Raw genomic sequence first — 136679 nt, forward strand, 5'->3', positions numbered from 1 at the left:
GGGGAGAAACGATTCACTTGTTTTAGGCGTTCAGCAACACTGAACATTATTTGCATAATTTATAGATGAATTTGCTTGCGTAATTGTGATTTTATATTCTCTAGATTAGAATTCATATACTTTGAACTTTGATTTCTCATAATTGATTTAATTACAGTACACTGTAATTTTGAATTAAGTAAAATTTTGTCCAACGCCAAGCCGTTCACTGATCAAAATGATATCTGTCAATCGTGCACTGAGCTTTTATAACGCCTATCAGTTCTGCCTCATTAAAATGCAAATTTTTTCACTATCTGTGATTGCCAGTTTTGCTTCGGTTTTGCCATGGCAGCGTTCATAAGACAACATTTGAAAACAGATGCGTAATGAAAAATTATCTTTTGTAATTTAATTACTGAAATCAACCATTTCAACAAAATAAAATTACGAAAATAACTTTAACAAAACAAATAAAAATGTTTAAAAATATTTTTTTCATTTAAAATTCTAGTATAAAACAAACATTTTTGCTAGTTTTATTAAATGTAAATTTAATTTTTATCTACAAGTTGAAGAAAACGTTAATATCTGTATTTTGAATAGAATAAGCAACAGGGAAAATGTTATTTATAAACAAATTAATTTCATTAATGTGTATGTGTCAAGCAAAGCAATAAAGACAGTGTATTCTGACTTGGATGAGCTGAAGAAAACGCTGTTGACGGGCGTTAAGCGCTCTGCGTGCGTTTTGTAAAACTTTCAATTTAGTCATTAATTTATGGTAAATTGCAATTTCATGCAATTCAGTAAAAAATTTTCATCATTAAATTATAATTACCTGAAATTATTTCATAAATTCTCAAGTCCTATGTGTATGATGTATGAATGAATGTATGCATAAACCTGCATTACTTTAATTTTTACTGTAATAAAAGAACTTTGGTTTTATATATAAACTGTGAAATTTGGAAAAGTGATGACAATTATTAAAAAAATTGCACCTCCAATACAGCATACGGAGTCTGCGCCTTTTATTAAATTTTTATTGAGCCTGTTAATGCGGTTTAAACGGTACAAACAAAATGGCGAGTTTGTTAGAGTATGTTTGCAATAGTTTTGCTTCGCTGGACTTTTTTTTAATTAGCATGCAGTTTTGCTGTATCTGATTTATTCACTTTTATTCACCTAAGAATGCTTTTTGCAGCAAAGCAATTAGATATTGAAAAAAGCAATTTTGATTTACTTTAATTTGATTGTGATTTACTTTCTAAACTGCAATTTTGTTGCATATTTGTGCAGGATGGTTATGTGAATTGTCTGCGTTACGCTGACGAAATAACATCGCGTAGTCTGCCACCGCCAACACTACCTTATGGTATTAATCGAAAAATTAGTCACAATTATTATTATGATCGAGATGCCCGTCGTAGTGTTCAGCCACCTCGTTTGATCGGTGAAGATGTCTTGCAGTTAGCAAGTTCAAAGTAATATGTTATATTTTTATTTATTTATTTATTTAAAATCTGTAGGGATTAAAAAATTTTTTAATTTTTGATTTTTGTTTAGAAAAGACAATAAGAATGTATTCATATCACTGCCGTATCCAGTTCCAGGCGTTGGATATGCGTGGAAAAGAGATGCTTCTGAAGAATTGAAGCAAACTAAATATGATCCATCTTTGAAAGAATTGGAGCGTTTTGATGCGAAATAATATTCTTATTTTTATTCACAGACCCTTTCATTTATTTATCAATAGAATTTGTATTAGAAAAATGCAGAAATAGAATGATAAAAGTGAAATTTCAAAAGTATCATTGAGTTTACTTTTGCCGTGTGTAAAAAATTTTTTCTGAAATAATGTGCAGAATTTTGCCCTTTCATAAATCAAATGATAATATGTGAAAATGAATAAATTTAAGAACGTTATTTTTTATCTGAGTGTTTATTTGTTTGCGAAACCGTTTTTAAAGATTGTCTTTTAAAATTATTCATTTAAAGCATTCACTTGTGAAATGTAAAAGCAAATAAATGTAAATTACTTTTTTACCAATAATTTTCTAATTAATGATAAATGAATTTAAGTTTACATTTGAAGTTCAGCTGTTCATTAATGCATTATTGATTTAAAGTGTTCTGTAATAAATTTAATCAGCTTATGGTTCAAACATGCATTAGCCTTTACCAAATGTTCCTCACATTTATTATTTACAAAATGAAATAAGCAGATGACTCATTTTTTATTGATATCGATCAGTTATCAATAGTTAAAAAATATGATGCAATTGACTAAATAGAAAAGTTGAAGTAAAAACTTAACAGTGAAATAAATATATACATATATATAGTGCACACAAAGCAGCTGAAAGTAACCAATTTCAAAGTTTTGATTATCATGTGTTTTTTATAAAATAATGGCGTGTTTTATCTGAGAAAAAAAAATTTAGACGAGATTTGAATTGTAAAAAGGAAATTTTGCATGTAAAATTTCATTATTAATAATTTTATTATTCATTAATAACAGTGTTACTGTTAAATTATTAAATTTATGAAGTATTTAGTTAAGAAAAAAATGAATGTATCTATATGTTTATTTATTGATGTATTATTAGCAAAAATTATAATATAATGCAATTAATAGTAAAATTATATGCAGATATTTGCTTTAAAAAATGAAATGAGGCAATGATTAACAAAAACTATATTTAATTTGAGTTCACATGCAACGTTTGCAGTTATTTTTTACAACAATGGCATAAGCAGTTTTGAATGATATTTAATAAAATAAGTAGATTTTCAGAATTCAATACGGCAGAAGCAAAGTCGAACAATTGTAATTTCATTACGGATGACAAATAGCCAATGTTATTGTGGCAATTTCCGCACCCAGCTCGTTATTCAAGTGTTAGCATTAAAAACGCTTCAGCGCGGCTTGGATGTTCAAATAAAATAAATTTCCACTGCTGCTAATTACGCAAAACACCACTGCTGAATGTACTACACACTGGCACACAACCAAACTGAATTGCCTGCTGTCCACGTTGCTAACAATGTCGCATTTTACATATTTTTTTTATTAATCGGAATCTGGGCGTTGATGTTCAACTTGATCTTATTGCTAATAATTAAAAAAGTGAATCCTATAAAGCCAAATTTGATGTTCATCTCAGGTAATTGCTTTTCAATTTAATGAACTTCTTAACGTGCTTTATCAATATAGCAATTTCATTCATACTTTCAAAAAATATTTTATCTGATATCAAGAAAATAATTTGGTTATTTTTCATTCGTTTTGGAAAATTCCAAGCTTCACCATATTACCAAAGCTTCAAAAGTTGTTGACTCGTTAATTGTATTAAATTTATGTTTAGCGCTTGCTATTGCAAATATTTTTGGTGGAATGGGTTGTATAGCGGAAAATACACGAAAATTTGTTTATGGTTTTATTCACCAACCTTCGAAATCTACAATTGGCGAATGCTTTTCCAGCTCTCCTCATTTGTGCCTTTACACAATCGCTTATTCAATATTTACATATTTTCAACTTGCAGTTGGTTTGGAACGCTTGTTATCTTTTTATCGCCTTGGATTGCATTATGTGATATTTACGAAAACTCGGGCAAAAATTATCTGCCTAGTCTGCACATTACTGTCATTCATCATTCCAATAATAATATTCATTAATGTTGGGATGAATACTGGAAATATTGTCACAGGTCGCTGCAGGTCTGGTGAAATTATTTCACAACAAACTCTCGACGGAAATGCATACTTCCTGTTCTTTCTCAATGCAATTAGCATTATGATTTTTATCTGCACACTGTCATTTTTCAACAGACAGGTAAGAAAGTCTTCGTTTAGAAATTTCTTCAAAATTTAAATAATTTTGCACATATCACATTTACGTGTCTATTTTTAGAAAAGTTAATTACGAAAGTTTTTCAATTGCATCAGTCATTTCTATGTTCATGACATTTGCATGGCCAGCAAAATTGCACAGCATTGAAAATGTTGCGTTTTTCTTATTTGTCTAGCAAAAATTGGAACCTCCACTTATTGCACATTTGTTTATCACATCTTATATATAAATGTTCTGTAGAAATGCAAATTTGTGCATGGCATAGTGGCTGTTGTAAGCCTGTAAGAAATTCTTTGTCCAAGTCGTTCATAAGTTGTGGAGTTGATGAACAGCTCATGCTGTATGTATTTCACGTGAAATTAGTTCTTTTCTAATGGAAAAGTTTAAACTGATTATAAGCATTTTTAATAATCTTGAACAATTTTACCATGGATTAATATTATATTAACTCGATATTATGAAGCATTCAGAGCATAGCACATCATTGATCCTATAATACTGATGAAGCATCAAATATTAAATTTCAAGTCAGACAGTGCATTTTACTTTTTGTCACTTTTTTTCACATAAATAGTCAATAATGTTTAACTGATTAAAAATAGCTGCATACAGTTTCTTTACAATTTATTATTTTGTAGTAAGAAAAGGAATTTATAAATGAACTAATTAATAATGCATACTGGAAATAACATTTAAAAGAATATTTCATATTTAAAAAATAAGTTGTAAGAAGAAAAGAAATCATGATTAATTAAAAAAGGTTTGATAATTTTTCAATTTTTTACATTTTTAGAAACGAGAAATACGAACTGAAATGCGCATTCTTCAGCTGAAGGCAGAATTTCGGATAGCCAAATGCGTTTTCAGTGCGCTGATGACTACGGCAATTTGTCAATCACTGCCATGGGCAATTATATATATATTTCCAAAAAATCAATATACACTGTTTGCTTTTGATTTTCTTGGAGAGCTTTCATCGCTCAGCTGGCCCATTACAGCTTTAATGCTTATGTTTATGCATCCAGATTTAAGCCATGATGCAATGAAGAAATTCAGATGGAACAGTTGCTGCTCCAAATCAACTTCAACTTCTGTCGTATACATTGGAGAATAATCGTCAATATGAAATATATCACATCATTATAACTTACAAAATGTACGTTGAAAATAATACAAAATGTCATATATTAGTAAATGATTTTACAAGTTCATTCTTTGAATACTTATAAAAGCGCTGCATAGTTTGACAATACAAATGATCATCAGTGAAATTTTTAAATGAGGTTACTTTTAGCTTGTCACTTGTTTTTAATTTAGCTACGCATTTCAATACTATCAGATGTATTAATATGAAAAATAACTTTTCAAACATCTTTTTGTATTTTTGCTTTGTGACATGCTTCTGGAAAATGCTAACATTCATATTGCATATATTTTTGTTGAATTTACATTCCACATGGGCCACCATTAAATTACTTAATTAACTTTTTTCACATTTTAATGTGCATAGTTTTCAATTAATGGCAAAAAGTGCAAACTGAATTTTTTATTTATAATACTGTCAACGATGCTGTTGATGCAGCATGTTGAAAATGAAGAAATCAATATGATGCCATTCGTGTGCTGATTTCGTTGTCACGGACACACGATTGTCATGGAAACAACGGTTGTAGCTATTTGTGCTCTTAGATTTGCTTGAACAATGTCACTTTTTCAAACTAAAGAACTGTGGCAATGCAAATTAAATGATGCTGCTGATTCGAGCTTTTTGTGCCTTTCGGTTGCTAATTTAATAGGGAAATCAGGTTTTTGCTTAAACTTTTTGAATACGCTTAAACATTCAAATAAACTTTTAATTTTAAGATCAAATAATAATTGGCACCAGCAATGGTTTTCTACACATTTATGAACCTTGTACAAAGCAAGAAGAAATTTCCAGCTTAAATCCAGCAGACTCTCACGATGGATTGCTTTTAGTAAAAGAGTTGAAATATCCCATCCTTCAAACTTTATGTGGAAAATTTAAAACGTAGAAGCTTCAGTTTTTCGTTCATAACATCGTACTACTGTATAATGTTTCGTTTAGCAATACTAACAAACTTCAGTTGTGCATATTGCACCAGAAAAGCGTTGCCGTATATTCAATGCAAGGTAATGTTCAATTAAAATGTTTACAATCATTTATTCAATTTAACTTTATTGTAAAATACATTTCAGAAAGATTTAGTAAAACATTCTTACACGGCAAAGATTACCATCTGGAAATCCTGTATGAATATCCCCTTTCACACAATGCATATAATATGATTAGCGGATCTCTCAATGACCATGATGGTATGCACTTGTTGATTATACATCTTATATAGATCCATTTTTTATAATAAATGTTACAGATTCCAACTTCATATGCGTCCAATCACTGGATGGAGTTTTATATATATTCGAGCAAGAAATGAATGCTTTCAGTCATTATCTTCCAGATTTTCTTTTACCAGGACCTCTTTGCTTTTCCAATGAAGTTAATCTGTTTCTAACAGTTTCTTCTACATGGGATGTGCAGACATTCAAGTAATAGTTGATTTGAATTTTCATCTTTTTCATACTAATTTATTGTTTAGATATGAGAAAATATTGTTGAATGCCAACAGATTGTCTACAGCTGAAAACAAAGCTGATGAAAAAAGACAACTGCTAATAGTAATGCATTCATCTTTTTAAAGTATCCTTACATTTATTAATATTCCTCAGCAAATATGAATTGAATTCTTTAATTTGAAAATCAAAAGATTTTTTAGTAATTTAAAATATCAACTGCTTTATAATTTTATGCATAAACTGGTAAAATAAAACCGTATAAAACGTCCAGAAGGATTGTTCAATAAAAATAATCATTTTGTTTCAAAACTATTTACAGTATTTATGAATTTTAGCCTGAATGGCAATACTTATTGGGAGAAAGAGCTGTTGAGGTGGCAGCAGTTGAAGATCCCACAGCTTTGTTTTCTTTTATCATTTTAGGTAATCAATTTGAAGCAAGCGTTTTAAAACTCAAAAGAACAACATTGACATTCCACAGATGAAAGCATATTTGATGCAATTGTGCATTTGCTTTGAATTTTAGGAGAGCAGAATTTGTTTTGTTTTTCCTGCAATGGTGCCCTTGTTACAATGAAAAGACTAGATTATGCTCCTTTGTGCCTACACTTTTATGGATTGAGTAAGCGAATATAAAAAACAAAATTACATTTTCAAATTCCACTCTTGCACACATGAATTCATCACTTGATCAATTAATAAGCATTATATTATACACATGGTACTTTTTAAGCGCAAGATTCAAAAGTCCGTTACATCACTACAACTGATGATGGAACAATGCTATTTTACAATGATACAACGCTAAGATGGGCAGCTAAACTGCCGTTTGTGCCTTTAAACTTAGCACTTGGTAGAATTAGGTAAAATAAGTTCATGCTTCTTTAAATTTAATTCCAGTAATTAATCCTGCTGAAGAATGCTTTGTATAATTCTGGTGCTACTGCAGTTACTTTCTTTCAGAGGCATTGATGGTGTGATTGTGGCCTTAAGTTCAACAGGAAGTATTCATTGCGTATATCTTGGTACTGATCCAATGATTCAACAGATTAGATTGAAATGGCACTCTACAGAAACTTATGAAAAAAGATTAGAAGTTTATAAAGAAATGACTCATAAAATGAAACGGTTAAAAATGAAAGACGGTAAAGTTTGAAGTAAATAAAGAAAATGCATTCTAATATTAAGAATTGCTTATATTTTAGATTTTATAGAATCTAGAATTCAACAAAAAGAACTAAATGTCGATATATTAATCATGAACAAATTTCACAAAGAATATGTAGGGGAATAGCTTGGTTGATACTTATATATATATATATATATATATATATATACATATGATCCAATCTTTAGAAATCTTTGATCCAATTTGGTGCTGAAGAAGAACTTGAACCAGCCTTTCTTATTAAAGTAAGCTTTTGCTAATCAGAATGCTTATTTGTACGTCAACGTGGCAGTTGTTTAACCGAACTGATAATTAATCATTTACCATCAATTTATAAATCTCTAATTGTAAAATGTGTTGTAGTATATTTAAAAGATACTGATTAGAAGCATCATATCATTTTGTATTTTATTAACACAAACATTAGCACTTGATGTATGTATTCTACACCTGATATAGGTGACAACAGATACTGTAAAATCATTGGAAAATCAATACCTATTGTTCAGACCATCAGATGCTGTAAGAATCGTTCCACAATTGGTGCATGTGCCTACTGCTGGTAAGAACAGTAAAAAAAATCGTCAAATTCCCACATTTGTTTGAATTATTTTGCATGCATTATCAAACTATGACGACAGTTGCAATGGAACACATGCAAAAAGCAACTTCAAAAGCTGATTTTACCCTTTTATTTGATTCCAAAGTTTAGAAAAAACACCAAATTACTTTACTTGTACTTTATGATTTAATTGCATGCAACAAATGAAAGTATACTATCATATTTTTAAGAGAAAACGTATGTACAGTATTTTAAAGTTTTCCCAGTGGTTGGTGCAATTCCAGTTGATAGTAGCGTTATCCTGGAAATTTATTACAATGCTGAAAATGGTGAATTCAAGCGATTTATACAACTGTATTATAATTGATTTTGCATGAATAAGGTCAAATCTTTTCAGGAGAACAGAAATTGTGGAAAGAGAATGTTGATCTACCCTTACTGACGTTCTATGATAGATGTTTAACAAAAAAAGTAGCCAGACACAAAGTAACGTTTGAAATAAATAAACCTATAGTACCGTTGGATAAATTATTTCACGGTATGGTAGCTTAACAAACTGAATGTGCATCCATAAACAGAAACTGATAATATACGTTTCAGAATTAACTGGAAGGGGAAATATTGATGAAAATAATAATGCAATTGGTTTAAGGCAAATATATGGACAAGGAACACCGACATTCATATTAGCATCAAAATCATCAAGTAAGCCATTCAGTTATCAGTAAAAGTTTTAAAATGTATAAATGATGTTTATGAGAAAGAAAAAATGAACCTAAAAAACTATTTCAGCAAAATATCGTATTCAAAGTGAATCATTAGAGTCACTTTGGTTTCCAACAAATGAAATCATGAAACGCCTAAGAAAAATATACAGCAGCGATGATTTTGAAATTAAGCTGACAAGCGATATTCCTTTAAAAGAATATTTTTCAATAGTTGAAAACTTTGTACAAGTAAACACAAACTCGAAAAGTTGAATAAAGCTCACTACAATGAATCAATGACATTCATTGCAGCTAACAGAGAAACGTTCTGCCAAACGTACTTTGATTAATAAAAAGGCCGTTCAGGTACGAATAGTTCAACGTCAGTTTTTCATTAAACTAAAAGACATCCATTCCGGATCGTTGGCTGATCTTCATCAGGTGTTGCAGCAAATGAATAAAGAAGTAAGCATTCATCATAAAATTCGTTGAGGCTTCATTTTCTTAATGTTTCAGATAATTCACTTATTAGAAGAACATTCTAAAATTAATGCTTCACTGAAAACTGCTTTAAATGCTCTTCGAGCAGGAAATCACTTGATGTCTACACTTATATGCTACAGTTATAACCTGAAAGGACGAGAAATGGAAAGCGTTGCAAAAGTTTTGGAAATATCTCCGGATGATGCATTTGGAGAGGTAAATATCACCCCCTGAATGCATTTTCAAATAATAACTATTTTAGAATTGGCTACCAAATGTGATTGCAGGGTTGGAATCTCTTCAACAGTCAGCGGATAATCCGAAAAATGTAACACTTTCAGCTTATGAAGAAACTTCAGCTAACGAGTATTCGCTGTTTGAGCAACTATTAACTTCTTTAGTAAAAAAATTACAATCTGGGGAGAAGTTAACTTTGTATGAAGATAGTCCTGCAAATTTGAAACAATCTAATTGACATTATACCAATTTTAGTGATCATTTTTGAGCTCAATAAAAGTTCTCGCAAAGCAAAGTTTTCTTTCACGGCATACAACTGTAACAAGTTTAATTCAAAATATAAAAAGCATTAAAAGCAATTAATTATTCTTCACTTACCTTGACTGTCAGCTTTAGTTTTACAATTGATTAGAATTAAAGCGTCGCTTAAAGCAAAAAGTTGACTGCTTTCATTAAAGATAGTTTTAATTTTCATTTTGATTAACAGTTTAAATTCAATTCTGCTCAGTTCATTATTATTAGTAGAAACAGTAGTAGCCGTAGCAGTAGTAGTAGTAGTAGTAGTAAATTTATAGTTATTGTTATATCATTACTCCAAATGATAGCAATTTTTAATACCTATTTGAGGGATGTAAAATTCCGTAATTGATTAAATGTTAGACGATTTATTGAAGCTGTCCTTTGTCCAATTACTGATTTTTAATCACCATGAAAGCAGCATATTCCATTTCCCTAACGTTAACAAGAAATGCATATATATATATATACGTATAATAATTTAACAGTTTCAAAGGAAAAATTTAGTAAAATTTCAAAATATCAAAATTTTACAATTAGTAGCCATCGGAATATGATCAGGTGTTAGCATTAAAAAAACTGCAATCATCATGCATGCATCGTTTGTATGATAAAGATTTTATAAAACGCATAGTTGGATAATAATTTTAACAATGAACAATCATTGTATTGCTTAAATTTCGCAGTGTCTTGAAGAATGCGAAGATAATGTATAACTGTGATGAACAGAACGGCTTTAAAAACTGGATAGAAAATGGAATAACATGAACAGTAGGAAAGATTAATAGCAACTATAGAAAACGAAATAGGATAAACCCGAAGCAGGTTTCATTCAGTTGATTCAAAAATATATTGATTGCTCTTTGCAATGTAATAATCATCATTTATCATTATCGTAATCACAGATCATTTCTTGATCACTTGTTGAAAAACAACGGCTGCATTGATTGTAAAATGAAAAATAAAAAAGTAAAATAGAAATGAAAACAATTTTTTACAATCAGTGAAGTACAAATCAGCCGAACAGTATACTGCTTGTAGTGAAGAACAAGAAAAAATATTGCAGCTGAAAAAATCTGCCATCAATGGATGTCAAGTGTAAAATTTTCAGATAATAATTAAGAAAGAAAGAAGGAAACAGCTTTTAAAATGGCACATTGCTCGTAATTGATTGTGTGCAAAGTTTAAGATTGACGTAATAAAAGAATAAAATGACTTCATTACTGCACACTGAACAGCAGCAGTTTGAAAAAATGAAAACATAATTAAAATGTGAATTGAAGAATTAACAACTTCCAGAATTTTATAAAGAATACAATTTCATATTGTCAATACATTAGCCTGCCTGAAGCAGCAGTAATGGATATTTCAAATCCACTTGATCTTCAATCATCTATTCCATAACCCTAAAAAAGATCGACTTATCTGTATTAACATATAATAACATATAATGCAAGATGTTATTTAGCATATTGATCCTCGTTATTGTTATTATTATTATTATTATTATTATTAATTTAGACGCAAATAAACCCTTCAAAATATTGCACTAGCATGCAACTATGTAAAGCGCCGGTGAAGTCCGCAACATGAAAAAGTTGACTGTGTAAAACACTGCTTCAACAATACAGTCGACTGTACAGCAGTACAATTTCTATCACAGAACATCGCTTCAGTACAATTACAGACAAGAAGAAGATAAATATAATATAAGATGTAATGAAAGAGACAACTGTCACCATGCACCAAACAGACGTTTAACACTAAGGTTACCCATGAGAAGGATACTGTCAGATCGCTTAGAATTCACAGGATAGTTCAATTTTTCACAGACCATCACAGTAGAAATGACGCTTCTTTTTCCTACGCTCCTTGTAGATGAAAGCCATTTCGATTGAATGTGAAAAAGCTAAGCTGCGGCTTGACATTATCAAATTAAAAGCAAAAAGACAATCTGTTGTCAGCGTAAACTATTTGTTAACCCACCCCTTACTTGTCAGTGTTCGAAATATAGTAGCAGATTAGTACGGTTTGCCGACGTCTTTGGGTCTTTTCAGCTGCACTTTCAATCGCTTCATGCCAATCTGAAATCCGTTCATTGCATGGATTGCCGCTTGAGCGCTAACAGCATTGTCAAAACTGACAAATCCTGAAACAAATAAACAAACAACCAAGCCATGTTTGTTCTTTATTTTTCTCGTTATTCAATTCAAAAAGCCTAAGTGAAATGATTAATTCATTTTTTTTGCAAATTTAACAGTGCCGTCCGTGCGCCGTGCACAAATGCAATAATAATATTGAACATTACGATCAAATATAACAACATATAATACAATTTTTAGCATTCCGTCTCAAAACTGAGTCTTCTATTTATCGCCATGCAGTGCGTGAAACTTCAATTAACATTTATATTGATTCAAAATCAATAACAACGCAATATCGATAATTTTGCATATTATTCCACTTCATTTCTAATCGCTTAGTTTAGTGAAGATATAGAACACAAAAACGGCAATGTTCACTTGATCATTTTCTTTTAAAAACTCTACTCATATATATACATATATATGCAAATTGTACAAGTGACCGTTCTTTGTTTCAACTTCAATAATCAGCAAGTGGAACTTTAAGTTTAATTCAAATAAGCCTTAATGATAATGTAAGCTAACCAAGTTTACCCTATTGAACATTTTAATAAAATGTCAACGGAGTGAAAATAATGTAAAAAAGAAAGGAAAGAGTCCATTTTTGCATGGAATTTCACATTTCTCTATTCCAACAACTTACCAAAGCATTTGCTTTGATTTGTCGCTCGATCGATAAATACTTTTGCTGAGATGACAGGGCCAAAGGGCATAAACATTTGCATCAGTTCAGCATCGCCAAATTCTTGTGGTAAATGGTAGATAAACAAATTGCAGCCATCCGGCCCTAAAATGCAATAACATTTGTGCGATTTAAAATTTGCATACACTGATTGATAAGATAATTTTCAACTAATTGTTAACCAATATTATTATTCACGTTCATGAAACGCCTCATTTGGAAAATTGTGATTATTAATTTTGAAAATTCTTTTATAATTTTAAAATAAAAAAAAACAATAATATTAATTCGCAATTAAGAATTAATAATTAAACAGACTGTACTTAATTCGTATTTAATCACACATTAAATTACAAAATTTACCTTCTTTTTGAGTTTGTTGAAACAAAGTTGCGTGTTGAGCAGCAATTACTTGCTGGAATGCTTGGCCATAAGCAGCTGGGTACGCTGAAAAGAGGAAAATTTGTTTTCAACAAAATGCATACAATTAGCCAATCAATGTCAATCGATAGCGTTAAATGAAAAAAAAAATTTTTTTTTCTTGTCATACTTGCTGCATTTTGATCATAAACAAATTGCGGTGTTCCTGTAGTATATGCTTGCAAAGTAGCAGGAAATGGAGTGTTAGCAGAATTTGGATTTTGAGATAAATTTTCACCATTGGTAGCTAAAAGTGAAAAGTATATTTCAAATATTGACAATAATGGAATTGTTGCAAAGTGTTGTAAAAATTTTACGCGAATATTGAGTGATACCATTCGAATAAACAGCTTCTCCTCCAGGTGTAGCAGCTTGAGTAACCGCCACAGGTAATGCTGTAAACGCCGACGGTGATGGAATATTTCCTGCAATAGCACCATTCAATGACTGAGCTGCTGCAGCTTGAGCGGAAATGGGCACTGAAAAACAAAATATCTTCCAATTCCACTTGTTGACTTGGAGCATAAAATGCGCTATGCGTATGTGTATATAATTTTTTACCCATTTTACCCAGTAATGAAAACTTCGGTGCTGCAAAAATTAGTTTTATAAATTAAAAATACTTTTGCAGCACTCGAAAATTATTAACAATATTACCCGTACCGGCACTTGGCAATATCGGTCCGGCTGCAATGGGCGCAAGTGAAAATGCGGTGCCAGGAGCTACGGCTACCGGTGCTAAATAAGCTGCTGCACCTTGAGCTGCTGCCGTGTTCGCTATCAGTGCAGCTTGTTGATTGATAATCTGGAAAAAAAGAAGAGCATTAATAAATTATTAATTTGTGAAAAACTTTTAGAACAAAACAACAAAGAAAAAGAAGCGATATAGAAAAAAAATATGTACATGACAAATGCAAGCAATTTGATTGCATTGCGGAAATTGAGATAAACAATTACCTGTTGATAAGCGGCATTATAAGCTCCAATTTGATTCAACACAAGTGGATTGATAAAACCCATCTGCGCGGCCATCTGCTGCATTCTGCGTAATTGGCGCTCTTTCTCGGTATCAGCAAATTTAACTACCAAACTTGAAGATGCGCCCTGAAAGATACATTTTTTTTCCTTTAAATAATATAAAAACAGTAACTTTACATTCAAACCAACTCACCGGCATTGTTTGACTACCGTGGAGAGCGGCAATAGCAGCTTGAGCTTCTAGATGACAGCTAAACTTTACAAAGGCACAACCTTAAATTAAAAAAATGTGAGGATAAATAAGTAATTTGAATGAAAAATATTTCACCAGAAGAAAAAAAAATAGTAGTACCTTTGCTGGTTCCATCTGGGCCTCTCAAAACGGTGCATTCTTCAACATGACCATGCGGTTCCATCAAGTGGCGCAAATCGTCTTCCGTTTGCTGCTTGGAAAGCATGCCGACAAAAAGTTTACGATCCTCTGAAAATTACACAGAATAAAAAATCGTATCATTTGCATTTTTTTTTCAAAATAATTACCTCCACGACTTTCACTGTCAGCGGGTTTGACTTGCATAGGACGATTCATCTGAAATGAGCGAACAGTTGAAAATTTGCTGATTGCAGTAGTTGAAATTTCACATGCATAAATTCAATAGAAAAAGCAACAATCATTGCAAACAGTGCAGAAGAAACGTATGGAATAGTTCGCGAAATCAAAAGTAGCACGCAAATTTATTCTGATACGTGAATGTGTGTTTTAATTAAAAAAAATGTTTTTTCTGAAAATCAGAGCTGCAAATCAAACTATAATAAATAATTTAAAAAATTATAAACACAATGGATTGTATAAACAAAGATGGAGAAGAAGATTCTTTTTTTGTTACAATGCCAGCAATTTCGTTGCTCGTTGTTTTGCTAACAAAAAAAAGTAAAATGAAAAATTATTTTTTTTTTGCAATCGGCTGAAACTGTTCAGATTAAAAATCACCATTGGAGATAAAGTTGATTTTATTTTCTGAACGAGTGCAAATGCTTTTTTGGAAGAATGAGCCATAATTTCCAGTAGTTGGTCAGTGAGTGGAATTTAGCAAGTGCAATCTTGGAGGAGTAGGGGATGTTTAATTTTATAGAACCTGACCATTGTCGCTTGTCTGCACAAGCTGCTAGAAAAATTCGATTTTTTTTATTATGGGAAGAACCGAGCTCATGATGATGATGATGATGATGATGATAGAGTATTGATTTTTTCTTCAAAGAACAGCAAGTGAGATGAATAGATATTTGCAATTATATATATATATATATATATATATATAACAAGCAGTAGTAGTAGTAGTAGTAGTAGTAGTAGTAGTAGTAGTAGTAGCAGTGGTAACAGTAATAGCAATAGTAGTAGTAGTAGTAGTAGTGGGATAGCTTTTTTTCTAAAAAAAATGTTAAAAGAACACATTGCCTATTAAAGAATATTATCGTTAAATTGACTATTTTATTCAAGTATTTATCTGTACCTTTGTGTGTATAGTTTTGAATAAAATTAAAAAAAATAAAAAATGAACCTAGAAATCAATAGATAAAAATGGTCAGCTGAAGCTGTTGGATACTTTACAAGGTGAAAATATTGCCAAGTTGTTGGTATGGTGGTAGAAAATAAAAAAAAGTATTGTTACAGCTAAGCCAGCATTGTCGAACGCAGCAGCAATTCTATGGTTAGAAAATTGTTTAAGCGGAAGTCAGTTGGTGAAAAGCAAGATTGATTTCTTTTAGTCTTGACAATTGGTTTTGAATTTGAAGGTCATCAGTTTGCGGGACGTTGAACATGAAGCCCCATGAACCAATGGTGTCCGCGTGAAGCTAGCCAAAATTTGCAAAAGCTCATTTGGACAGAAATAATAGATTGCCGTCTGGGGACAACAGCGACACCAGTGATGCCAGTTGCTTAAAGCCATTACCATCTGCTCACCTCATATGTCCTCGTCGGTCGACGGTTTTGCACAATGAAGCCGCTCAAAAAGCTGAACGGCCCACCACTAAACTACAATAACCAACACGCAAGCAAGACAATAACATCGTCATTGCCGCGTCTGCTCAATCCCTTCTCCTCTCATTGGCAATAACTGCTACTTACTTCATTGTGAAGCAACCGACAAAGCTGATCATTTTCTAATTTTCAATACTCGATTATTCTACTATTTTTTTTAATCATCGATGTCATTAATAAACCTACTTTATTATTATTCTTTTTTATAAATAATTCTTATAATATATTTATTTTTTGTCTTTTTCAATCAATTTATCAAAGCAGTGCAGTTTTAAATTTTACAATCTACAATAAATTTTTCTTTTCATGTTTCAATTACAAGGATGGAAAAAATGTATCATTTAACGATTGATTATTTTCGAAAAAGATGGCATTTTTCTGTACTATTAAAAAAAAGCAAACTTTATAATGAGGATCAATTGAAATGAAATTCTAGAGTAGAAGATGAAAATAGTAGATGATAGAGAACAACAAGAAGTTGGATATTAATTAATGCCAAATCACTTACGCGTTTGTTTCATGCACTCAGTTTGTTTTGATATCGTGAAATTCGCGACATTCAAACAACAAATGACAGTGGAAGAAGATAAATTGGACACACGCTTCTGAATTTGAAGAAAGATTTGAAATAAAGAAAATCAAGATCATCATCTAATTTTAGAAATCCTTTCAAGTTGTTACGTATTTGAAAATTTAATCCATTCACTACGTCCGTGGTAAAGAGGTGTCAACTTATTATTATTATTATTATTAATTTTCTTCTTGCTTGTCATGCTTCTGTGTAATAAAAGTTGAAAAACAATTTTGACTGAACAACAACTGACAAGAAATATATGACATGGATAAGAAATTTTTGGAAAATTGAAAGAAAAAAAATAATAAGTTGAAAAGATGCAAAAGTTGTCAATTTTTAAATTGCAAAATTTAATAAACTATTTTGCTATTATGAATCGTTGGAAAGAAAAAAAAAGTAATTTTACAATGATCCCGATTTTTGTTCTTGTTTGAAAAAAAATTCTCGACAAACAAATGACGTCATCAAGTTGTGTATAAATTGAAATTTGAAATGTTCGTGATAAAAATTTTATAAATTATTTTTTTGTTTAATAAAAAATTAAATTAAGTGGAAAATGGGAAATTACCTTTTGGTGAATGAGGAAAAAGTTCGCTGTTGCATCGAGTAGAAAAGGGAGTACGCGTTGGGAACCAAAATGGCGGGTCGGTTTTTTTCCGCGTTTTGAGAAAGATAAGACGAAGACGAACAAAACCGGTTTGTCGTTGGATAAACGACCGAAAATCGATTGGAGAGTTTACAGAAAATGGAAGAACTGATACAAAGATGAGCAAATGGAGAACGAAAGAGAGCGAAAGAAAGTAAGAAAGAAAGAAAGAGTAGCCAGTTCCTGCGACATGAAATGGCAAGTGGAAGAAGAAAATCGAACCCAGATAAAAAAAAAGATTGCCGTTTCCATTCTACGCTGGTTGAATATGAATAACAAAAAGCAGCACAGATTTTTCAACAACATATAAAACTTCGATTCAATAGAAAAACGTCAAAGTTTCAACTTTTTTTTATCAACAAAAAATAATAAATCAGAATATTATTTTTGTTTGTTGATATTTCTTTCATGTTTGCATTTGTAAAAGTTTTTTGCATATATTCTTTTTTGTCAGTTAACTTTTGCTGATGCTCGGATTATGGTAGATGTTTCGAAAATTGTCGTGAATGTGCGTTTGAAAAAAGGAGAAAAAACTAATAATAATAATAATAATAATAACCAACGTCGATCGATTGTAGAACAAATCAATAATAATCCGCAGAAATGCTTCATCATGCCCTGATGATGATGATGTTTTTATTCAAAAAACAGTTTCCAACTGTCGACTGAATTGTCAATGAAAAGTCGACTGTGGACGGCAACAAACCAACCCAAACAACAAAACAATTAATTTTCACTTACTCCTGGTAGCGTCTTTTGATCATGCAGTACCGCTTGACAGCGTAGGGCGCTTTCGCGATGGCAATAAGTCAAAAATGCACATCCTGAAATAAAAATTATATCAAGTGAATTTTCACTTTTTCATTCTAACCTTTATGCATGCCGGTAAATTTATCTTTCAAAATTGTAAATTCGTATATTTTGCCGAATTGTTCAAATAATGTCCGAAGATCTTTCTCTTCTAAATTTCGTGGTATTTGTCCAACGAATAATTTGATCGCATCCGCATCTTTGATCGGAAAACCGTTACTGTCGACACTGCTTGCGTTGCTCATCAAGCCGGGACTTGTGGTCGATTCGACGCTGCTGAACGAACGACACAAAGGATCCATGGGACTTTGACCAGTCGGCTTTGTATTATCTTGTTGAACCATAATCCGCCGACAGTTCGACGATAAAAACAAGCCCAAAACTGAACAGCTAATGACAACTGATCAGCTCAAGGTTTGTCAACACGCAGCGGTAAAGAGCAACGGCCACTCCCTGCCCAGTGAACAAACAACGTTCAGTGCTTTCCGAGACTCATTAATAATTGTCGTCGTTTTTCTCTCTGCTCTGCGTCGTTTCCATGGTTTTGACCAATAAAAGCATCCCCATCGATTTGGCATCCGATCCAATAGGCGGAGCTTCGACATCAAGCACGCCAAACGGTCGATCGAAGGAACCCCAACAGATGGCCAAGGCATTGGCACTCTCGTATTCGATTTTTCCTCCACACACACACACACACACACACACCACACTACACACTACTCACTTGCTATTCAAGCAATAATAATAATAATCTCGGCCGTCCTTGCTGCATCCATGCGTTGCGTGTCTTGTCAGTTTTCTATTTCAGCGCGGTTTTGAAAATCGATCGACCGCAAGCTTGCTTATTAGTTTATTTATTCGACTGGCGACAATTCTGCCAGACCAGACCAGACAATTCTACTTTTCACTCATTTACTACCACAATCGACCACAATTCTTCTCCAACTTCTACGCAACTTTATGCAAATTATGCAACACTATCTGCATACTTATTTCCACTTGCCATTTTGTAAACAAACAAAACTTGTTGTTCATTTGCAATTTTTTTTCCACATTGAAAAATTACCCTACGTTTATAATTACTAATTCGTTTTAATTTGATTTACTGTTTTTTTTTGTTATTGAAGAAAAATTTCTACAAAACGAATAATGAATTTCATAACAAAAAATAAACAGGAAAAAAATTTCAATTTTAAAACTTTTAAATTATCGTTTGTTATATTTTTGTTCAAATTGATGTTCAGTAAATTATTTTCATCATTATGCATAAATGAATCGAAAATAAATATCAAATTATTAAATTACATTGTCTATTATTATTAAATAATAAAATTAAATACAACTATTATCGGTTTTGTAATATGCACTTGCTTTCTATGGCAAATTGTAAAGTTTGCAGATTAAAGTATATACAATTTGGCGGCAGTCGTTGTGATTGGTCGATTTGAATTTTCGGTAACGCCTATTGTTCTACATTGTTTAGCACTTTTAATTATGCTACAACTTTCTGTCGTGCAGCGTATCACTCTATTTCTATATTAAAAAAATAATAATAAATAAACTGCCGTCACTGACAAATCAGAATTAATTAATAAAAAAATCTGGTCCCACTTGTTTATTTGCTCTGGTTTTATATTTTAATAATCGAAAATTGATAAAATAATCAATTGTGCACCGTTTTTTAATTTATCATTTTATCAGAAAACAAAAATGGATAATTTATAGACATTTCCAACTATGCGATCGAAATTTTAATAACTTTTTTATGGAATAACACCTGCATTACATATTAAAGCCGACAGTATGTTCATGGTTTACAGAATGCATTGTTGATTCATAAAATTTTCTGTTTACGCCAAAGTATTCCATTGCGGACGGTGCAGTTGATGTTTGATTGATCTGTTGTGCTCGTCTCTTGGTTTTTTTAATTATAAATAGTAAGTATCCGCTTAAGCGGAATGAGTATTTTTCAAGAATATGAATCGATTTTATATTATCATCAGTCATAAAGTTTCTCATCCCAGCACTGCCACCATTGCTTGAAAATTGTTCTAATGGAAACAGTGCGCCTGGATTTTATGAGCATTTTATGTTGTTAGCCAAAGGGTTTTTTTCAAATTTCTTTTGTTTCTTTCATTTACAGTTCTAATGGTCAGTTGTGTATATTCATAATTTTTATTGTTCCGTTTTGTGTTAATTCAAATGATTAACATGTTTATTATATTAGAAAGTGATTTTATCAGTTGACAATGGCTTCAGCGGGTGGTGAGAAAGACTTTTACGAAATTTTGGGAGTGGAACGAACGGCGTCCGAATCCGAGATTCGAATGGCCTACCGTAAATTGGCTCTTCGTTACCATCCGGATCGTAATCCAGGCTCGCAAGAGGATGCGGAAAAATTTAAAGAAATTTCCGTAGCCTATGCGGTGCTTTCCGATTCGAACCGTCGCCATCGCTACGATCTCACAGGGCCGGCAGATTCGTTGAAAGAGTTCGAAGTTATTGATCCAAGCGAGTTGGGCTATTTGGGAAGAGCTTTCGGTGCGCTTTTCACGCAGCTCAACATTCCAATTCCGACAACAATTTCGCCCAAGGTTATCAGCATGGCCGAGCAAATCATAAAAAGCAACTTTTCCACCGACATTCCTGTAGAAACTTTAAACTTCGGCTGCGTATCCAATTGTCGCGTTGTTACCCGTGAGGCGAAGTTTTATCGAATCTCGTAAGTGTATACATATATAATTTTGCTCGTTTCTGCAAATTCTATAATGTGTCAATTTCAGCATATCAGAAGAGGATTGCAAGAAGGGTATAATAATTTCGTGCCGATCGACAGACATGAGCAAGTTCAAATTAATCTTGTTCGACAAAGAAGGATGTGTGCGAACAATGTGGGAAAGTCAGAAGCTGAAACGTTACACGTCGGCAGAGGCGTTTTCATTGCCGTTCGATGTGGTGCGAATAACGAATGTGTTCGAATTGAATGTTCTGCGAGAATTCGACAAAGAGGTTCCAATTCAATTTCACCTTCTGGATGGTTTGCAGACAGCCCAGAATATTAAAATACAACCCGGTGAACATCTGATATGTATTTTCGGTGACAACTGGTTCAAAGATACCAACGTCAAGGTGAAACTGTTGACTGCCGAATGCGACACGGTTGCTTTTCAAACTATACGAAAATGTGAGGAAAATTTGAAAAATTACAAAGAAGAGATGAACAATTTTAAAACGGAATTTCTCGACGCTAAGAAACGCTACGAAACGGCAGTGGCGAAGTTGGAAAATTATGGCAAAGAAATCACCGACAATTTGTCTCGTCGAGAAAGCGCTTACGCAGAATTTGTGGACTCTTCTGCTGCAAAATACGTTATGAAAGTGGAAAAAAAGCAAAAAAATTACGGAGGCGGTCATTTGTTTAATAATATTTTCGATGCTATTACTAGTGGTATTCCAAAAAATAGTAAACATTAAAAATTTGATTAAGTAAATTTTCTTTTTGTAAAATATACATTACCAGTGCTGTGTGTTGTTCATTCACAACTTCTGCATTCTTCCGATTGTGATCTCAGATGCGCTGATATATATATATATTTATTTATATTTACTGTAAATGTTTCAATTTCATCCTCCTTTCATAGATAGCAGTGTCAGTGAATGAAAACAAATCATACCATCATCATGATTCATATGGCTTTTTGTTTGTATACTTTATGCGAAGGTGCAATTTTGAAAAAAAAACAGAATTATTGTGAGATGCTTGAATGTTCTTTTCGTTGAAAAATTTCACGTCATAAATTATTCTCACCAAACTATTTTACTGCGACAAGTTGTTAAAAACCAACATCACAAAGCACAAAAGTATTATTTATACCTTCGGGATAAAACTTTCCGTGTATGTAGTAGTTAGTATATAGAACAGTGCAAAAAACTTTTCCCGTAATAAAATGTTGCATGCCGGACTTCCAGATGGTGTCGCAATCGTCCCCAAAAAACCATGGAAATCAACAAATCTTCAGATGTCCAATAAAAATTAAAAACCAAACCAAGCTTTACTTTTGTTTCCCTTTAGCTTTCTTCTTCTCTTCTTTCTTTTTGTGCTTGCTTTGCAAAGTATTGATCAATTTGTACACCACAATGCCTTAAGTAAGTAAATGCTCTGACATAAATACTGGGATCAAACAATGCGTATCTAACGACAAAACAAAAGCTATTTACATTAAAGAAACCGAAACAAATCAATTGCATGCACATTGAACAACACACAGTTACTATAAAAAATCTTCCTAGGAGCTTCAATTCTGTTTAGTTTCTGCATATTAATGCCCTGTTCACATATGAAAATCAAACTTATAAATGTAAGTATAAAAATTCTATTCAAATTCAATAAATATATACCTAGAAGTGCAAAGCAATAACAGCCTCACTGCCAATATCGATAAAAATAACAAGAACATACACTATTTTTAAAGTTTAACAACAAAACAAAATGCAAAATTCAATTCACCTCCGAACTTAATCTGCTGAAATCAATAATCAAAGCCAGCAAGCCTGACCAAAAATGATGACCATGAATTATCAATAACTACATTCTGAAATTTACGAAAAAAAACCACTTACCAACAATAATGAGAACAATTACCGCAGGAATAATAAAAACTGTATTGCTGATTTTGTGAGAATGCGGTGACTGGCTACCATCTAGATCAACCATGATGAACAAACGAAAACTGAATCTAAAAAATGATGTAAATGCAAATTTTCTCACAAACGACTGAAACAGACATGTCCATAATGTATAATGCAATGAATATGCTAGAGTAAAAGAATGAATAGGGAAGATATAATAAACAAATATTCTATAATATCAGATTAAACTTTTCTAAAATATATATATATATTTTACAAAGAAGCAACAAGTTCAGAAAACAACAGCAAACAATGCAGTAAGTCGAAGACTTTTGGAATCAAAGTTGAGAAACATTTCCACTAACGATACGTAAACTTCAATGATCACGAAACTGCTGAGTCACTTACAGTAATAACTGATGATACTTGAACATCTTAATTAATGTTGGTATATGACGTAAATGTTCATTGAGTTGAAATTTAAAAAAGAAATAAAATATCACAAAATAATTATAAATATAATTTATTCTTTTTATTAATCAATGGAAATAAGATTTAAATCAAACTCTACAACAGAGTACAATGATTCGTACTCATCACGCCAATATATAAATTTCTTTCAAATATTCCATTGTCTTTATTTTGGCCGTACAAGCAATTTGTTATTTTATTATTATTCTTTATAATCAGTTCATAACAATGACAAAGGAAATCCAACTATTCACCGTTTGGTGAATACATTATTAATATAGCTGGGTTTATATATATCTACTTTGAGAATTTGATCGAAAGGAACAAACACAACGCAACGCACTAATTAAATTTTCCATACACATAAATTAAATTCAAATAAACAAAACGTATTAACGAGGTAGGCTGCACATTTCACAGTCTGCATTGGGGTGATCGTTTAGATAAGTACAATGACCACATGCCCAAGGTTCGCTTTCTCCCACTGATTCACCTCCATTAGGCACTAGAATGCATTTCAAAATAAATAACACAGCAAAGTAACATTTACGAAATTACTTGCCTATCAAATTTTTAAATTCATTCCATTTGATACTGTTTTCGGCCCACTGTTTTGCTAAATCTGAATCCTGCTTTGCTACAGCATCCAACAGTTCAGCCAAATCATCCTGAAAATATTTAAGCAACGTACCAGTAAAAGAACGGTCTTAAGATAAGATTAGAGAACTGTTCAATTGACGTAAAGTAATTAGGAAAATTTAAGCGATCATTTCCGTACAATAATAAAAGTAAATACAAACATATAAATTCAATTTACCAACTCAAAAGTGACTTCAGTGTTGGTCAACAGATAAACCAAAAAATGAAAATTCGAAATCATTTTCAAAAATTCACTTTCCTCAAATTGTTTGACATATTCACCAACGACGCGAATATTCTTAAATAAAGCTAATATGAATTGTTAATATGTACTGTATGACATTGCATACTTTTCGGCAATTATAACACAACTAACAATTTACGTGCGGTTACCTGAGCACTGCCTATAGATGAACGATTTTCAATTGGAAATGGCTTTTTTTGGCTTGTCAACGTGTACCTCATTTCTTTTGCTAAACCAACTGGAATAGTTACAAACAAATATTCCACCGGCAGAAGACCTGCTGTTTTTCTAATCTTATTATTATATTCATCATGACACTAAAACAATATTGCATATTTGTATATCGACCCACAGAAAATATTGAAATCAAAAATCATATAAGCCAGTCATTACCATATAATAAACATCTGGAACATAATGAGTCGGGGTGGAACGTCTAACACATGCCATATTCGGGGAAGATCGCGACGGAAGAAGGCACTCTGCGGCTACTAAAGCGCTACCTTGATTGGACACCTGATAAGCTGCAAAATCGACCATCTTATTCTCACCTCCTAAATGAGAAGAAATTCAAAACAAGCATTTTCTTATTACACACAAACTGATCAACCTGAGAGAACTAATGTGACGAATTTGGAACCAAATGTACCATCGAGAGAATATTTGCATGCATTTGGATATTTATTCTGGTACTTCGCAGCAATCAAACATTCTGCTGCACTTAACATATATGTATTCTATAAAAAACAAATAAATATGCAAAAAACATTTCTAAATACTATCATCAATCACACGGTGATGCAAAGTCAAAAATAAAAAAAATCAAGCATTTATTACCGCATTTCTAGTGTTTACCAAAAGAGTGGGATCATCTGGATCTCTTAAAAAATCTGTAAAAATCCATCCAATTCGCTTTAGTCCCAAACATTCAGCTAAACTGTCAACAATTTCGTCATGCGGATCTTCCAATATATCAATACCGTCGGTGTATGTTATTTGTGGTGGTTCATAAATAACTGTTACCACAGCTCGAATACCCAATGGCACGTCAGTCATCGGTTCGTAACGACCAAATAAAAATCCCATCCTCTGGCCATGACTTTTGTACCAGTAACTTAAAAAATTGCTCATAATTTCCTTATTTTCAATTTCTACGTTGTCCACATGACGATAACGCTAACATAGAAAAAATTTTTGATATCAAAGCTGCACCTTAGAATATTAAACTACAAAATTTACTTGATGGTTCAATGTAACTGGATTTGGTTGACACTTGGAACAAATTCCCTGTGGCCATGGTAGATGGTTTCTACAATTTGGGATGATTTGGCAGCTCACTTTTTCCAAAGATGGTATAGACGCAGCACTCCGGATACTAAATAAATTTCAAAAACATTTTAAAATAAATAACCAAAGTAAGAATGCACTTATACTCACTTATCATCGAACCCATTTTTTCTTAAATAAGCATGGAAACTTAAATAATTAACTTCCTTTTCTTTTAAAAATTCATCGTCATAAACCTGAATATAAAATTTAAATAATAACTAACATCACAAAAACCAATTATTACATGTATTGGCAAACAGTTACTGCATTTCTTCGAATCACCATGTTTGCACCTGAGAAAAATTAGTATTTCAGAAAAAGAATAGTTTCAAATAAGCCCAATTCACATATTCGACTGATGTTTTCTTTCAATAACACCTGACTGTTTCTCCAAAATCTGATCTACCAAATCTTCTTCAACATCCTTCTTCAATTTCATAGCAGAAAATGGGCGGTCAATATTAATATAGGAAATATTTTCTTGAACTGAAACACTTTTTGGTTGAATATGATTCTCCAAATACAGCATATCTCCATTTCTAAAGCAGTTTAAAAATGAACTAAAACATATAACTAACTAAAACACAGAACTGAATGCCATATTCTTCAATGGTTACATCCGATTCAACCAACACGCGAGACTTAGCTCTATCACGATAAACCTTTACAGGATAATCCTTCAAGTCAATCAAATCACTTATCTATAAAAAAAATCTCTAACAGATACTTTTTGGACAGCGAAATAACAAAATCTTTTTCTTAAGCACTTTTTGCAAAAGAGTTTCAACAGTGTCCGATGGCTTCAATCGTATACGGTGTTGTCCATCACGACTTTGAACACGTATAACCTATATTTTCAGCAACATCAAATACAAGCTGCATCCTAAGACTGACTTACCATTTCTGATACCATTTTTCGTTGCTGCCAAAACAAGCCTATTTACCAATATATCTTAAAATAAAAATTATACTGTGCTCAATGACCAAGTGAATGTTTACAGTAAGAACCAACAAGTATTATTTTGTAATTAAGCAATAAGTAAAGTTCATTATTACATATTTGTCATTTTCGTACGTATTAATATAATTTAAAGGAAAATTTATGAACAATTATTAATGAATATAATTTAAAATTACTAACATGCAGTACGGTAAAAGGGGAATGGTGACGTGGCTGAGTAAAAGTGAGAAAGGGAAAAGAAGGTTTTGGCTGTTGCCTCATATTGATTTGTTGTTGGGCTAATTATTTTTTACAGTAGTACTCATGTAGACATCGAATAAATTCTACGTATTATATTAATGTCGACAGAAAATAAACTGTTCATTTGCGTAACTTGTTATTACACGCTTCCCCAAACATCTACGCTTATCAAACCCAAACAAATTGGAGGAAGAAAATTTACAGTATTCTTTATCCTGATTTTACGTAAACCTTGTTGCTTACAATTTCACTAATGTAACTGTTCAGTTGTAATTGTTGTAAACAACGAAAAGAATATTTTTACCTAAATTCTTGAAAATTTTACATTTACACGGTATAAAATTAATATATTATATTACTTAATTTTTTAAGTTTGAAAAAGTAGTTTTGATTATTGACTAATTAAAGAAATGAAGAGGTATTATTTTTAAGCTTTCAATCCATATATGCATCTCTGTTTATTTTTATGCAAGCAAGAGGAATATTTAAAATTGTTACACTGTTACACGGTGCTATACTTGCTTGTGAACAATATGAACAGATGATTAAATAGTAAAACTTAGAGAGATTATTCAAGCATAAGTTCATTTGCGTAGATAATTATACTTTATTCAAAAGCACAATTCAATCTTTCTGCCAATTATAATTTAATCAACATGCCCATAACTATTAAATTCTATTATGTGTTTGTGCTTGTAAGATACAATATGAGAAACTAGTTCCGTTGAGTAAATAGCAATAATCTGAAATGACGCCATATCTTCACTGCATCTTTTCTTTTCAGCATTCATTGCAGCATGTCAGTTACTGTAAAAATGAAAAATTACAAAAACTGCTGCAAAATTTCAATTAAATGCATACCATTCATAGGCATTTCATCAATTTGTGTTCCGTAATACGATTCGATCTCGAGCAACGTTGGAATATCCTCAGTAGTTGCAAAATTAATTGCGCATCCTTTGCGACCATATCGCCCCGATCGACCAATTCTAAAAATTTACAATTTTCCAATACCAAGTACGATAAGAAAAAAGAAATATTATTAATTATTTAAATGTGCTTACATAAATTTAAAAAATTGATTATTTTTGCAAATTACCTGTGAAGATACGCTTCGCGATTAGTTGGCACATCATAGTTGATTACCAAGGAAACGCCAGGAATATCCAAACCACGTGACCACACGTCAGTACTGATCAACACACGACTGAAGACAATTTCAAAATAATATACACGCACATGTAATAAAGCATATGAAAATCAAAACCATACTAGATTCCATCACGGAATTTACGTACAACCTCATTTCGATCTTTCTGATCCATTTCACCATGAATGGCGCCAACAGTGAAATTACTTTCTTTCATTTTCTCATCCAACCATTCAACCTAAAACAAACAGATATAGCGTATAAGTAAGCATTTTTCGATATTAAAAAAAGAATATTTTCAAAATATTGGGTTTACCTTATGACGTGTGTTGCAGAAAACGACAGCTTGACTGATAGTAATGCTATCGTACAAATCACAAAGTGTTTCAAATTTCCAATCTTCTCTTTCCACGTGAACAAAATACTGTCGAATTCCTTCAAGTGTCAACTCGTCGCTGAAAGCACAATTTATAAAGATGATGATGCCAAAATGATACACTACACACCGTTTCACAAGTATTCGAACTGGCTCTGTCATAAATTTTCCAGTCATCTCCAAGATTTCGTGCGGCAAAGTCGCCGAAATCACCACCACTTGAATTCCTGGTGGCAGAAAACGATAGATGTCATAAATTTGATCTTTAAATCCTAAAATTAAATAAAGCTGTGATTAAAATCAAAAATTAAAAGAAAAAACCAGCTCGTTGCCTTTGGTCAGCATTTCATCAGCTTCGTCCATGACAAACACTTTCAACGAATCTGTACGCAAATTCTGACGAGTAATCATGTCAAACACTCTTCCAGGTGTTCCAACGACCACATGCTGGCCGTAGTCCAACTTTCGGATATCTTCGCCGACATTCGTTCCACCAATGCAAGCGTGTGCTTGAACGTTCATACGGTCTCCAAGAGCAAGAACAACCTAAAAAAAACATCATTCACTTCCAAAAAATGAAATTTATTTTAAAATGAATTTACCTTTTGAATTTGTTGTGCCAATTCACGAGTCGGCGCCAAAACCAAAGCTTGAGTTTCACGAAGTTGCGTATCGATTACTTGAAGAAGACCGATACTGAACGTAGCTGTTTTTCCTGTACCAGACTGTGATCTAATTAATATAATCTTTATCAAAACTCAATCATCTGAATTGGTTATTAATAGCATAAATTGAACAAAATTATTCATGCCATTAATAATACTGATGCTTTATTAATAAAACACGTTAAACATGAAATTCAAAATCAATTAATGAATGTAACGTACTTAAATATAGAAAAACATCGTTTCAAACAAGTTCACTTACTGTGCAATAACATCTCTGCCGCTTACAATGGGGCGAATGGCCCGCTTTTGAATCATCGATGGTTTGTTGAAGCCTAAAACAATTCTCTCGTAACAAATACTACTAAAATTATTCAAAAGTTACAACAACGCTCAAATAACTACAAAAACAAAAACTAAAAAAGAATAAGGCTTCAACCGCTCTGCTATTCTTACGCTGCTAGTAATATTAATGTTATCAAAATACCATTGACTCCAAATCAGTAAAAAATAAACGCAACAAAACTGAAAAATCAAATAATTTATTTAATAAATTATTAGTCTAAATTTAAAAATAAACAATTCTGCGCGTAACCAAGAAGAAGACAAATGTTAAACTAAAAAGTTCAGTTAAATTTTATATTCAAATAAAGCTGTATGTTAACATTTCAGACAGAAACAAAAGTTATAATTAAAAGAAAATTAATTAAAATACGTACCATAGGCATAAATTCCTCGAAGCAGTTCACGTTTCAAATTCATTTCTTCAAACGTTGGTATAACAACAACATTCTCCGATGTTTCAAAATCCACTCTAGACATATCTTCTTCTTCAAAATCATCTTGCAATCTTCGTTTGCGACGAAATTCTTTGGAAGTGCTACAAATGATGATGAAATTTATTAATTTCATAGAAAAAAAAATAAAAACAAACTCTAAACTTACAAAACACGAGCCATTTTTCAATCAACCTTCACGTTGGCACACAACAATGCTTAACTATCTGATTTACAGGCTCATCTACAAAGCATTACTGTAATTAATAGTAACCCAGATTTTTTTGTTTACTAAGATGATTTTTATAAGTCCAGAAATTTTAAAATATGATTCAAAAATTTTTTATTTCATTTCTTTTTATTATAAACTGCTAAAATGCACAATGTCATAGAAATTAATTTCTAATTTTCTAGTTTCCTTGATCAATTTTTTACTCACACTGCTAAATTTATTCAGCTTAATTAACACAAGTTAATAATTTTAAGAAATTATTTATGCACCATATTATTTTATTATGATTCCAATTACTTGCATTGAACAAGTAAAACTAGATTAGACAAAACGCTCGCTGATTGGCCGGAATTGATTGGTCAGATATGAATGCTGACATGTGACTGCTATGCATATTAAGGGACGTTGATCAGCTTTGACAATTTGTTTGATTTATTCATGATTTATGATTCATCAGTTGTAAAAGTTTGTTGCCAAAAAAGTGTTAGTAAATATGACTAAGCATTCAAATTAAGAAACTACATTTGCATTGAAGCAGAACATTTTATCTATCCAAATATTTTCAATTTATTTTATTTATCATTGAAAATGGACGTTTTTTCATACTTTCATTTATATAAATTGAAAATTTATATGCTTATTAAACTTTGTGATAAAAAAAATTAAGAACGCAATTTGTTTAACATGAAAACATAAATAAACAAATTATACTCTTGTCGTAAGTAGGCTTCATAGCACATCCCGTGCTCACCGCATTTCTCATAGTTACAAAAAATCAAACAAATACCCAGTACAATAGGCCGGAAGTTGACAGCTATGCAGCAGTACAAGCACAAAAACAGTATATGTGAACATGTGTAGTATTGCTTGTAATGCGAAATGCCGCACACTTTCAAAGCTTCTCCATAATCTAGCTACATCCTATGAGCCACGTGCAGTGCGCATCCGATATTCCTGTACGGAAACCAAAAAGTTCCCATTCTAGGCTTCTACAGCTTGCAAAAAACAATAAAAGCGATCAACTTAATGGGAATTAACATGAAATAAAATCTAGAAAAGTCAATACAAATCGCTTACTACTGAAATAAAAAAATTTCGGCTGATGGGATAAGTGCAGTTACTAGGCTTTAATCCGTCTATTAATTATGCCGTTGCCGGCGCTGAGTGTTGTGGTTTTTCTCAAAGTCTGCTAACAATCTAACAATGCCAAAATTGCGTGACGCAATACTGATGCAAAATAAAAACTTCGCTTACTTTCATCCCAGATATAAATTTTAGAAATGCTATATTCAAATAAATCCTTTCCTTTGTAATTCAAATTAATCTTTTATGTTTTCTAAATATTTTTAATATCATAATGCAATATTCATATTATAATACAATATGATATTCACAATAAGCTGCATTTGCTATATATATTTTTATTTAACTCGTGGAAATCATTGGAAAGGAAGCATTTATATGCTTCTTAATTGCAGAAAATGAAAATTTGTAAGTTTATTAAAGGTAATTTTTAAAAATTAAAAGCAAAAATTTTAAAACTGCTTAATTTTAGTGAAAATCGGTATTAGTGTTGTAAACATAAATAAAGAAATTGATTATTAACGGTTGGAGGGTGGTGTGGCGTAGTGGTTAATAGCCAGCGAAGCCAACGCCCTCCCCAGCCGTGTTCGATTCCCGGAGACGGTTGAAAAAGCCAAGCGTACATATACACTAAGTACGCTAGCGGTTGAAGTGCCAATATGAGCACACCGCATATACACATGTTCTGTATTCAAAACTATCCCAGGCCATAACTTCCATACATGGCAATCTTACCAAAAGATGCGCCAAGCCAGACAATGCCACCCACTTTCAAAGGGTAGTGAAGTGACTGCGATACATAATCACTGGCGAAATGGAGCATCCGCAGCAATGCGACGGGTAAGAATGAAGTTATGGATAAAGGCCCACTGCTCCATTCAACATTCGAATCAAAAACATAGGAAGATCGGTGCTAATCTGCCTGGCAGGGGAGCACCAATCTTTTCCCACATTAAATGGTTTAAAATGTTTTCAAAGTTGCTTTACAATGTCGAATGATTTTATTTGAAATGCAAATAAATGATATGTTTACATTTCAATATGTTAATATCAACAAATGTTGCTATTTACGTTCAAAGCGGTGCTTTCTTTTTTTTTGAATTAACTTTTAATATCATTAATTTGCTAAAAATTTTAACCTGAAGAAAAAAACATTTGTTAAACTCATGAGCAATAATTTTGAATTAAAGTTATAAGTATTTGATTAAATTAATTGACTAAGTTGAATTTATTGATTTAAATTAATAGTTGTCTGTATTTTTTGAAATGAAGCTTCAACAAACTTGTATGTCAAGCTTGTTCTATTGGTCAGCCGACGCGTCGTAGCATACACAGACAACTGTAGAGATGTAGGGAAACGATCCACGTTGCGTATTCAATCGTTTGTCATTAATTAATTATCAGAAAATCTATTTATAAAAATTTGGCGCTTCACTCGCATGATTTCTGTTGGACATGCATAAATTGGACAAAAACAAAAACTTCCAGCTCATTAATCGTTTTCTGTGAAATGGTGTTTTTTACTCTTTGGAAAGAAGTAACGTTTCAATATAAAAGTCGACTGTTCACATTTCATTCACACAAACAGATATGGTAATTTGGACGATTAGCTAATCAATGAAAAAAAAACATGCAAATGCAAAATATGCAAAATGCCATTTTTGTTCTTCTCATTTCCAACTGAGTGCAAAAAATGCTGACAGTTAACTTGAGCTCTGTTAACGTTGAACAGCGTACGGTAAGTCATTCAAATTTACTGCACAAAAATTAGCATAATAACCAAACAACCAACATTCACACTTTCTGAACATTTGGGAAAGCAGGGGATGATGAGACAAAAAAAAGTAATTCAAAGTCGCATGTCCAATTTCTGGGTATTCAATTGCAGTTGTTTTTTTAATAGCTATTCCATTACTTGATTGACAAAATATTCCAATCACAGCCAAATCAGCTATAGCATTAATGTAAGAAATGGTGATACTTCACCGATTTATGCAATGAAAATTCAAATATAAAAATATATCCTACATTTCATCAAATCATACTGTTTGTATTGTCTTTATTCTCGATTTTATTTTATCTGTGCTGTTGAAGTGCTCATTTCTGGGCAATACGTGAATTGCACAACGCATAAGTTTTTATTTGAAATTTTTATCTTTTTGTTTTCTTGTTTAGAGATTCCTGTTTTTAATTACTGAAACGGTATAAATTTCAATCAGTCTGTTTTTCAAGCTATGTGCGACGTGATTATTGCCTTAAGGTAGCGTTAATGAAGTAATAAATGCTTTTCTGAAGGTGTTATCGCCGGTGGTGCTGTTATCGCATTGATCAATGCCCACCGAGAGAAAAATATTCAAGAATCAGTAGTACGGTACATCGAAGGAAGCGTTGTTAGGCGTCTTAAGCCTTTCTTCATTCTTTTTTGAAAATTGATATTATCAAATAATTATTTGTATTTTTGTTTATTTTTCGTTGAGAAATTAAAAAAGTATTTTTTATTATGCTCTATACTCTTTTAGTTTTTTTTCTGAAATATCAGGTCGTTAATGTTGCTTATTGGAGAAAACAATTAGTTTTTCATACTGAATAGTTTACTTTTGATTTTTAATTATGCTCACAATTATAATTTATTTTTATGTCACAGCTATTTTACTGTAATATTATTTGCGCGTCATATCATACAGTAATGCATTTCTATGCGTTGTGTAAAATGAGAAGATGCTCAGAGTCACTCGAAGTTACATGTTTTGATTATTTTTAATAATTTTTAATATGGCTTTAAGAATCTCCTTTTTTGTTTACTGATTATCTGACAGAACATTTTTTCTTATAAAATATATGTAATGCAGTCTAAATCGTGTGAAATTGTTATGATGCAAAGTACTTTTGTTATTGAAATGAACTTGTCTTGGAAAGTTATTGCAAAATAGAATGTTTCTAACTTGGATAAATTTTTAAAAATGTTAATTAATTTGAGATGCTGTTATGTTTAATAACAAGATTGAAATTTTCGATTCGTTAAGATGATGGAATCTACCAACGATGTTTCTCAGTTCAGTGAATTGCTGCAAGCTTTTCGAGATCGGTACAACTGTGAAGCCGAATATGTTGTTAAGAGTCCTGGAAGGATGAACATTATAGGTTATTGCGATATTGCTGCAGTTAATATTTATATTCCATGATATGATGTTAATATTTAACAGGTGAACACATTGATTATAGCGGTTATCCAGTACTTCCGATGGCAGTCGATGAATGCATCTATGCTGCATTTTCTGTTAATCAAAATTCTGAAGAGATAACTGTTTGTAACACTGACCCCAAATACGAGTAATTCTACATGACAATATTAATAAACACGTTTTAGTTGTATAAATTAAGTTAAATTTTCCAACATTTTTGGCTTTTATTTATTTATAGTGGGATTTATTGCATTTATTCTTGATGGTCAGAGGTAAATGTTTAATTGTTTTTAGGCCATTTGAAGCATTATATTCCTACTTTATTACATCTTGCAAGAATCTGAGCTGGAAAGATTATTTTTTGACTGGCGTTGTGGCTGCGATGGATCACATTGAAGAATATCAGTATAAAGCGAGCGAAGATGCGGAAGTGAAACTTACTTTTAAAGGTAATTAATCTTCAAGAAATATGTTTTCTTTGAATTTGAAATTTAACTTTTTGTTCCATATTTACAGTTTTTACTGTTTAAATTATAGTTTAATGAGAAACATAAGTTTAATACTATAGGCGTTGAGAATAGTTTAATGGGGAAATTGGAAATTATTTGGCACCGTTCATCTAATTTTTATTATGTTCAATAAATAAATACATTTGTATATATTTATTTTTGTAAATATATAGATGGAAGAAATTGAGAAAGCATATTGTGAATTAGAGTTAGTTAGTTTGTAGAATGTTGGATTTTTTCTTGTTGATCATGTAAAAGTTGTACAATAATTGATAGTATTGTCGAAATTTTCACGAAAAGTTTTATTAATTAATTATAAAGAAAGTGATTTTCGATTGAAATGTATTTTTTGCAGGCTTCAAAGCGATGATCAGTAGCAAACTGCCAGAACGTAGGGGCTTAGCTATCTCTACTGCACTTGTTTGTTGTGCAGCGGCGCGTACAATGGTCGCGGTGGGCGATGGCAATTTCCGCACCATAACCAAAGTACAGTAAATTTGAAAATGAAGATCAATTTTTTTCATTTTTTCAAAATTCAGGAAACTTTGGCGGAATTGTGTTCAGAATACCAAAACGCTGACCTTGTTCGTGGCCCTATGGATAACTTAATTTGTTTTACCGCACGACAAGGAGCGGTCGGTTTTTATTCATTTCAATTGCAAGCTGCTCACTTTGAAAATTTTTGCTGATCTTGCAGGCGAAATATATTCAGTTTAAACCGCTTCGTCTCGACGATGTCACTTTGCCGCCGAAGGCTCGTTTTCTGGTTTTCCATTGTGGACTTCAATCGGCGAAAAATGCAAAGTTTCCTTTGTTCAGCAAACGTGTGACGGAATGTTGTTTAGCAACAAAAGTTGTTTGCTTTTATTGTTTATTTATTGGTTTATTTGGAATTAATTAATTTAAATTTTCAGTTTATTGCTAAAGTTTTTGGACTGGACTGGCGTGAGATGAATACTATTAGGGAAGTTCAGGACGCTGTCGGTGACATTGACGACAACACATTCAAAGAAATTGCGTTGTCTCCATTCAGACAAGTCTCTTACACAATTGCCGAGATAATAAGCTTCTTGCAGTGCAACGAATGTGAATTGGACATATTACGTCGCCGACGTTACCGAACCAGTGATTTTATTAATTAATTCACATATTCTGATAGCTTTTTTTGTTTTTTTATGTCGATTGAGATTTGTTGTTATGCAAATTTCAGAAGAACAATTTTATTTGAAAAGGAGAGCCAGACACGTGATTGAAGAATCGATGCGTGTGAAAGAGTTTCGTTCGATTTGCGATCAATTTGCCAACGGTCAGTTGTCAGAGGATCTTTGCCTGACAAAGCTGGGAAAATTGCTGGACGACAGTCACCACTCGTGTTCATACTTCTACGACTGTACCTGTGAAGAATTGGATTTCATCCAGCAGATGTTCAAGTTAGCTGCTAATTTCTTTTCTATCCTTTTTTATGCTGCTATTTTTCATTGTTTTTTTCATTGCAATTTGATTATTTCACGTGGATCGAGAAATATCCGTGTCAATTGTCTGATCAACTACTATTTCATTCACTTCTACTATTTGCTCAGCGTTTTGATATTATGCAAATTTTGTTTGAATATTTAATAAATATGAGAATTTTTAGGAAATTTGGTGCCATAGGAAGTCGTTTGACTGGACTAGGATGGGGTGGTCCTGTTGTTGCATTGATCGATGCCGAACGAGCGGAAAGTTTTAAAGAATCAATAGAACAATACATCGCAGGAAGCGCTTTTAGATCTTATAAGCCTTTCTTCGTTTCACCTGGACAAGGCTTGCAGATTTTTAGTCTACCACACAATTGAAACGTTTCTATTCCTTCTTCTTCTTCTTCTTAGGAAATTGTAAGTGAACATTTCAATACATCGTAAATACACTTTCTACTTTTGCATATTTTTATTACATCTTATCCAAGAGAAGCTTTTACTGATATTTATCATGATTTACAAGATACTGTGATTTATCAACTGCAGTAATATGCAGGGAAATTACGAGTTTTATTTGCTTCTCATTTATTTATCAGATGCTGTTTGATGCGTAATAAATGTCGAACACGTACATGCTAATTTATTTAATGCAAAATATCTTTCTCTGTAACAGTAAGGTCTGCAACTTTCTTGCAGTGCCGTTTATCTTTTCAGTGTTGCACAATATTGGAAAATAAATTTCTAATCTACGACTGGTATTTTATTAGCTACTTTGCGCAACTCTTTTAAATTTGATGAAAACAAATTGAAAAAATTTTGTTATTCAACTGTTTCATCAGATGATCATGAAACAGTCTATAATTTTGAATTTCTTTTACTGATAATAATAATTTAAAAAATATTATTTATTATGAAGCGAAATTTATGATCATGAAAGTACAATAGCTAGCTAAAGTAATTCGTTCTCTGACTGTTCAAAGTGCCGATTTTGGTAAAATCATTTTGTCGCTAAAAATATGTAAATTAGCGCAAGTTAAAGAAATAAATTAATAAAACAGACAATTTTATTGTTGTTGACAAGCATAAATTTGTACACCGTTTTATTTCACTCTTGGAAATCATTGGATAAGAAGCATTTATATGTTTTTTAATTGCAGAAAATGAAAATTTGTAAGTTTATTAAAGGTAATTTTTAAAAATTAAAAGCAAAAATTTAAAAACTGCTTAGTTTTAGTGAAAATCGGTATTAGTGTTGTAAACATAAATAAAGAAATTGATTATTAACGGTTGGAGGGTGGTGTGGCGTAGTGGTTAATAGCCAGCCAAGCCACCGCCCTCCCCAGCCGTGTTCGATTCCCGGAGGCAGTTGTAAAAGCTAAGCGTACACATACACTAAATACGCTAGCGGTTGAAGTGCCAATATAAGCACACAACATATCCAATATGCCCTGGATTCAAAACTATCCCAAGCCCCAAGCCATACCTCCTTACATGCCATTCCAAGTTTTCGATCTATGTTCTGCGTGCAAAACGGAAGTGGAATGGCGAATTGGTGAAATTGCAAAAATGCATCCATGCTTAAGAATGAAGTTATGGATAAACCGCTCCGCCCCAGTCGAACTTCAAGAATCAAAAACAAAGGAAGATCGGTGCTAATCTGCCTGGCAGGGGAGCACCAATCTTTTCAAACATTAAATGATTTGAAATGTTTTTAAAGTTGCTTGACAATGTCGAATGATTTTATTTGAAATGCAAATAAATAATATGTTTACATTTCAATATGTTAATATCAAATGTTAAGGGTTGCTTTCCTTTTTTTTGAATTTACTTTTAATATCATTAATTTGCTCAAATTTATAAAATAATTTAACCTGTAGAAAAAAACATTGGTTGAGATCATGAGCAATAATTTCGAATTAAAGCTATAAGTATTATTAATATTATGAATATTTCAGCTTTTTAATAGTCATAGGTATTTTTTGAAATAAAGCTCTGTCTGCGCATTTTTTGTCATGTTTATTCTATAAGTTGGTCGTATTGAAATATTTAGCTTAAAATTCATTGTTCCGCAGAAATTATTTTTCGATATTTTACAAAATATAATATTTGAAATAGCAATTTCACCAAAAATATTTTTCTTAAATTTAAATTATGTGTAGCAGACGCAGACCGACAACTAACAACTACTGTGCTTCTCTAGATAACGAAGATGAGGAAGAAGAACAAAGCTACCGTAAGCCGACCGGTACTTGAAGATCAGGAAAGAGTACGGTGGAACGGATTATTATTAGCAGCGTGGAGCGAGAGTCGATTGTTTTGTGATATACGGTGGTGGTCGTTGTTGTGATTGCGAATAAATATTGTATTCCTGTTCTGTTACTTTGAGTGCGAGTATGTTACCAACAAAGCGTGAATTAGGGAAAAGGGGCGGCAGAGCCGGTAGTAACCGGACGGACGATACAGACGCCGAGACGAATCCGCAGATCGACACCGGCGTGTCGTCATTTAATAATGACTTTGGCGGCAACCCTGTTGAGGCGAGGAACGAGCCCGCCCGGGAGAGCGGCTCGTTACATATGTAAATTCGAAAGTATGGTGCGTGTTTGTTTAAATTTGAAATTTAATGACACTTTAAAGCGAAACGTACGATGTAGGAAGAGTTCTACAAACAAAAGGCAAAATTTGTATCTAATCAAGGTTCTGAATGTGCAGCCGAGGGTGCTTCAAGAAATTCTAGCAATACGCTGAATTTATACGCATTGCTCATTATTATCTTTTCATTGTTTATCATTTATTATTACTCATTGTTCATTTATCGCACATTATTCAATAATTTATTCTTTTCTTTTATTATTATTGATGTTTTATACATATATTACTGACTGTCTAAAATTAAACATTTTAAATGATGAATTTAATATTCTTTTGCTTGAAGAGCAATTACAGTATGCCTTGAATTATTTTTAAAATTTATTTTATTACTACAGTTTAAAATAATTTTTAAAATTTTCTATTAATGGGTTGATAAACTGCTTGCTAATGCTTTCACATGAGTTAAATTAAGAGAAAAAACATAGCATAAATCTGATAGTTAGGGCAATCCGTTCAGAAGTAATACATCATAGTCTGAGGTTTGAATGTAATCTGTTGAAAATATGCGCCGCAATACATTATTATGACTATCAGTTATACTACTACACGCGGGCAATGATATTGGACCTTATATTCTCGTGTAATTGCTATTTTATATAATTGATTTCTTCATGAAGAGAATTTAGGTCAGCGCCACTAAGTCAAATAGCAAAGCAAATACCTATGAAGTGCAACAGCAATTCCCTTTTCATGCTAATGTTACTTACACTAACTTACTGTTACCCTTAACCTGAAGCCGTTGTATGACTCATGGCAATTTTTGCTCTACCAGATTTTGGGTTCGCGTCTAATGGCATGCATAGTGCGCATAAAAAAATCTCACAATTATGGGCCAGTATAAATCAGCCGCAATGAAACAACATTGGGAAACAGCATTCGATTTGTTGTAGTTGAAAACCATTATCATGTTCTGATAAATGTTATTAAAAAACATTTTAATACATTGATGATTTATTTTTACAGTAAAAATTTCAAATTGAAAGTATAAACTTCATTTACAAATTTGCAAAAAATTATTATACCTGCAAATTTGTTTGCATTACAGTATTTTATTTGGGATTGGATGTCCTGATTGGAAGTTCGTAATTAATTCGTCAAATTTGCAGTGCATAATGAAATGAGAAGATGAGTAGTGAAGCAGAATTTTTGGAAAACATGTTGCATTTTATTTGAACAAAATGAGTTGCAAATTGATAATATTCAATTTGACCTTGTTACAAGCTTTGCTACAGATTTGCGCAGCATCCAATGAAGTAGTATTTACTTGTGGTGGATTTGTCAGATCAAACGTCAGCATTGATTTTAAAAAAATTATGGTATTTTTATTGAAATGATGTTTGTTGAATTGCATTATATAGTGAATTACAGGTGAAAATGTTGACTCCTGAAGGTAACATGAAATATCAGACAACATGTGCGCCTACAAACGGTTATTATTTGATACCGGTTTATGTAAAAGGAAATTACAAGTTGAAGCTATCAGCTCCAGAAGGATGGAATTTTGGTTTGAAATTGATTTTTCTGTAATTCTGAAATTTTAATTTTTCTTAATCTGCACTGCAGCTCCAGATCATGTGAACTTGAATATAGATGGCCTCACGGACCCATGCAGCAAACATGAAGATATAAATTTTTTATTCTTGGGTTTTTCCGTAACTGGAAAAGTGAGTTCTAAAGCTTTTTAGTTGTTTGATTTTTAATAACTTGATCTTTTCAAATAAAGAACACTTTTTTTATTTAGGTAAAAGTGCTGAATTCCCCAGCTGAAATTACTGATTGTACAGTTTCTTTGATGAACAGTGCTAAGGAAGTGATTGAAAGCACGCAAGTGAACTACGGCGTGTAAAAAATATTACAGTTGCACATGGATAAGTGTAAAATTGAAGTGATGAATTTTCAGATTTGAATTTTCACCCGTACTACCCGGTAATTATACAGTTGTTGTGTCCGAAGAGGGATTTTGCATTAAAAATTCCATTTCATTCACACTCAGTGATTCTAACCTTGCCTTGAAAGAGCCAATTGAGATCCAAGGTTTCTTAGTTACGGTATGAGATCAATTTTAATATTGTCATCCGACAAGCAATGTCGTATTGATTAAGAGTATCAATTGATATGAGTTCAGAGTGTATCAGTTATTGAAATTTAATTTATATATTTTATTTGTAAATTGTAGGGTTTTATGGAGCAAAATGAAATTTACAGTGGTGGTGCTGAACTAGTTCTCTATTCAGAACCGGGCGCAACTGTATGCTTGTGAAAGTGGGAATTTTTTAATTTAATTTGATTTCTTAATTTCTTTTTAGGCTAGCAGTTGTGATGTTAGTGCAGCAAAAGGTATTGTTTTAATTCCTGAAAATTACAAATATCAGTATTCATGCAAAATACTCGTTGATTCGACAAACGTTTACCGGCTTCCTTGCGTTGGCTTTGGAAATCATATTTTGGTAATGAAGTTTAAAATTTCTTTACAAACAAAAATTTAAGCATGAATGTTTTGTTCAGATACCAACTTATTATCATAGTTCGCTTACTTTGGAATGGCTGCCAAAGTTTGTCAGCGTTGTTGTGAAAGATCGGCCAGTTGTGCTTCAGGTATAGAAAGATGCGAGAATACTTTGTTTTGTCGCATACATTGATTTTAGGAGAAATTTAAAGCAGTTGGTTTTTCTTTGACCGGCAAGGTGCTTTGGACGAGTTTGGTAAGTTGAAATTGTGGTGAAAAAGAAAAAAAATTTTTTGCAAAATAATGATAATGTTTTTCATATTTCTCTAATTAACAATGCGGTGAAAAGTGGAGGAATATGGAAAATTTATTTGTAATATTTGTTATTTTTAAGGAATATTAATGTAATAATTTTTTTAAAATGTGAGCAATTTGGTTTTTCTCTTGTCAAGGGCGATGGTATAAATGGCGTTGATATATACGTGAACAATAAGTTTGTTACTCGAACCAATGAGCGTGGTATGTACACGTTGAGTGAAATTATGCACGGCACACTGACTATTCAAGCGAAACGGAATGATTTGCAATTTGAAGATATTAAGTTTTCATTTTCTGCTCAAACCAACAGTATTCCTCCAATAATCGTTACCAAGTGAGCAAAAAATAATCATAAATCTTTGTTATTAAAAAAACAAATTTTTTTCTTTTATAAATAAATGTTAAATTTAGAATACAACAATGTGGGCAGATATTTTTGAAAAAGTTGCCAAAAAGTGGTGAGCAAAATTCACGAAGGACATTCATCTGCAACCATGTGAATAACAAAACCGTTTTGACTACTGGAATAAATCAGAATGGCAAATTTTGCATCATGCTGCCTCGTGGACAGTATATTTGTGAAGTATATTTTCATTCAGATACCTAATTTTGCAAAAAAAAATACAACCCTTTAGCTATATTTGATTTAGGTTGAAATTTTTAATTTTGAAAAACAAGCCGGTGTGAAAATTATGCCAGATCGGTTGAAAATAGTTGTCCGAAATCAGTTATTACCAGATGTGGAATTTCGTCAGTCGTTGTATAAAATATCCGGGCGCATATATTGTCTTTGTAAGTGATTTTTTTCTCAACAGTATTATTATTGGAATTTGCTTTATTTAGTTGATTCTGGCGAATGTTTCGACAGTGTGATTGTGAAGTTGGAAAAATTTGGAGTCGGCGAATTGTCCAGAATTGTAGTGAAAGCCGAATTTCCCAATTTTGAATTTTTCGACATGTTACCGGGAAAATACAACGGTTTGTACAATTAATTGTTCATTTATAATATTTATAATTTTATTGTATGTTTTTTGCTGTTGTTGTTGTTTAGTCAAACTGGAAGCTGAACAATTTTGTTGGACAGTAGACAAAATTCCAAATGACCAAAAAGTGATTTGGAGAAGGGAAAATGGCCAGCGTCTGGTTAATATTGATTCACAGGACGTTGAAAATATCACGTTCTATCAGATCGGATATACCATAAAATTGAAAAGCAATTATAATGCAAAATTGGTAAGAAAAAAAATGTGTATTTGAAATGAACAAGCAAATGTATCTTTTGTTTTGTTTTGTTTAGAAAATAGTATCGATTGAAAATGCAAACATTTTTGCAAGCTTTGATATTGCTGAAACTTTGTCGACATTTTGTGTATCAAAATCTGGTGTGATTATGAGCTTATGTTGTGTTTTTTTTAATTTAATATATACATATATATATATCTTCAGGAAGTTATAAATTGCATGCGGAATCGTGTCACATTTTCAACGAAGACGCACTAATATACAATACCGGACAAATTGTCACGTTGCATCTCGAAGCAGTGAAGCATGGAGTCGATTTCAAAATTATCACTCCAAAGCCAGATGTTGCTTTTACAGTAAACATAAAGTAAGAATGTGCTTGTAGCAAGCAGCGCTTGGCTGGAAAACAAAATTCTCTCTTTATTATATTTGAATATTTAAATGCAGATCAAACCTCTTCAACGATCCTTCGGTAGTGCTGCAGTCATCGGCTGTTGAGCAATATCCGGTTAAAGATGGTCATGAATATCGTTTTCGTTATTTTGCTGAAACGAACGAAAAGATTCATATTCAACCGGCATCAAATAGTTTTCTGTTCACCCCTGTATCACAGGCGGTTATTGTTTTGAGTAAGGATTCATTTGTAAGCAAAAGTATATTTTTTCAGTTTTGTGTGTTCTTAATCAGATTGTACCGAAATTGCACAACCATTTGTGGCGTCAGCTGGCGAATATTTCAAAGGCTCTGTCAGTCCAAAATTGGAAGGTGTCGTCATCACCGTTTCTCAGCTCACCGATCCTACAGTCCACTTCACTTTGGTTACAAATGCCAATGGGGATTACGTGTACAATTTTTAGCTCAGTTTATCTTTTCACGAATTTGCATTTGTGTTTTCTTTTTTCTAGCGTCGGACCTTTACGTTCGTTGGAATCGTTACAAATCACAGCAGAACTTCCTGGCTACGGTCTGGAACATATACAAGGCAAATATGGTCACTTTACCGCTTATAAGTTATCTCAACTGTATATTCAGGTAGGTTTGAAATTCGTCGACTTGTCCATTATATGTTTTGTAATGTTGTAATTTTGAAAAATATGGACGTATAATTTAATTTTAGGTTGTTGATGATAATATGGATCCACTTCAGGACGTGCTTGTATCTGTCACTGGAGGATCTCAATACAAAAGTAATAATTTAACGAATGAAAGAGGGAATTTTACTCTTTTTGGTTTGGTATGCATTTATTTATTTATTTATTTATTTATTTATTTGGTTAAAAACGATTTATTTTATATTAATAAGATGCCTGGAAGTTATTATGTTCAATCAATTTTGAAAGAGTACAGCTTTGAACCGAGCAGTCAGGTTGTCCACATTGAAGAAGCCAAAAAGAGTGAAGTATTATTTGTCGGAAGGCGAGTTGCTTTTAGGTAATGCCGATAAATTGTTATGAAAATGTAAATTTGAAAAGTACAATAGAAGAAGTGAAATGTTTTAAAGTGAGCTTCAATTTCAGCTGTTCTGGTTTCGTGCGCTTTCTAGCCGGACATCCGGTACCGGAAGTTAAAGTTGAAGCTGTTTCTGAAAACTGTGATCAGCACCAAGAGGAAGCGTTAACTGATGAGAAAGGTTTCTATCGAATCCGTGGTCTGCTGATGAATTGTCAATACACGATCGAATGTTCCAAACAGGCGTTGAATATTTATCCCGAATTTATAAATCAAACTGTAAACTGCTTGCATTTACTTTAATTTTTTGAAAAAAAAAGATATATAATCTTTATTACTTTTTTATGCTATAGATTGGACAAATGGATTTGGTGGATGTTGATTTCACAGCTTTGTCTGAAGAAATGGTTTCAACAATCATCGGTCGCGTTGAATGCTCTTCCGCAGTGCTGCCCACCCTTCGAGTGCTTATCTTATGCTTGGCATTTTTTCTTTGTTCTTGTATTTGTAGTTTTATCATTTTGTTTTCTGTTCAGGCTGCATTGTACAAGAAAGATTCTTCAGAACATCCTGTTAGTCGAATTCATCTAGAAGGCGGTAGTTTGTTCATTTTTCCAAACGTTCCTATGGACAATACTGTAAGTGACTGTATGGCTTCTTTTTATATCGTATGTTATACATTTTTGTTTTTCTTTCTTTAAGACTTATTTGGTGAAATTGGAAAGTTCGAGCAGTTTTGCAGAATTTGAACCATTTCATTTACCCGAAGTGCAAATAGTGGCGAACAAAGCGGTTGCGACGGTTGTATTTAATTTTCATCCAAAAGTAAAAATGGATGAAGCTTAATATTTCTATATTTCTTTCTGATTACTTTTTTTTAATAGAAAAAGCAAATTGTCGAGCACTCTCGAGGAAGCTATTTTGTTTTTCCGTTGCTAACTCTGTTTACGGTCATTGTGTACAGTTTGCAGGAGGTAGATTCTGTTTCTTTTTTTTTTGTTGACTGAACCATCAACAGTTGGATTTACAATGGGGATGTGTTTAGAAATTGGTGAACATTCGTCGGCATTTCTTCAAGCAACTTTAACAGTAATTCAGTTTCACATCGGTAATGATGAGCAACAACATCTACGAAGCGACAGTATTTGTTATTATCATCGCTTGATTGATGGCAGTTTATTTATTTCAATGGAAAACGTTCATATTGAGTTTTGAATGCAGAATTCGCATGGAAATACGGATTTCCAACATCACTTGTTGATGCATTTTGAAGTTCTGTTTTGTTCATGTGTGTAAAATAAATTTTAACACCATCATGCATAGCATGTAGTGTTTGGATATCATCAACTTATGTTCCACATCACTAATAATATGTGAACTTTTACTATCATCAAAAAATATTTATCGAAAAATTATTTTATATAAAATAAAAATATATGATATTTTTTGAATTTAAATAATTAAAACAATGTAATAAATATGTTACAAAAGAGGCCAATGTTTCCTGAGAAAATTATCTTGATTTTCACTTATTTTACTGTAGCGTGCGTAGTAGAAATCTTCACCTACGTTGTACTTACGTACTTTCTTGTCACAGTAAAAGAATTTATAAAATGACACCTGCAACTGACCTGAAATTTGATTACTGTTTGTTGTAAGAAGTTTTCTTTTTTTTTTAAATTTTCCATACGCAGTTCATCTGTGTATTTTATATTATTTATGTGGAAGATTGGTCATCTTGTCAGTAAGTGTAGTATAAATGTTTTGCTTTTTTTCAAATTTTAGGCACATTTTTAAAGAAAAGTTTTGCCTACAACCATGCACGGAAACTCTTACACCACTCACAGATTTGTGTTTGTGTTTTCACCGAATATCGATGGACATCAAATTTCAGCGTAATATTCATATTCATATTTTTATTTGTTCTTTGACTGTTGTTGATTTTAATTCAATTCTGTTTAGCATTTGTTTTAACGAATGACGATCCGATTATTGAAAGCAGGCGGATCTGTTGTTTGTTTGGTGTGATTCATTTGTTATCAGGTGAATATGGTTCTCTGAATTCAAATTTTTATTTATCTTGTTCAGCAGTCATTCGGTCATTTCAGGTCCTTATCTTATCGTTGTCGAAGAAAGTGTATGCATTGGAAAGATTTACCATCAAAAGATTTTCAAAGCTACCAAATGCACAGTTTTTCCGTTTGCATCCTCTTTGCTTCATCTGAGCGAATCTGAGGTATAAGTATTCATTTTGTTCATACTATTAAGTATACCATCTTGTTCAAGTGTTCAATTTTAGATTCAAGATAACATTATTTATGTCGATATGCTTCAAAGTGTTTTGAACACAGAAAGCTTTTACTATTCGACGACCTTCGACCTGACACACACATTGCAACGTCTTCATAACACGAGCCCAGAATTTCTGACTATGGCTTTGTATGAAAGGGTTGGTGCTAATAATTGAACAAAAAGTAGCATCAACATTTGAATCACAATTCTTTTAGGCTGATCAAAGATTTGTTTGGAATTATCACATGTTACAAGATTTATTCAATGTGATTCAAGTGAGTTGATTTTTTTGCGATCAAGTTTAATCGTTTTTGTGCATTATAAATATATTTTTCGTGTAAAATCTGAATTTCACAGTATACAACCGTTTTAATATTTTGATTTTCAAGTACTGTTGTTCAAGTAACATTTTTGTTTAAAATTTTTTAAAATATTTATTTATTTGTAACTTTTCAGCTCTATCCTTTTTAAAATAAACATTAAAAAACACTAAATCGGTATTTGTTGAGATGAAACACAGGGTTTGTTTTGTACTGATTGATCTGTTTTTATTGGTCTTTGTCATATCGCTTTGTATACGTTGATCAGGTAGAACGAAATGAAAATGTGAACGGTTTTCCCTATGAAATGTTCGCAGTTCCAATGATGCTGGGATTTGTTGAAATTCGAGATTGCGTAGTGGCTGGCAATAGTTTCAAGTTGATTTTAATTTCACGACGATCCTGCCATCGAGCTGGTGTTCGATTTCATACCAGGGGTATTGACAGTGACGGCAATGCGGCAAATTTCATTGAAACAGAGCAAATTCTTGAAGTTGAAGATCGGCTCAGCTCTTTTGTTCAGGTACTGATTGAAATATTGGATTGATTTTTGTCTTTTTTGAAATATTTGTATTTGTTCAAGACCAGAGGTTCGGCTCCGGTATTTTGGACCCAGAAACCGAATCTTCGATGGCTCCCGTGTCCAAAACTTTTGCAGAAAGATCACACTGAAGGCTTTCGGTATCACATATCGTGGCAAACCCATACTTATGGCAATCAGGTAATAATCAGTTTGTTGAACAAGCGCGGTAGAGAGAAATGTATCGGAGATGCGTTGGAATACGTTGTTCGAGAAGCTGGAGCGCATGATGTGAAGTAGGAATTTTTTTAATCTGTTGTTTTTTTTCTTATTCGCACAGTTATAGACCAATCCGTTTTTTCTTTTTTTTTATCATTTTAGGCTAATATCGATTGATTTTCATCAAGAATGCAAAAATATGAATTTTGATCGTTTGAATTATTTGATCGATCAACTGATGCCCGAAATTCATCGACTTGGGTATGAAAGGCTAAATTTTCTTTTACTTTTAATTGTTAATTTCATTTTTTTAAAAGTTTTTTTTGTTTACAGATACTTTTCAATTAAGAAAGGAGACACCGCAGAATTGAAAATGCAGACCGGCGTTTTTCGAACAAACTGCATGGATTGCTTGGATAGAACGAACGTTGTGCAAAGCATGATTGCAAAGCGTTCTCTGGAATGTCAGTTTCAAGTATGTTTTGTAATTTAAATAAATTAATTATTTATTGTTGTTGTTGTTGTTGTTAAATTTATTTTTAGTCAATGAAAATTCTTCGCTCGGGTGATTCATTGTTTCGTTATCCCGCATTCGAGTCAATATACAGGAATCGTAAGTTGAATTGTTTTTTATTTAAATTTTTACAATTTATGTTTCATGTTGTGTTTTAGTTTGGGCTGACAATGGAGATGCTTGTAGTGTTCAGTATGCAGGTACTGCTGCTTTGAAGTCTGATTTTACCCGGTAAATAATGTTCTTGCTGTTGTTGTTGCTGTTATATATTATTTATATTATAATTATATAATATTATATAGTTATAACATATTGCAAAAAATAGCAATTGTATAATGTTGAATTTAGAACTGGAAAGCGTACATTTGCAGGCCTTGCGCAGGACGGGTACAATGCGCTTGTTCGTTGGTATATTAACAATTTTAACGACGGTTTCAGACAAGCAAGTTGAAGCTCATTTTAGCAAAATGTCCACTGATTTGATTTTGTCCTTTTTTTTTGTATATTTCGAAACTCAGGATGCGCTTGATTTGTTTCTGGGAAGCTATTTACGAAATGATCTTCTTGGTTTGAAATATGCTTATTCACGAACTTCTTATATTTCAGTTTTGGTAAGACTGTGAAATCTTTTTTTTTGAATTTAAACTTAACATTGATTTCTTTTACCATTATTTCAATAGATTCCTTCGTGCTTTGTTTTTTCTGTGTGCATGTTCATTCTTAGCGCATTTCTTATGAAAGGTGAGAATTTATTATTTCAATTTATGTATGTATTAACGTGTTTGTTTGTTTAGATAGTTCTTTAACGTATACAATGTTTTGGCTTGCTGTCCTTTTCAGTTTGATGGTTTTTATTGGATTATATGGTGAAAAAATTGCCGAATCCCCTACTTTAAAGCAAAATATTAAAGAAAACACTCGCGATATTCCGTTTTAAATTTGTTCAAGTTGAAAATCTATTTTCGATTCTTCTTATATAATCATCATTATTGGAAATATAAAATCAAATGAACTGCTGATATTATTGGAAAAGTGTAGTGATTATATTTTTATGCTGTTTATTTAAATCAGCTGTTGTGAAAGTGTTGTCACTTTTGAACTTGAAAGTAAAATTTGAGGTGGAAACTGTTTTTTTTTGTTTGAAATCGGGCAGTTTTTGCACAATGGATATCTTGTGTGTAATTTCGAATTTGAAAAAATACTTTTAGTGACACGTTGGTGAACAAGCATTTTAACGATGTATTCAACTTCTCGAATTTGTCGTTTATTGAAAAGCAGGTACACTTTTCTATTCGAAAACGTTTTTTTTTCAATCACATGAATTCAATATTGCTATATATATATATATACTTTTTTTCATTTATTACTTTTTAAATAAGACAAATTTGAATTATGGAATGTATATTAGAGACGTTGTGATAACTAAAATTGGATGTGATTTTCATTGTTTAAGTGAAGGATGAGAATGTGGATGAGAAGTTTTGATTTCGATTTTTTTCAAATTGTCGAAATTTGATATACCATGTATTTAATAGTAGTGTTTTCATTGTATTAGTTGGGAGAACAACTTATTCAGCTACCGTAAGTTTTCAGTTTACTGTTGATCATCTTTCACCATGATAATAATTTTGGTCATTTTAATTTTAATACTGACTGATATGCATAATTTTATTGTTAAAACAAAAGTTACAAAGCCAAGTTATGAAATTCCAATTCATAACAAGAAATTTGAAAGCTTTCTTCAAATAGTTGCCTGAAGCTAATCGACAACTTTTCTCTTTGTGCTTGTGCTTTCTTATTCAGTGTGAAATATGCATTCGACGACGGCAGTTTTCAATACAAAGCAGTTTTGTAAACATGCAAGTGCAATATTGTCATTTGAATATATTTTTGTGCATTTTACTTGCTTATGTAGTAGTCATCGGATGATGACTACAAAAAAGAACAAGTTTTCCACTGTCAACAAGCTCGTCCCGGTTGACAACATTATGTGATTTGTTTTTAGTATTTTTCCTTAGGCAAGCTCCAATTGAGCCATATAGTCGTGTAGTAAATAAACGTGAACAAAAATCTCCCATGGGAAATTGAATTTTGGTCATTTCAGTTTAGCTCTGTCGAGAATTATTCTCTGTTCAGTTATTAAATTGAAAGTGCCTTCTTACGGTTTTATTTTTTCCAACTACCGCTTCGAGAGAGAAAAAAGATTGACAAACCACACAGTTCAGATGTATTTTAAAAAAATAATAAATGAAAGATGGCAAATTATTTTTCCATAATTTATTCACTGTGAACTAAATGCAGACTGGTCACAGTCACGATGATAAACAGGTGAAAGCGGCCTGCTAGATAGTCAATCGATTGACGACACGCGTTCTTGAAGATGATTGGTTGTTTGAGCAAGAATATTTGCAGACGCTATTGGTAATTGCTCGGCTGACTCCGCCTCTTCATCAGCGGTATCATCAATCGGTTGTGAGCCAAGTCTGGCCATCACAAGATAACGGAATACTGTACGAAAAGTGTTTCATTCTTGAATTGATCGGGTACGCTGCACGTCGCTCTTCTCTTTTCCCTCTCTATTTCTCTCTTGCTCTATTCCCCTTTCCCCCTGCTCCCTTTCTGTCCCTCTATCTGCCCCTGTTTCCTTTTCACTCGACCAATCTTTCTCTTTTTCTCTCTATTACTCTTTTTTATTCTCTTGATATTCGTCATTTTCAATATTCTTATTCTAGCTATTTATTCGTATTATTCTTTTTCTGTTTAAATAATATCAATCTCTTTCTCATATTTATTACGACATGATATTATTACTTTATGAAAGATTAGAGTAATAATTTACAGATTGGTTGTTTATTGAAATTTATCTTGGGTTATTTGATAAATTATTTTTTCTGTTGTTTTATGTGAACGTTGAAGATTCTTTGAATGAAGAAACAATAGAAACTACGAAACAAAATACATTGTTTGCAGCTGAACTGTAATGTGTTGTAGTCATGGTGGAAGAATGCACGCCCAACGATGATACGGTCAGTCACAAAGCGTTGCGCCAAACAACAAATCGCACTCCAAAAACGAACAATGTTAACAAAGACAGCGGCTGTGGGTCCAGTATGTTCTTAACAATTCGTCGCTTTGGATATAGTTGAAAATGAAATTTGACAATTTGAATTCAAATGATATTATTTTAGGAAAGCGATCGTCCATTTGCAACGGCTGTGGTCATGAAATACTTGATCAGTATATTTTGCGAGTTTCACCGGATTTGGAATGGCACGCTGCTTGCTTGAAATGCGTCGACTGCAGGCAATTTTTAGACGAAACATGCACATGCTTCGTCCGTGATGGGAAACCATACTGCAAACTCGACTACGTCAGGTTTGTGGTTTTATTGTTTTTACAATTTAAATGAAAGTGATCGACAAAATCTGTTCAGACTGTTCGGAGTGCGATGCAGCAAGTGTGGAGAAGTTTTTGACAGGAATGATTACGTTATGAGAGCAAAAAACAATCTTTACCACATTAGCTGTTTCAAATGTGTGGTTTGCACTCGACCACTGCTGCCTGGCGATGAGTTTGCGCTCAGGCATATCGCATTGTATTGTAAAGCGGATTATGAACTAGCTGAAAGGAACAGCTTATGCCTCTCAACCGAAACCAGCAACGAGTCACAGCTAGAAGAGCACTCCGGTGAGTAAACAGTTGTTATTGTAATTTTATTACTATTGCAAGCAGTTCTAACTGAATTTGAAAAAGATTGTTCAATTCTAAATTTAAATTGCCCAATGAAAATGTCCTATTTCAGCTGATGTGCAAGCTACACTGAATGCATTGCATCATCCAAGTGGACAGTCACCATTGTCCAGTGAAAGCACATCCTGTTATCGTAATCTTGGCCAAGATGACAGCCCGGTTAGCAAAAGTGGGAATGTGGTATTGAACATGGGTTTAGGAACTAGTGGAAGTTCTTACAGTAACGGCTGTGGACAAAGTACACCCGAACTAACTTCGACAAGTCCACAAGTGTCAGCCGGTTCAGTTGGGCAGCAACCGTTTGCACAGAAAAAGGACAAAAGGGAAAAGCCGAAAACAACTCGCGTTCGTACGGTGCTCAATGAAAAACAACTGCACACGTTGCGCACTTGCTATGCAGCCAATCCCAGACCGGACGCTTTGATGAAAGAGCAACTCGTCGAAATGACGGGCCTTTCACCAAGGGTAATTCGAGTATGGTTCCAGAACAAGCGTTGCAAAGATAAGAAGAAGCAGCTCATCATGAAACAGATTCAGCAACAGCATGTCAAGGTGAGAGGAAATTTATTTTCTACAACTTCCCCACTCCCTTCAACTTTTCAATTCTGTTGTCAATCATCAGTTGGGTGGAAATTGTATATTTTTCTCTTTTCAAAGAATAGAAGTAAAAAAATGTTTCTGAAAAAATATAATCCACTAAATCAAGATGGACACATTCTCTGTTGAAATCAAAGTTCAACGAATGATTTCTCCTTCACATCCACCACTGTTCACTAATCCAATTAAGCACAACATGTAATGTGATTTTCAACAATCACAGTGGACATTGTTGCTGTTGGAAATTACAAATTTGGATAGAATTTTATGTAAAATTATTATTGCAAATTAAAATCTGAACTGATTTTATTATTAATTGGGAAAGATTTTTTGAAAAGTATTTCCATCAACTTTGCTGTATTCGCACACACATCTAGAACATTTTACAGTATTTGTTTCAGTTGAGCTGTTTTCTCGAACAGGAAAACTGTTCGTTACTGGTTGTAAGACATCATTTACGTTGCTTGAGAAAATGTGTTATTGTAATTTCATTCTACTTTATTCTGAGCATTTTAATCATATTTTTTCTATAGAAATTGTAAGATACTTTGATGTAAGACAATCTTAAAATCAGATTAATAGCTAAATGTATTTCATGCCTTTGTTGTATTTCTTCAGAAAAGAAACAGCAATTCATTGAATAGTGATTTCAAAATTTATATTTAAACAGACAAGACTTGTTTTTTTTCTTAATGAGCATATTCTAATCTATTTAAACAATTCCAATGGAGTATTCAAAATAGCTGAGTTTCATAAACAACCCTTTCAATTCTTTATGTTTACCTCAGGGAAACTCGTTTCAGCATTTTGTATTAGCATTATTGCTTAATATAGTGTGTTTTGATATGCTGAGAATTTGAATATTTCAAAAGAAATAATTTATTCAATTTTAATACATTCGGCTAATTGTATATATGAACAAACGATGTGCTTACAATAAAGAATACCCTTCATTGGCGTAAATTGATGCTGAAACAGTAATGGACAACAGAATTATATATGTATGATGTGTAATAATAAAACAACAAACGATGATTCTTTTACTATGGACAACTTGTTGAAGTTGGCATTCACCGTTTCACACTATTTGCGTAATCAAACAGCGTCCAGCAAACACGGAACAGTGACAACGTTTGATCAAGTGTTATAAGTAAATAAATACACAAGCATTTTCAAGACAACCGGCTTTTTCATTTTATTCCCCCTAAGTTGAAGCTTGAAGTTAGAGAGCAGCGAATAAGTTAGGGAACAAGTGTCCACACACGCACACATACACACACACACACACACAGTTGAATAAGTAGCAAGCACTGCGGCTTCTGAACGTGTGAAAATTTCACCGCAAACTGGTGGCGTAAACCAGTAAGCAGCATGCGAGCTATAGATCTGAAATTTTCACATCGAGCTGGTCTTTGTTAAACTGTCATTTCATTTCCTTTTATAAAATCTTTTCTTTTTGATTCTGTTCAATTGTTCAGATTGATATGATTGTGCATTGTTTTAGAATCAAACGCTGAATGGTATCCGAATGCAAGGCGTGGGCCCGTTGATTGCCAGCAGCCCATCCAGACATGACGTACCGCTGATTTCAGCTATTGAGGTTCAACAGTATCAACAAAACGCAGTATGGATGAAAAGTGCTGGCCGTACTATGCATGACTATCAGCCGGCTATGCCTGACGACTTGCCAACTACATCCGCTGTTGGTCAAGATTCTCAAACTCCTTTTCAACAACTTGTAAGCAGACTAAATTTTCTTCATACTTAAATTTCTTCAGCTTTTCCAACTCGGTAACAATTTTGACATTTCTCTGGACATAAGTAATTTGTCCATATGCTTGAAATTTAGCAACTGTCAAAAGTTAAAACTTTGCAACAATGCAACGTTGTCGTGCTTTACTGTGATGAAAATCACTTCACTGCTTTAACCGTCAACACGGTCACTCATCATTGTCATTCAAGCTTCGAAGGAGTGGGGCAGAGGGATGTATTTGTTCGTTGAAAATAGTTTTCCGTAAAATGGGTGCAGCTTGTTGCTGTTCTCTACCAGTGAAAGCTTTTCATAACTCGAAATGACACGAAGCTAATGAGCTAATGAAACATACAGACTGAATAATAACGCTCATAAAAATAACTTTGAAATATATTCATTTAATATTTATTATTGAAATTTCTCATGTGGATATACTTTTAAAAAATGAATCTATACAAACAACTATTATCAAAGACATTCATCCTTACTGTGCCCTTCAATTGCCAAGTTTCCTTATTAGAAAGTCTTCTTATATGTCAGAGAACGAATTATTTATTGACAGCTTTTTATTTGCATGCAGTAAATTATTCTTTCCTATTCATAAAATGATTCTCGTTGTGATTCAGATTCACAGTGATAAATTGCTATTGCTTACTACTCAACTGAAGAGCATTCTCGAATTGCGACTTAATTTCTTACTTGTGCAGAACGTCTTGATTGCAAAACGACTCCAACAGTATTATACAGTCGTTTTCATATTTTTAACATAGTATTTATTTTGAAATATTTCTGAGAGAGGTATTTCAACCAACTATATATAAATATTTCTTTTCCAAGATAGAAGTAAGTGTATTTATTATTCATCAGTCAATGAAAACAGATTGCTGATGTTGTTGTACATAGAACATGTCAGGTTGGGTAAAATTACAAGAAAATAAGCTTTTTATGGTTTTTGATTGTAAATTGGGAAATGGTTTCACTTTTCAGTTATAGAAGAAACTATTTTCAGATGCATGATTTTGGTGACTCATCAATTCCACCGCTCAACTATATCTCATCTTCAGCTGCATTTAATGCAACACTGGATCCAGATTTGAGTATCATCTCGCCACAGCTTGTTTCATCAGACTTATCTAGCCCATCTTGCAGTGACTAGCCTCAATAGTTGGGTACACAGACAGCATTTCGTCCAAACACAGTACCCAGTGATTGTGTATGTTTTACTTCGTATTTTAATTTTTGCTTTAGTTGGTTTCTAGTCACCCGCCTATGCCCTTTTTTTTCTCTCTTCCTTTTTTATGTGCTATGTTTCAAGCATTTGAAATGAAAAAATCTTTTTCTTCCTACATTTGCTAGCGGCAATTTTATCAAATGATGAATCAAAAAATTTTCTTTATCGAAAATTTGATTTCATCTGCGATGCTTTTGTTCACATCACTGAACCACATACCATTACTTTATGTTTGTGCTGATGCTTTTTCACTAGCAGATTTATTTTTTTCTCAACGCTGATTAAAAAAGCAGAAGCAGCTTTATACATACATACATATATATATATTCACGTTGCAATTAATTTGATATCAATTTTTATTTTTCTTTCTTTCTTCTTTTTTTTCGAATGAAATCTTGTATAGTCAGACAAGCAAGCTGAGCTGAATTTTTTTTTCTTGTCTTGTATCTTCAATGAGCAGGTGGAAAAGCGTGTTGACGACAGCAATTGCGTAATGGTCAAATGAGTTACTTTGACCGGCACGTGGCAGTGAAAAATAAATTGAGCAGAAGGCAGTTGTAATTGCTGAAATCAGTTGAAGACGAGCTACTGAAGAACAAAGCCTGCTCATCTGACTTTTTGTCTGGAATCGACGACACCCGCTGTGAGTGGACTTGTTGTAAGATTGGATGCAATTGCTCAGGTCATTGTTCTCATCTTGTTCGCCTACTAATCACGCTGTCGGCTTAAGAAAACGTTGTGCTAAGCTGTCAAAGGTTATTACGCTAATCTACCTGAAGCTCGCCGCTAACTCAGCCTAGGCTAAATTGAGCCCAGTGATCAGGGAAAAGTGATCCAGCGACAAGGTGATCCGCTGTTCTCGTCTGAATCATATTTTAAACCGTGGTCGAATGTGTTTGTTTCGAAAAGCATCTTTCTCCGTTTACAATTCACCAGTCGCACAGTACTTGCTCACAAGCACCGTTTCACTGGCCACAAGCACACCAACCTGCTTGTTCGATCGAATCACAATCGATATCAGTGCGTGCGGCATAAAGAGTGGAGTTAAATATTTAATGCGGATTAACATACTGCAAACAGAGGGGGCTCATCGAGTGCGCTCATTGCGCACCGCACTGCGAATCCATTATACGCCTGTAACAGTAGACTTTCCCGACAAGAGCGATTTTTAAGCGGAGCTCTGGAGCGTTGAAGAAGCACGGCATTCGTCTCTTCTGCCTTTCCTAATTGAAGGCGTCGCTAACCCCACTGGAAATCATGCTTCCGCATTGGAATATCAATGATTTCACAATTCTAAGTTCACGTTAATCAAAAGTCCCACCATGGGGACGTTTTGTGAAAAGATTGCTGTGCTCAGTTATCACTGTCAGTACTATCATCAAATCACTGTCACGTTACCAATTCTGAATGTGTACAAGCGAAAATTCTCACAGCTGACATTAAAAACCCACTGCAGAATAGTTTGATATTTGTTTAATCAATTGCACTGGAACACTTGTATGTACTTCATGCTGAAAACATGCGAACGTTTATTGGAAAATTTTTGTTTTGTTTAAATGAGAAAATAGGACAAAAAAAACTATTAATAAGTGTTGCTTAGTGAGCATTTTTTTTCTTGAAAACTGCCGCAACTGAAATTGCTCTTGCCACTTCTTCTTCTTCTTCTTCTTCTTTTTCTTGCTTTCAATCAGTGATCATCAATTCCTTGTGTTGTTGTTGTGCGAAATTAAATTAAAATCTGATAAACAACTTTTATTATATATCTTCTCTGTAAATTTATTCAATTTCTTGATTTGATGTTCGCTTATCAACAGTAACTTTGCTAATTTGTTTGACTTTAATTGCAATTCTCTGATTTGGCAATTTTCTACAAAATTGTCATCACAGGGAACATCTTCTAATAGATGTTCTAAAATTATGACATTATGTATATTTGTAGCTGTCGAAAACTGACATGGTATGGTTGGAAATTATAAAATGTGTGAAATTCTTGTTGAACGATAAGGTTGTGCTTGCTTTGAGCTGTATCTCCATTATTGCATGCATTGCAAAACGGTTCCATGAAATGCTTTTGAAATGCTGCCAACTTTTAGGATAAAGAATGTTGCGTAGAAGTGGTTTCTTTTTTTTTATTAATTCCAAAAGTAGTGTTTATAATTTCGTTAAAAGAGTGTCCAACTTTTTTACGTAAATGTTTTGTGAATTACCCTTCTTGTGACGAAATTTGGTTTAAAAAATTCCCTTGAAGCTTACAGTTGATGATAATAAAGGTTTTCATAAAACGTAAAGCATTTTGTTCGACTTTAGTGCTAAATGGAAATTATGCGATGATGTGAAACGGAACTTTCAACTAGCTATTCAAGTATGAATAATTTTTGAGGAAATTAAAAAGTAGTGAAAGTCATTTTTTCATTTTGTCGCTGTTTGTTATCTGTTTTTCCACTGTTGTCATGTATTGAAAATCTCAGAAGCAAATGTAATCCATTTATTACAAGAAGATGGAATTTTTGAAAATTCCATTCATTCGTGCAGAAATAGTTTTTCATTTCGATATTTTCAAGCAGACATTTTCAGCCCAATAGGTTAGCTGTGAATTGCACTGTTAGAACCAAAGGCGGTATTGATTGTAGTCAACATGAAACTTTCTGTCCTAGTAACGGTGACGTTGGTTGTAGTGGAAAACAAAAGCTACAGCCAGCTCTGAACAGACGTAGTAGCACTTTCCAGATTTTGCCCACGGTCACTAGAATATAGACAATGCGGTTCTTTGACTAAGAGCTAATGCGTTTCCGCGATGATGGCCGCGATTTATCGACATCCGCTTTTCATGCTTAATGTGAATGAAGAGCGCATAATCGTGAAGCCGAGTAGGTGACGAGCTTTCTTCCTACAAAGTTGAAGAGAACAGAGAAAGAACACCAGAGGCGAAAGCTTTTAGTCTGCTTTATTCGTCACAGCTGTGCCTGCGTCTATGCCACATGACAAACAACATCATTGCATTTTCACACTACCTATCACATCTTACTGTATACTCTGACAAATATTAATGAAATTGAAAATTTTTCCTGCAGAAAATTGCATCACTGACATCAAATTGCTCGATGCGAGAAACTCTTGTAATGCTGACCAGATGCCAAGTTGCAAACACATGTATTTGCTTTTCAAAAATAACCTACGCACTAGACTTCAGGCATAACTATTTCATAAATTTGTTTATACATATTTTCTACACTTTTTCCTTCGAAACATAATGTTCTGCAAGCATGATGTTTTTTCATCGAGTACATTAAATTAAAAGTTGTTTAATGGAATAAATGCTATTTTCATCTGATGGCGATAATGAAAAATCACATTTGAAAGCAAAATTTCACATTAGGTATTTGAATATTGTGATAAATGAATGAATATATGACATTTAATGCTAGTGTTCCAATTTCGGAGGGTTTGAATTCTGAATTAAACAAAAGCACCATTGTTCAACTGTTTTGACGGATTGCTAAATGAAGGTCGACCAAGTTGAATACAGTGATTGTTTGTCAATTTTGCTGGTCCAGAAGAAAACAGCAACCCAAACGTAAGGTCATGTATTTGTGGGCTTTTCCTTTGCTGAACAAGCTTTTACGCATCATGGCGTAATCGAACGAACTGTTCAGTGATTCAAGAATGAACCAAATGATCAGTAAAATTCGTCGTTACTCGGAAACATAGCACAGTCCATGAACAAACATAAGGTCACAAAATAGCGTTCATTCATCAAGCGTCATCTGGCCAACATCTGCCGGCTTATCGAATAACCAGCAATGGATGAATTCACGATCATGTTCAGATGTTTGTTCAACTTAAAAACAGTAAATATTTATGTTAAATTTTGTAAAAAAACAACAACCGTACATCCTTTGTATCTTCTCTTCCCCATAAGTTTCCACTTGTATTTTTTGCAGTTATTCATTCAGTCAACGTTGCTTATTTCTCTAACCCAAAGCATTCCATTGAAAACCAATTTTCAGTGCGTGCCTACAATTGCAAAAGCATACCTATGGAAATAACATTAATGAAACTGCAAATTTGCTTCGCATAATTTCGCTCATTTCATCGATTGATAATGTTTCATTACGCATACAGCACACCTAAATTTTCCTTATAACGCAGTGTAAAATTAGCAGTTTGTCTAATTACTTGTCAAATGAAATTTTATATTTTTTAAATTTATATTATCAGAATTTTATTGATTTTACATTTTAATTCATTTTCAACAATGTTTAAGACAAAGTGTTTTTTCAGTCTTGTTCACAGTTGTGCTCAATTTCCAACTGGAAAACTATTGCAAAACCTTAAATTGCAGGATCAATTTCGACCGTATAATTTTCACTATTTTAATATTTGTAATTTATTGTTGTTATTATTATTTTAATATTTTAGCGATTTACTTTTTAAATTAGCATTTAAAATATCAAAAAGAAGCAAACATGTCCATATATTAGGCTACTACTAATACATTACAATAATAGAAATAAAGGATTATTTATTTTGAAAATTTTTTTGTCAGTGCATTGTTCGATTACCTTTCTACTTCAAATGCGAATTTATATTAGATCAATTTTGTTAACGATCAGTTCAAATCTTTCATGCGCACACACTTCAGTGCAGTCTTTTATGTAAAAAACGCTTATTTTCCCTTACAATCTAAAATGCGCAATTCACATTTATAAATGACCAGACAAATGTGACATTTATGTTTTAAAGGCTTATTTGAATAAATTTAAAAAACATTTACTGAAAATAGCCAACTATTGAATTGCTTACCATATAAGCAAATCAAATCACTGTAAATTGCCTTTCAGTCATTTGTTATTACCATTGATTTTGCATGAAAGTTTTCTTATAAAATAAATGAATGCCATGTTAAATGAAATTTATAGTCCATTTTAAATCATTATTGGCTTTGTGACAAAAATAAAAACAATCGTTTATCTTTTTTTAAAATGCTTTTTTTCAATGTATTTACTTTCTTCCTCTTTTTACACTGGGAATGTCTTAATATTTCTTTCTAACTATGAATAAGCCAACTATTATTTCATATAATAACATTCTCAATGCTGGAAACTTTATCAACTACTGAGACCATTAAATCATTCAGATTATGGTAACAATATATTTCCGGTATTTATCATTTATTCGGGTGTGCTCAACTTGATATGCAATAAAACTTAGACAGTGAAACTTTTACAGTATTCTATTTTGCTCTACAGAAGAATAACTGCATATCGTATTTTGTTGTTTGAACTTTATTATACGTGAACATATATAAAATGTTATTATATATTTTTTGAGATAAATTGCTTTTTCATTAGTTAAGCTGCTTGCTGGAACATCAGTTGTATTACTGAAAAAAAAGAGGTAAACTTTTTGAGCAAGATAAATTTCTCAACTGTTGACACTGTTTTAATTTATTTCTTACTCTGCGAAAGTGAAATATTTTAAGATGCATCCGTTTGAAAAGCTTCGTCATGTATGCAAATGTTTACTGATTATCACTTTCACAATTTTTTGGTAATTTCTGAAAACTACTTTGGCACTAAATGGATTTTATTGAAAAAAAAACAGAAGAGCAGGTCGAACATATCTTCCCACGCTAATCGCAGTGTGCAATCAATTTTCCAAGCGGAAATAATCAGCAGGTATGTTAGTTGTTTTTCTCATGTCCCCTGTTCAACTTTCAGTTAGCTATTTGCTGTTCATTGTGCTGTTCACAACACTTTATCTTGTTTAATCTACTATGCAGAGCAGATAAAGAGATTTTCTATAATATTGTGCTCTAGATAGCTGTGAAGCCAATGTTGTACGTTGACCTGAAGCTACTAATGCTGGTTTTGCTTCAAAGACCTTGCTTCATTCATTTTGCTACCGAAATCAGATAAATACAGATGGTTGTATTAGTAAAATTAAAAAGCAATTAGTGTTAAAAGAGGAGCATTTGAAAAGGTGAACATAAGAGCGATTTGTTGAAAACAATTGGTAATAGAAAAGAAAGAAAACGGCCGCCAATGCGTGAACAACATTCACCATTGTCCAAAGTGGCCATGCCGCCAGATGCTATTGTAGATCTTATCTTGATCTGAAGTGATGTTTCAATATGTTACTTGATAAGATCGCTGGTTCTGCTGATTGAACAAATGACAGAAATGGGCCTTGGCAAAAAATTTACTTCCCTTGTCCACGGATGAACTTTAGTAACCGTATGACATTTTCCATGTCTGGACCAATTTGCGGCAGTGTCAATTAAATCGTGTCCAAACATGAATCTAAATAAGACTTGTCAACATGATTTCTTTTGATTTCACAAAGCTTGACATATTAATGGAGAACAATTCAACTTTGGAGCCCGTCTGTCCGCATTTTGGACTGCTGATCGAACAATTGACGTAAAAGCAATGTTCGATTGGACAGTCTATTTTCAAAACCAAACCCTAGCGAACACAAGCTGCATCAGTCTGATGTGTACTGTAGAATTGGATTACGGTGACAATGTTCATTCGTGTTTGTCATAGGACTGCTTGTAGTTGTCAGGCTGGGAAATGATGCACGTGTGATTGGAAGGCATTTGATACCAGTGATTATTTAATCTGATCGATCGTCGCGTTGACCAAAGCTTAATCTGTTTAGCTGAACAATCGAATTAGGTTCACTGTGCTCAATTTCACACACCACACAGACTGATCACATTCGCAATGATCGGAATTAAAATTTCATTGCAATGTAATTTTGTTGTTACAACTGCATAAATGAAACTGAATCTTTTCTCCAATACTTCTTAATGTGTTCTGATCAACATTCATATTTAAAAAAACATATTTGAACACCCGGAAACAATGACTATCGTTGGTTATGTGATCTCACGACTGGAGCTCATTTCAGGCCATTAGGCAAATTAAGTTTTCAAAGGGAGGCTAGAAAGCGCGGCAGCGACATGGAGTCGAATTATGTAACAATAATGCTACATTGTATTTTAGCATTTTAATTTAATCTAAATTCAATCAAATATCCTTTAACCTTGGCCACTACTATAGACATAAATCAAATGGCACAGGATTTTGATTTGAAAAGGAAACAAGAAAATATTTTCAGCCAATAATATTTGGTAAAGTTAGAATTTAGCTTTAGAAATAGAAGTGAATGAATCATCGATAACATGAAAAACAAAACAACAGTGAGCATTATATTGGAACATAGTTAAAACTTTTCTTGTTCATAATAACATAATATAATATAATATAATATTGCCGTTTGATTTAAGCATATGATGCTTAAAAAGATTTATTTTTATTTTTTTTATTTATTAAACAAGTTGTCAACACATATGGCATTAAAAATAAGTAAAACGATGCCTTTTTTGCAAATGCAAAAATTTTTTACAACTTAAAACATTTTAGATTTTGTTTTCAAACAATTATTACTTAAAATCTCATAATAGGCATATAAGTTTAATAGATTTGAAACAGCGTTGCGTCTATATTATTTAATCTTCCTCTCATTACCCAACCACACACTAATTTAACAACAGAAACAATGGCAATAAATTATCAACAAGCAACTGGACAAGCAAATTGTATCATGTTGCTAGATTTCAGGCAAGGTTCTATATCAGCTTAACTGCGATAACTGTCAAATATGAAATATTTGCAAGTAATTACTAGTAATTAAACATTATTACATATACAACCATTATTTTCAACTGCATAAAATGTCTTTAAAGATGGGAAGAAATGAAAGAGTAATGTGTTGAAACGCGTGCTTGCTTTGCAATGAAAGAACATGTAAGTCCTTAAATTAAGCGAATAAATACTAAATGAATTTCATGTCACTGCCAAACATCTGAACACAAACCATCATGGTACACTGCTTTTCTAAGCCCATTTACTAAAGTTTGCTGAATATTATTCACTATTAACAAGTTGGCTTCAGTTGTGACATGCTGTGTCTATGGAGACATCGGCAATCTGAAATCTCAAACTCGACTTTGCATCAAATGAGGCATTGAATAAAACACACGCTCAAGAAGAAAAATACAAAAGATTCATTCAGAAAATTTATCGCAAACGAAGCCAGTCTATACGTTTAACCAAGTTTAAGAAAAAATCGAATTTCATTCCCATTTCTGATAGATGTATTACAAATTATTGCATAATAAATGCCTGAACCATTTCAAAATTGAAAAAAATACCACTTAAAAAAATTGCTACATTTTGTTCAGTTTGATGAATTATTTTAAATTATTCAAATAGTTCAAGTGTGAGATGTTATCACATTAAATTTATAATATGACATTTCAGAAGTTAAACTCAAAAAAGCAGTACAATGTAAACATGCTTTAAAAAGAATTAAATTTTAATAAACTTTTGATATATTTTGTACTATTTGAATTTAAATTTGAATGTTCAGCCATTTTAATTTGAAAACTACAATAATTCTAATTAATGATGTTTTTGGAAAACATTCTTCATTCAACAATGCATAATAGGATGCAATAATTTGCATTGTTATCTATACATTTGACCGCACATTTGCTTGATAACTGCATCGCAATATTGCTGAATTGCGACGTTCTGCAATATTTTATGCAAATAATTTCTCATTTAATTCCAAAAATCCTTAAAATTTATTATAATGGTTCTTCTTTTTCTTCACATCTGATGTAAATATAAATGAAAAGTTTAAATTTCTTGCTCATTCTAATAAAATGAATTTTTATTGTATCAATAAAAAAATATTTACTTAATACAAAAATGCAATATAATACTACAAATTTTTATTTTGAAAGTAATTCATGCTTAATTATATTATAGTACAAATACAGTACCATTATAAAGCCATATGAAATCATAAACATGGATATTTCCCTCTGTTCAGATTGAAAAGATAAAACAGTGCGTCAAATGTTGTGCAAACAAATTTTTCTAAACTGGTTTTTTGTGCCTAATTTCTAACAAAAACTGATTTAAATGATCCGTCATATGTTGATTTGTTCTGCAGATGAAAGAAAAACATTGTAAAATTTTCCTATATTCTAAGTAAGGAAAATTCTAAAAAATATTAATAGATATCATATTTAAAAATAACATTTTGCATAGGTTCTCAAAATTATTCATTAATCATAGATATATCAAATAGTTTGTTCCAAAAATTGTACAGTATGCAATAATTGTATAGTAATAAAAAAGCGTTTACTATGTATATTTTTACCATTTCACGTAATATAATATATAATTAATAATTATTTTTAATGATGATACCTGCTTTTATTAATTAACACTATTATGGTTTTAAATGCTTTTCTTTTGTTTCACTTTAATTGCTGTTACCGTATTTTTATCATTTTAAATTTACTTTGAATGTTTGAATTATTATACCATTCTTTTGCATTGTCCAAAAAAGATTTCCATCACTCAATCGCTTAATCGAACTTGTGTATATTCAAAAACATATCACGGCACATGTTTTCATGCATTCATTTGTTTAATGAATGTGATAATTTTTTATATTTGACGTTATATGCTTACGATTAAATTATTAAAATATAACTTTTATAAAAATAAATCAGCTGATTTTGGGATTACTTATCAATTTGGTACAATGAAACAGCTCAGTTTTCAAAACTGGTTGAAATGACAAGCAGTATTCTCATTTTATCATATTTGTTTTTCATTAAAAGACTTTTTATACAATAAAGGACTAATTTTTGTAAAAAAGCAAAATACTGAAGTATTTTAAATGGAATAAATTTTTGATACAGTGTATGCATATTTCAAATAATTTTATTCAAATTGAATTTTTATTCTAGCTTCAATATGAGGAAAAAAAAGAAAAAGAAATTGATCAAGTAGCAAAGCAGACGAAAAGAACAGCGCTGTAACTATTTTCAACGCCTGGACCGCTTTGTTCAGCTTTCACACTCTAATATAGCTTGAGAAAGAAGCTATCGAAGCTTTTATATGGTAAGAAAAATGAAATTAGCTTTTCTGAATTATTCAGTGTACTTTGAACATTTTAATGATTAATTATTTACTTAAGCAAAGAACATAATACAACGGTTATTGAGGCTTTAGTTACACTATGCAAAACCGCTTTGATCTAATGCCCACTTTAAATAAAATAGTCTTAATGTTGGCTTTTGACTCGCCCTTGGTGGTGTAGTAAAAATTTGCATAAATAACTTGCGCAAACCAAACAATTTTCAATCTATTATCCCAGTGCAATCAAATAAAGCGTTTGAAAGCAGCCGCTCCAGCTTATCTTCTTGCTAGTTGCATTGCTGCTGTTTTCATCAATTTCTTCAACAGACCAAAAAAATTCCAGTTTGTATTCATTCTATTTATTCATTACATTTATAATAAGTGACTATTGTTTCTTTTTTTTATTCTACTGTACATTTCATATATTAATCTGAAAATGAAGTATTAATTATTTTTGACGTTATACAGGTATTATTTTTTCCATTTAAGTGATTGAAAAATGGTGTATTTTTTTGAAAATTAAGTTTTTCGGTAAAGTTGTCCGATACTGAGTACTAAAATCAAGCATTTGGTTAAAATTTGTTGTTCATTGAAAACTGAAAATACCACCAAATTATAAAGTAAATTATTTAATACATCTTTTCTTTATGCATACATACATTTTATTAATATTAAGTAAATGGAATAAATTTTTTTACTTCCGCAGTGAATATGGAATTTTGGTGAATTGCGGGATTGCATTCTTTTTACTTTATTTATTTATCAAGTATTTATTCGGCATTTTTATATTTTTATCATTATTTATTCTTTTAAACGGTGACGGTGATGGGTGACAACTTCGACTAACGCGTTCATATTCTCACTTCGAGAAGCGAATTTTACGTTTACAAATTCAAATTTACCGTCGTAATTCGATTTTCATTAATTAGTCAGTTTATGTTCATTTGATGTTATGTTAAGATTGATCGAGTGAAAATATAATTTAATTGAATATGATTTAAAATGTTGTGATTGAAGGCTATCATATTTTCGTGTGCACAGCAATCATTGCGCAAGTGTAGTACTTTGTTAAAGAGTGTTCGGTGACAGAACATCGTTTTAAGCTTTCAGAAATGTGAATAATTTTGAACGCTGTTTATAGATGCAAATGCTGCCGAGAGTTTTAGTTCTGCAACAACTTTAAGTTTATTAATGGAGGTGACTTCTATCATTTAATTATACTGCTATAAATATCTTCCATTTTATATTTCTCTTAATTAGTTAATTAATGAATTCTTTTTCTCAAAAACGTAAGTTTGTCTCACAACTGAATGAATTGGAAATGTAAAAACAATTACAGGTAGTACGGGGGAATACGTGGCGTATCGTTGACATATTAACAGAGAGATACGTGTCAAACGAAATAATCCATTATGACATTAAACGTTTCTTGGCCTGAAAAACACTTCAGAAGCATCAGTGGACTAATGAGACAAAGTGAATATTCAGCTGCTTCACATTTCAACTTTTTCTGTTGCTTTTAATACTAGTTGTTATACATGGTGCTAACATTATGCATGTTTGCTTTGGCTTTATGTTTTGTCAGATATTCTCATCAAATTTTATTTAAAAAACATGATGTTATTCTTTGCAGTAAGTATTATTGTTACAATTTTTTCTGCTGTGTTTGTATAGTTACAAAAAGTTTAAATTATTTAAAAAAATAAGAAAATCATCTTTATTTATATTGTAATTCGATAAAATGTAAATTTTCATTCGTATGCAAAACATTGTACTCATACAGTCGAGTAAAGTGAAGCGCATCATAATAGTTGCGCTAATAAATTTAAAAATAAGAAGGTTTGTTTTCTTACTGTGAAACTTGCTTTATGCCAGCGCGCGTCAAGTTCACACGACATGCTTTAAGGTCAGTCAGCTACGCATAAATAGCGCAGTGTTAGTGCTCCACTGGCTTGCAGTTGATCATTATATTCCTGCGATTGTTTGAAAATTATTCTTATCCCCCCGTTTCATGAACTTTTAATCCTGTTCAGGCTATCACTTGACGCATAACGATTAGAACAATAATTGTTCGATTTAATTTTGCTTTTTTGCTTTCTACTATCAGATACCGCTAATCAGTAAGAGCAATGGGTGAAAATGGCAGTCTGGATTCTTATGATCTATCAAACGTTAACACTGGTGATCCAGCTTCAAATGCATTATTTATAAACAACGAATGCCAATTTACTTCTTCACCTGCGTCACAACCAGCTCACACGGTGGAATATCTTGCGCAGCTTCTCAAAGATAAAAAACAATTGGTAGCATTTTCTCACATTTTCGCTCATGTTGATCGTCTTGTTGATGAAGGTTTGTTTGTTTGTTTGAAATACGAGTTTGGTGTGTCATTGTGGTTTCATGTGAATTAGAGATCAACAAAGTCCGTGCATCGCTGTTTTCGGTGGATTCAAAACGTGAGGCTCTCGCCTTGCCTGAAGCGGTCGGTCCCACGGTAACGCTTCAAGAAAAGGTTTACGTCCCAGTACAAGAATATCCGGATGTATAATATGGCAGCATGCTTTACACTGACAGTTTTACTAATTGTCTGCTTGTTTTACAGTTTAATTTTGTTGGCCGCATTTTGGGTCCACGAGGTATGACAGCGAAGCAACTGGAGCAAGACAGTGGATGTAAAATCATGGTTCGTGGGAAGGGTTCGATGCGTGACAAGAAAAAGGTAATAATCGAGATGATATTTTTTTTTCAAAATAAAGATTATTTTTTGAATATGCTTTTCTGTTGTTCAGGAAGATCAGAATCGTGGTAAACCAAATTGGGAACATTTGAATGATGAATTGCACGTGTTGATTCAATGTGAAGATACGGAAAACCGAGCAAAAATTAAAATGAAACGAGCTGTTGAAGAAGTTCAAAAGTTGCTTGTACCAGCGGTAATTATGCTTTTGGTTGTTTATTTCTAATAATAGCATAAGTATACATGCCCGTAAGGTATTGAATTTATCATCAGTATATATGTATATATATATATATATATATATATATATATATATATATATGAATTATTGGCATATTTTTATAATTTGGTAATTTATTCTTTATTTTTTTTTTGAAAATCATGAACAGAAAACGTAGAATAAATGGAAAAGTAGTTAATAGTTAGTTAGTTAGTTAGTTAGTTATTGCTGAAAGCAGATTCTGTACATCGTTGATGGATGGGTTCCTTGTCAGGTCATGTCAAAGAGGAAATATACTTTTGAACAACATCAGGAACAATCAAAGTGACAAATCTTTTCTTTGCCTGCAGCTAAATTGAGTCAGTTGTTTAGCAGCTTTTGCCGGCCAATTTCATGGCAACTGTCCCAATTTTTAAAGCTTCTGGTATGTTTTTCTGCCTGCAATAGCGCATCTTTGACTTTTTCCAAGGCAACAGCCGTCTGCTTTGAAGCAGCAGGCGCGTTTAATTCCTTTTATTAAAACTGAAGTTTTTTTATTTATTTTTTTCAGAGAGCGAGATAGCTGTTAATACTAATAAGTTTTCTTATAGTAAGTATTTATTCTCTAGTTTCTTATCATTGGAGATCGAGGTTGATTGAGGTTTGCATGTCGATTCACCGATGAGCAATTATTAGCTTCTTGGCCTTCATTAATAGACATCAATCAAGCTGGAAAGTTATGCGTCACATTTAAACTGGTTTGCGCCAACGCACTTTTCTACTTCTTCATCTTTCAATTTTCATGTTTCCAATTTTTCAAATTTTAAGACATTTAGAAAAAAATATTTATATTAATTTTATCACAATACGTGGAAACGACTTGTTTGGTTTTTTTTAAATTTCAAAAGCTTTATTAACAAACAAAATATGCTTAAGGATAAAGTGTTGAAAGAAAATATTCGTGTGTGTGTGTGTGTGTATGTATAATTCTCATTTCCGCTTTCGTTTCTAAATTTATTCAACCTTTATCTGATAAGCTTGGATTTTGAAGCTGTGCAAGTTAGCAAAAAAGTGGAAAAGTAACAACCAGACTGCTTTTCATAATAAGATGAAATGCACGCGTGCAAAAGCCGTTTATACTGTCTGTAAATTCAACGCGTACATGCATAGAGCATAGTTATTATAAGCATGATTAAATATATTTGCTTTACATATGCGCGCGCACACACATGCATACGTATGTGTATTTGTAATTTTTTTTAAATTTTTTAAAATATAATTTTTATCTGTTGGCGGTGCACTTGTTTAATGTTTATCTGAGAATTTGAAACTTTCACTGAGCAAGAGATGCGATAGAAACAACAACCACAATGGTAATTAACTTTCAAATGGGAATAGATAAATGATAGAAGCAGAAGAATGTTTGCTTGGAAAGCTTTTTTGACAGCTAACTTTTTCAAAGCAGCGACCAGATGCTGCTGCTTCATGAAAAACAATGAGAACAAAAACAGCCAGTCGGAAGAAGAGTAGTAATAGTAGTAGTAGTAGTAGTAGTAGTAGCAGTAGCAGCAGCAGTTGTTAATTGCATTCATAACGAAACAAACGGCGAAACAAAATATTCTTAACTTATTCAGCAAATTATTATCTTAGGGGCATGCTTATTAATTTATATTATAATTATTCGAGCAACATTCGAAAGTTCATAATATTGATGTTCAGCTTAACTATATTGCAATGGCAATTTTTCATTTAAATTCACATTAAACGATTATTAAACGCATTGAACTTTTTTCTTCAAAGCTTCTGCTGTGTAAAGTGGGCTGGCTGTATTTAAATTAACAGTTTCAAGAAGAACAACATCAAACTGGCTGTATTAAAAGTAGAAACTGCTGTAAATATTTACTTTGAATCTTGAGCAATAGTTTTTCCGCGCATTCTTTGTAACTGAAAAATGTTCTTTTAAGCACACCTCATGTGTTTTCCATTGTTGCATTCGATTGAGAAAAAAAGCTTTATTAGGCTTTTTGATTTATGCAGTCTTTTCAGAACAATAAAACGTAAATTATTATTCTTTTCTTAGTTTGAACAATTAATTTGATTTTTAAATGTGTGCACACATGCATATATATGTGTAGGTCAAATTTTTTCACCCAACTTTTTATTTAGAGAAAGAAAAATTCATGTACAAATTTTTGTACATCAGAAATGATCTTATAAACGTTACTGGTGAAAATTATCCTCTTTTTTAAATAAATTTCAATTATTTTATCTTTTTCTCAGTTGATGTTCTCTAAATGAATATGCAGGTGGTTATATTCATACATGAAAGATATGCGTTGCAGTTGAATTTCAAATTGAGCTGTTGAAATAATTTTCAATAGAAATGTCAAAATTCAAATACGAATCTGATGATGTTATTGAATTAATTTATTGATAAATTGGATTAAGAATTTACAATTTATACAGGTAGATTTTATTCTGATTGTCGATGAAAATATAATATTCGAATTCTTCTTTGTCACGTTGGCAAAGATTAATTTATTGGAATGAAATTCTGGTGTGCCGTTGAAGAAATCACAAGATACAATCTGACAGTGGAATATTTCGAATTCACCAATGATGACCTGTGATAAATAGTCTATAATGGAAAATCAAGTTGCTTTTGACTTGTTTGTCAGATTGATTGGTCAAACATGTTAACCGGTTACTGTTGCAGATCATCATTTCCTTGCTTTGACGTGTGCAACTTTCAGGTCATATGCCTTTTCCCCCGTTTGCACAGATAATATGCAAACATTTTTGATAAAAATTTAACAAACAACAAATTTTGCAAAAGCAATTCACATCTATACCATATATGCATATGTTTTTCAACATCAATGAAGATATTAATCCCTTTGATCAGTTTCGAAATAATTAATATATTATAATTTTTGTATTTTTTAAATTATGTATTTTAATAATGTTAATTTCCTCGAGTTGTTGATGTTTTATTTTATATGCTTTAAAATTGAATGATGAAAACATTTTTTTTCCTTCTCGAACCCCTTTACCGAGTCCTGATAGCGTTGAATGTTTTAGCCTGAAGGCGAAGACGAATTGAAGCGTAAGCAATTGATGGAACTTGCAATTATCAATGGAACATATCGTCCAACTAATCAAAGCAAGAACACACTACGTAAATTATCCTTTTATTTATTTAATTCAATTTATTTTTGCAACATTTCTATAAATTTCCATATTTTCAGCTGTACTATTATTAATTGTACTTCAAACATTGTATTGCATACAAGTGTTGACGGCATTTGCGAAAAGTTTTCAATTTTTCCTCCATTTTAGAACTTCCTCGTATTTTGAATCCATTGGGATTAACTTCATCGTTGCGTACATCAACACTCGGCGCACCAATTATTCTTTCACCTCCTCGATTAGGTGCAACCGGAGCTCCTGGGCAATTAGCATCAGTATCTGCATTGCTTGCCAATTCTGCTGCTCCGGACGTTTCTGGTGCATCTACTGGTTTGCTGTATAAGTGTGTTTTTAATTTTTATTTCTTTAAATTACCAAAATTTCAACAAACACATCTTCTATTTTTGTATATTATGTTGAAAGTATTTTTCTACAATAGCGTTTGTTTCATTGAAATAACTATACAATTGCTAGAAATTTTACGATCTCATTAAATAAGGTTTTTTTTGTTCTTCATTTTCGAAATAGTAATTTCCTATAGAACTGCACTTTCGGTGCATTATAATTAAATTTAATTGTATAATTTTAATGTATTTGAATTCTGGTTTTACATATATTGTTGTTGTACTGTTGTTTAGTGACATGTAGGGAACATTTGTTGATAATTTCCTAATATAAAAATGGAATGCAGTACTAATTACCAGTACTGTAAATGAAATTATGTTATTCTTTGCTTGGAATTAATTTCCAGTAATTCGAAGTAGAATTTTTGTCATTTGTAAAAAGACGAGTTTCGTTAATGTTTTAATCTGTGTGTTCAAGTTCATCTTACAGTATGCTTGATTTATTATTGCACAAATGTTGTTTTTTTCCATTATTTTAGTCCAGTTGATCCGTCTCTTGCTGCAGCTGCTGCCTATCAGTATGCGACGGCTCTGGCATCGCCACTGTTTTCAACCGATTTTCAAGCATTTGAATATCCACCTGGTCAGTTGCTAGCATAATGAAGGATTGACATTAGAAGTAGCTTGTGTATAGCTGGATATTTTATTTATTATTTTTTTGTTCGGTGCTTATTGCATTTTTTCACAATTGATTGATTTATGAGAGCATCGACTGTGAAGAGATTCCAAAGTTTGTTTATTTATTTATTATTTTTCCCCTTTGTTACAGTATTTTGAGAACAATTCATTTCTGTGAACATTTTGTTGAAATGCTCAAATTCAATGTTGTCCTCCAGTGCTTGTAGCTGTACAGCGGGCACATCACTTGTAATGTGGAATGGTCAAGCACTTGATTTTCAGGTTTTATGAATGTATTTTTCTCAAAGTCGCATTTCTTTTTTCTTTTGTTTCTGCTTGTTCGCTTAATTGTGTTTTCAAGCAGCTTCAGTGCAACTTTATGTGAATTTGATTTTTTCTGTTTTTTTCATTATAGAAATTACATTCAATTATCATCATCATTGTGTTTCGTTTTTTGTTTGTTTTCATTTTTTGCTTTGTTTGTTTGTTTTTCATTTTCTTTTTGTAGATCATTCTCATTTGGAGAATGAAATTATGCAGCTTTACCGATAAAAGTACTTTTTGAATTGTATTTTATATGTGTTTCAATTTTCAGTTTCTTTTCAATGCATGCGCACAAATAGTGATTCACATACATACATACATACATACATATATATGTATTCAGCGTTTGCAGATTAGTTATCCAGTTTGTTTGTGTTTGCTTGCTTTGCTTGCTTGCTTGCTTGTTTGTTGCTTTCTGGAAAATATACAACTAATTGTGTATTATCAATTTTCTTATGCAGGGGTAATTTTGAATCACCGAAGAAGCGCTGGGCTGGTGAGGGATCATCCATACAAGCGATCTTCTCTGAATTCACCCTCAGCTTGAAAAGGTGAGGTTGGTAATATATATATATATGTATATATATCTGTTGTAATTCTGTTAAAAATTGCTCAATAATTTTTGTGCAGTAAACATTATGAACATTATTACAGGATTCACTTTATGAAAACAATTACATTTTGGACTTTTCTAAAATTTAAACTTAATTATTATCATTTTAAATATGCACTGTGAGTACTGGTGTGCTATTTTCAATGTAAGATGCGTGATAATAATAATAATAATAGGATATGGTAATTTGTGCATAATGAGAGTTTTATTTAACTGGAGCAGTTGAGATCTTTTTTTCCGTTTTTTTGTGCACTTTTGAACACAAACAAAACGATCGATTTCGGATTTTGTTTCATTTAAATTTTCAATAATAAGCGAAAAACCTTACTGATATTGAGAAAGTGACTTTTATTTTTTGAAATGATGCTGAAAAGGGTGCTGTTTGTTTTATTATTTCTAATGGAGCACTGCTAAAATATGTTATTTTTCCTTTCTAACTGTTTCTTTATTCTATTACACTAATTTTTTTATACTCTTTCGTACTAATGTATGTTCTCTTTTTCAAGATACGGAACACTAACCGTCGTAGTGTGGCTTACTCTAATCGTCAACAGCATATGGCTCACATGTAGACTAATAAATTTTGATTCGTCTTGCGTTATATTCTACGACTGCAGTTCTGAAAAAAAAATTATTTTCCATTGCATACTACTTTAAACCTTTTCCCAGGTGGAGTGTGCATCGCCTTGTCATTTCTTTTTTGCTGGGTTCCCATTTGTTGTTTTAACAGCATTGCTTCCGAACGTCCCCTTGCTGTTTATTGTCTTTGTCTGTGTAATCATAATTTTTGATTTATCACTAATTTTTTCTCATTGCACTGTAGTTGAATTGAACTTTTCTCTGTATATTCAGCTTCAGCTCATAAATTTGTCACCCAGGTGAACTGTTCTTTTTCAATATGCCTACTACAGACATACGTACGTACAAACATTCACAAATGCGTCTATCTATCCGTTTTTCCGTCCGTAAATACACACGTATGCAGTTCAGGCTTATTAACAGGTACGACGAGTGCCAAATTAGTCCCTGCTTTTTTAATAGTGCCTTCTTATTGATGATAATTGAATTTATTTTTCCTGTTTTCCTCTTTGTTTTTATTTTGAATACCATTTGCTGTTAACAACAAAATTATTTATTTTAGCAGTACTAATGCTTATTAGGCTAATTTTTTGCTGCGCTTGCTTTCATCATTTGGTCAAGAAATATCACGCCTTAACATGAAATGTGATGACTTTCTTCGCTTGGTGTGTTGTTGTTGTTTATCATGAATATCCAAATTACCAATTCCACGTCTATGTAGGCAAAAAGGCATCAACAGATGCCATATTTTATAACTTGGAAGCATTGCATGATCAGAAACCATTTTTGCTACTAATTGATGCCGGCGTTATTATTGTTTGCATTTTTGATACGGTGTCTTTTTTCATTCATTTCGAATTAAAAATTCTTTTCAAATATATATATTATATATATATATATGTATGTATACATGTGCGTTCATTGATTTATTAAGTTATTTAATTATTCATGTAAACAATTATTAAGCAGATAATGAAAACTTTTTCAAAATAATAATACTTTGCAACCATTGGTGATAGAAATTCAAATAATACATTTTATGACTGAAAATGAAACTTTTACAGTAAAAATTTTCAATCAGTGATACTTTGTTGAAGAATTTTATGCACAATTGCGCTTCCATTCATAAGTTTGGCAAAAAGATACAAATTAATGCGAATTTTGTAACATTACAAAAATTCAGGTAAGATTTTTGTACAAATTAAAAAAATGCCAGTAATGGGATACAAAAAAGAAATTTATTCGTGCAGTAAGAGTCAATGCGGAAACTGAAAAAAAATTTAATTGAACGCATAACGTAGATGCAAAATTACAAAACGAAACGAGCACAACAGTAAGTTACAGTAATCCATGATTTGGTGTTCGAAATATTAAAAAACAACTATTTTTTAATTAAAGATGGATACTGGTGCCATAAAAGTTTGCCATTTTGAACGTATTAAAAATGATGTTTAAATTGGTTGAAGGCGAAAAGTTGATGCCAAAAAATTGACTATTGTGAAAGGTGCCGGCTGTTTAGATTGACGAAAAAGCTGTGACATGAAAAATTGTTCTGCATGCCATTTTCCGGCATTGTATCATTTGACCAGTGAATAAAAAAGGCCAAACAATTTTTATGTTGCCTAATTCAAAGAACTTTGCGTGATAAAGTATTCCACGATTCGGTGCACTTTACCAACTAGAAGCGTCCATCATCAGTTCAGTAAAGCAGAAATTAGTTCATCCAGATCCAGTGGTGCTGACATTAGTAATTTACAGTCAATTACCAGATTTACATGCAACTGCGCTGTCAAAAATATGAACTGAGTATCAAGAAAATTGCTTTTAATTTAAAAAAAAAGAACTTTGAATTATATTCCATTCATATTATCCCATTTATTTGAGTTCAATCAGAATGATGCAAATTTTTAATTTTTATGTCTACCTTTCTGAAATAATTTGCTTTGTTGTCAAACAACTATATTCACATTCTCATTCATTTCCAGAATTGCGCTGCGTCAGCTCAGTTCATCATAAATAAATTTAATTGTATAAAATTAAATGTTTATTAAATATAAAAAACAAAAGCAACTGTTAAATTTATCCGAATGCTAGAAAAAATTACACGACATCCTAAGTTTTATTAAATTACAGTAGGATGTTGCCGTTGTTGTTGTTGCTCAAGATTGTGTTTGAGTGTGAAGTGTAAGTTGGTTTTTGCTCTCTTACAGTTCTTTTTTTTTCTGAATAATTTTATTTTGTTTACTAATGCACAAGTTTATTAAATTTTTATTATTTCTTTGTGTTTCAGCTTTTGCGTGAAAATTTATCTGAAAATGTAAATATTCTTTTTCTTTAAAGGAAACAGTTGATTCATAGAATTTTTTCAGTATGACTAAATTTACACTTTCATTATTTATCAGTGATATTCCGTTTTTTGTTATTCTCCGTTATTTGTTTCAGGTTGTTTGAGCATGCTTAATCGCTGGCTCTCTGCTAAATGGAACAAGGCAGAGGTGAGTGAAGCTAGTGGTATTGAAAGCAGTGAATTTGTTGGAAATGAAGCGAATTCAACTAAAGAAACCAAAAAGTTTGATGTTTGTAAGTTGTAAGGTGAGTGATTTTTTTAAACTTGTGAAATTATCCGTTATAGGGAATGTGCTGAATGAAGCGAAGAAGTTTTTGGTCTCTAGTGGCAGTGAAGTTGAAAATATTTTGAAACGAAAGGTGCGTCATTCTTTCATCTAATAATTACTATTGTTATCTTATTTTTTCAGTGAAAATGGTTTACTTGTGTCTTTTGTTTTTTAGGCAGAGAATTTTGTCATGCGAAGTCAGGAAAATACGAACAGTGTGGCAGTTTCATTTTGGGATGGTCTTGAAAATGAGTTTCTGGTGAAAAAGCAAATAATGTCATTGTCGTTGGACGAAGAAGCGTTTTTGCGTGCACCTCCCATTGGCACAGAATTCTCTTTTGATTTTGATTCCTATGTATCGCAAGCTGAAGCTGCTCTTAAAGCGGATCCAAATTTGGAGAATATACGCTTTCGTTTGGTGCCAAGAAAGTACAGTTTTAGGCTTTTTTACTCTTTATTTACAGCATGCAATGGTTATTTTTTTTAGAATAAAAGAAGAGGACTTTTGGCGAAATTATTTTTACAGAGTTCATCTCGTGAGAAGTAATGCTGCCGCTGCAGCAGAATTGGCAACGCCTGTGGAAGCTGCAGAGGGTATTTGAAAATGTTTATAAAAATATCATGTCAAATCCGATAAGTACTTTTTTCATCTGTTTTTGAATTAACGTTATTTAAAATAAAATGATTTGCATTTATATGTAAGTTCAATTTCTAACTTGGTACACGTTGTTAGATGCTAAGACGGAAGAGAAGAAAAGTGAGGAAACGGCAGATATTGAAGAAGAACTCGAGGATGAGGACTTGTCCGTGGATGAAAAAGGAAGACCTGTGCTAGATTCGTGTGATTTCGATTTGCTTGGCGATGCCTGGGAAGAAGAGATTCAGCGCATGTTAAACGAATGAAGTTGCACTGTTTGCTTATTTATACAAAGTGACTAAACTTGTGCATATTATTTTGATGAAGGATATAGATGTAGAACAGATTATTCAAAGTGAAATAAAATGGCTCTGATATGTTTATACAAAACTGATGATTTGTAAATGAACATTTTTTAAATAGAAAACTGTTATCATTTTAAACACAATTAATTATATGTGTCAAAACATTTATGTTGAAACGTGTTTTGTTTGAAAAAATACTGAATGCATTTCAAAGCTCATTTTGAATAGAATAACTTTAAAATTTCACAATGTATAATAAAATGTTATTAACTTGTAAATTTAATGACATTTTTTGGAATGAAAAAATTGTATTACAGTAATCTTGCATTTAAAGTATGAAAGGTACAACTAATGCTGTAAGCCTGAACTGCGTGCTCCAGTATAAAATTCGATCGGTTTTTGGTTTAATTAGACCATAAGAAACCATTAATATACATTCAAATGCATGCTTTGCAAATAAAATTCTAAGAAAATGAATGCTTGAAAATACTTTAGCCAGCTGCTTTCGAATAATGTGATTCAAAATTCTTTTCTGTAGACTGATAATAAAATGATAAACTCAAATATTCATAAATAATAAAAAGTTTTTGTAGAGTTTTTAACTGAAATTTAATTTGGTTTTTTGTTTGTAAAAATATTCTAAATAAAATTAGGTACCTGAGCAACATTTTCAAATTTAAAATTCTGTATTCAGATTATGTAGGTCAATTTGAATTGAAATGGTAAAAATGAATGTCAGTTATTTAAATTAGTTAAAAAATAAATAAAAACAAAATCATGCATTTACCGATATTATGCAATAAGTTAATAAATAAATAAATTGAAACGTGACTTTTTGAGTTTCATTGATTTTTACTGGAAATGGTATTGATTTTCTATCATAAAGATTTGTATTGAAGTAGTTGTCATGTTCATAAAAGTAGACGTTGAATGCAACAATTTTATATTTAATAATTCAAAATTGACGCACTTTTAAATGATGCAAAAAATGTTTAAAATCCATCTCATTGTCCAATTTATTGTATTTACGTAATGATTGACGTATTGCAATCATTTTTATTGCTATTTTTTTAGATAATTTTTTTCTTTCTGCTATGTTTTACAATTAGAATAGCACGTTTTTAGTGTGTTTTGTCATGAAGATCTGTGATTAATTTTCAATTAGTCATCATTTTGAACATGAATATTTGACAATTCGACGATTTATCGTCTTTATCATTCATTATTTTCGACAAGTAAGTAGATATTTATTTTATTTTATTTTATTTATATTCATACAATGTGCACGAACTTGTTTATAATAGAATAGCTTTTAAAATTAATTATATATATATATGAAATATTTTGGGAAATTTTTGTTTATTTTTGTATTTCAAAATTCAGTATTATTTTGTTTTTCTGATTCAACTAATACATTGCATGCAGTAATGATAAGTGATGCGTAATTGATTATATTGATGCTTGTATTTGCATTTGATTTGTATTTCAGTTAATATAAGATTGAAATGAAAGGTGAAATGAATAATTGACAATGTTCATATTATGCAAATATATGAATTCATTAAATTGTTATCAATACTAATTTCTGAACCGTTACTTATACATGAACGTTGAAATAAAGCATGCAATTTTTCTCACTGGAAAGCGTTTACAAATGTTTTGATAAAGTATTTTAGTTTTTGTTAGTGTTGGTTGATTTTAAACAGCCTGCACGAAAAAAGCTCGAATAACATTATATTATAATATATTAGCTGCCAGTTCAGCAATATGACAATGAGGTTTAATCGATTTTCCCATGTAGTAATGAAAGTAGTAGTAATAGTAGTAGTAGTAGTAGTAGTAGTAGTAGCAGTAGCAGTTTCTAATACTAATAGTTATTGACAGATGTGTTCAAAGGAAAATTTGGGAGTTTAGTAGTAAAAAATTGTTTGACTAAAAATTTCAAATGTTAATGTTTTCAGTGAACGTTGAGTAGAGGAATAAGAGAATGAATGAAATTTATAATTTCTTCAAATGATCAGTCCATTAGATGGTTAAAGTATTTTTCAATATTCGCATCATGATTATATATTATAAAATAAAATGAGAAACTCTCGCTATTTTCAGATGAGAGAACTAACTGATCCAGTCGAGTAGAGTTGAGTTGAATGTGTTGGAACGTTAAACATGTAGTTTTGCTGAGGACGAATTGTGTCTGATTGATTAGCAGCTGGAAAAGTTGAGCAACCTTCTTCCCCTTCGAATAAGCAAGCAGCTGTGCTGTTAGTGGTAATATGCGATGTGTTTACTCAGCTGAAGTCAATACGAATTGTGCTAACACTAGTAAGCAAGTTTTCTTGAACTTGAAGCTTGAACTTCAGTGAAAAAGTAAATTTCAGGAAGCTTGATTTTTTAATTTACATTTAAAAATGCATCTGCAAATTTCACAAAAATTCAAATCCATATCTACTTGCAGGCTATGACTACAGTAAAAACGACGAACAGTTATTATTATGAAGAAACTTCTCAATCGTCTCCAGTTCGACCGCCGAGACGTTCCAAAAATGTCACCCATAAGCAAATGAACCAAATATTAGATGAAGTTAAATCAGAACAAGGTAAAATATAAATGTTTTTTTTGTCTTAATTAAAAACATGTTTGCAAGGTTCTTTTAAATGAATAGTTTTTATATTTAAATTCAATCAATAGTACTTTCATCGGTAATAAAATCTGAATTGCATTTCTGAGACTGTTACAGCTTGTAGCAACAACCTGCTGTATTTGACTGAGCTCGAGTTTTTATGAAAATTCATCATTTGAATATTATTTTGGAGATTCTTGTCAAGTTTCAATTAATAATGAATATTTGAGTTAAATGATAAATAAGTTATTCACAATTAGACAACAGAATATGATAAATACTTCAAGAAGTGCTGAAGTTTGTTTAAACAATGCAGCATTGATTTGTACAAGCTTTAATAATTATTTCAAGCATTGTAATTTTTTTAAATTAAAAGTAAAGTAATAAAAGTAAAAGTGAAATGGCAATCCTTTTTGCAATATAAATGTAAAAAAATTACTGTTTTGCATTTTCAATCAATAATGGTGCATTCACAGTGGGTATGTTTTTAGTAGAATGAATTATTTTCATATATTTATCAATATGGGGTAGCTTTTTCCCTTTAAAATTGAAAAACCATTAGCATGGAGGTAGACGGTTAGCTTGAAAGCAAACAGGTGTTTATATTAGCATTTCAAATCACGTTTTGACGTCAGTGTTTGGAAATTTTAAACTAATTTGTTTTCTTGCTTTTGCTTAGATAAAAACGTAAAAAAGCGAACTTCAAAAACGATTGATTTCACTTCTACTGAAAACAATATATTAAAATTGTGATTATAGGATAGTATTCTCTCTTTTTTTTTGCTTTTATCATTTGCACGATTGTAAAATTTTTTGAAAAATAAAATTTGAAAGGCTTTAAATTGAAAAATAAGAATACTTCCGTCTTGGTAAACATTGGTAGCAAAAATCAATTGGAAAAATAATTTTATTTTTGTTGTTTCTACAGAAAATGTTATTTTCACAGTTTTCTTCTTCTTATTATTATTAATAAATATGACTCCAAATTAATAATCTTAAAAAGCGGTCGATTTGCTTAGTCATTTATGTTTAATACCAGCTATTATTATACTTTTATGCATTTTGAAAATTGAATAATTGTATCAAATTACCAAGAAAATGTTGCAAATTATATTAATATCCAGTAATGCATGTTTGAAAATGTTCTGAAATGAATGCAAAAAGTTTTTGCCTTTTTTAAACTTTGTTTTATACCATATTTCAATATATATACTTTTATGTGATATATTCTTCACATATATTGAAATGGTTTGAATATTTAGAAAAAAATGTGGTTATCGATACATTAGCAGCGTTGGTTACTGATGTCAATGCTACAGCTCAAGTACTACGAAGATCAGTATCTCGTACACGACTTGAAGAGGTAAATCATTTTCTCTTACTTTTCAATATTACTAACTGCTACTGATACTACTAGATAATCTAGAAGGGATGGTTAGAAGCAAATTTTATTCAAACATGCTTAAAGGAAAATATTTCAATAAATTAAAAATTTTCGATCATGGAAACCAATTGCTGCTTGAGACTATATATAACTATACAAAACATAATAATCCATCACTGATTGCTGACGTTTAAGCTAAAGCCTCTGAAAGCTTTGGTACTCTATGGAAACTTGTGTTTGAATAAAACTGAACAAAGCTAACGGACAATAAAGCTTTAAATAATTCTGACGAATAAATTCCAAGATTTATTATTCAAAATCTGCTACCATTCGATGATTCTTAACATAAATATTTTTAAGAAAATGAAACTATAATTCTGATAATAAACAGATAATTTTTTTTCAGATTATGTTGAAACTTTATTATTTGTCAACTTAGCTGATTTAGTTTTGGAAACATTTTTTTTAGTATGATCGAGAAACTCCATTGTTGGATGTATCACGTTCAGATAGTACATTTGAACGACCACCTTCAACAGTTTGGGATAGACGAGGTCCTGAAGTTGAATATCATTTGTTGATTCACAGTCCCGCACATATGGATTACACAGATTCTCGTTATTCTCCTGCTGGAAGTCGAAAGCATGCGTGTAAGATTTAAGCTAAAATGCTGTATTAAAAGTATACACCTAATACCACTCTTTACAGTATGAGAATAGTGATAAAAGTATAACATTATTCTTTGATATTAAAAAAAAATTTCGAATAAATATTTTGAACAATATTTCTAGGGGATCAGGACAGTCAAAAAAGTGGAGCTCCATTTACTTCGATGGAGTAAGTAAACTACTTTTTAATGTGAAATCCTTTTTTTCATAATTCCACATAAATTCTAGTACTAAATTTAAAATGGTACATTGGATTGTGAAGCATATTTTCCTTTGCATAATCTTTTTGTCAACTATTCTGTTTCAGGAGCCTTAGTCGTGCAAGATCAGAGACTCCTTCCAGAAAAATAATCGTTTTAGAGGTAAATGATTAATGTGTGTGGGTGTATTTCATTTATATTTGTTCTTGAAGTTTTACTTATTTAGAAAGTTACAGAAATAAGCACCGAACTGTTTGTTAAATAAAATTTTAACATATATGCATTCTTTATTAGCGAACTTTTCATACTTGAAGTGACTCAATGTATATTAAATAATTCACATCTAGATTGCAAAGTTTATAATTTTATCACTAATAGTAATATTCATTAATAAAAGATTTCGTTATTGCATGCGATAATTTATATTTTTTTCTCATAAATTTTAAATTAGTTTTGTTATAATATTTTGAAGTAGAATGATGAACAGTATTTAAGAGTAAATGTTTGGACTGAAAAATTTTACGAACCTTGTATTTGCAGTTATTTTTTTATATTTTTAGGAGCCGGTAAAATCTGCGTCACCAGTATGTGCTGCTTGCAAGCAGCCAATTTTAGGACCGTGCATTACAGCTTTGGCTCCAAATTCTACCAAAGCCCAAAAATACCATCCATCTCATTTTGTTTGTTCATATTGCATGAAACCACTCAATCTGAAGGGAACCTACAGAGAACATGAAAGGAAACCGTACTGTCATGAATGTTTCTATCGACTTTACAGTGGTCACATCTACGAAACCACTTCTAAAATCTAATTAATAATCGTCGATCGTATCTTTTCATTGTAGAACCTTGCGTTCTTTTCTGTACTTTTCCAAGTGCTTTATGTTTTCATTTATTTGTTTATTTCTGAAATGATGCACCAAAATTATGATGATATATTTCTGCTTCAGTATCATAGCTATTATTCTGTTTGTTTCACATTTGAAGAAAATGATATTTTTTAGTACATCTTTCTGCATATTAATATTCATAATTTTTGTTTTCCTTGAAATAAATATCGTTCAAAGCTGAAAGTTTGAATTCAAAATTTACATGTATATTTTACATATATGAATATATATATATATATATATATAACGTTTACATGAGATGTATTTCTTTGAATGCATCTTTTCTCTAATTTTTCTTTAATTTGAAGCGAACACTGTGCAAATCAAATCATTGCAACTGGTAACAATAGAGCTGAGTTTCCCCATGTGGATTATAGTGAAAATTTGCTTTTCATTATTCCGCCGTACATATAAAACATTATTGCAGTGCATCAGTGAAAGTCGACCACAAAGCTACATAAGAGGTAATGAATTCTATTTATTGTTAAGCGTATAAAATATAACGTTAACTTTTAAAAGATATAAAAACAACTAATATTACCAAGTGAAATGCATTATAGGAAAATTTTTCAGTCATAATTTAAAATTAAATGCAATTCCATAAAATTAGTGTCTTTTTCCTTGTATGCAACAGAATTTCTTTGTTAAAAAATACAATATGTAGCTTCAATATGTTTATGTAAATAGGTTAAATTTGATTTCTCGAAAGCAGCAACAAAATATCTAAAACTTGAATCAGAAATTCTGCTTTGCTGTAGATTAGTTTAAGTGATTGCAGCACAGTTTACAAACTTCCTCATCAACAACAAATCTTAAATTTAAACTTTACACTTTTGAAGCATAGTTTATTCAATTGGAGATGAATAAAATGGAATTTTTTATATAGACTTTCACTTCTTTACGCTTGAGCATAAAAATTTTCACAATGATAAGCATTATAAGTGATGATTGGTAAATTTTAGTTCAATTTATGAAAACAAATTAACTTTCATCTGGTTTATGTGAAAAGTTTGAGCAAGTGAACATATGTGTATGTTAATTTTGCAAAAGGGAATCAGTAGATTTTAGCAGATCAACCCTTTTCCCTCTCACAATATAGATAGATGGAATTATTTGCATTTTCAAATCCATTTCAAAAGCGAAGTGAATAAAAGCAAAGGATAATTTATTGAATCATTTGTGTACACAATGAAGTTGGCCGGGAAAAGGTATTTTCATTTGATCATCATCGTTCTTCATTTCCATGGGCAATAAAATAGCTCAGATGTGCGCATTAAGCTTTCAACTTTTCTGTGCACAGCGCTGTGAAATAGAACGTCAGCTGGTCTTTCCATTTGATGGACTATCGGACTTTTCCACCCGCGCTACATGTTGTAATTGGGTGTCAGTTGTTTGTCACTTGGTGTGTTGTTCTATATGCATGCATGCATGCATGTAGCTAAATAGCAGATGCTTCGTTATTATGTATGGTCAGTCAACTGGTGTTCATAAAATCATAAAACGGCACTTCTAGAAAATTTATCGACTAATAAAATGTTTATACTTACTTTCTGAAAATGAAGCAGCTTTTTGTTGTTGAACTCGCGTTCCAAACATTGGTCTATTCAAGTAGCATCATTTATTTGTTTACATTTGTAATTGTATACCTGGTTGAGAGCTTGAATATGCTATTTATAATTATGAAAATAAATATGTGTAACGTTTTCAAATAATATTGAACAGTATTATTATTATTGTTTGATTTCTATAATAATACTGTGTGAATGTTTTAAAAGATAATATTTGATATTCAAATTGACGTTTCATTATCTACTCTATCAGCTTAAGCTTAAGCTTAAGGTGAGTTTGATTTTATTTCATCTGCGTGCTTTTATTTGCGTAACATGTTGAAAGTGTTTCATTTTGTTGCTTTGTCAAATTGATATTTCTCTCATTAGCAACTTACATTTGCTCTTCAAATCTGTTCAGCTTTAAACATAGGAAATTTCTTTTTTTTGTTTTGTTTTTCACAAAAGATTCAACTGAACTGATTTACTTTTACAATTTCCATCAAAACCATTATTATTATAATTAGTCCATAAAAATGGAAAATTATTCATAAATATCATTCTGCTTTTCATTTTGCATGGTTTTCAATGATCATTGCTATAGGGTTTTATTGTTGAATGTGATTTGTCATGTTTACCAATAATGATAATAAGAATACAATGGGAATAATGGTGAAATATTGAGTTCCCTTTTGTTTGAAACAGTGCAGCATGCTTTAAATGGGAAAGTTTTCTTATTAACTTAATTTATTTCTCATTTCGTCAGCGGTGAACTTTTTGATTGCATTATTTATAAAGATATTTTGAATAGAATAAGCAGCTTATTTATATTTATTGGTGAAAACTTATAAATCAGATCGCCGTGAATGCAGAGAATAGGTCGTACTTCCTCAGTCAATAATATTATCTATATCCAATATAGTGATGAATATAATCTATGAAAGTTTATTGAAAAACAAAAAACAAAAATAATTTAATCTACCCCTTTGTAAAGTTAATAGACTTTAATATTAACATATTACAACCATCAGCCTTTAATTACATATCGCAGAAAATGTTAATATGAAAATATTATTTTGTATTTCTTTATGTATTAATTTGTTTTTTCAATTTAAACTTTCATTGCTAGGCAATGATATTGTTCAAACAAACAAATCATCTCAAGCTCATCCTTCAACCAACAATTGCGTTGTATGCTAGCATATTCAGAAAAAAGAAATTTTTTGCAATTCATTTTTCATATTCATTTTACAGTTTAATAGTAAGAGGTGAAAAATGAATCAAGATGCTGAAGAAGTATTTCATATAAAATGAAAAGTTAAAAAATACTGGAATAAGATGGGTGACGTTAACAGAGGATTTCAGGCACAGCCGTCTGTAGCTTTGAATTTGGTAAAACAACAGAGTTGTAGTAAGAGCTGTAGTAGTAGTAGTAGTAGTAGTAGTAGTAGTAATATTCCATTGATTAGAATAGTGCATGTAGTTTTACACAAAGCCAGATGGTGTGAGCAATTACATTTTGCTTATCTAATCACGACAAATCAATTCGCTGTCAGTGTTGCAACAGTAAACAGTGTCTGCAAAGATGCGTATAAAATATGACAAATTTTACAAATTTAAAATTCAATTCCAAATTTGTAGTTGAAAAATTTTCAACAATTGTTACCAATGTTGGCGAAAAAGCAAAGAAAATGTGTCTGGCAGGCAAGCAGGCAGGCAGGCAGAGGAGGGAGGCAGGCAAGAGAGAGGCAATTTTCTAGATTTTATTTTGTTATTTAAACTTGTAAATGTTAACTGAAAAATATTTTAATGATTGCCATTGTTCAACTGGAAAGAAGTTTTTAAAACCAAATTGATTTGCAATGGTGGAAAAGTTGGAAAGTGAAAATTTGCCATGTTCCAAATCTTGGTTTGAAAATAATTTTTCAAACTTCTCCTCCATTATTATACACTGATAGGTGTAATGAGCACTGACTTGTTCCGCCATGCATGCAGGGCACGCATCCGTGATAACTTTGTAAAATGGTGACAAATTCTTGTATGTGAACTGTCAATTAGTTGGTCAAATGGAAAATATTTCGAAAATATTCAAAAATGAAACTGAAAGTTACAAAGTAGTGAACATTTTGAACTTATGTTATGTGAGGTTCTTGTATATTTGTGAAATTAATTTTTGTTTTATTGACGAAAAATTATTTGTATAGTTGAACTATTATTTTATTTTATTTTTTTCCGTTTTCAATAATAAGAAATTTTTTATTTGCGCATATTGCGTGGATGAAGCAATTTTCAACTAGATTAGCTAGCACGCAGATTTTTCCACTTCCTTATTTGCTCGTCCGACCGGCATGAACAGACACAGCAATGAATATATTGTTCCACAGCTTTCCACTTCCACTTCTACTTCAGTCACGCAGACGTGACTTTTTTACGTGTTTTTTTTCCATTTCTTTGCTTGTTCAATCTAGCCATGTGGAAAATGATTCAGAATGTGCAGCATTTTTGACATATTGGAAGTCAGTCATTTGGACAACATCTACATGTGGTGAGCAAGAAAATGCCTCAGAGGAAGAGGCCAGAAAAGAGCGGCGACAAAAGACCAGAATGACAAATAGACGATGGAACATTTATCGATCAATGTCAGATTTATTCTTCTTTCTGTCTCTGTGTGTGTGTGTGTGTGTGAATGTGTATGTTTGATGGTGTGTGTGTGTGTGTGTGTGTGTGAATGTGTATGTTTGATGGTGTGTGTGTGTGTGTGTGTATGTGTTAGCTGAGCAAAAGGAAATGAAAAGAAGATTGGCGTCGTAGAAGGCGTAGCAGCACCGTTTGGTGCTTGGCATGTTTGTTGTCAGTTTGTCGAGATTCTTTTCTATTGGTTGTCGCAAATAAGACGATCATTCGACAATCCCGTTGTGCGTCGTAGTAAAACTGATACTAGTAATTGTACTACGAGTTGTTGCAAGTAGCTATAAGCCGCTTGGCACATTTTAACCAGCTAAAAGAAAACGCTGTCATCGCTATTGCCGTTGCTGTCGCTCGAGTCGTCATCACTATATTGATCAGAATTGCTGATTCGCTCAACTTGCCGGGGTCGTGCTTACGAATGGTTACGCTTTGTAAAAGTGAATACGACCAAAATCGGTGATATTCACCATGCAACACTGTTATTATATTCATCCATGTCCATTATGGGTGTGTGTGTGTGTGTGTGAGCATCATCTTATTTTTGATTTCTACTTCTTGTGCGTTGCTTCCCTCTCTGTCCCCCTCTCCCTTTCTCTCTCTTTCTAGCTGTTAATATTTTTTGAAAACTCCACTTAATAACTTTTGCATAACCTTCTTCATTCACTCTTTAATCTAATATGAAACTTATATTTTGATCAAAAATTAATGATATACATATTTATTTATCTATTTATTGATATCATGCTTTAAAACAAACAACATGAGCAATTTTAATATATGTATATATATATATATATATCAGTGTGCGAGTCGACAACACAGTTGTAGATAGAACACGGCTAATCAGCACGTTGCAGGCTGCACTTCACTTTTACGCGTCGGCTATAATGATAATGATAATGATAATAATCATAATATGAAGCAGTGTTGTTGCTCTGCTAGTAGTAATATTATGCCTGCTAGTCGGTGATTTTCAATTGTGGCATTTTTAAGTTTTCATTCCACTTTGGCCACTCTGCTGCTCTGTTTTCCTAAAAGCTGAACAAATTCAACTGGTGAAAAAGCAGTCGTCTTCGTCTTCGTCGCCGCCGCCGTTGTTTGCTATCTTTCCATACAAATGCCGTTTATTTGGAAACAGCTTTGATTCTAGCGAACGATCGCTGTCAATATTGGTAAGTTTTTTATGTTGTTTCATTTTTTACCTTTAATATTTTTAAATGAATACATACGTATGTATATATTCATAATTGATGGGTTGGTATTTATTGTTTTTGGATTTTTGTGTTCAATTTGCACCGTTTTCTTCCGTCAGGTTACCTTTGATTATAGTCAGTCAGTTGAATGATCATAATCATCATCATCATCATCCATAGTTTGTGATGTGAGTTTTTGGCAAAAAAGAAGTGACGCAGCTGAGGCGAGATCATATCGATCTATGGCAATTGGGATTCGTTTGTGCAATTCGCAGGATTGTCATGTTCATCTTATATATTTGCAAAAATTTGAACACGACATTTGTGTAACGCCATGACAGAAAATAGCTTAGTCATCAAAAAAAGCAAAACAAAACAAACGTGTGTGTATGTGTATGTGTATGTGTGTGTTTATGTGAGTAGGTGTGTGATATGAATTTTGATATTGAATTATTTATTGGTATGCATATTTCTTCTCAATGATCACCATGATCATGAACTATGATGATCATAATCTGTATAGGTAAACAACAAACGCTACGCTAATGATTATTCGTTTTGCAGTTGAAATGCGCTTGTTCGACTCGTTCGCATAGGGGGTCGGTCATTAATAGAATTCATAACGATGCTTTATATTATTTTTATAGAAATTTTTTTTTCTTAGGCAAATGAAAAATAATTCAGATTTAGGTATTTTTTGATTTAAAAATATGCTTTTTGGTGGTATTATGTTTTGGCGAGTTTGTTTGCTCAATTCATCGACAGAAACAGCCGAAAGAGAGAATGTGTTTGTTGTTTGCTTAGTTGAACGCACTTAATAACGCTAGCCAATTGTCCTTTTCTGTGTCATTGCAAACATTTGCATAGAAGAAGAAGAAGAAGAAGAATTGAAAATAAGAAAATAAATTTTTTTAATTTTCCATATAAATTATTTTTCCTTTAAAAATACAATAAAGAAGACAGACAGTTCAAATTTATGAAATGGGATTAGCAAGCAAAGTTGGCTGCTCACTTTGGAAATAATCGGCATCTATACTTGGGTGCAGTTGGTAAATGGCAATGGAAAATATGGCCAAATGAAGAGCAAGTTTGTTTGACTAGCTCTTTGTGAATAGCCGAACAGAAGCAGTTCAATAAATTAAAACACTTTGGAGCAATACAGAACATGAACATCATTTATTGTACATTTACTTTTGAAGAGATCGACTAATAGTATGAGTATCAGTAAAAGAAAATAAATAAGTTGATATTAATAATTTTTGAAAATGGAATTGAAATGATGGATTGGTCAAGTGAAGTTATTATTTCTCTTGTTATTCTGATTCACCAAACTCTCTGCCTAGGATGCCTCGGATGATGATGATGATAATGATGATATTAGCGCTTCGGTGGGAAATCGGGATAGAAAGCAAACAAAATTTGCTCTTCCATAAAATTCTTCATCAACTGCAACACCACCGTCAGCAATCGCTTTTGCTTTATTTCCAACTTTGTATGCTTAAATTTGCCTTTATCAGCCCCGTGCAATCAATCGTGTTTCATTCGTGTGGCTCAAATCAGCTTTAGCAGTCTTACTTCTTCGACCGAACTGCCTTCTGGTCGGCCTAGTCTTTCTGTATATATATAGAAAAAGGCATTTTGCTAGATTTGTAGTTGGAAAATTCTTTTACAATCCAGATATTGTTTCAGCTGTGTAATATAGTAAATTTAAAGGTTATCGTGTTTGAAATTTTCAGTACATATTATATCGAAATTATAAAAATTGAAGTTTAATGTTTGAATATTGAAAATTAATTCCCAATTATAATGGAAGCTAGAAATTAATGTGAAAAAGATTTAAAGAAAAGTAATTTTTAATGGTAGATGAATAAGGAAAAATTTTTTATTCAAGCTTGCATTGGCATCATTCATATATGGATGAGATGTAATTTGCTGATGAAGGGTATTTTATCAACTTTTCAATGCATGATAAATTAATAAAAAGAAAAAGAAACCAAGACGGGGTACAAAACCATCGACCCACGAAGTTGAGCTTCGTTTTGTGTTGGCGCTCATTGTCTTGATTAATTTTGCTGCTTGGTTTTATTGTGTATTGGTTTGTTTAATCGTCTCAGTTTGTAAAGCTGAAATTGGTTCAATTGTCATTTGAGTAAGGGTTTCTTACTTGATCAGTCGGCATGAGGTTTGAAAGCTCGAAGCATACCTCATCAGGTCATTAGCTGGATTATATTCTGGCCGCTCAGGCGTTCTGCACTAGAGGAGGAGGAGGAGGAGTGCTTTGCGCGTGTTGAATTGAATCAATAAACGTTCATTGTCCGCCGCTAAATTTGTCTCTAATTCAATCTTCTAAAGCTGATAAATCAGCAAACTGCTTCGCCGTATCACAGAAACACATATTTGAGATAGCCGCGTCTCTATCTTGGAATTCACAAACCAAAATGGAGTTAATTAATGGAATTTCGTATTCTTGCTTTGCTGATTTACGGGCTTTCTTTTGTGCGTTCAATTATTTATTTGCATTATGCCAATTATTATTAGTATTATTATCATTGCACTAGTTTTATTATGAATTGATAGATTTACGGTAGCATCTTCAAAACGGATAGATATGATTTTTATCGAAAAATGAAAACTACTTTACCTACCCCTAATGAAATATTTCTTTAAAAAACTTTATTTTAAATAGCTATTTTTTAGATAAATTAAATTTTCTCTTCAAGCTATTCTTTTGGTTGAAAGTAATTTTGCAAAGCAGTACTAACTGACAGTATTTCATTTTTCAATTTTTTCAGCAATATGACAATAAATGACGAAATGAATCCAAATGAAACTGTGCTGGCACTTATTTACTGATAAAAAAACTAAAGAAATTTGAGCAACCAGGTTAAGATCAGATCAGATCAGATTAGATTAGATATAAGATAAGACACGGCAACAGCAACAGCTCAGCTTCACATTGCTTACTTTCAAAGATTTTATTGAATCATTTACCATTTTATACAACCATTTGTATGTTTTTCATTTTCATCATGCAATGTGTAGTTTTATTCTTATTCTTCTTCTTATTTAAATTTAGCAAAAGCACATTAATTGATTGCTTATTATTATGCACAGTTTGTCGTGTAAATTTCGAAATTTTTCCTCTGCCTGCTGAAACGTAAATAACATGATAAAATGTGAAATTATCATTTTTTTAAATCAACTTTATTATTATACGCTTTGAAACTGATCGGAAACAATTATTTCATACCAATTTCACAAAACGATTTTGCTATTTTTGGTCAGTATTTAACAACATTTAACATCTTATTTTACATTATTGTAATTGTAATTCCAAATTGCACTTTTTGCATGTTCTTACACTAAGCAAGAAGCTTCTTTTTCTTTTGTATCAATGCAAAAAGTAAGCATTTTTGAAGTTGAATTTATTTTATTTTAAATTCAGTAATTTATTTATAGTATGAAATGTATTTACTCTGCTCTTATGTGCAATTGCCTTAGAGGTACAAATGAGAAAACAATATTATTATAAATTAAACTACATCTGATTCGATGTTATTTGATCGGTTTTGCGATAAGCATATTTTCAGTTGCTGTATGCTAAGCAGTTTGAAGTTTTGTAATTTGAAAATTCCGAATAGCTTTTATAAAATAATAATCAAAATTTAAAATGAAAATGAGTAGCATTACAGGTTAGTTAGTAAATAGTGTTAGTAGTGGATATGAGATAATTTTAGCCTGACGGTGGTGCTTGCATGCTCTCTGATATTGTTTCTAATAATAAATAAGAAGCTGAACATGAAACCTGATAAATATTATTTCCGCAGTTTATATGCGAAAAGTATGGATTGCTCACTATCAATAATTGGGCAATATTGATTCAACGGGATATATGAAACCTCGCGATCTCTTTTTTTAGATTAAAATTAAATGCATTTCAAACGATCACATTCTATTTTGCTGACATTTGATGACAGGCAACAGACACATTGCGCATATGCTTAGTTCACATTTACATTTGCAAAGAGATTTTTTTCTTCAAGAAATTGCTTTTGTAGTAAAATTTATACTTTTGTTACTTGGTGGTTTGATCGGGCACCTCATTTCACGGTTCACAGTATAAAATTTTAATTGAAAAAAATTATAAAATGTTATGTAGCTTATGTTTTATTATATAAATTGTTTATTTGTTACCCCCTGGGTTTTTTTTTGAAATTCTTTGTTGTTAGTGTTGTTCATCATTTTAATACAAGTCCGCACTTTATTGATTTTCGGTTAAACTTTCAGTTGAAATTATTGAATTCAGAAACAATAAAAAGCATTAAAAAAGCAATTCATTTCAATATTCAGCAGTAGCCATGTAGAAATTAAAGTATTTCATTATTATAAATTATATTAGTCAGATGAAGAGGCTTTTTATTTGCGATTCAGTGCATATATACATATATTTATTTATGTATTTATATTTTTATTTGCATATTTCATTCAAGCTTAACAGTGAAAATAATAATGTTTCTATTATTAATAAAATCCACTTCAATATATATATATATATATATATATATATAGAGAGAGAGAGAGTATAAATATTTATTAACATAAAGCTTTCCAGACGGTGACATTTTCCAAGATTGAATTACCGTATTTTCATATATTATTAAAAGCATTGTACAACCAGCCATGCAGCGGGCTTTGTTATGATTAATTTAAAGAAAATACATTTTTTGTTCTGTAATAAATTGCATGCAAACTTGAGTGGAGGTTCTTTTTTTACCCAGGCTTTAAATTGTTGAATTATTCAATAAAATTGTTAAGTATGCAAAATCAAATGCTTCACCAACGAAACTATATTGATTCAAAAAATATTTTCCTTTTTTATTTCATCTATCATAAAAGAAAATTGTTTTTTCTGCTTGTCAAATATTAAAATATTAAAAATTAATGCAATTTTTTACGACGTACAACACAAGTGAAGTTTGCTGTTAATCGGAAAATGATAAGATACGTTTTTTCTTTTTTATGATTATGAGGCATCATCTGTTTTGCTATTGGTGAGTCTTATGGCATGCATATTATTCAAATAAGTTGTGATGGTAAGCTTGAAGCGATTTGATTTCAGTGCACTAAGGTGTAATGGAGTAATTTTCAAGACATTTTGCTTTTTAAATGGTTCACTTTTGTTTCAAATTATTTTCCATATGTGTCATTTTTAATTTCACACGGAGGTTGTTATTTTACTTTGCTGGTTCACAAACTGCAGCCGTATAGAAGTCAGAATTGCACAAGGAAAGAATGAATAATTATATATATATATATATATGTTCAGTTTATTATTATGAGTATTTAATCTAAAATGCTTAAACTGAAGGTTATGGTTCTGGTGCAAAATGAAATGTAAATATCTATGTTTTCTATTTTTAGAGCTTGGCTTTTTTTTACATATTTGGCAACGATTCGATAAGTTTAGAGCAGTTCAGAATGTTTGATATAGTTTTTAATTTATCAGATCAGATAAAATGTAGCTGCTGTAGACTGAGTTCTTTTGTGTGCAGGAGATTTTTATCAGATTTTAAAATGATTCTTATAATCTTTGAGCAATGTTCTAACCAATCATCAGTAACTCAATAACATTCGCCTGATTCTGCCTTCAGAAAGAATCGTTACTTGAATGAAAATCGATTACCGTCAAACAAAGCAAAAGCATTGGTCGGCTTTAATATGACAGATGAACTTTGATTTTATTAAAAGCATTTCTAAGAATTAATGCAGTCGAAATGTTTCTTGATGGATGTTTCATAATCATTTTCTTGAGAAGCGAAGAAATTGAGGAAATAACTTCATCTACTTGGGTAAGGCTACACCTTTCGATTAAATTTCACTAAACTACCATCACTACCACTACTATTACTGCTCACTGTGGAATGAAAAAGCAAATTGCTCTTTGCCCACACTCGCAAACACACATACAGTGACTTTTTTTTAGTTGCTTTAAATTTGCATTTAGCACCTGTATCATTTAAGAAGTGAAAACAAATGGACATTTAATTTATTTTCCACTTTTGTAGACTTTTTCTTTATTATTTCATACATGAAATAAACTATTGATAATACACTTTCAGCTTCATATTCTGTGATATGTAATTTATAAATACTTTCCGAAGGGTGAAATGAATTCCATAACACCAATGTTAATTGGTCTGGTAACAATGATGTACACTAACATTTATGAATATTTCAGTTGCAATATTTGTAAAAAATTATTTTCTTTTCTGTTACAGTTGAAATATGTTCATGCAATTAGTCAGTGGATAACATTTTTGTTGAAATGTTATGATTATCTGATAGCGGCTTTATAGTCTATTCATAATAAGTATGCTTATTTGACAGTACTATTGTTGAATAAATTAAATTTTGCATTTTAATATCATATTAACACTGGGCAATGCATTGTGAAAAAGAATTGGTTCTTGTTGTACCCGTTGACACTTTCTTGAAAATGACGATTTGTCAATAAGTGGCGTTTCATGAAATTACATGTCATACAATATACTGCACTGAATTTATTTTCAGTGATACATTTCATTAACAAGTGCAACGATTCTATTCTGAAAGCAAAATCACTGTGCACATCAATTTAAATATGATAAATTGTGGCTTGTCTATACTGTATAAATATTTATAGCTTGCATTTTGGTGAAATGGCAGATTTAAGGCACTGGTTCAATAAGATGTCCATTTATGGAAAATAGTATTACTTATTTGCCTAAAATGATGCACAGTTAACAATATTCTCAATTTTTGAAATGGCCATAACTTTTCATTTTTCTGTTATTTAATCAACGAAATGCCATCTTGATGTAGTTATAGATTATAAATTGCAATTTATATTATCATATAAAATGGCAATTTTTTCAGTGCTATAATCTGACAGCTATTGTTTTAGGGTTAGTATATTTACATTTCACGTCATATTTTTTGCTGCAAGTGAAAAATGAAACTGAAAGTCGTCCTTTCAACCAGTTTGTATTAGAGAAGCTGCTTGATTTTGCTGAAAAGCAAAATAAAAAGTATCCGCATACTGTGAACAATGAATTTTCCGCTGAAATATAAAATCGACTTTGTGCCTATTGTTCACGCGACTTCAATCAAAAGGTACGTTTGTAACGTTTCATTTTATTGAAAAATTTTATTTCTTACAAAAAATAACCCCTAAAATTTATTGCTCAATGATTTTTGATGATATACAACCTGAGGTAAAATGTGATATAATGGTAAAAAAAAAGTTCAGTTCAGTGTTTTATATGAATATTCAGCCAAGCCAAGCCTATTGCTTACATAAATTGTTTTAATTCAATGTAAACGACAGAGTTGAGAAAAGTTATTCAATGAAAGACAGAACTTTTTTTCTAAATTGAAATGCCTATTATAATTGGATTTTTTTTAACACAAATTATCATAGAAAAAGCTTCTGATGAAAAAATATGGCAAAGTCCAACTTGAGCTTCCAATTTCATTTAGCTAATAATAAATTTATATTCATGAAAACAGAATAATTAATTGCATAATAATTTCCAATTGCAGCTTAATCGAGAAGAGATTTTGTTTTCAAGCAAATGAATAAAGTGAATAAGAAAATAATGTTCTTCAGGGTTAAAAGCTCGCAATGGTCCTTACATCTTTTATTATATGAAAAGTTTTATAATGATGCAAGCGGTAGCAAGTAATAAATGTTTTCTTTATCAGTACAAAATTTTAAAATATATGAAGTACGATTTATCGCAAATTAGGATTTTTACATTTATTAGAATTGCCTGCGGTTCTTGATTACAATAATAATCAAGTTTGATGATTTCTAATAGAATTATGAAAATGAAATGTTCTTTTTTTGTAAATTGTAGTAAATAAATAATAAAATGTAAAGAATGTTAACTCGAAAAATTATTTCCGTTGTAAGTATTGGAAATGTAAGTGTACAAATTAGTTCCAGGAGGTGGGATAAGTAGAGAGATGAGCTTTGTAGCATTTTAGGCAAGATAGCAGTGTTTGTTTGAAAAAATTCTTTTCTTGCTGTGCATGAATTCAGTGCATGATTAAATATGAATAAAAGATGGACTGGCATTCATTGAAAATTCACATCTAATCAAATCATATCAAAAGTTGTATTTTATGGGTAATTATTGTTTTTCTGCAAATACATATACAACTTTGCTAGCAGAGGAGGAATTCAAGCATTTGTGTAATATATGCTAGCATAAATGAGGAAATAAATGCACAAATATGAATTATAGTTGTTGGTAGATGCAAGTGAAATATGTTTGATTTTGTTACATTTGTAGTGTGTTTATGTGCGTGTGTTGTGTATGTATGTATGGATGTATGTGTGTGAAAATAAAAATAATATTTAACTTTTGCTAAATTGAAATTAGCTTCCGGAAAAGCACTGATGATTGCAATTGCACAATTGCAGTGCGCATATCGATTTTTTAATCATGGACTAGGATGGGAGCGTGTTTTCGAACAGTTTGTTCATTTGCTTGTCTTGCTTACTATCTTTTCAATGGCTTTGCTTTGCGATTTCAAATTCAATCATCAGAAATTCTTGATTGGTAGTTTATTTGAAAATGGCTATTGTTGAAGTTAAAGTCATTAGGCAAACACACAAGTGCAACCATTTTGCAAATTAACCCTTTTTCCGAATTCTTTTACCAGCTTGCTCGTTTGCAACTAGTTTTGCAAATATTATTGCAAGCAGTTTGTTGTATGCAATAGAAAATGCTAAAAACAAAACGGAATAATAAATCTGTTCTGCAATTGCAAATTCTAAATATTGATAAGCAATTTTAATTATTGCAATTCAAATTAATTGAATTATAATAATGATTTAATAATAAAATCAGCATGCATATTTTCATTCCAATTGATTTCATTCATTATTGCCTTTACAGCATGCACAGTTGATTTGAACAATTTTATTCTTATTTGAGAAATTATATTTCAAAAACAGTATTTTTTTAAAAACTGTTATTTTTGAATTATTTTAGAAAATTTTTATTATTTTTTGCAAAATTTGTTTTACTCTGTTCAGATAGAACATCATGAAACAGATCAGCAATTGTTTAGTTCGTTTATAATTTAAATTTTTTCAACACGCATCACATCGCATCGCATCACATCACATGCATCATTCAAGCCGTATTAAATAAACAGAAAATGCAATTCATTTTGCAACATTTATTGTTCTCGCTGTCATTTTAATTAAGTGAATAAAAATATTTAATCAATAAAATTTTTGGTAGAAAATAATCAGTGAAATAGAGAAAATGGGTTTTCTTTGGGGTATTGCGACAAGAAAATTTCTCATTGAAAATTGTTAATTTTATTTTTTTTTTCAAATTATTGTAATCTTAATCTGTTGGTAATGGTTTACGTGCAGTGCGTATAAAACTAATTGCAATGAATTTAGAATGCATATGCTGTTGTTCTCTTGTACGATTATTCTTATATCCTATATCAAGTAAATTAATAATAATTTCCTATTATCATAAAAATGATTTTCTTTTCTCCAGCAGTGAGTTTTCATTGAAAAACATCAGGGTATTTTTCTCCTTTTCTTCAAACGTATGTCTATAGATTGATAGATGGATGGATACATCTTTAGCAGTATTTTTTGAAGAAAATTCTCGTTAATTTTAAATAAACCTCAATGTATTTAGTTGTAAAAATTATCGTTTGAAATAATGCGTTTCTATTTGGAGTTATTTGGAATGAAAAATATGGATTTGATAAAAGTGAATATCTGATAATACTGTATTACTGTATGTTTGCGTAAGGACAAATTTGTAAAAATGAATGCCATATGTATATACATATACATATACATATACATGTGTATACATGATGAATTTCTTGTAAATTGTTAATTATTAAATTAGATCAAATTAATAACAATTCATTTAAATCCCAAAAGAATGATAGATCTTTTTTAAAGTCCCATTTGCATTGATTTATTTCTTTTTTATATTTATTTATTTATTTTATGAGCTAGCTTTCAGTTGATAGAATCATTTTAGTTGAAAGTATACAAAGGTGTTAATGAAATTAAATTCTCTTTTAAAGTATTACTTCTTTCATTTATTATTAAAAATGCGAAATTCATATGTTTGGAAATGATGCTTTTGTATGTGGTAAAGTTTCAGTTCGTTCAATGAAATTTATTTTTCTTTACTCTTTTACAAACAGCGAGCGCTTTTATTTATTATCATGATATTTCTACAAGTAGATATTTCACATTTGTTTGAAAAGCTTTTGTTTAAATTGCGTACGTAGTGTATTTATTTTTTTAATAATTTGTTAATTAATAAATTGAAAAATTGTAATTTTTTATTAAAATTTCTGTTCTGTTGAAGGTTGTGGATTTGAAGTGGTACTCTTTCGTATATGTTCAAATTTCTTTTATTTAACGATAGTGACAGATGTATTTTTCTTCTTTTTTGATATTGATAAATGAGAAATTGCACCAGAACATTAGCCGAAAAATTTTTTCCCCGTTTATTTTTGACAAATGGTTCTCCCCCCCCTCCCCTGTAGCGGAACATCTCATGTTATTTGCTTTAAAAATTACTTCCACAGGAAGGAACTTAAAAGCTTTTCGATTTTGAAAAGTTTAACCGTCGTGTCTGTATGCTTTGGACTGATGCCGCATTTTATCCAATTAACAGCATCTAATGAGTTTTGACTAGCACTGATTTGGTCTAATCTGACGACACAAATAAGTAATACTGGTGATCTTGGCACACACGCACATACACACACAGCTGGATGATATTGCTTTAAATCTTTCAAGCAGATTTTTCCTTTCATCCAATGCTTTAAACTTTTCCAATAAATGATGCTTGTGTGTGTACGTGTGTGTGTGTGTGTGTGTGTGTGTTTTATAACAGGAAAAAAGGAAAAACAGCAGGATATAACATTCAACTAGCTCCCCACTGCGCAGCTAGGCGGAGCATTTAATTCGTCGCTTTTCTTCAGAATTATTCACTTTGTTTTTCAAGAACTTACAAAATAGCCGAATACAGTTTTTCATTTTTAAAACGTATGTATTTTTCGACTTTTTAAATCATAATTATGCATAAACTAAACAAACAAACAAACACACAAGCACATCGACATTTATGTGTATTGTTTTATGATTTTGTAAAATTTATCTGACGATGTCTAGTTTTTATTGATGATGAGATCTAAGTCTTAATGATTGATCGCTTGGTATGTTGTTATTTTAATTTTTAATATAAAATATGCATGTATGTGCAGAGCAGAAAACAATGAATGACCGAGTGAAATGTTGATTTTCATTGTTTTTTCCCTTATTTTGGCTATGAAAAGGTTTGCTTTTAATTTAACATTTAGATAAGCAATTCAAATGTTTTCCGATGGTTCGACAAAGCTGTCTGTCACTTCGAACCGCCATGACAGATCACGTAACATGTATTCAAAAGAGAAGCGATCAAAAATATTTCGAGATCGTAACGCAAAGCCTTGTTGCCTTTGTTGGTGCTGCTGTTTTTCATGTTCGTGGTAAGCATGCATATTCAATTATTTATTTATGCAAATCATAGAAACACACCCGTGTTATTACAAGTCGATCAGACGGTGGGATTTTTGCATTGCCTTGCAATTAGCCGATTCGTCAGTGTTAAAAACTAATTCAAAATTTATTGCAAATAGCATCCTCTCTCCGAGTCAAGTAATTTCAGTGCAACAATTTCATGCAATTAATACGAACGGTAATTTCTCAATCAACAGCCAAATATTGTTGTATAAATGAATTCCATTCAATCATTCCTTTTTCTAAATAAATAATATGATAATAAATTTCAAATATAAGATAATTTCTTTTATTATTTTTTAATAAAATACTCATTATTTATTTGCACATATGAACAAAGATCACGTAATATGCAATTGCAAATTTATTGATTCTGCTTTTATCGACTTGATTGAATCGACTTTTTCCAAATAAATTGAAATTTTTACTTTATTGCACTCAAAGGTGCAACCGTTTTACACCGTTACAAAATTAAATATCTTTTATTTATCAAATTTCAAAGCTGATCAGAAAAGCTGATTTCACTACTTGGCAAAAAAAATCAGCTTTCTAAAATCTAAATGATGCTTAATAAACTTATTTGACAAGCCTATCTAAAAACATATATCTCTGTTTAGCACTATTTCTAAGCTTTGAATATACACAAATGGCCTGAATGATGGTCTGTTTATCAAATGGCAGTTCACGCTGTATTTCAAATTTATTATTAATCTATAAGTAAATAAAGTGTATCTTTCTTTATTTGCATTGAATGAAAAAAAATAAAATGCATGTTTTATTGAAGTTGAAGTGTAATTTTTAATTTATTTATTCATAAAGTTTTAGATAAATTTTAATTTTTCTCATCTACTGAAAGGTATGTGTTCAACATGCTTTATTACGATACACAAAGTGTAAATGTAAATTAATTGCATTTGTAATTTGCAAGCATCGATAGTTATGAAAAAATGTAATTATTTTAATGAAATTATTTTTCATTATCAGTCTATTCTCTTCAAGTGATATATGTCCTGGTTAGGTAGTCTAGCAATTTTATAACTTGTTGCTGATGTAACTGACAATCGATTTACCACCAAATGGCATTTACCGCTGAGCATTAGTCATGCTGTAACTGTGGATAATTTGTCTTCTCTTCAATTTTGCAATGTGTTGTTATGGGTATTTTTTTTTCTTTTTTAAATTAAAAATAGTGCATTTTGATTTTATTGACTTCGTCATTTGTTATAATTTGCTGATCAATTCCTACAATAGATTTTTCTTGTCTCCACGTTTTGTTTCATGAAGCGCGTGATTCATTAATTATTGGGCATTGTTGTTGTGAATCCTCTGTATTGATCAAATTGCCAATGTCACTCATCACCTGCTTACTATCTTACATGTAGTTAAGGTTTATTCTACTCCTACTTTGTTATTGATTATGTGCATATTGATAGCTGTTTTATGCTTTTCATAGTGATGAAGAATTAGTAAAGTGTATTTTATTTTAGGTCACTGCAAAGATTTTCAAGTAAATATTTAAAATCATTTCATCTGATATGAGATATTTGTTTTAGCTTATCCATGCAGCAGGAACAGCCCAACGTCCAAAATTCTAGTGTTCCAATGAAGCAACGTGAAGAAAGGTAAACGCTGTTGCATTTTATCAAATTTGACAATATGTGACTTAAATTACAAGAAACGATCAAATCCATTAATTAATTATTGCTACTTTGATCTAATTTCTTTACCATACTGACATTATATTAGTTTTCATGAGTCATCAGTGTGATTTTTTGTACTTATTATTAATAGTAGTAGTACGTTTATTTGTTAATGCTTGAAATCAGAGCAGATATTAATGGTAACGTTAATCAATTAATTAATTATACAATACATTAATTCATGTTTGGTCATTATACAACTGAATACTTTTCATTTGATCAAGTAGCACAGAAATGTAGCATTAAAAATCTATGCTATTTTTGTTTTGCTTCCAGTAGAAATGATTTCCAGAAGTTTTCTGTATTGTAGTTTTATATTGTACTGTTTGTAAAAAGTAAGATATTCATTCTTTTTTAGTTAATATTAAAAAGTTAGAAACTTTTTAAATAGAACTGTTTAAATATTTTATTTTATCAAACTTTTTTATGATAGTTGTAGAAAATTTCAGCATTATTCAAGTCAACTGTTAATTTTATTTATTACGTAAGCAAAGATTTATTACATTTTATCAGAAGTGACTTCTAACATTTTGTTTTCAGAATAACCATGATGAGCAGTTTCAAAATGGTGTATTTAATGCAGTTTGTTTCACGCAAATATATATATATATATATATATATTAAGAATAGAAATTATCCTTTTTCCACTTTACTTTCTATAGCAAAATGCAACCAGGTAGTAAAATTATAAGTTGCAGGCGTGCGTGTTGATTATAAAACTTAAATGAGGATTCCAAAATAGCACAAGCACAACTCTCAAATGTGGTAATTGTTATTGTACCTTAACAAGTTTATATCTGTCAAAGGATAAATTTTTATCAATATCTAACAATTTTAGTCGTGAATAGTTGTACAACTTATGCGAAACTTATTTCTACTGGCGTTTTGGTGATATTTGAATTTTATGCGTTAATTTTAGACCAACTTACGAAGATGTGAAACGATGGAGTACCTCATTCGATTGCTTAATGAATCATCCAGGTTTGGATAAATTTTGCTTTTCTTCTTTTATACGGTCATGTTTTATTGTGAGTATTTGCATTTGCAGTTGGTCAAAAGATGTTTGCTGATTTTTTGAAAAGCGAATTCAGTGATGAGAACATTTTATTTTGGCAAGCTTGTGAAGATTTGAAAAAAGAGAAAAACAGTGAAAAAATAGAAGAAAAGGCTCGGATAATTTATGAGGATTTTGTATCTATACTTTCGCCCAAAGAAGTAAGCTAATACTTACGGTGTAGTTTTCATTTTGAATTAATTAAACTAATTTATTATGCAGTATTTCATGGATTATTTATTCAACAACTTTACTATTTAATAGTTCTATGCACAGTTTTCTGTTTCAACTGCATTGAACAAACAGTATTTAGTTTCTGGTTTTTCTTTATCAATATTTATCGCGTTGTTATTATAATTACTGAGGTTTTGCTTTCAGGTTAGCCTTGATTCTCGAGTTCGGGAAATTGTAAACAGTAACATGGTTCGCCCCAATGCTCACACATTTGATGAAGCTCAAGCTCAGATATTTACTCTAATGCAAAGAGATTCATATCCTCGGTTCATTGGATCTGAATTTTTCAAAAACTTTACAAGCACATTTGTTGAAAGCGAATCGTAAACTGAAATTTATCATGTGCAAAAACCCGTGTGTTGTTCACAACTGAAAGTTAGGTCTCTTAATAAGCATACCACTGCCACGTCGCGTTTACTCGTGTTTTCTTTTTACAAAAATGGCAAAAAATATTTGTTCTAACGAAAAAAACGTTCAGTTGGAGCATGACTGTCTTTCTGAACACATGCAAACGAAAACATGCGACTGGATTGTTGAAATCTTTTCGTGAAAATTTCTCTGTATTATCCCTTTATTTTGATGAATAATTTTTTTATTTAGTTGTATTAAAATTATTCATCATATATGACGTAAACAGTTTGTAATAAACAATGCAGTGTGTATGAATTTCTATATACACTGAAAAATGAGAAATTCTGTGAAATTGATAATTATTCCATGCGGTGTGCACGCTGTGCGTCACTCATCGATACACTTCACTTATTGCGAAGTGAAGCACTATTAAGACAGAAGAAGCACGTTGCACGGACTTTGAAATGCAAAACTTTTTTTATTCATCGCTATTAAGAAAAAAATTTTTTATAATGAATTGATGTCTATGCTGGACGTTTAATTTCAGTTGTTCATTTAGTTGCATACATGAAATAGGCAATAGTAAATTATATAATGCATTCTGCTTCAAATTCATTACATTTGCTTTAATTAAATAATAACATTTTCAAGTATAGAAATAATTTTAACTTGATCATCAAATGTATTTTTAATACTGTAAGCTTGGTAGATAAAACTGTAAAGCGTTACTTGTTTACTGTTACTACTTCGGTAAAACATTAGGCAATGTGGTTAATGATAGCATAACAACATTAAATGTGAACTAAAAATAAGTTTCGAAGGAAATTTTTAGTTCAAGTTGAATCATGTGCATGCAAAAGTTGCTTAAAACACAAGCTTTTAAACTGGTAATGCGAAACTAGAAGGGTGTTTTCAAATTTACAATTTTAAATTATTTTATCTTATTTTCAATGAATTCGGAACTATCGTTATAAAATAAAAATATAAAAATAAAAAAAAGTGTACTGTATAACAGTAAAAAAATAATGTACAAATAGAATAAGCTACAGTAGTATAAAATTTTGAATTTTTAATAATTTACTCACATATTATTGAAAAGTAAATTTTAAATGTAAAATTTATTTTTGTATTATTTTCCAGAAATGTTTTTAAAGCTAAATAGTTTTGTACAATTTTTTCAAAGTCAGCTTTACTGTTTACAGTAATTATTTTTTCAAATTCAAAACAGTTTCTGTATTTTTAATGGTATTATTACGAAGATTTATAATTAATGAAGAAATAGCAGTGAGTAAATTTTGAATTTTATAAAATGTTTAAGAAATAAAATCAGTATAAATTTGAAAATGAAGATAAGCTCTTATTTTTTGAAATGTCGCGATGTACCAGTATATGTGATTGTTTCGAAACATTAATTAAGACGTGCTAATTAAAAGGACACTGAAACATTTTTACTCTAACTGAAAATTAAATTTACTAGCCAAATTGGAATCACTTTATCCATGTTTGAATTTTATTGTGCGCGTGTGTGCTTTAATGAACTGAAATATCTATCATTGAATTAGGCATCAAGTATAGCACTGTTGATCACTTGTGATGGTATTTAAGCATGTTTTGATTTTTTAGGCAGTTTTGCTATTTGAAATACGTTTTTCGATACTATAAAATACACAGTCAAATATTTTACTTTATAATTATTATTGCAAAAGTAATTTTTTAACTTTTTATGTACATTGAAGATATAAAATGATCATTCACTTGTACTGTAGAATGATTTTTTCATTCGGTAATAATTATTATCCATCCATAGATATCACTTTTAGTTTTTAATAATATTTAAACGGTTTTAGTTGTTGCTTGCTAAGAACAAATAATATGAACGAAATTTTCGATTACTTTGTTGTTTATTGTTTCAACAAGAAATTTTTGAGTAATACTTTAAATTAGATTACTTAATAAATGTATGTAATTATGAATTTAATTTGTGAACATTCACTACGAGCAAGAATAAAGCGTCGTTATTATGATTTTTTATTAAACGTCGTATATATGATAAATGCATTAAATAATAAAACTATATAGATCTTGTCGTTGTCGTCGTTGTTGTTGTTTATTTCATAATGATCTGCCAAGTTTCCAGAAGACTACACTACACTGAAAAATATTCTCATTACTAATTGCGACGCATTTATTCAAAATTTAGAGTCCGCATGAAACTGTAACTTGATTACATCAATCAAAAGATTGCAGCCAACGTGAAGCTGAATATCAGCAGTGTGGAATCTGATTGGCAAGCAATTCGGTTTGGTCCTTCAGCTGAATGATGATTCCAGCACGCTGAGTTATTTCGAATAAACACATTTATGACATTCTTTCAAAGAATGGTGAATCGAAATGACATATGAATAAATATATGCCAAACTACGGCAGTTGCAATGCGTATTTGCATAATAAAGCCAGAAAATAAAGAATAAAAACGTAGCTTGAATTACTTAAATTTAATAGCATTTCATTTTCAAATATTTAAGGCGCAGTTGTTGATATTGACGATACATTTATGCAAATTTAAACGCAGTAGTTCAGCAGTAAATTATATATTAAGATAATTTAAGTTGTAAACCTTGTCAAGTCGTTATTTCATTTGAGAATGTTCAAGATTATAAAGTTATGTAAGTAAGTGCTTTGCAGTTTAAACAATTTGAGGATGATTTCAGTGTATTAATTATGCACAGAATATTTATTGAATTTGGAATGGGTACTTTTGTTTGTCAGTTTATATAACAAAAACTGTCTGTAGCATTGATGAGATAAAATCATGCACTTAAAAATAGCCGAAACTGCACAATTAAACTTTGAAAGCTGTGTACATTTTAAATTAATTTCATTAATTTTACCGAAGCAATGAAGGTTGGCCATTCTTTGTTTTTGAGAATTATAGAATTTTTTAACTACGTTTATTTCGCAAATGTAAACTTTTAAAGTTTATCCAAACGAATTAGTGATTTCTTTTTTAAGTTTCACCCATACAAATGCTAAAAGCATTTTTTCAATCATTAACGCTGCCCACATTCCGCATGCCATTGTTCTTAATTAAATCAGTCAAGTTTACAAAAAATGGCTAATCTGTTATAATTATAACTTGCAAAGGCATTCTTGTTCAACTTGTTAAATGCCTAGCTGAATTAGGTTTATATCCATTATCAGAGGTGATTGATTGTCAGCAAGAAGAAATTTCATGCACAAAATATTTCATTTTCTGCGTAGTAAATCTTTCCATAGTGACTTTTTAGAAAACTTTAAAATTGTCAGTTTATAATTTTACTTATATTTCCACATTGGACGTTTTGATTTTTAACTGAACAGTTGATACATTCATAAATTAAACAAAGAGGCATCGCAGAGCTGATATATGCATATTTATTTATTTATTCAAATTTAACTAAAGTTAACATCCTGCAAAGTAAACATGCAGTTACAGAGATTTTAATTACTGTAAAATTGACATAAACTATTTTTCAGGTTTGAATATTACAAAAGGGTAAAGTTATGTTTAATTAATATAGTTTAATATTGGTAATGCATTAGTGAATTGTATAATAAAGTGAAATCTTTTTTGAATAGTCGAGTAATATTATGGAATGTTATAACAATACCATGCATTGCGAAAAAATGTTCAATGCAGAGATTTTGTAAAATGGTACTTAATAGCTTTCAACTGTAGGATCTATTCACTGATATGATTAAGCAGCGTTCTGAGGAACAACGTATAAATGCATTACAAAGAAGCGCTGTCATTTATTTCTTTATAACTAAAATCTGCCTAATGGTGCGCGACTGAATGACACTGCCTTTTAACCAATGAGTGCAGACTAATGGATTTGTTGTCAGAGGCATTTATTCCATTTTCTCAGATAAGAAAAGTAGAGAACACTTCAGCTCACCGTTAATAAAATTAAAGAGAATTTAATAAAAATTTATATTGAATTTTAGTTTCAGAAAAAGAAAAAGAAAAACATTTCACACTCATGATGTAGAAATTAGCAAGCATTGAACAGATATCTGAACTGTTATAAACAAACTGTTGTTGATGATTTTTATCAGAATATATTTTTTTTGAACTAAGTGCGCATTCACAAACGAAAGTTTTACGCTTCACTTCCCTATCTTGATTTTACACTTGAATCACAAAAACGCATTAGCTGTTTGCAATGGAGGATTGGAGAGGACGGTTTTTCTACATTGCCATTCATTCCTATTGGTCTTATTCGTGTTAACTCAACAATATACGTTGCTGTTTGTACTGGTTCAGCTGAAATTTGCGGACTTATAAACAAAATTGAACACAATAATTAATTTCGTTCCTGTTTAATATTTGTGTGTTGTTTCCAATAAATTTTTTTCATAATCTGATGGCTATTTATTCTTATTTTATAGTTTCCCTTTTTTTTCTTTTCTTTGGTCTGTTATAATTGAAAATATAACAATACTGCCCATGTAGAACAATGATTTAGTTTACAAAACAAGCAAAATCAGCTTTTTATAATAGAGATGAGAGTTTTGATAGCATTTTAATTACCTCTTGGCTATTCACTTATCTCTGTTTTACAATGCAAAGTGAGCGTACAATGAAACAACGCAAACTATGAAGAAACCATTGCTCAAAAATAAAATGCGCAATATTTTTTCTTCTTAACAACAGAAATGTAAAATCCATACGTGCACATATTTCTTTTGTTTTGTATATATATATATATATATATATATATATATGGTTTGCTAGTTGTTATTGGTAATCGGGATTTTTGCACCAATACTTGCTTGCAGTGTTTATTATAGACAACCTTTTAAATAGCTTCATGTTGTAGGCTGCGATTTATTTATTTCTTTTATTTCTTTTTTTTAACAGGTGAACATTACCACAGAACGTTTAATTGGAAATAAGTTGAAGATTGATTTTATTTTATTGATTGGCTGAACAGAGCCGAACGGGATTGGCTGAAAATGCGAAATTGATTTAGCCGCCTGAATTAGCCTACAACCCAAATGTCAACAGACGTGAACGCGCTGCTATGCCATGGCCGCATACGTATATTTTGCATTCTTATTAACTTTATGAATCGCGTAATCAAGACGTAGTTGTAGTTGGCAACACATGGAAAATGTGTGTTCTTTGGAGTTGAAATTTATTTGCTTAAAATTACAAACAAATGGTCATCTGAATTGACGTGCATTGGCAAAATCAAACACCCACGGAAATCGCCCAATTCCAAAATTGGAAAGTAAGTGAGTGGTGGAATTTTATTTTTTCTTTAAACTTAAATTATTTAATTTATTACTAGAGGGATTTTATTTGATTTGTTCTTTTTTTGTTATAATATGTGTAAACAGACGGACAGTATATATCAAGTGAAGTGAAGTGAAGCGAAGTGAATGAAGTGAAGAGTAGGAAGGAGGTATGGTAAGATAAAAAGTGAGGTGGAGATTAAAGTGAATAACGTCATTCATTTGAACACCCTAACAAGTGCTAAGGTTTGAAAGAAGTTGTGTAAACATAATGCGGGGCATCTGCTTCTGTTGATGAAAACTGACATTTGTCCTGAGATGTTGATCGATTTCACCTTGCAAAGTTACTAATTAGCATCTGCACGGTCTGTTGGGTTAACTTTTGTTACTTGACACTATATTGCACCTCCTTCTTTATTGCATTCCAACGCCTCAAGTAATATATACACCTTCGATCGATGGGTTTTTATGAATAGGCTGAATTCGATGTTGAATGTATTTCAAGCATAGCAGATCGAAGAGACGATGAAACCGACGACCGTCGACAAATTTCCCTCAACCGACTATGGTAAAATTTATGGTCGCTTTTTGTTGACGATCAGCTTGCTGTCCATGTGGCTCAATTTCACGCTCAGTCATCCAAGAGACAGGTGAGTGGATTTTTTTTTACTTTTCACTTTTCTTTCAACTTAAGCCACTACCAACCCCCGTCGTGTGCCGGAATTATCGTTTGAATTTATATTTATTTTTAAAAAATATATCCAACCGGAACTTGTTCAAAACAACGGGATTTCCTGCATTTTTGATCTTGGAAAAAGAAAATTCTTTTTGCTTTCTTCACTCAGCTTCTCCTTCTTCTTTTTCTTTTTCTTTTGCTTTTGTTTGCTAATATGCAAATTATGGAAATTGAAATTCTCTCACGGTAGAATGATTTGAAAATTTCTCTTCGCCTTCTTTTTAAACGAAATATTTAGCCTCAAATTGAGTTCGTGAATTTGTAGTGAATCAACTTCAAATTATTTAACATCATAATGCATCGACAGTTGTGTTTTGAAAAAAAAACTTATTAAGAATTTAAATAATACGTGTGTTTTTCTCACATCAAAAAGTAAAAGCTGTTGTTATCGGTTCTTATGGGGAAACGCGAAAAGGCAAATAAATCTTTCAACATTTTTAATGTAATGCGAACAGCCAGCTCAAGCATGAGCAAATAAGGTTGTGCAGCTAATTGATAAATTGAATCTGATAAATGCTAGAGTTTTGTTCCAAAACGGAGTCTGAGCTTGCTTTAGTGACATTTTTTCAAATTCAACTTGTAAAAAACATGCTACAAATGGACGTTCAAATCAAACCACTACAATCATAATTCAGACGTTAATTTTGCAATTTGTCTTTCGCAAAATAAATACTTAATTAGTTCGTTTGCATTAATTTTAAAAATAAAAATTCCAATGTGGTAGTTTCGTTATCAATGTTCAAAATTTCAACTGCAACAAGCGTAATTGCATTTGATTAATCCATTCGGATTTTTGGAATTTTCTCCCTCTCTCTCTCTCCCTCTCCGCCCCCCCCCTCTGCCCCTTCTCTCTTTTCAGAAAAAATTTCTTTGCACCGCACTCAGCAAATACGTGAAAAGTCATGTATTATTTGTCTGTGCACGAATTTTACCAAAACTTGATCATAGCAGTTTTTATAATCTTATATTTAAAAAAAGGAAAAATACTTTTCATTTGAAATCAAAGTGAGAGTGGAAATTACATTGATCATCTGAATTGAAATCTTCCAAAACTGATCAATCAATCAGTCAATTTGTAATTTTCAAATTAAGCATTCATAATCACTTCCAATTTTAATTTTGCATTTATTTTCAAAATATTCTGAATTTTGATCGATTATTTTTCTTTTTTCTTTTCTTTTCTTTTACATGCTTTTATTTTTTGATCGATTTTTGCAAGTATTTATTTGATGATAATTTTTGCAAGATTTTGTAAGCATTCAGAAGTAACAGGGAAGTTCAGCTTTTATCATTCAGTATGCAATTGAATGCAATAATAAAGAATGTTTCATCCAACCGTGGATCGTTTTTTTGTTTTTTAATTATTACAATCACGAAGCTGTTGTGTATTAGTATTTTGGCAATATGAATCTATTTTGCTTTCTATTATCTAGTGGATGATAATGGTTTCCACGAGACGTGTGTAAAACCAGTGCAACAGCTGAATTTTAATCTGAATTTCAAAATAATCCTTTTTTATCTTTACAAAATAGCCAGTGCTGTTTAATGTGGATGCAAAAAAATTATTATTACAGAAGCTTATTTATTTTGCAACTTTGTTATTCACAGCACTGATCAAGTTGTATTACTCTTCAATTTACATTAATTATCACATTAGATTGCAAAAATATTAAATTTTGATTAAATTGACTAGGATAAATTGAAGATTTTGTTTACATTTTGCTATGAAAAACAGACGTCAGCCACACGTTACAAATATTGTCTGTCGTCTTGTCTTCATCAGCTGAGAGAAAGTTTTTAAGCAAAATAAGTATGACGTCAGTCAAATTTAAAATTCAACGCATAAATACACCTTCATAGAATTGTTAACAATCAATTATTATAATTTATTTTCATTAATTACAATCCTTTAAGTTGATTTTGTAAGCATTGATTTTGATATTGCATAAAATGATCATTTGCAACTACAGACAAACATTAAGCCAGTTGTTTATAAAGCAGAGTTTTTACTTCATGTTTATTTTCAATTATTTCTTTATTCAATAGCATTATTTCAGTACGATTTAAAGATAAAAAACAACTATTGGTGTGAAGTTCCATTATTATTATTATTATTAACGTAGGCTATATGTCAAACAATATAAATCTGCACAACTGAAAGCGGTTTACTTGTTTTTTTAACGCTGCCAAAAATTTTCATCTAAGCAAAGCTTTGATAGAGTGTATCGTACACACACAGAGCGGTATATGTATTTAAATATAACGAAAAAGATCAAGCTATTAATCGAAGTGGAATGAAAGTTCTCATTTTTAAAAATTAAATTAATAGCTTAAACATTTTTAAAATTCAAAAAATTGGAAAAACCAAATAAACGTCACGTTTGCATTGGATATTAGCGGAGCACTTCAAAGTTGCATAAAGTAACACTTTGCATGCATGTGTTTCAAATATTATATCAAATGCTGTTAAAGTATTGACAAGTGCTTTCACCGTTGAACATATTCATATTTAGAATTGAATGCTGTAAAAATTTATCTTTGGCAGAAATAGTTTTCTCTGCAAATATTCTATTTTTTTCACTTATAAAATTAGTAAGTTATATGCAACATGAACATGAAGACTTAGTTTTCAATAGTACAATGCGCAGTGCTTTTTTTATAGCTCATCTGGAAAGCAATGATGTTTCCAATGAGGGAATTTGTTTAATTTTGCTATTGCATTTTCTTTCAATGAACAGTCCAAGGTATTTTAATTCATATTTGTATTTAACGCTCTAGTAATGGAATGATTTGAATTTGCATTCAGAAACAACTGAATGCTTAAATTGCTGCAAGTAAAATGTAAATTTTTTCATGACATTTATAATGAGATACTGAATATGATGCTGAAATACTTTAATATGCATTTTATTTGAATGGAAATAATATACTTTTCTTAAACGTGCTTCAATTTATCTATGCATACATACATACATATATATATATGTATATATTCAGTTGCTTATTTTCATCTAAATAGTCTTTCGACAACACTGGATTCGTTATTATGATGTGGAAGTAATTATTTATTGCAAGTAAGAAATTAAAAACACAACTTTGTTTTATTGAAATGTAACGTGAACCAAACTGATCAAGTTGTATCAATAGAAGAAGTGTAAAAATTTTTGCAAGGTATTGCATTTGCGTGAACTCATTCATATTATTATAGTCTCAGGAGAGAAAAGTTATTAAATTTTGCTTTTCAGAGTTATTTTAAAAATAAATCCATTTTTATAAAATGCAGAAACGTTCAATAATATTTCATCAATACATGCTCATGCGCGAACAAATGGTATCAAATGAGAAGGTTACGTTGCTTGTTTAGCCCCTTAATGCTTTCATATTTACTCGATTAAGAAGAAAGAGCACTTATACAATAGTTTCAAGTGAATTCAAGTGGGACCTGACACTGGAAAATGTATTTTAATTTTGGAGAACGATAGCTTTGTTTAATCGATGAATTTCTTAATCATTACACGGACGGTAAAGGAAATTAGTTCAAAGTAATCCAAATACTTTACGCTGGCAATTTCGCAAATTGTTCTAGCAGCTCTAGAAAGCCCTTATCAAGTATTTATCCGGTTTAACATTGTTTAGCATCGATCGTTCACTAATCTTTTATCAATGATGATGATGAACAAGTGCAAAGCAATTTTTCTTCACCGACTATATTCAAATACAAATTTTTTATGCAATACTTTTGCTTTTTAGAAATTGAATTTCTTTTTTTTTCTTATCTATAGCACAGTGAAGTATAAAAAGAGGTGGATGTATTCATGAAGTTTGTAAATAATTTCTTAAATATTAAGATTGCTAACCATCACATTAATTAATTAAATTGATCAACTTTCATTTGAAGCAACTTTGCTTGAGTTAAAAGAGATATTTGTTCGAGCAAAAGCATTTGTCAATAAGGTCCAACAATTATGAGGTGGAGCAAATTTTAACATGAAGATTTCAACGCCTTGTGTGATCAGCAAGATTGACGTTTTAATCTTCAATTGGAAGGCTGGCTTAGCCGCTGTCGTCAGCTGTCGCAAAATTAAATTTATGAAAATCAGCTGTCCAATAGCTTAATGCTAGAGCAAGGGGAATAATTTGTTTATATATTAAGTGCATCTCTGTTGTTATTAAGTGATATTTCACTTTCACAGGTAGATGAAATTAATCAAAAAATTGTCAAGAAAGTCAAATAAACTGAATCGTTCTCAAATTGAAATACGCGAAGTTAGCGTTGATAAGAGTTACAAATAAATTAATTATAACTTGATGCTATGCATGCTAAATATAGATGCAATGGAGAAAATGTACCATGTGTTAACTACGAAGTAACAGGTATTCTCTTCAATTAAATAATTTACTCTCGATATTTTATATCTAATCTGATCTAATCTCATCTAATCTCATCTCATCTCATCTTAACAATAATTGATCAGAATAAATTTGTTTTTGCATAACTTTTATCAATACAAATGCAGCAACAATGCATTGCAACTAGTGAATTTTTATTTATATAATGTGCTATTGCAAAATTCTTAAGGAAATAGTTTGAATTTGATGCATAAATTTGACAAAATTATTTTTATTTTTGACTGAAAGAACATGTTGTCTCTAAAACAATAAATCTTGATTTTGAATATCATTTAATTGATAAAATTAATTTCTTTTTTTCAGCTTAACTACTTGGCAAGGTCGTGATATTAAAGGAATGGATTTCCAGAATCGTACAAAACGCTCAAGAAGAGGAAAGATTGGTGAACGACGTGAAGAAGAAGCAACCAAAGAAAAGCTTTCTGAACAAGACATTATACAAAAAGTAATGGATGGCTATGACTGGAGAGTTCGTCCAAGAGGATTAAATGCCAGCATACCAGGTAAACATTTTGTTGTATAAAATCTATCAAGCAAATGAATAAGATATATCGAAATTTTATTTTTATCTGAATGTGCAACAGTTATTTTTGTTTGTATATCATGTAATAAGGTAGTGAAAATAATTTTGTTGAATTGCTTAAAAAAATGATTAAAATAGCAAGGCAAGTTTTTTGCGTAAAATGAACTACTTCAAATTTTTTGAAAATTTATTTATTTTACAGTACGTAAGCAGTGTGAAGTTTTATTATTAGGTAAACATATTAAGAGACTTCATGCTTTAACATCAGCATTCTAAATATGTGCATCACTGAATTACAATGCTATGAAATTAAGCCAATAGCGTTACAGCTTCATTTAATGTTGCTTCATACTGGATTCATTTATGATTATTCTGTTTAAATAATTGCATCAAAGTTAATATTAGAACTTATATTTCAAAATGATAATTTGATTTTTCATCTAACTGATATTACTAAACTAGTTGCTTCAAAGAGGTCGGTCGAGTATTATAAATGAGCAAATTGCAGCAGAGCAAATGCAAATTTCTCTATTCTTTGTTATGTTTTAGTTTGAAATTCAAGCCGCGGTTTATTTACGTTATCATTGATTTTATAAAACTTTATTGAATATTCTCGTAACACTATAATAAATATCAATATTATATAAAATTTGAATAAAACGCGTATTTACGAAAAAAGTGAACACTGTTGCATTTGTTATAGTTAGTTTGCATTAAATTAAATTAAGAGATTAAAATAACCAATGCTTTTTTTTATCCAGACACTGGTGGTCCAGTAATTGTGAACGTCAACATAATGATGAGAAGCATTAGCAAGGTCGATGATGTGAACATGGTGCGTACAACATTTTTCGCATTCATTTTATAATCACTTAGCAAAGTACACTTTTCCATTGTTTGATATTATTTCAACACAACATTATGCTGTAAATGAATGAATTGCTTGTTTTATTTATAAAATGAGTTGATATTAAATATAAATTAAAATACTGCATTAATTTAAAATGATAAAATTGTTATTTCTGCACCTCAGGAATACAGCGTGCAGTTTACGTTTCGAGAGCAATGGGTAGATTCAAGACTTGCCTATAAAAATATGGTATCCAGTGGTGTAGCTATGCCGAAGTTTGTCGTTCTTACACCAAATGACCAAAGTCAACAAGTGTGGATGCCAGATACATTTTTTCAAAATGAAAAAGAGGCTAGACGACATATGATAGACAAGCCCAACGTTATGATTCGTATTTATCCTGATGGTGAAATGTTGTATAGCGTTAGGTGGGTGAATTTGTTTGTAGTACTGCTTAAAACTGTCATTTTATTAAGTAAAAGTTTACTTTAGCATAACGTTTTGTTGTATTAGAGTTTATTTTAAATAATAAATACAACTAAAAATAATGCAATATAATACAGTGTAATAAGGTATAATTTTCAAGTATATAGTTCGCTATAAATTTACCGTTTTATGAGTAATTTCACTGTCAGTTTTTTTTTGTCAAAATGAATATTATCTTTTGCTAATACATGTTTTTAGACTTTCTTTGGTTTTGTCTTGTCCAATGAGCTTGGAATATTATCCATTAGACCGGCAGACATGCCTCATTGATCTCGCAAGCTGTAAGAAGGATTTTAATTTATTTAAAGTTGTGAATTTGGTCTCTTTTAAATTTGCAATAAAATCATTTTTAGACGGCTATACAACAGAAGACATTAAATACGAGTGGAAAGAAGATGGCCCGGTGCAATTAAAAGATGGTCTTAAAAATAGTTTGCCAAGTTTTGAACTTCAAGATGTAACTACTGGATTCTGCACAAGCAAAACGAATACAGGTGCAGTAAGCATGTAACATTTAATTTCCACAAAAATTTAACTCTTTTAATGGGAAGACTATTTAAAAAAGCATTTCTTTGTAAGTTTTCCTTATAAAACCTTCGTAATAATAGCCGTGACTACTGCAATCAAGCTTAAATTTGGCGAGAAGCACATGCAAGCAACACTTTGACAATATATTCTGATAGCGCACTAACTACCATGTCATTTTGATGAATATTCAAATAATGAATTTGAGAAGTAAGGATTACGTGTATTATAGGTGAATACAGCTGCTTACGAACGGTGTTAATTTTGCAGCGCGAGTTCAGTTATTATTTACTTCAATTGTACATTCCAAGCTTTATGCTTGTTATCGTCAGTTGGGTTTCATTCTGGTTAGAGAAGGAATCTGTGGCTGCCCGTGTAACTCTCGGAATTACTACACTGTTGACAATCACCACACAAGCTTCAGGCATCAATGCTAACCTCCCACCTGTATCTTATACCAAGGCAATCGACGTGTGGATTGAAGTCTGCGTAGCATTCATATTTTGCGCTTTGCTAGAGTTTGCATTGGTAAATTATGCCGCAAGAAAGGATAATATTGAGGCAATGAACCGCGCTGCGTATTCTTCTTCCAAAATGGTGCAATTTGGATATAAAAATTTTGCGGTAATATCTGTGTTCCATGTCTGCATTTAGCACTGCATTTTTTCATTTATGTAAAAAGCATTAATTATAACTGAAAGGTGTTTAATCTGTGTACAACATTTAAACATTCATTAAACATGCAAACAGTGCATTATATTAAGAAATTCAAATAAATTACTTTTAGAATCATATAAATATTTATTATTGCTTAATACCACTTTTGAAAATTATACTACAAAATGTATTTCTGATATGATTAGGCAGACATGTTCGATAAATGACTTATAAATCTTGGTAAATGCTATTGATTTTTGCAGCTGATAATATTATCAGTTAATATTTCTGTAGGCGTATTGTGTATGACTAAGTGTAGTTACATTTCAAGAAGTGAAACTGTAATCTGTACTGCTGCAGATTATAATTTATAAAGCTTTGCTAAATATGAAATAAACTATCATGAATATATATTAACGTTTCAGCCAGTTAAATGAATGACTTTCTTTAAAATGACATTTTTTTGTTTTTTTTTTCATTTCATATCTGCTTGTGCTGCTCTTCTCTAACTGTTTTATCTTGTAATTTGTTTCTACTTCCATTTATGAAATATTGATTTATAATTGAAGTGCAATTAGTCATAAGTGTAAAATGCAGTGCTATGCGCATGTGCTCACTATTGTCTTTGTCGCATCTGAAATCGCATTTACTTTCTCCTCTTCATTCTTTTATGCTCTATCTTCCATTTATGTTTACAATTACACTGAAACTTCCAACTGCAAATTTTCACATTTTTTCACAATTTTGCACTATATAATTTTTATTTTGCAAGCTATCATTGGCATGGCATGGCATCAGAGTTTCTTTATTTTCTATTCAGGATGTTAAGATTTCACTTCTGGAATAGCTGAATCCGTATTCACTTATAGATTGCCCCTTTTAAAGAAATGGATGAATCCTATATTCAGGATGATATTTACCAGTTTGACGTGCTTCAACGCGCTTTCCGTCTGTCTCATATAACAGCTGATTCGCCATATTATATTTCAAGTCCCACAAATTCTAAAATTTGGAATGGATTGTGTCGTTGGTTGAATAATTACAGGGAAAGGGCAAGACGAATTGACATTGTTGCTCGGATTATTTTCCCAATTGGATTCTTTACTTTCAATTTTGTCTACTGGTGTACATATTTATTATGAAATTGACGAATACGAACTGATTAAACAATATGTTTTATGATTTTCATTGAATTTTCAAATGTATATATTCACTTGATTCAAGTATTAAAATTCACACTTTTGAACACGTGCACATCTGAGCAACTAATTCTGAGTCTTTGGTGTCATTTTTTCTAGCACGGTTTCATGATAACACGGACTCCAGTGATTTTACTGCTGCCGATGTGTTGAACTATTTCTACGCATAGCATTTGAATATTGCGGCTAGTTCCATTTCTAAAAATGCGAATTTCTCTTAATGCAATTATGCAGTTTATAAGTATGCTACAACAATAAGTTTCTACATTTAATACAAAGCGTGTGCTATACGAAGCAAGTCCTGTAATAAGCAATTCAAAAGCACCTATAATGGTTGATCAATTTATCAATAAAAATTATGAACAGCAATAAGTTTTGGAAAAAAATTGCTTGAATTTTGCTTGAAATCGATGTTTGTTAGTGTGAAATTTTATTTCAGGCGAATATAGCTGTCTCAGAACAATATTAACGTTAAAAAGAGAATACAGTTATTACTTAATTACTCTTTACATACCAAGCTTCATGCTTGTTGTTGTATCTTGGGTAAACTTTTGGATTGACAAAGATGCTGTTCCAGCTCGCGTTAGTCTTGGAGTGACAACACTGCTAACAATGACTACCCAAGCATCTGGTGTTAATGCTAAATTACCTCCAGTTTCATATACAAAAGCAATTGACGTTTGGATAGGCGTTTGTCTTGCTTTTATATTTGGTGCTCTACTGGAATTTGCACTCGTCAACTACGCTGGTCGAGTAGAATTTTTGGAGAAGGAACGACGAAAGCAAAAAGTCAATCTTCTAACTGATAACAGATGGTTACCTACAGTAGCGCTTCCGTTCATGATGCAACAGTCTTCCTCTGCAGCTAATCCTGCTGGAACGTTTATGCAAACGCGTCAGAGTACTCAATTTCCACAAATGCAGAGACAGATGCCTGCTGCTGACGGATTTTCAATTGAAGCAATGTGTCCAGAATGCAAAGCTGAGCAATCAGAAAAAAAGAAAGTACATGATTGGGAGGTAATAATTTTGATTGGTATTTTTTTCATTAAAAAATATCATTTTAATTAAGAGACCACTAACGGGAAATTCAATTGATCATCAGCAGAGAAGATCATCACCAGCTCCACCAATAATTAATCCTTCCCACAGAAGGAGTGGATTATCTTGGCTGCATTTATGGTTCGCAAAGTACAAGGAACGGTCAAAGAGGATAGATGTTATTTCAAGACTTGTATTCCCTATAGGCTTCTTTTTTTTCAATTGTATATATTGGATTGCATATTTAGTTTGATTTCATTCATTGATAATGTGTGTACTGAAATTATTTTATTGTCTTTTTAAAATTAAAGCTTCTTTTTTGTAAAATATCTCGTTTCATTGAACATTAATTACTACATGCAATTAAAGCCAGTAATTTCTAAAGGAATCAAATAATCTATACTTGGAGTTGATCAAATTACCTTATAAATAATTTGAAGTTTCTGCGAAGCGGAATAGTATTTGCTTAAGCATGCACATTATATACATTATTGCTTTTTCCTGAATCGTGAAATATTTATTTCTTTAGGGCATGTCTATTCTTGATACAATTTCAAGTCTATTGTACACAGTATAGTTTATTCATTGTGCAACAAGGCAAGTTTAAAGAAAAAAGATTGGAACAAAAGTGCTCTGCCGAATAAAAAAAATTAACACACACAATTCTTTATCACAACGAAAAGTATACATCTCGTGGAAGTCAATAAGTGGTACCGTAATTTAATTATTATGATTTCTGATTTTCAATTATTTCAGTTGCAACGCCTTGATACTTGCAGTATAGCGTTGTAACGTGTTTCCAGTTAATGACGTGCTCAATGCTGTTAGATAATGCTGGATCTATTGCAACCAAAGTACTTCCCTCTAAAATAAAGAATAATTAGAAACCAGTACTGATTATTATAAGTTATTTGACTTGTTAAATGACATTCTTTTTTTAATGTTTCCCATATCTTTATAAATAATCTAATGCCAGATAAGATTAATTACACTTCACTAATAGTTTTGAAAAAACATTGAAACATACTGCTTTTTTCTGAATGTACTTGCATATAGTTGTCATAAGTGCAGTAAGAATCGACGTTATCTTCTATAAGTAAATCCTCTTGGGCACTTGTACTGCATAAATTACCTGAAATTAAAAATCGAATAAAATTAAAAATCAAAGTACAGCGCTACACGAAAATAAAATAAAGCATCAATGTGTAAACATTATAATAAAGGCTGAACTTTAACTTTAAAAATTTCTAATTTAAATTTTATAATAGCATATCGACAAATGCACCACCTTTATTATTTTAGAGTTTTTGTTTATTATTATTTGTTCATTATTTAGAATTTGAGAGGAACCATCATTCTTTATCATTCTGCACTTATAGGGAAATATTAAAATGAATATTATTAGCCTAGTGTAACAAAAATGAACAAATAAAGATGTTTTTTCATTAATTCTGCAATGTAGCTGACTGCATTCGAATGATTACATTTGTTTTTAAATTAAATTACTTTCCAAAGTGATAAATGAATTCAGGTTCATATTGACCTTTCTGGTTTATGTTATTTGCATATTTACTGATTTTGATTTAGGCGCATCTATGCTGATTTGTTAGTCACGCATTAGCTGTTTTATGTACACAATTCACTGTTAATTTACATGCTGTTACGTTACATATTATATTATTATCGCTGTTTCAAATCTTTTAGATTATTATACTGAGCTAACTAGCTCTTCACCTCACCAGCTATTTGCTTGCGACTGAGTTCTACCTGTTGCGTACGTCAAGCACGGTCACATTGCAGCAGCCGACTTAATTTTCCTTTATCTAATATTGGAGCCAATATGATTCATCATTAGTTCTGATTTATGCGTAAGTATAATTTCAATATTTACATTTTGGTCTGTAATAAGTCACACAATAATAGGCATTGCTAGTGGAAAGATTTCTGCGTAAAATTTAACGCATTATCATTCCTGCTTTTTATATTTTTTCTTTAAATGTGTATCATTTTTAAGTTGTGAGTTCTGTATTATTCACAGGGAAAAGAATGGAATGAATATCAGTTTCACTTCCCATGGCAGAGGCTATTTTTTTATAATTTAAAATAAGAATTTTCTTAAATTATTACTTACATTTATGCTTTATTGCTACTTTTAAAGCAATGAAAAACTTTGTAAACACGTTGACAGGCGCAGGTGTAGCTGACTTTTTGTTCATTTGTCTGATGAGCTTGGCACGCCCAAATTTCCATTCAACATCAGACTGTGCCTGAATTCTTTGATACGTGTCTGACATCATAGCGATAAGCAAATTGATCAGCACTATTATTATAACAATCAAATATACTGCATAAATAATTTTGATCAAAATGTGTCCCAGCAAAGGTGTAAGGTGTAAAGGAGGCAACGCCTCAACGCTAACCATGCCAAACAAGGAGAAAAACATCATTTCTGCTATCTGCACAATTGCTGGAATGCCTAATGAAATATCCTCATCGGGTTGGGAAAATGCAGGTTGAAAAACGGACGTGACGTGAATAGCAAATCCCAGCATGAAAAGAAACAGTATAACTAAGAAGCGCGTCAAATCATACATCAAGTTTCGAATAATAACTGCCCAAGGACCGAATAAATGATGAACTGTTAAGAAATCCAAATAGTGTACAAATGTCGTGAGCAAGACCACTGCAAATAGCTGATTTTTTGCATAGAGCAGGGTGCGAGTGAATAGTATTTTCTTTTCCACAGATTCAGAGCGCATGCAAAATATTGGATATGTGAAGGCAATTACATGCACGATCATTGCAATGCTGCTAAACAGAAGTGTAATTAAGCTAGTGAAGCGAGAAGATAATCCGCCAAGATGAGACAGCTCAGCCACTAGTTTACCACTTAGCCATAAGAGGAGAAAAAATTCAAGAATATTCGGAATAGGCGATGTTACTTCATAAATTGGATAAAATATTCTCAATATTTCCAGCGACAATAGCAAAGTGAAAAATAAATGCGAGACAAGATGACATGAAAATTTGATGACTGGTGCTTCGTTAAGCTTGTAAGAAAGTGGCAAACTAAAAAATATCCAAGCTGGTGGAAAAATCAGCAGCACAAGAAAAAATAATGATAGCTGCCAAAAGTTCCAAGTAATTCCACCATTCCATACTTCAGTCAAATATCGTTGAACAGATGGATGGGAGACGACAATTTTTTGATTATGTTCAATCAGGGCATCAATAAAAGGCTGACCTTTTCTGGTATGTGACTTTAAAATCACAGCTGGATTATGCTCAGATGCAGCAATGGACATTAAATCTGTGGCAATGTTTTCACAAAATTCTGCGATTGAATTCAAATCACGAGTTCGTTCTTTTTCTTTGCTGGCAAAGGTTCTGTAGAAACTGCTCAAATGAACCGCCGTGTCTACTGGAGCTGGTGAATTTAAAATGAACTCTTGCAAGGGCAAGTTGTCTTGCTTTTTACCACATACCATCATGTCGAATAAAAACTGAAATGAAACGCTCTCTGTTTCAAAAATGGAGATGAAACTGATCTATCAAATTGGAAGCAGCATGCTTGAAAAGTTAAGAAAGTTAAGAAGATTAGAAGAAGAAATAGAAAGGAATCGAAAATGAAGTTTAAATCGATTGAAATTGTTGCTATTTAGCAGTACTTTGGACTTGCATTGAAAGTGAATTTTAAGCTACAGTAATTTGTCATCTATAAATGATGCGAAAATTTAAATTTGCAACTGCACCTTTTTATCATCAACTAGCTGATAAGTATCGTGCTTTTGATGGAGCAAAAATCGTAGGCATTCTATATGGTTGCTGGACGCAGCTAAGCACATTGGAATTTTTCCATCCGTGCTTTTGCTGCTTGAATTTGCACCGCTTTCTATTAGAAATTTGACTACATTCAAATGACCAGCGTTGGTTGAAAAATGCATCGGCGTCCATCCATTCTATAATGCACAAATTTAAGTTTTCATTTTTAAGTTCTATTTCATTTTACAATGTCGGCTGCGTTGACATCAGAGCCTTGTGATACGAGCAAAGAAACAATGTCATAATGACCCTGACTTGAGGCGACGTGCAACGCCGTTCTACCCCTACTGTCTTTCATGTGAACTTGAGATGTTGATCTACTTAGCAATTGTCCAACAACTGCTAAATGTCCCGTTTCTGCAGCCAAATGCAATGGAATAATGTTCTTTAAAAAACGTATGAAGCAATGCAATTGACACATTCATATCTTACCATGTTTACACTGCAGGAATCAACTTGAACACCTGGAATATTCAACAGCATTCTGACAAGGCCTTCATCGCCAGACATAGCCGCCATATGAAGTGGTGTCAAGCAGTACTTTAATATAAGCAAAATATAACATTCTCGTGTCACATATCAATCATGCATACCTCGTTTCCCAATCCTGAAACAATAAATGGATTTCCTTTTGAAGGTACTGCAGATTTACAAATAGCTGACACATGAGCAATCATTGCTTGAGTGAATTCTCGTTGACCGTGATAAGCAGCAACATGTAAAGCATTCAGTCCAGTCTAAACATTAGTGCTAGTGAAGGACAAGGAATAAAATATTGGTCAAATGACAACTTTTGTACTGCAACGGCTCCACAAATCAACGTCCAGTACTTCTAAAATTGACGTCCATCCATTTTTTGCAGCCATGTGCAATGCCATCATGCCATCCTAAAAGAATGAATTTAATTTTTTAATAATTTTTCACTGAAATCACAAGTTCAACTATTGGTATAGATAAGCATTTCAGACTTTTATTGGTTAAGAAAAGCATGCGATAATTTATGGTAACGTTACGTGAGTTTCTTCTAGTGGAGAAGAACCACCTGCAAGTAGGGCTTGAACAACTGCTTTATGTCCTCCTGCGGCAGCCATATGCAATGCAGTAGAGCCAGTATCCTAAGCTAATAAGACACATAATAATCATTTAAACAGGTATTTTTACAATTACTTTTGTCTTTGCCAAAATAACTGTGTTTTTATCAATAATCATCAGTTTGTTTATCACAGCTAAACTGCCTTTCATAGCAGCTATATGGGCACAAGTCAGTCCGTTCACGTCCTAAATGAAAGTACAATTTGAAACGTTTCACGCAAACAAATTCCTCAGGATATACTGTGGCGCTCAATGCACTTGGATCCGCTTTGCCTTTTAAGAATATTTGTACTATTTCTGGATGATCATTTTCTGCTGCAAGATGCAGCGGAGTTCGCCCTCGAATATCTCGGGCTGTAGCATCTGCACCCATTTTTAACAAAAATGCGCAAATTGTCATCTGACCTGCTTGAGCAGCAACATGGAGTGGGGTTTGATTTTCCTACATTTATAATACAAATGCAAAGTTTCCATGCAAGTTTAAAATATTTTTGACTGAAGGTATGAAATGTTAGAATTAATGCAAGCAGTTTACAAACATGCCGTTAGAATTTGAACATACCATAGAAATAGCATCCACTGGGGCCTTATGTTTTTGCAATAGCAGTTCCACGAGCTTTTGATGACCATGCATTGCTGCAAAGTGCAATGGTGTAAATCCATTTTTCGTTTTACTGCTTATAAATGCTCTGCTGCGCACTAACAAATCACACAGTTCTACATGTCCACTTTCAGCAGCCATGTGCAAAGACGTTTTGCCAAACTAAAATTATTTTTCAACCAAAAAGATTCCTTTATAAAAATTTCAAAATTACTTCGTCGAAAACATCAATTCTTGCATTATGTTGTAGGAGGAGTTCTACAATTTTTACGTGTCCATTGCTACAAGCTTCCAGTAGAGGTGATCTTCCATTCTAAACTTAAGAAATTCAATCAAAAATGCAATTCAATCACTCACCAAAAAGCAACCTTATTTTGTTTATTCAAAGCAATTTGCATTCCACCAAGCCCCACTTTATGAACAATACAGGCAAAGATGTCGTGACTTCCGGATTTTGCAAGGCAATGCAGCACATTTTCTGAACTCTAAGAAATCAAAGTGTTATAAGGAATTTATCACACAGTTCTTACTGTATTCGTCACGACGGATATATCTGCACCGTGCTCTAATAAAAGGTTTGAAACTTCCACATCATCACCAGCATGTTTCCAGGAAGATGGTGGTATTTCTGCCGCGCAGTGTAAAGCTGTTTCTCCTGACTAGATGGAATGTTGTTTTACAGAATATAGACAAAATTACAGAGGCAAGAGGAATAATTAATAAAGCAATTGTACATAATTAAGATAAATGTTACTTTTGTTTGCATTTGTGTAAGTTTCTCAGCTTCTTCGAAGCCTTTCTTGTTTGTTATAAATTCTAAAAGCATTTTCGCTACTATGATGTTACAATTCTGAATAGAAACGTGAAGCGCCGTTTCGCCATTCTAAAAAAAGAAATAAAACAAATCTCTCTAAACATTAATTGACAAATAAATTTCAAGCCTGATTACTGAATCTACCTGGGAAGCAATCATAGGATCACAATCTTCATTCAACAAAATCTGAGCCATTTTTGCATTTCCAACTCTGGCGGCTAAATGTAAAGCTGTCTCACCATTCTGAAATGGCAGCTCATTCATTGAAAGTGTAGTTAACAATTTTCACATACCTCTAAGAGTGCATTGACATCTGCTCCACTTTTAATTAACATATCCGCACAAACCTCTGCTTCAGCACCACTGAGACTAGCGGCACAGTGTAGAGGCGTTTTGTTCAATTTTCCACCTCTAGCATGCGCGTCTGCGCCATACCCAAGTAAATATTCCACTACATCAGGCATACCAGCTTGTACAGCAACGTGCAAAGCGGTGTAACCATTCTAAAAATGGCAAGCAGCATACAATTGTGGATACTGTTCAATTGTAAAATACTTTAGTTTTGAAATCAATCGGCGCTCCTTTGTTAAGCAATGCCCGAACGACACCAACATGACCGAGCCTAGCGGCACAGTGAAGAGCCAAAGCTCCGTTCTACAAATACGAGACGTGCTCGATTGATATTGTGATAATATATTCTTTATTAATTAATGGAATTGATGATAATAATATTATTTCGTGCAACCAAGCAAACATAAGAAAGTATACACGATTCGGCATATGAAGCGGAACACCACGTTTAAGCAAAGCCAGTGCTGTTTCATCATGACCAAAGCTGGCTGCAATGTGCATAAGAGTGCTTCCATCCTGTAATACACTAAGATTGAAAAGCAAATAAATGGAATCAACCAAAGTATACTTTAGTTCGAGCTAAAACGGATGCTTTAAACTTGTCTGCTAAAACCTCCAAGGTAGCTGTGTGGCCCATTTCAGCAGCAATATGTACAGGGGTTTTATGATACTGAAATAGGCACAAATAGCTATGAAAATTACAATTGTGGATGTATTATTAGTATCACTTTGTCGCCAATATTTGGATCAGGCTTCATTTTGTACAAAATTCTCAACAAAGGTTCATCACCATTTTTAGCTACAATATGTAGAGCTGTTTTGTCTTCAAACTTAAAATACAATGGATTATATTTATTTTTAAATGCTTTCATTGAATGCTTCAGTTACATTTTTGGCGTTGACAAACGGGCTTTGATCAGCTATAAAGCGAAGCAATTCCGCGTCACGCCTGCGACAAGCAATGTGCAGCGCAGTATCACCGTTGTCCTATTGTGGATAAATTTAATCAATGATCACGCGACGATGTAATTACCTTTCTAATAGCTTCCATTTGACGCTGCTTGCTTTGACTTAATAGCTCTTTACAAGCCGGTACATTTCCTGCTTCACAAGCAGCAAGAAATGGAATGCAGCCTTCCTTAAAACAAATGCCTAGCTTAATATCACATTCAAATAAATGTAAAAGACGCGTGTAAAACCTTGTCTTCTATGAATCTCGGATCTAAACCTGTAGTATGCTGCATATAATCAAGAAGTAGCTTTATCAAGGGCACTGATAGAAGTGGAGCACGATTGAGCGCCAAATGCAATGGCAATTGTCCAGTCTATCAATTGAACAAAAGATTATTATTATTATTATTATTATTATGAAATTATCTCACGTAAAAATTATAAATTAAATATAAATTATAACTGTAGGATATAATAATTTTACAAAACAACAACTAACTGAATTTTCAACATCAACTTTGACATGGTAGCGACACAAAATTTGCATCATTTCCTCAGAAGCGTACATAGCAGCAATATGAGCAGCGTAGTTGCCATCCTTTGAAAATTGTGCTTGAAAATGGGGTTCAGGAAGAAAAAAAATAATAAATGGTATTGTTTTACTTTGGTTTTCACGTTTATATCGGCTCCGTGTTGCAAAAGATGTTGCACAATTGCAATCTGATCTTCTCGAATAGCCGTTAACAGCACAGGCCAGCCATCCTAGACAATCACTTTCATGAACAAAAACAACAGATTTATTTTTCATTCTTACTTTATCCACAATATTTGTATTCAACGAAGGTATTTCTGATTTGGAAAGTAATTTGTCCGCTTTTCCCCAATCTTTCTCCACCAGGCAAGCTATAATTGTACTCTGATCTAGAACAGCTTGTTTTGCAGCATCGTCAATTTTTGCAAGCTCATTTTTAGGATTTTCATTCCACGAATCAACTTGATCCTTCTTGTTGCTTGAATACCTCGCATCATTGTCGTCCAATGATAGGGTGCTTCTCTGTACAGTCAAAAGATGCTTCTCCCTTGTCGGTGTCTCTAAATCTGCCCGCAGTCTGTGAAATGGTAATTCAATTTTTTGTCTGGTTGCTGCTTCTTCAGGCGTTTGTAGAAATTCAGTTTTCTCTTTTTCACTCGCCACTTGCTCGTCCTGTTTTAAAATATCACCCTCCAGTTTATTCGGCAATTTATCATTGTTGACTTGCTGGTCTTCTTGTATAATTTTATTTTCCAGAAGCGGATGTTTGTCTGATTTGATTTCTTTCATCAAATCGACATGGGTCTCGTTTCGGATGGTTTTCGCATTCGCTTGAACCATTTTGCTTTCACAACCTTGAAAAGATCCATCAATGAGACGTCGCGATTGTCTGCTTGATCGCACGTTGCTCCTTTCAGTAGTCGGTTTGGGTTGAGCTAATTGGGTTTGCTTTTTCACTGCTGGTGCCATTTTTGGACGATCTTCAGCAACACTGACCGACCCGCTGCTGTCCGACCAGTCACCGCTGAGGGCTTGCGTTCGACCAGTTGAATTAGCAGCAGAAGTTGGTGTTGGAATTGAGCCTTTCTGTTTCTCATCCCTTGCCGAATACATTCTGATCAAAGGCAAAGTTTTCTCTTCTTTTTCTTCTTCTTCTTTCAATTCGAAACCAAAATTATCTTAAATTTAACCTAATCAAATCCTATTATACAAATAATAAAATCTGAAATTAGTTCAATTGAAGCACTTTATTCTTGTTAAACAAATTTTTAAATTGTAACAATTGAAGGAAAATTCACTTATTCATCGTACAATTCATATTAGAACCTGCATTTCAATTTTGTTTTGTATTACATTTCCATGGATAAACATTTCTGCATTAAGGAGTGTTTAAAAATGTTTTCGCCATTAGAAAAGATAAAATTTCATGCAGTTTTATGAAAAAAATTTAATATGTATGCCTAGTTTTGAAAAAAAATCACTTACTTAAATTGGACGTAAATTTTGGGCTTTTCAAAAGACAAATTTAGTATGTAGAGCTTGAGGAAGTTTAGACTGGAGCATGGGAAAATGTAAAACTGACACCCAAAGGTGAAATGCCAATATTCTACAACCGAAGCCCATCAGGCCGCTATTGTTTCGTTGCCAAGTGATAGAAATTAAATGGGTACTTAACGCCGCTTGATACCATTTGATTAGCCATTTTGAAAGAGCGGTCGATTAGGTGATCGCACCAAGAATTGCGTGAAAATTTTTATTTTCAAATTCAAATTTCTATTCCCATTATTAAAATATTATTGTTTAAAAAAATCATTTCTTAACACTAACAATAAATTATAATGAAACGAAATTTATTCTTCACTTTCTTCACAGAACACCAAAGTTCCAATACAGAAAATTAAGTACAACTAATATCAATCACAATCATTTTATTTGTCATTTTTCCTGTTCAATGAAAATTATCTCTCAAGTAGCTTCAAAGACGCTGAAAATATTCTCGATAAACATCATCGTTATCCGGATCTAAAAAATAAATGTTTTCCTTTTTTTAAGTTGAAAATTAACATGGTACGAAAGAAGCATGAATACGTCTTAAATAATCTGCCATTTCAATTCTGTCTTCTATTCCGAGAACAGTTTTCACCGCATGAGTAGAAGGAAAATAAACTGCTGGAAAGTCATTAATTCTCGACGTTGCTCGCAATTCAGCCATAATTTCCATCGCCAACGCACGACTTAATAGTGGTTCTAAGGCGGCTTGTTCTTCTCTGATAGCCATTCGTTGGCGCTAAATGTTGCACATTATTTCAAATATAATTCAAATCTAGCACGTGTTTTTTTCAGTTTTTCAATATTAAACAAACAGAAGAATCGATTATCAATATAAATAAAGTGTTTTAAAGCAACAATACCTTCTCCAAATCTAACTGTATTGGATGCTGAATAATTTTTTCATTAGGTCTCGGTATTGCGGAAGAACTAAAATTTATGATGAAGAGATATCAAAAGAAGAAAAAGCTAAAATACTTTGGATTCAAAGAAACAAGGTTAGTCAAATGTTTTTTCTCTGCTAAACCGTCCATAGCGTTTCTAAAACACAAAGTAAGCTGTTATACACACATATTTATATATAGATAGATTATTTATATATTATCTGAAATAGTTTCGCCGGAGTGATCAAATTTAAATCACTAGAACTGCTTTTACATAGAAATTATAGATAAATGAACAAAATGAAAAGCCTATTAATAATAATAGGTAAATTTTAATACAGTACCACTTAATGCACAGCAAGTATAAATCTTCAATGGTGTAAATTCAAAATATTGCTTTACAGGATGTAAATAGGAAATTAAATGAATAAAAAAATATAATTATAATTGTATAAATTTGTTATTATTTAAAAATTCTTTTGTTTGTGCAGTAAAAATATTGTTTTAGAAACTAACCGTCGTTGCATCTTATTTCTGCACTATCATAAATTGAAATGAGAAGTGTCTTTTATTTTTAATCTAAATAAACGGCGTTCATTGTTTGTTTTTAACTTTTTCTTATCATGAATGTATTTGAAATTTTTTACGACGATGCATATTTTCATATTGAACGTATACTTGTAGCAGTTTCGTAATAAATATTCAAGTGAAAGTTTTTAAATAAAAATGATTTTTTTTCAAAATTCCTCTCAAATGTTCCTTTTATTGAGAAATGTAAAATTATTTCCCATTTTATTTTAGATCCTTGCTTTGTCTTTTTCTTACTGTAGTTTCCTCTTTGCAATGTATAGCCAGTCAAGTAAGGCAGTTGAATTTATTTTTTGAAGTTCATTTATGCAAATTTGGTTTTTGCACTTTCTCGTTTTAATTCCAAATAATTTTTTCAGTAATAGGATTCAGTTTTCAGTATAATTTTGAAAGTTTTATTTTTCGATTATGCTTTGACATGATGGAAAGTGTTATTTTTAATGTTTCTTTTCTTTTATTTTGTCATACATTTATTTTCTTGAGTTTGGTTTGGCGACGCATGATTGGGATTTTTTATTTAATTTAAATTTTTTGTTGCCTAATATGTATTGTACTGTACTTTTTCAAGGTGCAGTTTGCAGTTTTACAGTTTGCCCAGATTTTCATTTTAAACTGCAACTCATTCCGCAGCAGTGTTAGGTTTGCATTCTGCAATGAATGACATTTTGATGATGTTTTTTTCTTTTTTGATTATTTTTGTAAATATGCATTTTTAAAAATATATTCCTATTTGAGACCTTAAATATTATGCTAATTGGTTTAATTTATTTTGCAACACTTATCGACGTTGTTGAAGTTCATTGGAGTTTGTTTGCCGCGTTAATGTTATTTACTTGTGCTGTGGTTGTTGTCATATTTACACTGACCGCTGGTTCGTTACAGTGTTCGAACAGTGCATTGCTGAACGTTTGCTTCCACTTGCCGCGTTCGGGCATTGTCTAGTTTATTTATTGCCAACTGACACAGGTCAAATTCAACGTCCGCTTTATTCATTTTTACTTTCAGTATCGAACAAACGAAGTGCCTGAGTTTCGAAGCCGTCACAGTGCCATTCGACTGTAATGCCTCCTTGGCTTTTGAATGCTTTTTGAAGAGAGAAAAATTTCGCCCACCAACTGCCTCAGTCTCATCTCACAGTGATCTGTGAGCAGTTGTCTATTTTGTGTGTGTATGTGTGTGTGTGTGTATTTTTTCTTTCCTTTTTTTAAATGCATCATGCCGACGGCGTTATTTATTGTTGCTTGCGACTGTTCTGATTGTTTCAATTGGTCATGGGAAGTTGTCTGAGTCATGCAGAGAAAGGCAAAAATTCTGCGACAGCACAACCGACTGGTGAAATTTTGCCCGTGCATTCGTTCGTCAGCAGTGTCGGCTTGCAGTGCAACCACGCCCAATTCAACAGCGACTATTTGGAGCGGTCATTGCAATGTGGAGCCGAATCTTCGACCGTTGTCGAATCCAGTGCAGTGAATAATTTTCAACTGCTACCAACGGCCGACTGTTGCCGCAAAATCGAATCTTACACACCGACGTCGCTTTTTGTCGCCTTGTACAGCTATGATGCACGTACACCTGAAGATCTCGACTTCAAAAAGGGTGAAGAACTGGAAATACTGGACGACACTCAAGGTGACTGGTGGTATGCGAGAAGCCGGCTAACCGGAAGATGCGGCTACATTCCGTCCAATTACGTCGCTCGTTTCAAGAGCATCGAAGCCGAACCGTAAGTAAAAAAAAATTACATATAATTCACTTTTTTCCAAATCGAAATTGTAAGTTCTATTTATTCATTTTTATTTTTCAACATTAAAACAATAACGAGTTGTTCGATGAAAAGCGTTGTTCGACGCTTGCGTTCCGTTTGGAATTTTCACATAACGAGAAAATGGAATTATTTTCACGACTTCATTTTATGACAAGCAAATAATGAATTTGTGTTGATTTTATCAAAACTGATCCTTTTGACGGGTAGAATTATTTTTACGAAGAAATTTATTTTTATTCGCGATTTTTTTTACAAGCCGACATTTTTATTTTATCATTTTCCCAGAAGTGAACAGTTGAGCTGCTCAAATCAAATTGAATAGTAGTAATGTTTCTTTGGGCGAAATTTTTAAGATTGAAATCAAATCGCTCCAGAGCACAGCTTATGTCCAGGCAGGCAGTTTTGAAGAAAGAATTATTACTGATAAACCGAGTATAAGTAATATTTCTAAAATTAAAATCACTTCAAAGTAACAACAGCTGAGAGTTGTTTATTTGATTTTAAGCCATTCACTTTTGACATGTCGAGTTTTGCAAATTTCCAACGCATAGCATTTCGTATGATTGATTATTAATAGATATTTTATTACATCGCCGACAATTTGTATTTTGCTTTGCTGAAGCGAATAGATAGATGAATTGTATTTTTAAAAACTCGAAATGAATTTCGAATCGATTTGGAAAACGGGCTAATGTGATGTTTGTTTGTGTGATTTTTCTTTCTTTTCTTTTTTTTAAATATATTTCACGATGTTCCAAGTTCTGCTTGAAATGAATCACGTTGCATTGTGCTCCAATTTCATTGTCAATATTGAATGGGAGAAAGAAAGAAAAGGGAAAAAATTTGCACATAGGTCGTTTTCTTTTTCATTTTTACATTTCAAGCGCAACCTGGCACTATTGTTGAAAAAACTGTGAACGTGATGCTTTGAAAAATGAACAAAATAAGCTGCATTTCTATTCATCCTTTCCTACTGTAGACTTTAGTGTTTTCTTTCTTTGTGTTGTTTTTCCTACTTGGGATACTGTAATGCATAAAATGTTTGTTGTAATTTCTCTTGACAATCTGATTCTCAAATTCGTCCCGCAATATTCAATATTACGGGAGATCCAAAGAAAACGGAGGCGACTGATCTCGCTCAGGCAAGCTAATGCTCTTCGCGCAACAGCAAACAAAATACTGAATATGGAACTTTATTCCAACGATTGAAGTCAATACAGAATATAATAACTGCAAAACTAATGGATAGTTCGGAACACACAACGCTAGGAATAAACGGGAACTCTATCGCACAACAACAAGACACACACAAGAATACATTATCACTCACACACGCTCACTTCCTTGCTGATTACGTCATCACGACCGCAAAAAGCGTTGTTTACGGTAGCCGATACGGATCTTCAGGCTCAAACAAAATAAGTTTTCAACAATGTTTTTACGACTTTTTATAATTGGTAGTTTTGATGGTGACACTATTTACGCTTTTCATTTTGATGTTCAATTTCATCTTATAATTTGTAAATATTTCAAATTCGGTTAAACCGTCTTTTTCAGCAGCAGTCAAATATTTGATTGCAAATTAGCAAAATAGATACGAACGCAATGTATCTTTTGATGTGCAGATTTTTTAGCAACGGTACATCGATTTGTGACAGTAAATGTTATTCAAGATAATGTTTACGTTTTTAATTGAAAATTAGCTCAAAATTACCAAAAGGGTATTTGAAGGCATAATTTGATTCCAGTAGTAATGTTGTAAAGGGCTGAACAAAATCATCAAATCCATTGATTGCTACAGTTTGTCTAAATAATAAAAAAATATGCAGAATGAAATTTGAATTAAATTTTTACAAAACAACTTTAGATGAGTGTTTTGTTTTCAGCATTTATTTCAAGTTGATTGTTTTTAGATGGTATTTTGGGAAGGTAAGACGAATCGAAGCTGAAAAGTGCCTCTTAATGCCGGGAAATGAACAAGGAAGCTTTTTAATAAGGGACAGTGAAAGCAGACAAGATGATTTTTCACTTTCCGGTATTTCAGTGGTTGTTTTTTGCTTTTTTCTGGTGTTGTTGTGTTTCTAAGTGTATTTTTAGTTCGGGATGGGGACAGTGTGAAGCATTATCGCATCCGTCAGATGGACAATGGCGGCTATTTCATCGCTCGTCGCATAACGTTCAGAACGTTGCAAGAGTTGGTGATTCATTACTCTTATGAGCAGGATGGTCTTTGCACAATACTTAGAAAACCTTGCATTCGTGTATGCAGAGCGGAATTTCATTTGGACCGTTTTTCTGATCTGCAATTGTTTAGGTGGAAATACCACAGACTTTGACATTTACATATGATGATCAGTGGGAAATTAAGCGACGTTCGTTGAAATTTGTTCGACAAATTGGCGCCGGTCAATTTGGCGAAGTATGGCAAGGGTTGTGGAATGAAACCACGCCTGTTGCTATCAAAAAGTTGAAATCCGGCACCATGGATCCACGGGATTTTTTGACTGAAGCGCAGATCATGAAAAAGTTGAAACATCCGAAATTATTGCAACTGTACGCGGTCTGTAGCCGAGACGAACCTATTCTAATTGTCACTGAATTGTTGAAAGAAAATCTGCTTCAATTTTTGCAAGGTTCGAAATGTTCAGATAGTAAAAAAAATTTTTTTTTCTTTGATACTTTCATTTTGTTCTACAGGTCGCGGTCGAAACTGCAAATTGCCCCAATTGGTTGATATTGCTGCGCAGATTGCCGCTGGTATGGCATACTTGGAATCGCAGAATTACATTCATCGAGATTTAGCCGCCAGAAATATTCTGGTCGGCGAAGGTCTGATGTGCAAAATTGCCGACTTTGGCCTTGCGAGATTGATAAAGGTTCGCTTATTCTGCGTTATAACTTGTAACCTCTCTCTCTCTCACAGTTACTTTACGAAATGATTAATTTATTGCTTTTTGTTTGTAAAAATTCATTAATACTTGTAGGAGAACGAGTATGAAGCGCGTGTGGGTGCTCGTTTTCCGATCAAATGGACTGCACCTGAAGCTGCTCAAGTGAGTTGATGTGAAATTTGATTTTGAAATTTCGATTTGGGTGATCATTCCATTATACTTAGTTTAATAAATTTACCATCAAATCCGATGTTTGGTCATTTGGTATTTTGCTAACCGAACTGGTGACATTCGGTCGAATACCATATCCAGGTTTGATTGTTTTTTTGTATTATCAATCATTTGATTTGCAATTGGATTTCAAGGGATGACAAACGCTGAAGTGTTACATCAAATTGAAAACGGCTATCGGATGCCTTGTCCACAAAAATGCACTAGTCAGCTGTATGAAATTATGCTAGAATGCTGGCACAAGGAACCGGAGAAACGGCCCACGTTCGAGACGTTGCAGTGGAAGTTGGAAGATTTCTTCACAACTGACATATCCGAATACAAAGAAGCTGCAATTGCTTATTGAACTGATACGCCATTTTGTTGCAGTTCCACTCACGGATTGTTTCTTTCTTCTCTGTTCTTTTTTACAAATGCCTTTTTCATGGTTGCATTTATGAATGGTGAGAATTTTATTATTTCCTTTTTTTTCCATTTGCGGCTTTTACTTTTTTCCATTTAGAACTTTCCACAGCTTTGTTCATCCCATTCTCTTTTTTTTATTACTTAATTTTTCCTACTCTTTTTTTTTGCTGTTCCTACTTTCTCAATTCTGCAAGTTGGTTCCAAATTTGATTTTAGCAATTACCGAAAAATTAGCGTTTTCTGCTTGTTATTTTTTTTTTCGATTCCATCGCAACTGACGAGGCGATGTTTACGGTGCTTTTTTGCTTTTCCTCAGCCAAAACAAGAGGCATTATTTATTGCACATGCAAACGGTAGTGACCAAACAAACAGTGATAATGACGACAATAGCAGCGCTTCTTTTTTTTCCCCCTTGCCGTTGATTCATTTTTCTTTTTAATCTTCCGCTGAAGAAATTATCATATAAAAAATATTAATAATATTTCCAGTTGAATTTATTATTTCTTTTGATTTTTGTATCAAGTTAACACTGCGAACAGAAATATAGGATAAAATAAAAAAGATTCATTTCGAAAGCGATAAATGAATAATGTGAATCAGTTGCAGAAGATGTTGTCTATTAGTGTTGAGTAGAAATTGCCAGGTTCCACCAGTGTGATAGAATTTGAAAATAAAATGATCAAATCGAATTGAAATGGGAA

General features: G+C 31.8%; 27 protein-coding genes across 27 annotated transcripts in view; 21 read left to right on the plus strand and 6 right to left on the minus strand.

The window, feature by feature from the left end:
- Positions 1–1039: 1039 nt before the first annotated feature.
- On the plus strand, positions 1040–1693 carry Tsp_11812 (NADH dehydrogenase [ubiquinone] 1 alpha subcomplex subunit 7). Its single transcript, XM_003371339.1, has 3 exons — positions 1040–1081; positions 1282–1466; positions 1549–1693. Exons 1-3 carry the CDS (start codon positions 1040–1042, stop codon positions 1691–1693), a joined length of 372 nt encoding a protein of 123 aa, XP_003371387.1.
- Positions 1694–2971: 1278 nt separating this feature from the next.
- Positions 2972–4952, plus strand: Tsp_11813 (conserved hypothetical protein). Its single transcript, XM_003371340.1, has 3 exons — positions 2972–3149; positions 3351–3820; positions 4632–4952. The coding sequence occupies exons 1-3, from the start codon at positions 2972–2974 to the stop codon at positions 4950–4952; spliced, it is 969 nt and encodes a 322-aa protein (XP_003371388.1).
- Positions 4953–5540: 588 nt separating this feature from the next.
- On the plus strand, positions 5541–10165 carry Tsp_11814 (conserved hypothetical protein). Its single transcript, XM_003371341.1, has 19 exons — positions 5541–5643; positions 5702–5814; positions 5944–5989; positions 6056–6172; positions 6232–6406; positions 6457–6535; positions 6769–6856; positions 7167–7296; positions 7397–7583; positions 7790–7846; positions 8061–8163; positions 8394–8492; positions 8561–8701; positions 8764–8868; positions 8956–9119; positions 9183–9335; positions 9387–9569; positions 9616–9728; positions 10078–10165. The coding sequence occupies exons 1-19, from the start codon at positions 5541–5543 to the stop codon at positions 10163–10165; spliced, it is 2244 nt and encodes a 747-aa protein (XP_003371389.1).
- A 1743-nt stretch (positions 10166–11908) lies between these two features.
- On the minus strand, positions 11909–14700 carry Tsp_11815 (putative RNA recognition motif protein). Its single transcript, XM_003371342.1, has 11 exons — positions 14652–14700; positions 14464–14592; positions 14284–14384; positions 14091–14237; positions 13791–13938; positions 13650–13724; positions 13451–13612; positions 13264–13380; positions 13077–13160; positions 12675–12818; positions 11909–12036 (listed from the first exon to the last, which is right to left on the minus strand). Exons 1-11 carry the CDS (start codon positions 14698–14700, stop codon positions 11909–11911), a joined length of 1284 nt encoding a protein of 427 aa, XP_003371390.1.
- Positions 14701–14951: 251 nt separating this feature from the next.
- On the plus strand, positions 14952–16155 carry Tsp_11816 (conserved hypothetical protein). The gene is made up of 6 exons (XM_003371343.1): positions 14952–15042; positions 15436–15521; positions 15675–15746; positions 15784–15820; positions 15914–15959; positions 16008–16155. Exons 1-6 carry the CDS (start codon positions 14952–14954, stop codon positions 16153–16155), a joined length of 480 nt encoding a protein of 159 aa, XP_003371391.1.
- Positions 16156–18098: 1943 nt separating this feature from the next.
- Positions 18099–18526, minus strand: Tsp_11817 (putative RNA recognition). Its single transcript, XM_003371344.1, has 2 exons — positions 18244–18526; positions 18099–18196 (listed from the first exon to the last, which is right to left on the minus strand). The coding sequence occupies exons 1-2, from the start codon at positions 18524–18526 to the stop codon at positions 18099–18101; spliced, it is 381 nt and encodes a 126-aa protein (XP_003371392.1).
- Positions 18527–18720: 194 nt separating this feature from the next.
- Positions 18721–19198, plus strand: Tsp_11818 (conserved hypothetical protein). The gene is made up of 2 exons (XM_003371345.1): positions 18721–18848; positions 18994–19198. Exons 1-2 carry the CDS (start codon positions 18721–18723, stop codon positions 19196–19198), a joined length of 333 nt encoding a protein of 110 aa, XP_003371393.1.
- A 348-nt stretch (positions 19199–19546) lies between these two features.
- Tsp_11819 (putative DnaJ domain protein) lies at positions 19547–21659 on the plus strand. Its single transcript, XM_003371346.1, has 5 exons — positions 19547–19576; positions 20197–20291; positions 20329–20377; positions 20429–20907; positions 20969–21659. Exons 1-5 carry the CDS (start codon positions 19547–19549, stop codon positions 21657–21659), a joined length of 1344 nt encoding a protein of 447 aa, XP_003371394.1.
- A 594-nt stretch (positions 21660–22253) lies between these two features.
- On the minus strand, positions 22254–29848 carry Tsp_11820 (eukaryotic initiation factor 4A-III). The gene is made up of 22 exons (XM_003371347.1): positions 29835–29848; positions 29609–29769; positions 29152–29224; positions 28827–28956; positions 28546–28770; positions 28355–28512; positions 28165–28303; positions 27971–28086; positions 27798–27905; positions 27560–27687; positions 26396–26449; positions 25876–25983; positions 25742–25790; positions 25408–25543; positions 25006–25344; positions 24779–24905; positions 24562–24692; positions 24318–24485; positions 24103–24222; positions 23844–23953; positions 22806–22921; positions 22254–22456 (listed from the first exon to the last, which is right to left on the minus strand). Exons 1-22 carry the CDS (start codon positions 29846–29848, stop codon positions 22254–22256), a joined length of 2913 nt encoding a protein of 970 aa, XP_003371395.1.
- Positions 29849–31721: 1873 nt separating this feature from the next.
- Positions 31722–32325, plus strand: Tsp_11821 (hypothetical protein). Its single transcript, XM_003371348.1, has 2 exons — positions 31722–31948; positions 32253–32325. Exons 1-2 carry the CDS (start codon positions 31722–31724, stop codon positions 32323–32325), a joined length of 300 nt encoding a protein of 99 aa, XP_003371396.1.
- Positions 32326–32673: 348 nt separating this feature from the next.
- Positions 32674–34002, plus strand: Tsp_11822 (hypothetical protein). Its single transcript, XM_003371349.1, has 5 exons — positions 32674–32722; positions 33276–33370; positions 33625–33717; positions 33830–33895; positions 33958–34002. The coding sequence occupies exons 1-5, from the start codon at positions 32674–32676 to the stop codon at positions 34000–34002; spliced, it is 348 nt and encodes a 115-aa protein (XP_003371397.1).
- Positions 34003–34006: 4 nt separating this feature from the next.
- Positions 34007–36506, plus strand: Tsp_11823 (GHMP kinases C superfamily). Its single transcript, XM_003371350.1, has 9 exons — positions 34007–34121; positions 34184–34310; positions 34457–34611; positions 35027–35157; positions 35211–35306; positions 35369–35524; positions 35586–35796; positions 35882–36101; positions 36308–36506. Exons 1-9 carry the CDS (start codon positions 34007–34009, stop codon positions 36504–36506), a joined length of 1410 nt encoding a protein of 469 aa, XP_003371398.1.
- A 1065-nt stretch (positions 36507–37571) lies between these two features.
- On the plus strand, positions 37572–38381 carry Tsp_11824 (hypothetical protein). The gene is made up of 2 exons (XM_003371351.1): positions 37572–37777; positions 38288–38381. The coding sequence occupies exons 1-2, from the start codon at positions 37572–37574 to the stop codon at positions 38379–38381; spliced, it is 300 nt and encodes a 99-aa protein (XP_003371399.1).
- Positions 38382–40154: 1773 nt separating this feature from the next.
- Tsp_11825 (insulin protein enhancer protein ISL-1) lies at positions 40155–55356 on the plus strand. Its single transcript, XM_003371352.1, has 31 exons — positions 40155–40284; positions 40344–40444; positions 40522–40622; positions 40681–40828; positions 41087–41227; positions 41268–41375; positions 41655–41878; positions 43234–43415; positions 43454–43818; positions 43904–44020; positions 44090–44217; positions 44304–44514; positions 44589–44873; positions 44938–45060; positions 45120–45209; positions 45930–45979; positions 46324–46471; positions 46535–46684; positions 46743–46802; positions 47116–47370; positions 47431–47663; positions 47749–47847; positions 47920–48061; positions 48259–48300; positions 48472–48711; positions 48781–48841; positions 51289–51475; positions 51534–51787; positions 51903–52402; positions 53952–54185; positions 55210–55356. The coding sequence occupies exons 1-31, from the start codon at positions 40155–40157 to the stop codon at positions 55354–55356; spliced, it is 5256 nt and encodes a 1751-aa protein (XP_003371400.1).
- A 1397-nt stretch (positions 55357–56753) lies between these two features.
- Positions 56754–58185, plus strand: Tsp_11826 (hypothetical protein). The gene is made up of 4 exons (XM_003371353.1): positions 56754–56891; positions 57371–57486; positions 57721–57793; positions 58006–58185. The coding sequence occupies exons 1-4, from the start codon at positions 56754–56756 to the stop codon at positions 58183–58185; spliced, it is 507 nt and encodes a 168-aa protein (XP_003371401.1).
- Positions 58186–67570: 9385 nt separating this feature from the next.
- On the plus strand, positions 67571–72060 carry Tsp_11827 (female germline-specific tumor suppressor gld-1). Its single transcript, XM_003371354.1, has 6 exons — positions 67571–67793; positions 67853–67983; positions 68044–68160; positions 68231–68374; positions 71459–71555; positions 71717–72060. Exons 1-6 carry the CDS (start codon positions 67571–67573, stop codon positions 72058–72060), a joined length of 1056 nt encoding a protein of 351 aa, XP_003371402.1.
- Positions 72061–74752: 2692 nt separating this feature from the next.
- Tsp_11828 (putative LIM domain protein) lies at positions 74753–84369 on the plus strand. The gene is made up of 18 exons (XM_003371355.1): positions 74753–74911; positions 75503–75523; positions 75755–75851; positions 76547–76684; positions 76737–76810; positions 76895–77148; positions 77246–77313; positions 77423–77609; positions 79413–79534; positions 79871–79983; positions 80117–80258; positions 81545–81645; positions 82136–82316; positions 82458–82503; positions 82642–82696; positions 83095–83314; positions 83733–83888; positions 84311–84369. Exons 1-18 carry the CDS (start codon positions 74753–74755, stop codon positions 84367–84369), a joined length of 2193 nt encoding a protein of 730 aa, XP_003371403.1.
- Positions 84370–88575: 4206 nt separating this feature from the next.
- On the plus strand, positions 88576–89182 carry Tsp_11829 (hypothetical protein). Its single transcript, XM_003371356.1, has 3 exons — positions 88576–88621; positions 88653–88831; positions 89072–89182. Exons 1-3 carry the CDS (start codon positions 88576–88578, stop codon positions 89180–89182), a joined length of 336 nt encoding a protein of 111 aa, XP_003371404.1.
- Positions 89183–94626: 5444 nt separating this feature from the next.
- On the plus strand, positions 94627–95208 carry Tsp_11830 (conserved hypothetical protein). Its single transcript, XM_003371357.1, has 2 exons — positions 94627–94701; positions 95131–95208. The coding sequence occupies exons 1-2, from the start codon at positions 94627–94629 to the stop codon at positions 95206–95208; spliced, it is 153 nt and encodes a 50-aa protein (XP_003371405.1).
- A 5073-nt stretch (positions 95209–100281) lies between these two features.
- Tsp_11831 (conserved hypothetical protein) lies at positions 100282–102083 on the plus strand. Its single transcript, XM_003371358.1, has 6 exons — positions 100282–100426; positions 100468–100595; positions 101283–101313; positions 101442–101470; positions 101945–101964; positions 102011–102083. The coding sequence occupies exons 1-6, from the start codon at positions 100282–100284 to the stop codon at positions 102081–102083; spliced, it is 426 nt and encodes a 141-aa protein (XP_003371406.1).
- Positions 102084–102269: 186 nt separating this feature from the next.
- Tsp_11832 (putative regulator of G protein signaling domain protein) lies at positions 102270–103772 on the plus strand. Its single transcript, XM_003371359.1, is given in 6 exon segments — positions 102270–102302; positions 102698–102725; positions 102996–103065; positions 103077–103138; positions 103206–103372; positions 103590–103772. The coding sequence occupies 6 exon segments, from the start codon at positions 102270–102272 to the stop codon at positions 103770–103772; spliced, it is 543 nt and encodes a 180-aa protein (XP_003371407.1).
- Positions 103773–107665: 3893 nt separating this feature from the next.
- Tsp_11833 (hypothetical protein) lies at positions 107666–108146 on the plus strand. Its single transcript, XM_003371360.1, has 2 exons — positions 107666–107735; positions 107917–108146. Exons 1-2 carry the CDS (start codon positions 107666–107668, stop codon positions 108144–108146), a joined length of 300 nt encoding a protein of 99 aa, XP_003371408.1.
- A 6010-nt stretch (positions 108147–114156) lies between these two features.
- On the plus strand, positions 114157–120080 carry Tsp_11834 (putative neurotransmitter-gated ion-channel ligand binding domain protein). Its single transcript, XM_003371361.1, has 12 exons — positions 114157–114179; positions 114526–114725; positions 114948–114977; positions 115507–115580; positions 115779–116023; positions 116280–116362; positions 116435–116580; positions 116877–117230; positions 118133–118388; positions 118902–119482; positions 119615–119773; positions 120033–120080. The coding sequence occupies exons 1-12, from the start codon at positions 114157–114159 to the stop codon at positions 120078–120080; spliced, it is 2199 nt and encodes a 732-aa protein (XP_003371409.1).
- Positions 120081–121626: 1546 nt separating this feature from the next.
- On the minus strand, positions 121627–122994 carry Tsp_11835 (conserved hypothetical protein). Its single transcript, XM_003371362.1, has one exon. The coding sequence runs from the start codon at positions 122992–122994 to the stop codon at positions 121627–121629; it is 1368 nt and encodes a 455-aa protein (XP_003371410.1).
- A 243-nt stretch (positions 122995–123237) lies between these two features.
- Positions 123238–130625, minus strand: Tsp_11836 (putative phosphatidylinositide phosphatase SAC2). Its single transcript, XM_003371363.1, has 30 exons — positions 130615–130625; positions 130193–130255; positions 130078–130144; positions 129755–129953; positions 129650–129688; positions 127949–128844; positions 127798–127896; positions 127634–127732; positions 127383–127508; positions 127217–127339; positions 127072–127170; positions 126912–127013; positions 126752–126853; positions 126601–126699; positions 126388–126486; positions 126126–126335; positions 125977–126075; positions 125773–125901; positions 125549–125677; positions 125387–125503; positions 125233–125331; positions 124980–125180; positions 124659–124859; positions 124493–124603; positions 124339–124440; positions 124117–124212; positions 123919–124062; positions 123758–123865; positions 123513–123710; positions 123238–123462 (listed from the first exon to the last, which is right to left on the minus strand). Exons 1-30 carry the CDS (start codon positions 130623–130625, stop codon positions 123238–123240), a joined length of 4392 nt encoding a protein of 1463 aa, XP_003371411.1.
- Positions 130626–131957: 1332 nt separating this feature from the next.
- Positions 131958–135947, plus strand: Tsp_11837 (histone deacetylase Rpd3). The gene is made up of 8 exons (XM_003371364.1): positions 131958–132409; positions 134365–134486; positions 134549–134712; positions 134766–135084; positions 135149–135327; positions 135436–135504; positions 135567–135654; positions 135708–135947. The coding sequence occupies exons 1-8, from the start codon at positions 131958–131960 to the stop codon at positions 135917–135919; spliced, it is 1605 nt and encodes a 534-aa protein (XP_003371412.1). The 3' UTR covers positions 135920–135947.
- Positions 135948–136413: 466 nt separating this feature from the next.
- The window catches only part of Tsp_11838 (putative phosphatidylinositide phosphatase SAC2), a 2322-nt gene continuing 2056 nt past the window's right edge, over positions 136414–136679 (minus strand). Inside the window, exon 7 of the mRNA XM_003371365.1 lies at positions 136414–136424. Within this exon, the coding sequence (XP_003371413.1) occupies positions 136414–136424 (11 nt within the window). The remainder of the gene's footprint in view (positions 136425–136679) is intronic.

The sequence above is a fragment of the Trichinella spiralis genome (assembly GCF_000181795.1).
Source record: "Trichinella spiralis strain ISS 195 chromosome Unknown Scfld9, whole genome shotgun sequence".
In the NCBI taxonomy this organism is placed as follows: Eukaryota; Metazoa; Nematoda; class Enoplea; order Trichinellida; family Trichinellidae; genus Trichinella; species Trichinella spiralis.

Excerpts from the sequence above, each read along its gene's own strand:
- Tsp_11824 (XM_003371351.1), top strand. The coding sequence starts at position 37,572 with ATGCCCTGGATTCAAAACTATCCCAAGCCCCAAGCCATACCTCCTTAC. Across the intron at positions 37,778-38,287 it reads TCAAAAACAAAGGAAGATCG|CAGACGCAGACCGACAACTA; the intron begins GTGCTAATCTGC and ends AATTATGTGTAG.
- Tsp_11822 (XM_003371349.1), top strand. The coding sequence starts at position 32,674 with ATGCTGACAGTTAACTTGAGCTCTGTTAACGTTGAACAGCGTACGGTA. Across the intron at positions 32,723-33,275 it reads CGTTGAACAGCGTACGGTAA|GTGTTATCGCCGGTGGTGCT; the intron begins GTCATTCAAATT and ends GCTTTTCTGAAG. Across the intron at positions 33,896-33,957 it reads AAATGAACTTGTCTTGGAAA|ATGCTGTTATGTTTAATAAC; the intron begins GTTATTGCAAAA and ends AATTAATTTGAG.
- Tsp_11831 (XM_003371358.1), top strand. The coding sequence starts at position 100,282 with ATGGTTCGACAAAGCTGTCTGTCACTTCGAACCGCCATGACAGATCAC. Across the intron at positions 100,596-101,282 it reads GCATCCTCTCTCCGAGTCAA|ATAAATTTTAATTTTTCTCA; the intron begins GTAATTTCAGTG and ends ATAAAGTTTTAG. Across the intron at positions 101,314-101,441 it reads TTTTTCTCATCTACTGAAAG|TCTATTCTCTTCAAGTGATA; the intron begins GTATGTGTTCAA and ends TTTCATTATCAG.
- Tsp_11832 (XM_003371359.1), top strand. The coding sequence starts at position 102,270 with ATGCTTGAAATCAGAGCAGATATTAATGGTAAC. Across the intron at positions 102,726-102,995 it reads TGATGAGCAGTTTCAAAATG|TCGTGAATAGTTGTACAACT; the intron begins GTGTATTTAATG and ends TAACAATTTTAG. Across the intron at positions 103,139-103,205 it reads TTGCTTAATGAATCATCCAG|TTGGTCAAAAGATGTTTGCT; the intron begins GTTTGGATAAAT and ends TTGCATTTGCAG.
- Tsp_11819 (XM_003371346.1), top strand. The coding sequence starts at position 19,547 with ATGCACTTGCTTTCTATGGCAAATTGTAAA. Across the intron at positions 19,577-20,196 it reads TTTCTATGGCAAATTGTAAA|TTTCTCATCCCAGCACTGCC; the intron begins GTTTGCAGATTA and ends TCAGTCATAAAG. Across the intron at positions 20,378-20,428 it reads TTTTTATTGTTCCGTTTTGT|TTGACAATGGCTTCAGCGGG; the intron begins GTTAATTCAAAT and ends TGATTTTATCAG.
- Tsp_11827 (XM_003371354.1), top strand. The coding sequence starts at position 67,571 with ATGGGTGAAAATGGCAGTCTGGATTCTTATGATCTATCAAACGTTAAC. Across the intron at positions 67,984-68,043 it reads CAGTACAAGAATATCCGGAT|TTTAATTTTGTTGGCCGCAT; the intron begins GTATAATATGGC and ends CTTGTTTTACAG. Across the intron at positions 68,375-71,458 it reads AAAAGTTGCTTGTACCAGCG|CCTGAAGGCGAAGACGAATT; the intron begins GTAATTATGCTT and ends TGAATGTTTTAG.
- Tsp_11814 (XM_003371341.1), top strand. The coding sequence starts at position 5,541 with ATGTCACTTTTTCAAACTAAAGAACTGTGGCAATGCAAATTAAATGAT. Across the intron at positions 5,815-5,943 it reads CTCACGATGGATTGCTTTTA|TTGTGCATATTGCACCAGAA; the intron begins GTAAAAGAGTTG and ends AACAAACTTCAG. Across the intron at positions 6,407-6,456 it reads TGGGATGTGCAGACATTCAA|ATATGAGAAAATATTGTTGA; the intron begins GTAATAGTTGAT and ends TTTATTGTTTAG.
- Tsp_11817 (XM_003371344.1), bottom strand. The coding sequence starts at position 18,526 with ATGGTTCAACAAGATAATACAAAGCCGACTGGTCAAAGTCCCATGGAT. Across the intron at positions 18,197-18,243 it reads ATTTACCGGCATGCATAAAG|GATGTGCATTTTTGACTTAT; the intron begins GTTAGAATGAAA and ends TTTTTATTTCAG.
- Tsp_11818 (XM_003371345.1), top strand. The coding sequence starts at position 18,721 with ATGGTTTTGACCAATAAAAGCATCCCCATCGATTTGGCATCCGATCCA. Across the intron at positions 18,849-18,993 it reads GCCAAGGCATTGGCACTCTC|CGCGGTTTTGAAAATCGATC; the intron begins GTATTCGATTTT and ends TTTCTATTTCAG.
- Tsp_11837 (XM_003371364.1), top strand. The coding sequence starts at position 131,958 with ATGGGAAGTTGTCTGAGTCATGCAGAGAAAGGCAAAAATTCTGCGACA. Across the intron at positions 134,713-134,765 it reads TTAGAAAACCTTGCATTCGT|GTGGAAATACCACAGACTTT; the intron begins GTATGCAGAGCG and ends GCAATTGTTTAG. Across the intron at positions 135,085-135,148 it reads TCTGCTTCAATTTTTGCAAG|GTCGCGGTCGAAACTGCAAA; the intron begins GTTCGAAATGTT and ends TTTGTTCTACAG.
- Tsp_11823 (XM_003371350.1), top strand. The coding sequence starts at position 34,007 with ATGGAATCTACCAACGATGTTTCTCAGTTCAGTGAATTGCTGCAAGCT. Across the intron at positions 35,525-35,585 it reads AATGTTGTTTAGCAACAAAA|TTTATTGCTAAAGTTTTTGG; the intron begins GTTGTTTGCTTT and ends TTAAATTTTCAG. Across the intron at positions 36,102-36,307 it reads TTCATCCAGCAGATGTTCAA|GAAATTTGGTGCCATAGGAA; the intron begins GTTAGCTGCTAA and ends GAGAATTTTTAG.
- Tsp_11836 (XM_003371363.1), bottom strand. Across the intron at positions 124,860-124,979 it reads CAGTGGATGCTATTTCTATG|GAAAATCAAACCCCACTCCA; the intron begins GTATGTTCAAAT and ends TTATAAATGTAG. Across the intron at positions 123,711-123,757 it reads ATTCCTGCAGTGTAAACATG|AACATTATTCCATTGCATTT; the intron begins GTAAGATATGAA and ends CGTTTTTTAAAG.
- Tsp_11820 (XM_003371347.1), bottom strand. Across the intron at positions 28,304-28,354 it reads GTTCGAATACTTGTGAAACG|CGACGAGTTGACACTTGAAG; the intron begins GTGTGTAGTGTA and ends TTGTGCTTTCAG. Across the intron at positions 26,450-27,559 it reads TGATGAAATGCCTATGAATG|ATATATTGGTAAATAGGCTT; the intron begins GTATGCATTTAA and ends TTTTATTTTAAG.
- Tsp_11813 (XM_003371340.1), top strand. The coding sequence starts at position 2,972 with ATGTACTACACACTGGCACACAACCAAACTGAATTGCCTGCTGTCCAC. Across the intron at positions 3,150-3,350 it reads AAATTTGATGTTCATCTCAG|CGCTTGCTATTGCAAATATT; the intron begins GTAATTGCTTTT and ends ATTTATGTTTAG. Across the intron at positions 3,821-4,631 it reads TGTCATTTTTCAACAGACAG|AAACGAGAAATACGAACTGA; the intron begins GTAAGAAAGTCT and ends TTACATTTTTAG.
- Tsp_11816 (XM_003371343.1), top strand. The coding sequence starts at position 14,952 with ATGGATTGTATAAACAAAGATGGAGAAGAAGATTCTTTTTTTGTTACA. Across the intron at positions 15,821-15,913 it reads AACGCAGCAGCAATTCTATG|TTTGCGGGACGTTGAACATG; the intron begins GTTAGAAAATTG and ends GAAGGTCATCAG. Across the intron at positions 15,960-16,007 it reads CATGAACCAATGGTGTCCGC|ATTGCCGTCTGGGGACAACA; the intron begins GTGAAGCTAGCC and ends CAGAAATAATAG.
- Tsp_11825 (XM_003371352.1), top strand. The coding sequence starts at position 40,155 with ATGTTGACTCCTGAAGGTAACATGAAATATCAGACAACATGTGCGCCT. Across the intron at positions 40,623-40,680 it reads ACGCAAGTGAACTACGGCGT|ATTTGAATTTTCACCCGTAC; the intron begins GTAAAAAATATT and ends ATGAATTTTCAG. Across the intron at positions 48,301-48,471 it reads TTGTAGTGTTCAGTATGCAG|GCCTTGCGCAGGACGGGTAC; the intron begins GTACTGCTGCTT and ends GTACATTTGCAG.
- Tsp_11826 (XM_003371353.1), top strand. The coding sequence starts at position 56,754 with ATGGGGACGTTTTGTGAAAAGATTGCTGTGCTCAGTTATCACTGTCAG. Across the intron at positions 57,487-57,720 it reads ATTGCATGCATTGCAAAACG|CATTTTGTTCGACTTTAGTG; the intron begins GTTCCATGAAAT and ends TAAAACGTAAAG. Across the intron at positions 57,794-58,005 it reads ACTTTCAACTAGCTATTCAA|CCCAATAGGTTAGCTGTGAA; the intron begins GTATGAATAATT and ends AGACATTTTCAG.
- Tsp_11835 (XM_003371362.1), bottom strand. The coding sequence starts at position 122,994 with ATGATGGTATGTGGTAAAAAGCAAGACAACTTGCCCTTGCAAGAGTTC.
- Tsp_11833 (XM_003371360.1), top strand. The coding sequence starts at position 107,666 with ATGGATTTGTTGTCAGAGGCATTTATTCCATTTTCTCAGATAAGAAAA. Across the intron at positions 107,736-107,916 it reads AGAGAACACTTCAGCTCACC|TGCGCATTCACAAACGAAAG; the intron begins GTTAATAAAATT and ends TTTTGAACTAAG.
- Tsp_11812 (XM_003371339.1), top strand. The coding sequence starts at position 1,040 with ATGCGGTTTAAACGGTACAAACAAAATGGCGAGTTTGTTAGA. Across the intron at positions 1,082-1,281 it reads AAAATGGCGAGTTTGTTAGA|GATGGTTATGTGAATTGTCT; the intron begins GTATGTTTGCAA and ends ATATTTGTGCAG. Across the intron at positions 1,467-1,548 it reads TTGCAGTTAGCAAGTTCAAA|AAAAGACAATAAGAATGTAT; the intron begins GTAATATGTTAT and ends ATTTTTGTTTAG.
- Tsp_11829 (XM_003371356.1), top strand. The coding sequence starts at position 88,576 with ATGAAGCAGTGTTGTTGCTCTGCTAGTAGTAATATTATGCCTGCTA. Across the intron at positions 88,622-88,652 it reads TAGTAATATTATGCCTGCTA|TTTTCATTCCACTTTGGCCA; the intron begins GTCGGTGATTTT and ends GGCATTTTTAAG. Across the intron at positions 88,832-89,071 it reads AACGATCGCTGTCAATATTG|CTGAGGCGAGATCATATCGA; the intron begins GTAAGTTTTTTA and ends GAAGTGACGCAG.
- Tsp_11828 (XM_003371355.1), top strand. The coding sequence starts at position 74,753 with ATGACTTTCTTCGCTTGGTGTGTTGTTGTTGTTTATCATGAATATCCA. Across the intron at positions 81,646-82,135 it reads CTCGTACACGACTTGAAGAG|TATGATCGAGAAACTCCATT; the intron begins GTAAATCATTTT and ends CATTTTTTTTAG. Across the intron at positions 83,315-83,732 it reads TTTCTATCGACTTTACAGTG|CGAACACTGTGCAAATCAAA; the intron begins GTCACATCTACG and ends TTTAATTTGAAG.
- Tsp_11834 (XM_003371361.1), top strand. The coding sequence starts at position 114,157 with ATGTACCATGTGTTAACTACGAA. Across the intron at positions 114,726-114,947 it reads ATTAAATGCCAGCATACCAG|TACGTAAGCAGTGTGAAGTT; the intron begins GTAAACATTTTG and ends TTTATTTTACAG. Across the intron at positions 116,024-116,279 it reads GAAATGTTGTATAGCGTTAG|ACTTTCTTTGGTTTTGTCTT; the intron begins GTGGGTGAATTT and ends ACATGTTTTTAG.
- Tsp_11830 (XM_003371357.1), top strand. The coding sequence starts at position 94,627 with ATGTTTCTTGATGGATGTTTCATAATCATTTTCTTGAGAAGCGAAGAA. Across the intron at positions 94,702-95,130 it reads AAATAACTTCATCTACTTGG|TTGAAATATGTTCATGCAAT; the intron begins GTAAGGCTACAC and ends TTTCTGTTACAG.
- Tsp_11821 (XM_003371348.1), top strand. The coding sequence starts at position 31,722 with ATGCGCCAAGCCAGACAATGCCACCCACTTTCAAAGGGTAGTGAAGTG. Across the intron at positions 31,949-32,252 it reads CACATTAAATGGTTTAAAAT|CTTCAACAAACTTGTATGTC; the intron begins GTTTTCAAAGTT and ends TTTGAAATGAAG.
- Tsp_11815 (XM_003371342.1), bottom strand. The coding sequence starts at position 14,700 with ATGAATCGTCCTATGCAAGTCAAACCCGCTGACAGTGAAAGTCGTGGA. Across the intron at positions 14,593-14,651 it reads TGACAGTGAAAGTCGTGGAG|AGGATCGTAAACTTTTTGTC; the intron begins GTAATTATTTTG and ends TGTAATTTTCAG. Across the intron at positions 14,385-14,463 it reads CCCAGATGGAACCAGCAAAG|GTTGTGCCTTTGTAAAGTTT; the intron begins GTACTACTATTT and ends TTTTAATTTAAG.